The 132,790-nt window shown below is 39.7% G+C and overlaps 1 protein-coding gene across 2 annotated transcripts; it reads left to right on the top strand.

The window, feature by feature from the left end:
* Positions 1-11,210: 11,210 nt before the first annotated feature.
* WWC3 (WWC family member 3) lies at positions 11,211-114,275 on the top strand. Of its 2 annotated transcripts, none has more exons than XM_074168390.1 (23): positions 11,211-11,419; positions 51,726-51,835; positions 56,629-56,832; positions 59,968-60,044; positions 62,467-62,546; positions 68,835-68,964; positions 73,774-73,923; positions 75,963-76,036; positions 85,214-85,456; positions 88,607-88,696; positions 89,830-90,404; positions 96,542-96,662; positions 97,423-97,494; positions 98,539-98,625; positions 101,280-101,472; positions 105,593-105,760; positions 106,402-106,553; positions 107,579-107,738; positions 108,912-109,076; positions 110,397-110,489; positions 111,539-111,769; positions 112,541-112,668; positions 114,099-114,275. In XM_074168390.1, the coding sequence occupies exons 1-23, from the start codon at positions 11,211-11,213 to the stop codon at positions 114,163-114,165; spliced, it is 3,579 nt and encodes a 1,192-aa protein (XP_074024491.1). In that variant the 3' UTR covers positions 114,166-114,275. The 2 variants fall into 2 exon arrangements, with proteins under 2 accessions (XP_074024491.1, XP_074024581.1); XM_074168480.1 differs by having other exon boundaries at positions 11,307-11,419; positions 111,542-111,769.
* Positions 114,276-132,790: the final 18,515 nt, after the last annotated feature.

Below are 132,790 nucleotides of genomic sequence, written 5' to 3'. Positions count from 1 at the left end.
AGGCAGATCACCTTTTTAGGATAGCCAGGAAGCTGGGCATGGCTGCCCCCTTTCCATCCTTTGACTGGATGTCTGCAGGATACTGGCAACTGCTAAAAGGAAAACGCTGCACTCCCTCAACTTTCCCCCATGGAAATTTCCCCCCTGGCAATCCCAGTGCCAGCACTTGTGAAGGAAACACTCGTGGCCCTTGGACTCAGAGAGTCTAGCATCAGTGGTGCTGTTTGGTGTCATGCTGGTCATCCAGGAAGGTCTCTTCAGCTGCTTACTCGGTGTCATTTTAAACCTTTCAACTTTGGTTTTGACAGAATTTTGCATTTTTCACTTTTGCATCCCAAGAGCTGGAAGTGTTTAGTGAATGAAGCAAGACACTGCACAAAGAGAAAGTCTGGTGATTAAATCAGCTGCCTTCCGCCTCTGAGAACGGGATTGCAGCCCTGCCTTTGCCACAAAATTCTTCATTCTTTGTGATGATGGGCAGCCGTTTATAACAGATGTTACTAAAGGGTAGTATTTTCATTATCTGCTTCAGGCAATTCAAAGTGTGTAACTTGGACATAAAAATCCAGAGGTTTCAAACTAGATGCTCACATTGCTGATAGAGTCAATAGAGAGGAAAATACATTCACTATTCTAGATGGGTGCTGAAGAGAAGCTCTCTCTGCTTGGAGCCAGACCGGATCTTCAGCGTTACATTGCCATGTCACAAGGAGTAATTCGGCTTGGATCTCCCCAGCATCAAACCATTCTGAGGGTACTTGACATAAGGATTTTTCTGTGCAGATGAGGCATTGGATCAAGTAATGAATAAAAGCTAGATTTTTAACTTTGTGCCAGATCACTCTGTTTAGCAACAAAAGCTCACTGCTGGATACTGATCTTAATTCAATATAGTGAGCTCAGCAGATGCTTTTCCTTAGGCTGTATTATTGCTATACCAAGTATAGCAAAATGGTTTTTACAATGCTAGGCATTACAGAAACTTGAAGATTTTCCTATAGTAGAGGCAAATTATAGGAAAGGAGCCTTGATTTTACAAGTTTGATTTTAAAGGGCTCACAGATCTGAGAAGTAAATTTTAAAAGCCAATTACAGGTTTTTAAACACTGGAAAATTTCTAAGCAGCCAAAATGATAATTTTAACTTTCCTTAACATTATATGTGATCCACTGAGAATATAATCTAGTCATATTTAAAAAATAATCTCTGGGGGTCAGTTTAAACGTAAATGTTAATGTAAACTTAACAAGAACTTGAGGATATCTGAACCTTAAAAGCTCTCAGAGGACATAGTACTCTTCTGCCTAGGTAATTTGTCTAGGTAGTTTTGGTAAGACAATGTTCACTAAGGAATGTCAGAGGACAAAAATTACAAAGGACCATCATCAAACTAATTTTGCTTATTTTGGGGTTCTAATTGACAAGCGGCTGAATATGAGCCGGCAGTGTGCCCAGGTGGCCAAGAAAGCCAACGGCATCCTGGCTTGTATTAGAAATAGCGTGACCAGCAGAAGTAGGGAGGTGATTGTGCCCCTGTACTCAGCACTGGTGAGGCCACACCTCGAGTATTGTGTCCAGTTTTGGGCACCTCAATACAAGAGAGAGATCGAGGTGCTGGAGCGAGTGCAGAGGAGGGCAACGAAGCTGGTGAAGGGCCTGGAAAACAAATCATATGAAGAGCGGTTGAAGGAGCTGGGACTGTTTAGTATGAGGAAGAGGAGGCTGAGGGGAGACCTCATCACTCTCTACCACTACTTGAAAGGACACTGTAGAGAGGTTGGTGCTGGTCTCTTCGCACAGGTAATTAATGACAGAACAAGGGGGAATGGCTTCAAGCTCCAGCAGGGTAGGTTTAGACTGAACATTAGGAAAGAATTTTTCACAGAAAGAGTGGTCGGGCATTGGAACAGGCTGCCCAGGGAGGTGGTTGAGTCACCATCCCTGGATGTGTTTAAGAGACGTTTAGATGTGGTATTGGGGGATATGATATAGGGAAGAACTTTGTAGTGTAGGGTAGATGGTTGGACTCGATGATCCCAAGGGTCTCTTCCAACCTGGATGATTCTATGATTCTATGATTCTAAGAAATTAGACATTCTTTGCATATGTCCTGTATCTAGCAATAATCTGTTACACCACTATAAAATATTGACTTGATTTCTGAGGGTGTTGTTGGCTTAGAAGCACAGTATCAACCCAGCTGGGTTGGCACTGCTGCCCAGAATAAATTAAAAAAACAAACAAACAAAAAAACCCCAAAGCCACATGCCAACAAAAAAGAAAAAAAGAAAAATTCCCTGAACAAATGTCAATGACTGCTATGTAAGAGGAACTATTCTGGTTATGAGTGTAATACTCCTATAACATTAATATAAAATTACTATGACTGTGGTTTTCTGATCTGGGTATACTGGGAAATTCTGTAAGGAATTCTATTTTTTTGAGATTCAGCACTTTCATGCACATCCACCGTACATGGAACATGCACCGAAGGCCAAAATAAACCATTGAGTTGTATTTTTGCCTTCATTTCAGAAAGGACAGACTAATGCGGGCTATTATCCTACCCTGTTTTCTAATTTGTTGGCCAGTCATCATGGTGAATGAGGGGCAACGATCACTTCAGTCCAAGTTGAGTGAAATAAAGAAGAGATTTCTTCCTCAATACGGCTGGGAAGATCTCAAAAACCACATCATGACAAGGATGGAGGGGGCATATGATGCATCTTCAAGAAGAAGACAAAGAATAATCATTTCCTCTAGCACAACAGATAGGAGGCATCAACTGGTAATAGCACGAAGGTTCAAACCAAAAGGTAATAATTCTCAGAGTGTATAGATAAACATCTTTGCCATATATATTGTTGATGCTAAGCTAATTGGATTAATTCAATATAGAAAATCCCTTGGGAACTGTTGAATACAAGGATAGCAGCTCTGGGCCAGAACATCCTGAGCTGGAATTCACTGGATTTTGGAAGATGGTTCTTGAAAAATGTCACTGTATTTGTCCTTATACTCCTCTGGGCAGCTGGCAGTGGCCACCGTTAGAAACACAGAACTGGGCTGGATGGACTTTGGTATGACTTGATCGAATCATTCTCATGTTACAGAGGTTTTATAGCATGTTTCCAGTATCCAAATCACAACATGCATTGCCAGTGTTATTCTCATATTACTGAACTGGAATGTACACTTACTGGAACACATATGAACTGGCATGTTTCTTTAGATGGAAAAAAATGGGGGCTGCAGGGTGTTGTTTTGTGTTGTTTCTTTCCCTAAAAATATGCAATACCACAGACAATACATCTTTGGATGAAAATGAAAAATTAACTATAATAATGTGCTTTTGTAAAACAAAATCAGGCATATTCTGCACAGCAAACATCTTGTGTTGGAATAAATATCTCTCCGGTGATGTCAATATGAGAACAAGCACTGCAGTGTTGTTGAAGTAATTGGGAGTCACTGCACGAGTGTGCTGGGGAATCCTGGAGAAAGCCTATATATGGTAATTCATTTAGAAAGTTCTTTATTTCTGTTTTTCAAAAGCTTTATGCAGGAGAGGGAATACATTTACCCTTGAGCCTTCCACCGTGCCCCCTGTCCGAGCGGTAGGCAGCACCAGTAACAGGGAGGGGACCTCTCGTTGTGGGATGGCACAGCACGCGTGCTGGCTCTCCCAACCCATGTCCTGTTGGGGCTGAAATGCGGTGGGATGTGGTCACCGGCTGTATAACAGCATGCTGGCATGAGAGGTTTCTTTGTAAAATCTAACCGGACAAATAACTCCCCCTTACTTTAAAGAGAAGCGAAACTCCGGAAGATAACGTTTTTCCTCCAAGTTAGCTAACATTTGGAAAAAAATCAAGCTAACTTCAACAACTTTCTTTTTTAGAGAAGTTGCCTTACAGCAACTTGTTACTGTGACACAAGTAACACAAAATTGTCATTGCAGTCACTGAAGTTAGTATAATATGGGGTAAATACAATGCAGTGAGCCTTAAATTATCATCCCAGTCAGCTGAAATATTTTTTTGTACACTGAAGTTCACGCTTTTCTCTCCTCACGTCTCCACTGGTTCTCCCTAGCACCCACCATCTCATCCTCCAGCCCTTGAGTCCTCTAGGTCAGTTCCACCCTCTCTTCCACCATCCCGCTTTATTTTGGGCACATGACAAGTCTGAGCTCAGACTGGGTCTGTTTCTCAACATTATTTTTTTAATAAAAATTAATAGCAGCAGGAATAATGAGGCAGAGGAATAATAATGTGCCAGTATACAATCATACTGCAAATGGTTTGAACCACTAAAGCGTTCCAGGTCCTCTGTGGCCAATTGCAAAGACCTGGATGGAGGAGGAAAAAACAATTGTATTCTGCCAGGAGAAGCTGTTAAATTCCTGTGAGTGAATGTGGTCCTGACTTAATTACCACTTCCAAGAGCCTATTTATAGTTGTCTGGGAAAGCACTTAAGTGAAATAGGCTTAAGTTTGCAAATAGAATAAGTGGGTGAGTATTTGCAGTGAAGACAGAGATGAGAGAGTGGCGACTGTGGAGTAACTACCCCCTACCCTCTCAAGGCCTGCTGTGGGATGTTAGAGAAGGAGTGTTATAGTGACTGAACTAGCTTGATGACTCATCAGATCCCTACAGAGAATTTAAAAAATCTAAAATTTTAAATGTTGTGCAATTTATGCACAGTACTTCGTGATGAGCTTCAGACTTGAAACTTGACTGGGACAGAATGTACCACAGGAAGGCACATGCAAAATTTCTTGTGTCTCCATGAGAAAAACATTTAAAAACTTTTCATAATTATAAACATTTTAAATATTTTAATAGATAAAATGCCTAATCTGGGCATTTAAAGGGTTGGCAAGCTGGGGTGTAGCATGAAGAATAGGATTTGTCCAGGGGAGCATGGTCAGTGGGATTTCCTGCATACAAGCACTTACAATGTTCAAAGCAAATACTACTGACAGCTGATAAATAAGTCAAGTGAAATGTTATATTAGGAATGATAAAGAGAAATTCACATTGCCTTTATCCCAGGCCTTTTAGAGACAAATGAGTAGGTGCCATGCAATGGAGGATTAGAAAGGGATATGCAAGCTGGACGTAAGCAGACCTGCACGCTCAGAGGTATTGATCTGTATTTAAATCCATTGCTACAGTTATTTAACATCTAACTTCTGTATATTTCATAATTTTTCTGTTTGCGGCTAATATAGTCTTATTAAGCTGTGAAGCCTAGAGGAGTAGATCTCACTCCTTCTTCATAATTTGATTTCTTTAAAATTTTCTGTTCAGTAATTCCACCTATATACTGAGTATTAAATCAATGTCATAAATGAATAATTTTGGCATGCCACGGAATTCCAAATGCGCATTATATACATATTTCAGTGTTTCATGGGCATAATGATATGAGAAAAAATAGTTGTGTATACATTTCATTGCAGTGAGTTTGCACTTGATTCACATTCATCCAACGGTTAACCACACCCTTAACACTTGAACTAAAAATACTGTAAGGCAGTATTCTCTTCATGTGCCCAGATGTACTGTCCTCTTTGTCATCTACCTCACATGTCATCTATGCATACTATGCAGTATGGCAATGCAACTCTTTATGCTACTTCCCTACCAGGAAGTGAAGCACTAAACAATAGCTGGTTATTATTTCCTTGCCTAGATGTGGACTACTGACCCAAAGATTGTGACTACAGATCTTCCATGGTCCATTTAATTGGAAGTACTATGAAGAAAAGAAGCTGGGGCGGGGGGGGGGGGGGGGAAGGTGGGATCAATGACTACGAATGACTTGTTGGATTACTTCGCCTTTTCTCAGATAGACTTGTTGCTGCAGAATGAATAAATCTTCTCCTGATAAAACAGTTTGTCAAATCTTCCAGTTACACTTCATGTTAAGTTCAGACTTATCGTCTGGTTTTTTTTCTCATTGATTTGGGATTTTCAGTCTAATTCCTATGTGGAAATCCCCTCACGAAAAGTATCTTATCAGACCTGCTCAGTGTGTAGAGGGAAAGACTTGCTTCCTTCACATGTACACAGACACAGATTCCTCCTCTGTCTTCCATCCTGAAATCTCAGTGATTTTACATTTCTGCTTTACGTCTCGGCACCCTTCACACCTGTAGCTGAGCCAGGGAACGATCATTGACAGACCTTCTATTCCCAGAGCCCTGCTCTTGGCTGCTGACAGCAAGCGAGGGTTAAGGGTTTGCTACTCTTCGGTTCCTGTGAAGTAGGTGACCATTGATCACACTTTCTACTACGTACCATATCTCTCCGTGTCATCTGTTATGCCATCCCTGAAGCCCTATGTAATCCACAAGGATTGGCACTTGTCCAGTTCCCCTTCCATGCCATCTTCATTACTACTTTTATGGAAGGGCCAGTGTCCCACCTTGTTTCACGTATTTAAATCCAAGATCCCAAAGACCTCTCCTTTGCCCAGCAACCCTCTGAAAGAGCTTCAGACACCGCACCAGCCTATGGCTGCAAAAGCGGGGCAGCCAGCATGGTTTCCACCATGCTGGAGGAGGCTTCAATCTCTGTACGGCAGCCCAAGGAGAGCCTTCCCCTGAGACAGATTTCTCAGCAGTGAAGCAATTCAACCAGCTAATAGGCTGTCATACGCAGTGTGTAGTTTTATTTGGTTTGGAGAAATGTGTACATGCATATGCGTGCACATCTCTCTATATACCTAATTTATCTTTGCATTTATATTTTTGTTTTTACATATGTGTGTCTGTGTGTGGTGAACAGAAGAGACCTGGAGGGACAGAGCTAATTACATCCCAGTCTGTTATGAACCTTTTATTCTGTTCAATATGGGAAAAGTAGCAAGCCCCGGCTTGAAGGATGAGTGTGATAGCTGGCCATCAGAAGGACAATGATGATGAAGGAGCCTTTGCTCTGCCATTCCAGAAGACATCTATGATCACAGAGAAGTGACAATTTTCAGTTAGGTGTGAAGACAGTATAAAGGTCCCACACAGGCTGGAAGATCTGGGAAACGGGAAATAAATTGCAAATAAGTGCTCACAACTGGAAGATGAGGATGGAGTTGTTGTTATTATACACAATGAGATAACAGTTCTGACTGGCTGCCATTTTTCAGCAATTGTGAGAAAGATGTGGAGTGCCAAAATTAGGTTTGGATTTTTAGGCAGAATTAATGGCTTTTCCTGCAAACAGGAGGAAAGTTGGGACTTGTTATCTGCAACCCACAATGGGAAATGTTATCTCTGTTTTCTATGGAAAATGTTGTGATATCAATTATGGCCGTGGGTATAAGAGCATGTATAACAGGGAAGATGTGCAGGTAGAATCTGTGATTATAAACACTGAAGATGGCAAGGGAGGGTACACAAAGAAAAGCTGCTTGTGTAATTTTGAGTTAATGGGAATAGGTGTGCATGGGAATAGGTGTGCCTGAGGAATGAGTGAACGTGTGAGCAATGCTTGTGGGTGGAATAAGATGGAAGGAAAGGAAAACAGGTGTGGAATGAAGGTGTGTGAAATACATGAGAATCAAGATGTGTATTATGTATATATGGAGAAGATGGGGACTGATGTAAATTTACAAAGTTATACCTTTATATGAAATATGACATATTGGCATTTGTGCAGATTGATTAAAATATGTACTGTGAGCATTTAATTTCCTGTGGCAGACTTTGGTCTCTTCTAAGTTGAAATCTTCCATATTATTACCTGTTCCATACTATGCAGGTTGTCTTTTTTTGGCAGAGGGGTTTCTTTCTGCAATCCAAAACAGAGAGATGCTGTGTTGCATCAGGTTCTCCATCCCTTTCTCTCCCATTACCCTAATGAAGCATGACAGACATTGAAGAGGAAGGAAGAGAAAAGGGAGTGAGCAGAAATGCAGGCTCGGGAGGGTTTCATTGTACGGTCGGGATGGCGCAGAACACATTGCAAATTAGTGCTTTGGCAGGAGAACTGCAGTCACTTTTTCAGGTTCTTCTCTTCTTGCCTTTTCATGTTACTCAAAAATAATCCTTGGCGCCTGAACGCTTTGTTCATTTCCTTCCAAGGAACAGGCAGAAGGGTGAGGTAACATCCGAGGAAGGGTACCATTCTGGCCTGAAAAATAATTGAGAGTTCCTGCCTGGCATCTTGGCATCTGGCATGCTGCAGACAGAGGGAGTTTCTATTCTCGTGAGGCAACTGCCAGCCCTATCATTTCCTACTGGTTACTGTAGGCAGCTCTGTGCACAGTTGGCTGTATTCTTGGAATCAGGTTTTTCAACACCTTTATTCATGAGCAGTTAAGAAGCTTCAGCTCCTAACTGAAGCTAATGACTTTTCTAAACACAGAGAGCCTAAAAGTTAAATCTGGAGCCTAGGACACTTTTAAATCTGAGGTTTTTAAGACATGTTCTCATGTTTAGCTCGCAAACTTTGTCCCAGGCAGAATCTAAGGATTTTTTTCACATTTGGTGAAGATTTAGTGAGGTGTAACCTATCAGTTGCAGAAACAGCTACAGTGCACCTGAAAATCTTGGACCTATCCTTTACATGCCAGCATATGCATCCTCAACTGCATTTGTAATGAATCCATGAGATCCAGGCCCCACTGGACATACAGCTCATGTTTTACATGGAACATGTGCATCATAATTCTGCCTGAGGAACCACAGCCCAGCCAAGTCCTTTGCTGGCTCTAACCAGGAGCAATTTGCCAAAGTTAAGACAAGAATTTAGTCGAAGGGCTATGAGCTGAATGAAATGTTCCACACTCAATCCCGTCATTTCCCCTCTTGCCCACTGCTGTGTTGAGCTCCCCACCCCCATTTGAAATCTTTTTTGCTGTCTCCACAGTCAGCCCCACACTGTTTCTGCAACCTCTATCTACAGGCTCTTCACTGAAGCTTGACCCTCTCTTGGGACTCTGGGGACTGACAAGGAAGAGCCAGACCATGTTGGAGGGCGATGCTGCACGTATCCTCAGCAGGGCTAATTAGTTGTGGTGGATTATTATAGCAACCTGGCTTTACTGCTTCCAGGTATTATGAACTAGTCCAGTGTCTTGGCATGGTGCTGCGCTGTGCAGACATTGTGCTAAGGTAATTGCTGCAAGGACATTAAAAGCAGTGAAGGGAGAGTTAAGCTGTGCTGCACAGAGGACATTTTTTTCTTAAACAAGAAAATTCAATGTCCCAAAACTTTGTTAACATAGACCTTGGCCATTTGAGAATGCCTACCTCTGCTAAATAAAACCTCTGAAAACCTGTGAGACAATACTTTAAATAATAGCAACTGCAACCACTGAAAAATATTGAGTTTGTACGATGCCTTAACTCTGCCCTCTTTGAAATATGTCTCAAAAACATTGTAACGCACAAGCAGCACCTTGCTCCTGGAGATACTGCTGAACTATCAGGACCCAGTCTTTGCTGAAGCAAAACCTCGGTTGAGATGAGCTGATCCAAACATAAAATGTTGTGCTTTTGAAGGTCAAATCTACAACCTCGCATTTGCTAAATTTTACACTTTCAGCACATTTTTAATCTACTTCACCATTGCCCTCAGAGCTCCATATACTGCTTTGCTTTCATCACTAAACCCACATATTACTCTCCTGTCATACCTCACTGCTGACAACAGCCCTGGTAAGAAGACTCCAGTCTACTCCTGTTGAAATAACCTATGAAACACAGTTAAACACCTGACCTGTTCCGTTATCTATGTTGCTTCTCTCACGCACTGCTCTGTTCTTTGATAACTAATGGTTTGGTGAAGGTTGTGGGAATAAGAGAGAGAAGGGCCTAAGAAGTCAGAAGCAAAAGCCCTCTAATTTCCTGCATTTATAACCATGCTGCAGCAATTAACGTTCATAGAACTGTAAGTTAAAAGAGGGAATGCAATTGGAACATACTTGGAATTGCAATATAATCCCTGGCAGGGTATTGCAATTTCAGGGGGCTGAGTTAAGGCTGTTTGAGAATATATTTTTAACTCCTTTCCTAGTTTTTAGAGCTTAGCCTGCATTACCTTAACTCTTTATTTCCAGATTTTCGAAGGTTTAGCTGAAGTCAGCATCCTGGAAAGGCACAGGGTACCACAGGCCAACTTTACCTCTAACTACGTTTTGGGGAATTTAATTCTAGGTGGTAGCTGGAACTCTACTTTGCGGTCTCCAGCCGGCTCAGGTCAAATCAGGCACAGCTGCTTTCTGCTCTGTGGGATGAGACGAAGGGACCAGGCTGACATGTCAAGTCGAGTGTATAATTCCCCACCATCCTTCAACACCTCTCCTCCATCGTCTTTCCTCGCTCGGCAGCAGACCTCCGTCCCTTCCCCACATTCCTGCCCACCTCCCGATGGCTCAGCACCCCCGAGGCTTTTTGGGTGGGCACGGCGGGATGCGTGACGCAGCCAGGGCCGGCCATGGCTCCCCTTTCCCTTCGCCCTCCCCGACAGGCCGTGGCAGAGCATAGGCCCCGGGGCGGGACAGGTCAGGCCCCGGCAGGGCGGCAGCCACCTTCCCCCGGCCCGGGCCCAGGCCGAAGGGCTGCCGCTCTCTCTCCGTAGCCGACGTGTCTGGGTTTGGGCCCGGTTTCCGCGGCGAGGGGTGCGGCCGCCTGGCCGGGCCCTGCCGCTTCCCTCCTCCTCCTCCCCCGCAGGCCGGGCCGGGGGAAGGGGCCGGGGCGGGAGGGGAGAGGGTCCCCGCCCCGGCCCGGCCCGGCCCTCCGCGGCGTGGGAACAGGCGGGCGGGGCAGAGGCGGGGGCCGGGCCCTGGCGGAGGGAGGGAAGATGGCCGGGGCAGGCGCCGGGCGGGAGCAGGGGGAGGCGACGGCGGGGCGCTGCTGAGCGGCGGGGCGGGGGTGCTCGGGCCGGCGGGCCGAGCTCGGGGGCTGGGAGCCGCGGCGGCGCGGGGCAGGTCCCGGGCGGGGTTAGGAAGCGCGGCGGGGCTGGTCCCGGCGCGGAGCGGGGCTGGAGCGGGGGAGGATGAGCCCGGCGCGGCGCAGCCGGAGCCGCCCGAGTCCCGCTGCCTGCGGGGCCGCCTGTTAGTGCTGGAGGAGGAGGAAGAGGAGGAGGAGGCGGCGGCGAGCGGCCGTGGCCCGGGCGGGACGGGAGCTGCCCCGGCGGCGGGCGGGGAGCGGGTTTCGGCCGGAGCTGGGCGGCGGCGGCGGCCCGGCGGCGGAGCGGCCATGCCGTGGTTGAGCGGCGGGCGGCGGCGGCGGCAGCAGCAAGTGGCGGCGGGACAGGGCGGCGGGCCGGCGGCGGGCGGGCAGCGGGGCCGGGAGAGCTCGGAACTACCGCTGCCCGCCGGCTGGGAGGAAGCGAGGGACTTCGACGGGCGAGTCTTTTACATCGACCATAACACCCGGCAGACCTCGTGGATCGACCCCCGGGACAGGTAAGGGGCGGCAGCCGCCGGCGGATCGGGGAGATCCCGGGGGAAGGAGGGCGCAAGCAGGGGTCGCCCCACCGCCGAGGGGGAGAGGGCGCGGGGAGAGGGGGACGGGGAGGCCTCCTCCGAGGCCTCCCCGTCCCCCTCTCCCCGCGCCCTCTCCCCCTCGGCGGCCGAGCCGGGCCCGTCGGCGACATTTTCCTTCCCCCGGCCGTGGCCGCGGGGAGCGTGTGGGCGGCGGGGCTCTCCGCGTCGCCTGGCTTCGCCCCGAGGCGGGAAGACGGGCCGGGGTATGGGGAGGAGTTGGGGGGCGGCCCTGTCACCCCGACCCTCCTCGGCCGATGCGTGTGGAGGGGAGACCTGACGTGCCGAGCCGCTGCCCCGGCGGCTGATGAGTTTGTAAAGGTTAAATTAGATCGAACCCCCCCTTCCCGGGAATTAAGGCTCTTTTTTGCCCGTGGTGGGTGCTCAGACCAAGTGTTGCCTCTCTGTTAGGGGAGAGATGGGGCGTACGGGACCATGGCGCCTCTGTTTACACCCCTCGAATCCTGGACGAAGCCCCACTGTAAAATGGCTTGGCCGTCCTGATTTATTAGCCGGGCTGAACTAATTGGCAGCAGCAGGCTGGAGGCATGCTGAAGTAATTTGGTAGATTACCTCCTCATAAAAGATAACGCTGCGTGGAGGTAAGCAAACCGGTAAATTCCTGCAGTTAATTTGACAAATACGCGGTCTGCTACAAATTACCCGGCTGCTGCCTTGTTTCGGGATAGCGTTTTCTGGTCTCTCTGGCCTGGCAGTGCGTGGTAAGGTTGGGTTAGGCCTTTTCATTTTAATTAGGGGGAATAAATACGGACAGGGTTTACATATTTCGGCAGAACTGCTTTATGAGCAGTATTTAAGCGTCGTAGCTTAAAACTGGTGGAAGCGTGGACTGTCTGCCCGGTGAACACAACCTCGCTGGAAAGCATTCGCCTAAAAATTTCCACGCGGAGTTAGTGAACACAAGTGTCAGTATTCTAGGTGTCGGCGAAATAAGAAACATATGTCTCCGTGTATACTTTTCTATATTAAACAATGTTTTTATAGTAAGTGAAAGTTGGACAAGGACAGTTTGAACCTCAGCCAGAGCTACCTTGCCAGAAGTATGCCTGGAATGTTAAGCAGGCCACAGAAACATTTAAGCACAGTCTGGGTTAAAGACTGTAGTAATTTAAGCGATTCCTGCCCGTCTTGCACAATGATACATAACTGTTTAAATAGCCTAAATATTTACCTACCAGATCAAGATCCTTTGTCTTGTTATTTAGACATACTTATGTATGCACATACTTTTTTTTTTTTTTTTGCTGAGGCACTGAATATTTGCTAGTATGCTTTAGATAGCACACTTTTCTACAACACAGATATGCATTTTAACGTTAGCTTACTTGTAATACGCTGTTTTAAAGGTACAACAACATATCTGTGTCTTCTCTGCATGTTATCCTTTCTATTAAATTTCAGAGGGTATGCAGTTTCATCCTCTGGAATATCTTGCATCAGAAAATAAGGAAAAAGAATTAGCCATTTACTACAGTGTTTAAATTCATTTACCGTTCAACTTAAATAGTATTGCTAAAATTATGACTTTGTGTTTTGAAGAAAGAATTGAAATGCCACATGATGCTTGAAAATTTGTCTAAATATTTCACACCAGTGTTTAAACTTAGATTTTTTTCATGTTGGGTAAGAACAGGCTGTAGAGCAGAGATTGAGACGCATAGGGGCAGATAGAAAAGATGTGATGTTTTCATGAGCATGTATCAGTAATTTCTACAGAATTCAATTAGCAGGAGCTAGTTTTATGATTGCAGAGATAATCTGAGACTACTGTTGTTATGTTGGTGAGATTTCTGTGTGTTGCATAGCAGAAAGTGACCAGTCTTTTTGGTTTTCATTGCAGCTATTCACATTCCTGTAGGCAGCGGCAAAGTAAGAAAGGATCAGGTTAGTTGTGTTCTGCGAAAGTTTGGGAAAGAAAGATCAGAGCAACAGGGAAGTGGTACCGAAGCTGTATTTTTGCAAAAAGAAGTTGAAAAATGGAGGGCAGAATAATGTACTTGTATCGTATGTACCTTAGCGTTTTGAGTTTGGCATAGAGTGACAGAGATCAGCCCCCCATTTCTGTATTCATGGAGTGGTTTTGTTTGTACGCAGGAGGAATTGGACAAAGCTATGGGACCTCAGGCCATACTGCCACTTGATCAGGGCTCTGAGATCAGCACCTCCAAGCTTTCCTATGGGCAGTAGTCCCATAAGCATCCCCACGGGCTCCTCTTTCCCTCTGGCTGGCAGTTAGTAGTTTGTTTTTCTTTTCAGCATTCCTCCTGAGATTTCTCAGCCTTTTGTATAGCTTGTTTAGTGAATTTAATTTGAAGCAGTTATTCTATTAGAAAAAAACAGAAAATCTCCCCCTGTTTCACCCCCCCACCCCCCCTATTTTTCCCATTGAAGCCAGAAAGAGAAGGAAAGTTTAACTGGAAAAGCTGAGGAAGGAAAAATGTGCTTTATAAAGGATTTTGGAGTTTGGGAAAGGTGACAAGAGCAAGGGAGGTAAGTCAGAATGATACGGAGGGAGAGGGGATACAGGACTCAGAAGTGGATACCATATAGTTTTCTATGGTACAAAAAAAAAAGTGGAGTAAATGAAGAAAAAAGAGGGATGCTAACAGAAGAGTGATAAAATGAACAGGTTTGAGAAGCATCTTATCTTTGGTATCAAATCAGTGGTTAGGTTGGGGAATATACTGTGGTGATATGCGTGGATTGTGTGTAATGAATAGATTGCAGATGGTTGTGTAGCAGATCCTGTAGGTCTCAGAATGGAGCTGTTCCATGCATGTTTTCATCTCACGGTTGTAGTCGTCTTTTATCTTAATAGATTGTAAGTTCTTCAAGGCAGTAAACTGCCTTTTTATCTTGTGTTTGCACAGTACTTGCTATATTGAGATTCTGGTCAATAACTGGGGATTGTAAATGGTCTTGTAAAAGACTGACTATGTTTGTGGTTGATATTGGTGATCCTCATGGCACCAGGGATCTGTTGCTGTTTGTTACAAGACTGTTTTCAAGTGACTAGAGCTTAGCCAAAACTAATGAAGTTTGGCAAAAGCTTTCCAAGCTGGTGAGTTTTGTTGGATTTGTTGTATGTGGAAACTTCCACTAAAACACAGCGTTGGTTTTTTGGAACAACACTAGGGGAGAGGGAGTGTTTCCTCCAGCTTTGTAATGTGAGTTGTCTTGTTTGTATGAAGATTGAAATCATCTTGCTTTGGAGTGAGGATTTTAAACTTGTAAGATATAGCAGTGTTTTTGCATGGAGAAATTGTCTATTTTGGCCAGTTTGGGAGGCATTGAAAAATCAGTATGGGCTGGGTAAAGACTTAGATTTTAGCAGTTGCGTGTGCAGAAACTTCCTGCAAGCTGGACTGCTGGTATGTTAATTGAAATCAGGGACTTTTTCTGTCCTGTGTCCTAATCACCATCTAAATTAGGAGACCTAAAAGCTGCTTAATTTGAGCACAGAAGAAAAATCCTGGCCTTGTAGAGGAGGTGGGTTGGAACAAGGGTACGAGAACAAGTGGGATTGGCCTTGGAGTTTGACAGAGGTGGGGAAAATTTCAGTAGGTTGTGGAAAGCAATGCAGTCAGGAGTTGGGGGTAGGGAGAAGGAGGATGGCACCTGAAGCCTGGGAAGAAAAAAGTAGGGGAACTGGACTGAAAACCAGTAGGGCAGGGAAAAACAGGTAAGAAGAAACCGGTCTGGTGAGGGTTCGGGTTGTGAGAGTGTCAGCTCTTTTCTTGGCTGTACAGGGAACCCAGAGGGGAAAGAAGGAGCGGTGAGTTTGGGTGAGGAATCTTCAGTCAGAAAATATGCATGCATGGCAGCGTGCAAAGTCTAGGTGGAGAAGAGAAGATAGTTAGAAGGTGAAATGTAAGAACTATGCATGAAACGAGAGGACAGGGTTTCAGGAAGTACCAGATGTGCTGGACAAGGAGACTGGTGAAAATTCAGAATTGTAAAGCTTGGAAATAAGCAGGAAAGGCTTATGGGCTTGAAGCAAGGAGTCAGCTTGGGAAAGTCACTAGGCAGGTATCTATGTTATTCACACCCCCCCCACCCCCTGTGCAGAGTAGAAATGTTCAAGTGAATACTATTCAGAAAAGTCCAGAAGTGCTGGCTTTTTTTTCTTCCCCCCCCCCCCCCCCCCCCGAACTATTTCACGACTCATTCTCATAATTTATATTTGCTTTTAGCAAATATCAGTATTACTCAGTTTGCCTCTTCTCTTTGTGGGGTAGGACGAAGTCCATTGCTACTATTGTTTCCTCAGTTATGGCAAATGGCAAAGCGAGGTGTTCAAACCCACGTGCTGGTGTGATGCTGCACGATGTGATTTCTCTTTCCCCAGTTTGGTTTTATAAAGGAATAGGAGATTGTGAGTACGAAGCTTAAATCAAGACAATATTCATGTCAAAGCTAGAAAATTCCAGACTTAAGTTGCTTAATTACTTCTTGTTTTGTATTAAGAGCATTTTTAGTGACAAACTACTGTTTCACATGTTTTCTTGCCTTGTTTGATACATGGAGAGGAGCAACTCTGAGGCCAGATCAGAGAGCTGTGAAATGGATGAGAATCACTTCTAAAGTTTTTTTGCTGAAATGGGAAGATGTGCCCCTCTCTAGTGAGGCAAAGGAGGATCTGTTGGTGTAGCAGTGCGTGATACGGTTGGAAAAGCAGTGGCCTCTTTGTCAAGGCAAGAGAATATCTCCTGAGTATTGGAATGTATCTGTCCATTTGATGTTCCTCAGCAAGGCAAAGACAGAGGCTTTTCACTAACAGCATTTTTCTGGGCCTGGCTTAAGCCCCTGCACTGAGAATCCCAGTTAGTGTCATTCAGTATTAGAACTCTTCTAAATGCTTCTATTCCAAAGCATCAGAAAGATGAAGGCAACAGAATAGATAGTACCACTGCCATTTTTGAAAATTTGCTTCAAGTTAGTATGTGTTTTCAGACTTTTTATGTCTACTTCCTTTTTGTTGTGATTATCAACTTTGTTAACTCACAGTTTTGTTATGAACTAGTGCTATTTTGGAATGGGAAGAAAACAAAGTTGATCGTTATTTTAATATTGCCTCTGAACACATTACGATGACTGGACAGAATTAAATGATGTACTTTATTTGACTGTGGTGCAGACTGTTAATGTAAAACGTAAAATGTGACCTGTAGGGTACAGAAATGTATTGTTGGAAGTGATGCTTTGAAAATGTTTTAAGGGGAGCAGAACTGCTGAAATACTAATTTGGTTGTGATTTTATAAATTGGTTCTCAAGGCTGTCAGTGCCAAGTTCACAAGTGATGGAGATGATTGTAAAGAAAAACAAAAAGAGTATGAATCTAGAAAATATGCTCTCCCATGAGAACAAATGAGCTGAATTTATTCAGTTGAAGAGGTGTTTAAGAAGTGGTTTGAGTACTGGTCATAAAAAAAGATGATACCGGAGACTTCAGAGCTCTTTTGTTTAGTAAACTTGTAATAATATCTGATAGTCAGAAGTTGAAACCAGAAATATGATATGGCTGTAATAGTAAGAGATATTAAATGTTGGAGTCATTTTTCCACTCTTTTAGCTCTCTAGATGAAATTACTTAATTTTTTTTTTGGCCTGATTTAAGTCAGCTATTGCTTGAAGTCCTATTGTCTACAACCATCTATTTTTACTGCCTCTATCACGTGATATATCATTTGACCTATACATAATATATATAGCTATATATATCTCATAAGGATTGGCAGAGCAGCCGTCCTTTCATTAGAAAGTGGAGAGTTTCTCTATCTGATTATTTCTCTTTACACGGCAAGGAAGAAATCCAATTTATCCCTGTCACTTGAGGCATGTGGGTCACTGCAGTTGCATCATTTGCTTGCCTCAAGTTAGCAGTAAATACAGTGGACTTGATAGAATTTATATTAAAAACATTGCATATAGTGTAGGACTTGAGATCCAGATGTTTTGAATTTTCTGTGCAAATGTCAAGCCTGGATGCAGCCACAGTGTGGATGGGAATGCTGCGCAGCTGTGTGACTGCTCTCCTGGCACATGACTGGGAATACATGCTGCAGCACATGGTGCTGAGAAAGGGCTGTGGTGCCCTGGTCAATCTGCACATATTTGTGCTTTAGTTCTTGTTCAGAATAACTCAGTAATATTTTTAAAGGCATGCTGTAGCTCACATTGGTTTTTGAAAGTTTCACATATGCCATGATAAATCTACTTCTCTGCCTTTCAGGAGGGAGATACATTCATATTTTTTTTCATGCTGGCTGGTAGGTCTTCAAACAGGCAGGTATTTAATTTTATATTGTGAGCAACTTCCATGAAAACATTTATGATTAAAAATGAATGTAGGCACAAGTGTCCTGGAATTATTATTAGTTGGTATTAAGTATGATTTTCAAGTTGAGTCTTTTGATTGATTGATAGATTCTGGTAACAAGTAAATGTTAATCAGCTGATTCATGGTAAATAATTTTAAATTACTGCCTTTTTCCCCCTTGATCTCAGCTCTCTGATATGAATATTTTAATAAGGTAGCTTTTAATTTCTTGTCAAATTTATGTTGATTGGAAAAAAGCAGTGCCTGTATGAAGTGAGCATTCATGTTTTCTTGTAGTTCAACTTAGTTAAAAATGAGTAGTACCTCTCCGGTCATTGAGGGTTATACATTTTATTTAGTAGTTTTTCAGAAGTTTTTCTCAGAAAGTAGAGGTGGGAGGCACCCACTGTTTCTTCCTAAAGGTGAAAGATTTTCCTTATAGTACAATAGTAGTGAATTATGGTTTTTTAATTGTTTTTTACTGGTTAAAATACATAAAGTTTGAAAATCTGGCTTAGGTAGCATAAAACTAATGCATGTGTGCTAAAGCATCAAACCTGCTATTGAGCCACGGTAACCTCATTAATAAAAAATGCTGTTAAGCTTCTTAATGTTTTGTTAAAGGTGAAGGTTTTTTTATATGCGTTTGTAGTTTTTACATCTAAATGGAAGTATTTTCAGCAATTAGATAAGGAATGCAGACACCTGCCTTATTGTATTTGTGTGCATGCTAGAAAGGACTAAATTAGCGCTTGTGACTTCAGTGTGTTGGCAGATGTTATGAGGGCTTTTTCTTGAAGGGTTCTGTGAAATGGTATTGACTGCCTCATGTATGAGTTGGATCTTACAACGAGAAACTGTGATCTGTCAGATGTTGTCAGTGCTTGAAACTGTTGGAAAAAGTACCTTCCTGTTTCTTGTATGTATAAATCCATGTATGTCTTAGTCAGTATAGGCATAATGATTGTGTTTATTGTCATTAAACAGCACCAAGCATTGTTAAAAGAAAATCAGGTATTTGCATTAACATATCTTCTAAAGGGTGTTGGGAGGAAATATCTGCTTTTCAGGATCTATAATCTGCATGTGTGAGAATGCAAGATTTGAAAGGCTAGGGCTGGGTTTTAAGTTCTATTAACTGGAGAAAAAATTCCTATTTAGGCTTGGATTCTAGTGATAAGTTCAGTTTGAGTGATAACAACTTAGTGTTTTAGTGAACGTAAATATAGTGACAGCACTGTGCAAACATAAGAATAAATGACTTAATATTAGAAGCTTACCTATAGCAAAGTCCTGTTAACAAGCTTCATAGAGGTGCCTGTTAAATGTAATGTTGGTTTATAATTTTGTGTTGTTTACCGGAAGGTAGAGCTTTGTACAGTTGTGTGTGAGGCCAAACAGAAGTATTTAGTTGATATTTTGGTGAAACAAAGTAAAACTAATACTCTTTCTGCCTACAGTTAAAAATAGAACTTCCTGAGTATCTTATCTGCTGCAGATGTGACAGTTCACATTCACCAGCAAAGCCAGCCAGTATCGCAGCTTTTAAGTAATCTTCGTCTTGTTTCTGCTTGGAAGAAGCTAGCTAAAGAAAACATGCTCTAGGTACTTTTCCTACTTCTCTGCCTGCCATGGCAGAGCAGGGTGCAGGCTCAGCAGGGTTTCACAATGCAGCACCCTTCAGCTACTGCTTAGCTGCTGCCAAAAGCACCAGTGTCCTCCCTGCCAGCCACATGGTCTCACCCCTCTCTTGCACTGGTACTGGTGCTTATCCGACCTTAATGTATGACAAATCAGCAAAAAAAACCCCAACCCAAACCCTATGCAGTATTTCATTTGCCTCTTTTTGGGGAGGGTAGTTGTCAGTTGGTTTAGTTCCCTAAGATGATTTAACCTTCAGGGCAGATGGGTATTTAAGTAGCCTATGTCAATTAAGTTTAATTCAATAAGGAACTGGCTTAGGCAAAAGTGATGAGTCAGTTTAAAACCTTCTTTGAGTAAATCCTCTTTGTGAATGGCGGTCCTGACTACTGATTTTTAAAACACCTCCATGATATAAACATAACATAAACACAGAAACAACATACCTCTAAACAAGCTTCAAGTTACATTTAAAAGGAAGGGTTCACTTCTCAGACATAAGACAGATGTATAAAAGCCAACAGAAGTTAATTAAATAGGTGTCAGAGTTTTTTAGTTGAGCAGCAGCACTGAAGTGGCTATTGAGAAGTGAGAGGGCCACAAGCAGCAGAACCCATTTGGAGACTGAGTTTGGGGTATCAGCAGCAGCTTGGAAACGCTCATGAAAGGTTTGGTGAAGTTGGTGCATGAGCGAACTGATCTAGGACCAGACTGATGTCTGGGGAGGATATCAGCAGTGTGGTACCTTGGAGGCATGTGTGAGAGAGAACTGGGTATAAGATCAGCCAGATGTGGGGAGGATCTTGACAGCGGAGCACCTCTGAGGAGGATCTCAGTTGTGCATAGAAGTGTAGGGTGTAACTGGGGAAGGGTGGAGTGTGGAAAGGCATGTCAAGGTAATAAGAAAAACCCCAGAGCAGCTATTGAGGGGACTTGGAGTGTGGCTTTGTCACCAGTGTTTGGAGCTATAGCCCATCAAAGATCGTGATATTTTGACTGGGGAACTTTTTAAGGTACCTGAATGGGTGCTAGGTTGTAGAGGAGGAGGAGGTTGTAATATTTGTGTTAGATGAACAAGATTTTTGTCTGTTCATGGAGAGAAGCAGGGACTTCGATGTCGTATTTTTGCCTTGCTACCAATCCCAAGCCTGTTTCATGGTGATAAAGCTCTCACTTCTTAACTAGTCATTAACGGCAAGGGGATGTAGGTTTTGTTTTGCCATGCTATAAGGGTCTTGATAGTTTCTTGATTCTGTTTCAGATAGGAAAATTGATTTGGACTCAGTATAATTAGGGTGAGCTAAAAGCACGGTAAGATATGACCTGTCACTTTTAATGGCCCGTTGAATCATTTGAGTCAGTCATTTAATACAGCTAGCCTCCTTGGGAGGCTTGCTCTAGACGGATGTTAGATGATGCAGTAAGCTGGCATGCTTCTCGGTTTGTTTCTCTGCCTTTTTGTGGGTGTTTGCTAGAGTAGGAGAGGCTTTTGCATCCAGTGATGAGCTTGGTGGTCTCCCTGTGGTTTGCAGAATGGAGGCAATTCTGTGCGGTACTGTTAGATCTTTTGGCTGAAGGAGCTGATTGCCATCAAGGGCTGAATTAGTAAATATCAAAAACTGAAGCAACTAGTTTTTTTATTTTTGTCTTCAAAGAACTTTTATATTTCAGTATATTTAATTGGCAATGGGACAAAAATAAAGTACAGTGTTATCAACACCCTTGAACTAGCAACGGAGAATCAAAGGCTATCTTTCATAGCTTTCTGAAAGAGTTATTTTCAAGATGAAATATCTATGGAGAATGTTGTTGAAACTCTTTTGATTTATATTGTACTTAGGCTGAAGCTCTTTCATGCGCACAGTGATTAGGATTCTTGATGGCAAAATGCAAAGTTTGTTATCAAAGCTGAAAATGCATAATATTTCAAAATTGATTTATTTAATCTTGGATTACAGTTTAAACAGCTAAAAATAAGACTTTTAAAAAAACCTTAATACACAAGCTGTTGTTAGAAAGAGTGGCTTATCCATGTTTGGGAAGGCAGCTGAAGTGCTGCATAATTATCTAATTCTATAGCATAAACAAATTGTGACACACTTCTCAAAGTAGGATACAGTCCAAAGTTACTTGACTTGAACAGCAATTCCATGCATGCTTAAAAGGGAATTTCAGAATAAAAAGTAAATTACCATTGCGGGTTTTTTTTGATAACTAGTAGATGGAGAAGGTATCGCATGTCTTCAGAACTTACTGTTTAAACGCTTGTGTGTCTTCTGCTTGCCCCAGATTACATGTTTTAGATAAGACTAAGATTCACAGTAGAAAGAAATAATAAGGCACATGGTTAAAAATCCCTGAACCCAAAACTTCAGAATAAGTTAACCACAGAACCCAAGAAAAATTGATTTAGTTACCATCATGACTGTTGGATCATAGATCAATTTTGCTAGTAATTAAATAGTCTCTAATTCTATAATTGATGACTAACAGAAATTAATGATAATCATCAGGTTATGAGCTAGAGAAAGTGTAAGTGGCCTCTCCTTTATATAATTAAAAAAAAATTGGAAATGCATGTAAAGACTGGAAATGCAATAGATAATTTATCAAAATTCAATTAAAGAACGTGTATTCATAGTGCACATTCATATGCATGTTTCCAACTGTATGCAGTGTACTGAGTGATGATACTTAAACAGAACTGTACGCTACTTTGTGTTGGTTTGAGTTGTCTTATCTTTGCTTTTCTGCCAGATCATAGTTTATTCAAAGAAAAACCTAGCGGTGTTCTTGTGGTTATGGGTGTACTGAGATTTGTGATAAATAGGCACCATGTGCTCAAGACTGCATGGGCATTTGAATTCCACTTCTGTGTTTAATGTAGCTGCTCAGTTGGGCCAATTAAATTACAGAATTATTTGTTTAGAAAAACGTTTACTAGTACCAGCTTGCAGAACAGATGATTAAAAAAGCTGTCCTTTGAAATGATGGTCTAATTTCTCATGTGTTTCGAGATTTCTCTGAGTAATCAAATACAGTCCTTCTCTAAATACACTGACGCGTGTGAGCTTTCAGCTTCTTCATTTGATGAAGCTTCAGACAATGAATTCTTCTTTTAGAAGTACTTTGGTCATCCATTGTAGCCAGCTTCTTAATCACAATTTGATTTTTTTGATGCTTCTGTCTCGTCTGTATGGCAAAAGATGTACTTTTGATTTAAAATCCAAATTTCAGAGGTTTAAAAAAATTATTTTTCTCAAAAGGAAAGCAAAAGCGTTTTAATTAAAAATGGTCAGGTATTTTTGGATCAGCTTTATTTTGCATCTGGACTGGTTAGCCATAAATTTGTGTTGGCTCTAGGGGAACTTTTAAGAGCAAATCTCATGTCATCAAGAGAAAGAACTGTTGTGAAAACTTCTTTTTGATTTCACTCAGTTCTCAACCCTTGGAAACTGCAGCTTAATGCACACATAGTCCAGTATTTTAATGTATTTGTTTACAGCCAGGACTTCGGAAAGAAGCAACTCTCCAGTTACCTATATTAATCAGAAGTAGCTACAACATACTTATATAGAGTCCAAGAAATAACAGATTTAAACTTTTTGCTTTAGTCAAGGGGAGCATGCACAGTGATGGAACAAGAGGTCCTAGGGCTTGGCCTAATCCTTCCTTCACATTATTTATATTTAATAGTTCTCTGCACTTTCAGAGTCTTGTGTACTGGTTCAGCTAAACAACTTCTTGGTTTCTCATAACACCATGTAATACACTGAATTTAAGAGGCATTTTCTTGGATCTTAATGAATGGCTGGTTTCAGCTAAGTCTCTTTGAATTGATCTGCAGTGTGGAGCATGATTACTGTTCGTGAAGTGTGTTAGCTAAGCACTATCTATTTGAGAAGGTGATGATGTTGAGGGAAAAAATTAACTGCTGAACCCTGCATACTTGGTTTAACCAATGTTAAAGTGGTAGGTTGGGATTTTTTTTTTTGTTTTGAATGGTTTTGGGTTTTTTTTTGAAAAGGGTATAGCTACAATTTTTTTTTTCAAAGAAATTGTGAAATGAACCCTTAATTTCTGCTTTAGAAAAATCTTCTTTAGCCTATTTTAGGAGTAAAATGTCAAGATATTATGATCAGGCTGACTCTTGGATTCTGATTGATTGATGGTGCTATGAAGATACTCTATTTCCGGTTCCAGGAATTATTTTATTATTGTAAAATAAGCTGCTTTGTGAATTCCTGGTTCTCTTTTTCAATAGTGTTCTGTATGTGCCTATGTGAAGTTTTGGAGAAATGTTACAAATTTCTTCAGTTAAACATGACAGACAGCTTTCAGAGCAAAAAGTGCTCTTAGTCCATGGGCAGGTATCCAGACGCAAATATGTAGGAAGGAGCATGCGAATGTTTTGTGCAATGTCATTTAATCATCTGAAATTTCAGGCAGCTTACCATCTACGAGATTTCTTACAGCTATAGCCTCAATGCTTCTGTTGGTAAACATTATTCAGACTTTACACTCTGGAAAGTTGGAGTGGAGAAATGTTTGTGGGAAATGATCTGTGGAAGAATTGCTGAGCGATGATCAATCTTGTTGCTGGTTTGGTTTTGGTTATTTATTTAAAAAAAAAAAAAAGAAAAAGCGCAGTAGTGTTTCCTATCATTGGCTGTGAATAGCACTCAGAACCTCCTAAGTCTTTGTACTGAATCTGTTCTTAAGGTTTCAAAGGTGTCTTAGGGAATTATCAGTTACCTTCATTTTTAATGCATTTTCAGAAACAGCTTGTGGGAATTTTTGCACAAATCTTGATATCCCAACTTTTTCTCTTCTAGGAGTATGTCATATTCTTAGGAAAAAAAGTCTTTTAAGTTTTCCCAGAAGGGAAAAAAAAACTTGGAACATTTTATTGAGCTTAGATGTAAACCTGCTAAGGCATCTATGACTGGATAAAAGGCAAAACACCAGAAGGTTCGTATGGGTGAAGAGAGAGATATATGTATATTATATTTTTTAAGTGTTCATAAAATTTGTCACAATATTCTGCAAATTTCACAGACTAGGTAAAGCTCCAGTGATTTCAGAAAATAGTCCATTTTTGTGAACTTCTTCCTTCCACTGAAATATCAAGTGCCTTAGTACAGGTAGAGAGGGAACTCTTGTACCAGATTATGCTGTAATATCTGTTAAGTAAATTACTTCTGGGAGTAATCTTGTAGATCTGTCTGTGCCTGTTCAGGGCTTCTGTTCGGTAACACGATGATGTAGCTGATCTTGTTCTCTGGACATCTGCCTGCTGGGAGTGCGCCGTGTCCTTCGTTCTGTTTCACAGTGTCTGCCAAACAACTGGAAGACGATTGTACGCTTTCATTACTATTGACCAGGACTCAGTTTGGATCTTCGAGTTATGGACTTTCTCTCTTTTGCTGGTTTCTGACTTGTTTCTGATGAAGCTTTTTGGCCATTACCCGATTGTTTTGGAAATAGTATCTGAAAGAGGATATTGATAATGTTTTTTCTCCTAATGCCTTGCATGTAAGGGGTTCAGAATTTTAAAAAAGTTTTGTTCTTGTTTTACAATACAGCTGCATCATTTTGTCATTAAAACTTACTGTAATAAATTTCTTGAATATCTCCTTTGTGTAATTATCTAGGGTATGTGAACATCTGGGGTTTTTGAAGCTTTGCACATATGACTTTTTACCCACACTGTTCTTCAGATATTTGTTTTATTTCTGAAGCCAGTTAATAAAGAAAATCATGTTTATTTTTTACCGTAATCACAACCTTAAGTTTCTTTTCTTTACATTTAGAATCTATAGAATGCTTATAAAAGACTTTTGTGTCCTCTTTAAAAAATAAATTACCCTGTGTCCAAAACTCTGATTCCATTAGGAGCACCCCAAAACTGTGGATAGTGTCCTGGTTGTGGAAATTTTCTCCCTGCCCTCCAGTCCGTGAATGGAGTTCTTTAAAATGCAAGTCTTTTGAGATCCATATGCTCATTTTTCTGTCTTTAGCCTTTTGTATATGTGCTCTGAAGTTTATTTTTCAAAGTAGATGAAGATTTTAATACTAATAACTGTATCCAGATATTTTTTGGATATGTCTCCTGTGAAGAAAAAAGTTTTCTTGAAATGTTACACAGATTAATAGGCTCTTAGTGTAATGTTAGTACATTATGTTAAAAATTAAATTATTCCCTTTTACTGTGATTTCTGTCTCTAATTAGGAGTACATCTTTTTTTTTTTTTTTCTCCCTATTAGTGAAGATGATCAGATGTCCAGACTTGTACGAGAATAAATTTCAAATAGTTGTCAGAGCACTTTGCTTAAAGAATTTCTGAACATTTAAAGATACTAGACCTGGTAGAATTTTAAGTATGTGAGTTTTGGTGGAGTTTTTGCGATTTAAGGGTGGGTTTTTTGTGGGTGGTTTTTTTTTTTTCTTCAGGAGAGGGAAATCTGTGCTATGAATAGAATGCTAATACAGGAGATTTTCCCCGAGTCCACATTTTACCCATTTTATATACTCTCTGTATGCTAGCAGGCACGCTTTTAAAATGTTGGCTGTTTTTTTTTTTTTTAATGGTAAAAATAGCTTGCAGCTTATTGGAAAAACAAGGCAGACCTGTGCCTCAAAATCCAAATGAAACTGCTGCTTAGATGAGGCTCTAAAGAGGGCATTTATATGTTGTGGAATGAATGGCATGCCTGCGCTAACTCCCGCAGGCCGGATATTTCCAAGGTATCAGACAGAGCTGTATATACTGCTCTCTTCCCCCTTCAGATTTGAAGGTTTCTTCCTGGGCAAGGTCCAAAGAACCCCTGGCCCCAGTGGGGAGGACAGGGTGGGGAGTGGGGGGCAGTAGGGGGAAAGAAAAAAGGAGCAAGGTAACTAGATGTGTGTGCTCGATTTTTACTTTTATTGTCCACCCAAACCGTCCTGTGATAGTTCACAGGCTCCTTGTACTTCGTGAGCTTGCGTTGTTTTTCTAATCATTGTTCTTTGAACAGTGTAGTTAGGAATTTCCTGTTCACGTTTTACTACAATGGTTTGTTTAAAATGATAGACCGCAGTCGTTTTCCTGACCTAAAACTAGATTAGCCTTGAATGTCGAAGAGAAGTTGGACAAATAAAGAGGATAGACTGTATTTGCTTATGTCATGGAGAGAGGCCTTTTAACCACGGGCTCAGTTATATCAAATACCACAAGTCATGTTTCTTAAATATTTATTAAGACAAATAAACACAGTTATTGTATGAACTGGCACGTCTCCAAATTCCTATCTCTTTGATTCTCATGGGCGGGTCATTTTTAATCGGGAGAAATATTTTTAATCAAGACTCTGATATCTACTGGATTACTGAGTTCAGCGTTACCTCAGTTCTCCAGTCCCCCACCTCCCCCTCTGGTTGCAACATTTATAAAATGCAACAAAATAAACCTCTAAACCTCAGCGAAGTTCAAGGTGTATAACACAGCAACAAACTGTCAGGAAAGACTCAAATTGGGAATAAACCTGTCTTTTCTCAATACATCTGGTGCCTGTTTTCAGGAAAAAGTAGCATAGTCTTCTTGGGTATTGCCATATGTTTGCTTTCAAATTTTGGAGAAAAAAGTTTCCCAAGCCCAGCAGTGTTAGATGCACAAGGGATTGCAGCATCCTTATTATACAATTTATGTTTATTTAGGACAAGTTCCTTGTATAACACTGCTAATCTATGTAAATAGTGCACACCTGAATTGATAGAACAGTATGGGTAATAAAGGTATGGATTTTTATCTGGAAAGAGCTAAAATTTTAGCGTTTGAAAACAATATATGATTTCCACTTTGGGTTTTTATTTTACAGAAAAATCACTTTAACATAAATTTTATCATGGCGTGACACATCCAGTTTTGGAGGGATAGTGCATTGACCTGTTGGCTACTGAATTTGTTACTGACAAGCATCAAACTTGTGAATATAAACTTTATATAATGCTCTTGGGTATTTTTAATGCAAGAATGTCTGTGAAAATGTACATGTAAAATTCTGATAAACCTGCTAAATTAATTTTTCAAGCTGGGAGATGTCAGATTTGTAAGGTTGTGGAGTCTATAGCTGATATGACACACAGGCATGTCATTACAAGGGTGTTGCCAGTTAAAATACTCAGCTGTTATGGTATTTCCAGCTTAGCATCTAACTTTGTTCCGCCCAGCAAATAGTCACATAAATAGGACTAGCTGCGGATTTTTAAAGGAAATATTTAATGTATTTTTAAAGAAAATAACATTTGGAAGGGAAAATATTTGGGTAGCTTGCACGTGAATGTCTAGGGTAGGGCAGGGAGATGCCTTGCAGGGTACCGAGCTTGATGTGCTAAAGAAGCTTGCAGTAGATGTTATGTGGAAAATGTTACCATTTATAGAAATCAGGTATTTCCGTGAGTACCGGAACTAATGAAGTCTGGTTTCCTGTGGGTTTGAGTCTTATGGCTGATTGACTTCGGTGTCTGGGAAGGTGAAAGTTCTGCCGGACACTTTTTGCCTTGCATTTGGGATATTTGCATCCACTGGCTCCCAAGCAGACTTTCTGATACCCGATTACGTGTAAACATGGGCTTCTCGCTTTCTACAAGGCCTCCTGCTTTCATAAATGTCAATAGGTATTTGAATTATCTAGGGGATTTCCCTAAAATTTGAAACTTACCAGTGGAATAAAAACTAAATAGACTTAAGTCTATGAATTAATATTGTTATTAATAAAAAGCACATATCCATATTTTTATAGCAGATGGGACTATAAGGCCTTGATTTTTTTTTTTTTTTTAAATGTAGCCAGTTTATTGAAACAGGACCCAGTTTCTAAAAACCAGATAATGTTTGTACCTAGTAAGTAATAGAAAAACATTTTGAGATTAATGTACTGGATCTTATGTTACAGGCTTGGACTATAGTTGTTCTGTGGTGTGTGTGCAATGGATGCACTATTCCTGCCACAAATGAAACAAAGCATTAGGCAGATTTAAATGTCCAGTGTAGCTGTGAGGTTTCATTGCCTGTGATACGCTGACTGGCTTTTAGGTTTGGTTTTCTGCTTGAGTAGAGATCCAGAGTCCTGCAGGTTTTTCAGTGAGATACCCTACTATTAATGTACCTCCTGGAGCTGTTAGCAGTCATTTTTTGTTCATAAGGATCAGAGGTGTATCGTGTGAAATGCTGTCAAGGGTAGTGGGTGCCATTTGGTTTCGTTGTCAGCAAAGATTGCTTACTTTGGTTTTGACCTTCATTAAGCACATACTTTTCTACCTGGAAAAGCTGGAGTTCAGTAAGCTTGGGTGTGAATAAACAGGGCCCTAGATCTTCCATGTGAGTGCTTCTCGTGTAGCAATATGGGTGAGTAGTTTATTCCACTAGATGAAGTAAGTGAGGTGAATAAGGTGAGTAAGCAATTTCATTATGAGACACTCTCAGTTGTGTCTAAATGCTGTGTTGCAAATTCGGCTCGTGCTTTGAGCTGGTCAGGAGCCAGGTGGCTGTGGTTAATTCATCACCGAACCTGAGCTAACAAGCCCTGCGTAGGCAAGGTTATATTAGATGGAACTCTGTGCCACACCAAAGTAGCTGGTAGCTGTACGCGTGGGAGCCAGGGCAGAGCTGCTTTGGGTCTGCTGGAAACATCCTGTGTAGACAAACTTTAGAAGTGTTTTGTGTGGAGTAATTAGTTGACTGTATGAATTTACAGTACCTTTACTGTCATGTTACTTTCTTTACAGAGATCAGTTAATGTTCTTTTTGTGAAAGTTGTAGTCACTAATTGTTTCTCATAGAGCTGTATTTAGAAAGCACACATAAAATATGTGTTATTGTAGGATGTGTCACCAGTGCTAGTTTTTTAACTTTCTTACCTGTTGATTTGCAGTAGTATAGCATTTTGTATATAATAAAGTTATCTTAAGCAGAGATCTTTGAAATAAAGCCATGACTTCAGGAAGATTTCTGCTATAATCCAATTACAATAGCTACTTGGAAGGATAAGCTGAATCTTCAAAGTAGACAATTAAATTACTCTTCTCAAATACTTGATAGAAACAGAAAAACACCTTTTAAGTTTTTCTTCCCAGTCCTCCAAAATCCTGCTTTAGATTCATTGCCCTATCTCCCAACTGTATTACTGCAATGCCTTTTCTGACCTCCTCTTCTAGTTGTTGTGAAATAGCAGTCCTAAAATGTTGTTTGCCTATTTTAATTGCGACTCTCCAAAGCAAGAAAGAGTATGGTTCAGTGGTACTGGTTTGGGTTTTGGGAGATGGGCATTCAGTTCTCTGCTCTGCCATATTTTTTCTTTGTGTATTGTCACTTCTAAACTCCTTGTATGTGGTGTTCAGGTTGGTAGTATTTCTTAACTTTATAGAATCATAGAATTCTATAAAGGGAGTTGGAAGGGACCTTAAAGATCATTGAGTTCCAGCCCCCCTGCTGTGGGCAGGGATACCTCCCGCTAGACCAGATTGCTCAAAGTCCCATCCAGCTTGGCCGTGAACACTTCCAGGGATGGGGCATGATTGTGGTGTTCTGATTATAAATGAATAATGGGATTGTATGAATACAAATAAAATGAATGATGTAAAGATTCAGTTCTCTTCTTTTTGGCTTTGTTTGCTAATGTTCGTGCTTCTTCTTTGTAAAGTGCTTCCTAAAATCAGAGATACTTTGACACTTTCAGTTACAGCCTTCCAAAGGCAGAAGACCTCAGTTCCCAAATCTTCTATTACTTTGCCTAGATACTTGATACAAAGTTTTGCTGATGAGACTAGGAAGAAATGTAGCAGTGAGCAAGCTTGATTTGAGGATGGAATGGTGTGGTCTCTTTACCTCTTTCCCTCTCCCCCTGCCTTGTTACCAAAGGCAGTAGGTACGATGTTTTTTAAGGAGCATTAAAAATTCTTGGGGTAATTTATTGATCTTCATATTCCAATTGTGCTTGCCAAGCACCATATGATAAATGTAGATGTTTCTCATTTTCTGCAAGTGTACTTTCTCTCATGTGTTAAGCTGTACCTTTTAGCTATGTAGCTTTAGTTAAAAGTTTTCTTTGTATTAGGTTGATGGGGGTGAGTAATAGGTGTCCACCACAGTACAGAATGCTGACAGCTTAGCTTGTAGCGGTTTTGTTTGGGGAAAGCGGTAGCCATAAGGTCGTCAGAATAAATACTTTGGAAATTAATAAGATGCGAGTGACTATTGACAGTGTAGGAAAAACTATTTGTAAATGAGTGTCAAGTAACCCTCCAGTTTCTCCTCTGTGACATCGCATCATGAAGCTGTCAGCATGTGCTGCTCCTGTGCCAGCTCCTGAGACAGGAGCTGCGTCCGTTCCTACGCGCTGGAAGGAGCTGGAGGGGTGTGTGCCATGAGGCAGCCCGGTGATGCTGGCGTGGGGCTGGCCACCCTGGCACAGGAACCGGTTGCCCTCAGGTCTGGAGGGGTGGGGTGGTTCCCAGCACTGTGAGAAGGCATTCGTGTGCTTCCAGGAAAGAAAGATGGGAACAGTACTAAGAAAGGAGTGTTTTTGTTGTTGTTTGGATAGCTATGTGTTTTGTACAGTTGAAATTTATACTTAAAAAAGCTTGTGATTAACAGCAATTTAAAGGGAATGGAGTAATTTCTGTTAATGTGTGTGTGTGTATGAGGAAGCACGTGTCTGATCTGGAAGGTGTGTTTGAGAATGCTTTTGTAGTTCTCTTCTTTTGGAAATTGGAGATCAAAGCAGCATAGGTTCAAAACAATGGAAGAATGTGCTGGGCTTAATTGTACAAAATACATGAGGATGAACTGTTTATTGAGGACAAGGTGAGTTCATTTTCATGGCAACTTCTGAAGGAAGCAAAAAATAAAAATAAAATTAATCTTGGATCTCTGAATACAGTGATTTTTTTTTTTTCTTTCTTCTCAACATTAAGGTTTGGATTTCCAGAAGTTTCCAGAAGATCTTGTCCATGCTTACAATATCTTACAATATCTTTAATACCTGTTAAATTAAACCACGTGTTAGACAAGCTGCTATTGAAAATAGCATTTGTATAATTTGTTTTCCTTTTAAAAGCAATTAGAGTCCATATACAAGAGCTCTTTAAACATTTTTGTTTACTTTTATACTCTTCTTGGATCACATAAAATGTTACATTGTGAGATTTGGCTCAGTGGTCAATAAATTGTGTGTTATCCCTTTAAGTATTCTGGATTTATATTATGGCAACAACGGTGCCATCCTGTCCTTCACTTCTGTCAGCATTCATTTTCTGGGAAGAAGTAAATGCCGAATAGTGCCCCTTTTATGTGTTTGCTAGAATTTTGAGAAGTACGGATTTTTCAATCAGTAGAAATGTGCTTGCGTCCATGGATGTCTGCCCTTAGCATCGCTGTACTGCCACCTCAGAAAGCAGTGTGTTTTAGAGATGTCTTGGGTAGTTGATATGCTGCCTTGCGTGTTGCTCTGTTTTAGAGAGTTTAGCATTTGGGTTTTGGTTGTTTTTTTGCGGAGGGGGACAGGACATGGGGGACCAGTGTTCTTCCCCAAATCAGCATGCCACTTGACTGATGTCTTAAATCAGCATATTCATTACTGCTTCTTTGTTGAGAGGAGATAAGGAAATTAATTGTCTCCATAAAACTAACTTTTACAGAGATTAGAAGCATTAACTCGTGTGTAAGATGCATTGCTTAATATATGGTCAGAGGGAAGGAGGGGGTCTAGACTAGTCATATCTGTAAAATTTAGGCTTACATTAAAATGTAGCACAGCAACAGGGTTTAACTGGGCGTGCAGTGAGGCTCCTCGCATCGGAAGGCTGGTCTGAAAATAGACTGAAGGTGGTCAGATAGGCTGAAAAGCAGTTTTGCTGAATGGTGATTAAAAATACCTTCTTAATTTGGGGGTAGGGGAAATAGGTTTAATGCAATATGATAACAGTTTATTTACCCGGTGGTGTCTTCATTGTGCTCTAATTAGAATTTGAAGGCAAAATTGTGAAGAAAGTTAACTTCTTAAGGATGTTAAAAAATTTAGGATCAGACTTTCAACTATGATGATGAGTAGGGAAGGGATGAAATCAGAAAATCCGAATCCTGTGAATAAGAATTCTGTGGATTTAATGCTGAGAGTGGCGATGTATGTAAACATCTGAGTTCACTTATGGGGAAGTACGACCTGCAAAAGGAAGCTAGATGAAGGGTGATGGCAGAGGACAGGCTTTCCTGGCAGCAGCGGCAGTCTAGGAAACAGTGAGAAAAATCTCTTCTTCAAATTAGTTATTCGGTTGTGGCACAAGTACAAGGTGGGGGAGGAAGGAGGGAGTACTGTTTCTTTCTTATAAAAATACTACTACTTAAACGCCTGTTTCTTTTTCCACAGCTGTCTTATGAGAGGCTGTCTTCTTGCTAAATGCATGATAGTAAAAGTTTTTTAGAAAATGATGCAGCATGAAAATGTGCGGAGCAGAGTAAGTGCATAAAAGAGTCATGACCACAATTTTCTGGGAATTTCCTGTCATGCCTGTGCATTCTCCTGCCTTCCCGTGCGCCATCATTTCCCTTTCAGTTCACTCCTGCTTCCTAATAGTGTTTGAGGAGCTGGTGGTACGATTTTGAAGTTCTGGTCTCTTAAACAGACTTTAGTCACAAAGTTAGGCACACGTTAGGCATCTGCTGCCTGGAATAATAATCGTGGTTCAGTCTGCTTCATGCCCTCCTTTTACTGGATCTCCTGAAGAATTGCTCATCAGCCCAACTAAGCAAGCAGGCTTACAACACTTCTGAAAACTGTGGATTTTTTTTTTCCTCTTTCAAGCCATTCAGAGATTGAATCAGTAGATCTTTCAGTAATTGGAAATAGCTGGTATTGTTGGGAAAAGTTTGCCACCTGTCTCAAATTTTGCTGATAACTCCTAAGTCCATGAGACAGTTCTACCTACCATCCTCACTTCAAAGACTGAGAGGGTCCCATTGATGCTTAGGTATCACCCATAAACAACTTTGAAGAAAGTAGGTAAATTGGAGTTAAAGAAATTAAAAGTTTAGGTGCTTCCTCTGCTAGTAGCCCAAAGGGCTGTGAAATGCAGGGAACAGTCTGATAAGGCTTCATGTAATTTCTGTGGGCAGGTAACTTTCTGTATTTTAAGTAAAAAAAACATTATGTCCCTTCTGCTAGCACTGAGAAGAACTTAGATTTCTAATACATCATTCCTAAGCCCCCACTTCTCTTCTGAAGGCATCTGTCCAACACGTTTGTTACTCAGTACCAGACAGGCCTCTTGGAAATGCAAATGGTTTTCTTCTTCCTTCACTTCTCCTGCAGTTCATTTAATCTGCATTTCTGATGTCTTTGTGGCTTTTCTGTTGTTGCGTTTAAGTGCTCTCTGTATTAAAGATAGACTTGATCTTACTTGAGAAAAGAAGAGAAGTTGCAGTTACTATGAAAAAATAGTTTTTAGTGAGCATACTGTTGAGGATATGTCTCAAAACACAGTAGCTGTCTCTCTTTGCACACCTTTCTTTTAGTAGTTGTTTGGTCAATCAATTATTACATGTGTTTTAGTAGTTCATTTCCTTCATGAATACCTAATTATTTCCTGAGCAGCTCCCAGTGTGTGGTGTTTTTCTTTTTTTAGCCAATCTTAACAGATAAATGGATTAATTAGGTGGTTTCCAAACATGTATCCGTGTCAAGTTCCCATGTTGCTAGGTCTTAGTCTTTCATGAGCAATGAAGGAAGCGTTCATATTGGGGATTACTGTTCCTGGGAACAACATCCATTGTGTAGCAGTAGACATTCAAAGGTGCTTTTGAGGTTTAGGTTTTTCATTTGGTGTATACTTGGCTTTGTCGGAAAAGAATCAGACTTTTAAAATAGGCTTTGTTCTTTCCTCAAACTTAAGAATGCTTTTCAAGATATGGGTCCTGGTGCCTAAAGGTACTCTTCCTAACTGAGACACTTTTTGTGACACGTGTAAGGTTTTTTCATGTTTATTAAAGTTGCGTAGTCAAACACAGACACATTCTAAAATGCTGGAATTAAGGTCTGCATTATCATAATTGTGAAATTGTCTTTATTTTTGTGGCTGCATTCTGGTTTTGTTTGGGTGGGTTTTTTTTCTGTCCTCCCACCCTCAAGAATGAGGCTTAGTGTACCTGTAGGACACTGCAAGTCCTTCTCCCTGTGCTTCTCCTGTCTGTGCCTCCCTGCACCATTTACTGCTTTCTGATTGCCATTTCCTCTTCTTCCAGCACCTGGTTCCCATGCTCCTCATCCTTCCATATCATGGCATGCCTGCTTCCTTCTTTTCCTCCATGGTGTTCAGGTGCTAACAGGGATTGCATTGAGACTGGAAGGAGAAACTGGCTTCCTAGTCTCTGTTCCTGGAATACAAGGAGCAGGGTCATACTGGAAAGGTTTTTCTGTAGCTGCTCTGTGCAATGTCCTGGCACACTGGGGTTGGGTGGGTGTGCAGCCAGGAATGGTCCTGAGAAGCTGGCGCATGGTCAGTGGGGATTAAATCCGCAAAGAACAGGGCTTCCATACTTCACGGAATTATGTTGAGCATGTGCAACAATATTCCCCCTGTGCCTTGACCAAACTTGAATGTTTTTCCATGGGGATAGTAGAAGACCTACAAAATTCAGGACCTGGTGTTAGTAGCATTGAGATTATTTGGGAGACTGCTGTAGAAATTCTAGTATGGGGGTGGGGAGGGACAGCATTTTTTTCTTCTGCTTTATTCTTTCAAATGGCTGAGCTGTTTTAATTGAAACTTCTCATGAGGCACACCCTCAGGAGGGAGAACTTCAGCCAGAACGATTTCAGTCTAGCAAAATTAGAAGCAATCAAAAAATTGCCTAATGAGGCAATGCCTAACGAAGCATGCCAGACTTCCTAATGAATGGGTGGCACTGCATTATAGTAATGTGTAGATGATACAACTTTATACTGGAGCAGTATTTGGATACTGCTACTTTTTGTTTGTTGATATGCAATACTTCCAGATAAACAGTTCAGATACTCTGCGATGTACATCTTTTTCAATATAAACAAATGCTGCTCTTACCACTATGGAAAATATGCTCTAGGTCAACCACGAGATGTTGGGCTAGATGCAAGAATTACCAGCTGAAGTTTTGTGGCCTGTATTATGCAGGAGATCAATTAGATGATGACAGTGGTTCCTTCTGACCTTAAAATATGGACCTGGTCAGCTGGGGCCACTCTCTGCTGCCATGGTGGAAGTTAGAGGCTTCCTGCAGCTCCAACTTCTCGAGGGCTGGGAGAGAGGGAGCTGAAGCTGGCTTTCTTCAGCTCTCCTTCTCAGTACTGGAGCCACTCTTGGATACGGGAAATTGAACACTGTGCACTGAAAATATCTGTGTTTACTAACTGCAAAGGAATGTACAAATACAGAAAAATATGCAAATACAGAAGATTACGTCCAACATATGTGACTGTGTGGTGCAAGGGGTGCTTGGGTGAGGGAAATCTGAAGGGAAACTTTGAAAGAGGCACCTTCAACTTCTAGAGGGACTTGTCATTTAAGAATGATAATAATAATACAAACCACAGAAGTTGGTTTCCTGAGTTGCTGTAAATGGAAGTGCGTTTTTAACACTCCTTCTTTTCTAACACAAATGTAGGAAGCTGGCAAAGTAGCTAATTTCAGTGCTCTACAGAAGTTTAAAGCAAAATAATCTAAGGAAACGGAAACCTCTATTTTTAACCTTCTCAGTCATGGGAGGTGGGGAAGAAGAAGAGGAGGCCATCTACTGTTGAATGTAGTATGTTACTGTATAAATTTAATCTACTTTCCACTGCTGTTTTAGTGAAGAGGTATTTGTTACTTGTGGATGTTCAATTATGTTCAATTTAAGATCAGTGTAAGTTTGTTGACATGGTGTGTTTTCTATACTTGTGCTGTATCTCCTGTTGATTGATATTTCTTTTACTTTCCCATTTTTGGGTAGATCTGAAATCTTATACTGTAAAAAAAAAAAAAAACAAAAAAAAAACAAAAAAAACCAACCCAACAACATTAATTACACTATCTTACTCTTTGATTTAGCTTCTTATACCAAAAATGAATTTTTCTAGTAGTTATAAGTATTTTTTACATTGGTTTTGAGCAGGTTGTCTTAAGATTTATTTTTTTTTTTCTTATTGCCCTATTACTGTTCATAAAAACTACATTATCTGGCTTGTTTTCTCTGGATTTTTCACAAAAAACATTTTTTTTTATTCCTGTATTTTACCAAAAGCGTGACAATGAAATTATGAATAAATCCTCATATTACTTACTTGGAAGGTACTTTATTGGTCTAGCTTGAAGCTTTAATATAATATATTGCACAACTACTGGCAGCCATGGAAGTAATAGCATCAAACTTGATAAATTCAACCTCTTAAAAAATTTCAGATGAACATAAATCTGTGAAACTGTCTTTTTCTTTAGGATATATTACTAAATTACTAATACTGATTGGGGAATATACTGTTAGTTTGCAAAGTCAGCATTAAGCACGACTGTAGGACATAAGTGTATTTGGGGAACAGTAATAATACTGGGATAATTAAATGTTGGGAAAACAGGGGCTAAGTTTTCCTAAAAGCTTGGAAATGACTGGCTGACAAGGGGGTCGACCTGGAGTATGGAAGCAATTGTAAGATTTTAAGTATATATTTTAGAGAATCTTCTCCCCAGCAGCTGCATTAATGTTATATATTTGTAGCTTACATTAGTTTGTATTCATGACTGATAGTTTGTATCATTTCTAAGATTTTGATTCTCAACATTCTCAACCTATCATGTAATAAAGTGTAAATAATTGGCATCTATGTCTGTAAACTTAAAGTAAAGGCAAAGAGTGAGCTGTAGAGAAGACAATGTAGCAAGGCTGCAAATCATTGCAGAACCATTACTTTTTCTTAGCTTTTCGACTTTAGAGAAATTATTTTATTTAGTTGAGGGGGTTATTACTCCAGTGGTATAAAAGAAGCAAAGCTTTTAGGGAGATAGTTTCTTTTGTTACATCTCCTGATACGTCTGGGAAAAAAAAAAGACACATTTTAAGCACAGTTTTCTTTAATGGGTTTATTTTCAGACCACATTTAATACTTTGAAGGTAACTGTTAACTTTTTTTGTAATAGCAGTTAAAATATGGTTTACTGAAGCTTTTAAATAAGTAGGTAGATTGAGGATGTCTGTATGTGTATGCTAATATATACAGTATTCACTAATGACTTGTCCATCGCCACTTCTAGCCAGCTGAAACATACGCCCAGATGTGCTTGACTAAGGGTCTCTAACTCCTGGAAGAGCGGAAAAACCTTAAATAATGAGGTGACTGCCATAGATCACCGCTTGCAAGAAATGGAGTTTGAAACCAAAAGCATCAAAGATCCTGTCAACATATTTCCACTTCAGTTGCTTAGAGCTAAGTCGAGCTTAGTAAATTTTCAGGCAAGTGATTGAAACAGTGCCCTTGGATCGTGTGTGTGTCATATTAGTTGTGCTCTTCGCTCCCGCAAAAAGTATTGCTTTATTAATGTAGTTCAGAAACTTAAGAAGAGAAGCAGTCTGGAAAGCCTGCCTTACAGATCTGTGGCATGGTTTGGGCAGGGGTCTGCTGGAGTGCAGTGCAATGCCCTCTCTGGTCGCAGGTGTCCCTCTATGCCCATGGGCACCCACTCTACTCCACTGAGTGGGGCTTGGGGCTGGGGCTGTGGCCTTTTACAAGGCACGATTTCTCCGCTGTAGAGGCAACGTCGGTGCGTGACGGCACAGTAGCACGTTAGAAGACATTACACAGAAATGGTATAAGAGTCCATAAAACTTCCAGGAATGTGATAATTGAGCATGTTTAAGAAATGCCATATGTGGTACTTTTAGGAAAAATACAGGACAAATATAACACTGTTTTCAAGCACGCTGGAAGAGAAGGAGGAGCAAAGCTGTTCTGAAAGGTTAAATGAGAAACTCTTGTCTTGAATTTCTAATATTAGCTGGCAGAGTAGACTTCTCTGGGTGTGAGGCATTTGTTTACTGTTTTACCTCACAATTTGTTTTTAATAGGATGTATGTGAAGTCATGGTATGCATATTCTTTTGGCACTTATCTACACATCACTTTGTTCCGAGACTTGAAAAGAATGGTCTCTTGAATATATACTTTTCCAACCATTGTTTTATACTCAGTCCAGTTGCATTTACTTTTTCCTTCCATTGTTTGTCACTTTCTGCTTCATTTCTTTAGAAATGGTTTCTGGTAACTTCTAACATGTGTTTTCTCTTTTATTAGTATCATTGGGTAATACTTATTGGTGGAAATAGTTTCATGAAATTAATTTCAGTAAAATTTAATTGAATATACTCCAAGAATAGTAAGTTTTTGGAGGATTGGCACTTAAAATATTGTAAAACATCAAATTACTTAAATTTTCACTGATAGTAGTGCTGAGCTTGTTTGTGCAAGTAGACATGACAGATGTCTGTTTCTAATCTCATGAAACTTCAGTTTACCTCTAGGGCAGTACTAGTAATTAGGTAGTTTGGCTATAGCCTATTCTAAAACATTGTTTCTCCCAGACTACAGAAGTATAAAATGCCTTTAGCATCGTGTTTGTTGGCACATTTTCTAGCATGACGGGCTTTCTCAGGGTATGAGAAGGGTTTTCTTTGGTTAATGAGTGCTTGTAGATCACATCAAGATGTAATTGCATATATATCTTGAGATTCTGGCGATAACCTCTGTGCGTCTTCAAATACTTGCCTTCTAGTTGGCCCAAAGATTACTAGTTGACATAAGATTCTGGGTTTTGCCGAATGAGGCTTGTCTAAAGTGATTTAAAGTGTTCACAAGTATTTTATAATGCTTGCTTTATTGAAGAATGTTTAGGTTAAGCCTCTGTCATTTTGACACTTGTATTGATTTGTCCAAATCGGAATTTAAACTGGAAGAGAGGACATTTAGATTAGATACTATGAATAAATTCTTTACTGTGAGGGTGGTGAGACACTGGAACAGGTTGCCCAGGGAAGTTGTCCTTCCCTGGAAGGACAACTTCCTTCCCTGGAAGTGTTCAAGGCCAGGCTGGATGGGGCTTTGAGCAACCTGCTCTAGTGGGAGGTGTCCCTGCTCATGGCAGGGAGGTTGGAACTCGATGATCTTTTAAGGTCCCTTCCAGCTCTAACCATTTTATAATTTTATGAAATACCATTAAGTGTGTGTGTGTGTGTGTATATGTACATACACACATATATATTTAGTTATTTCCAATCTGGCTAGTTGGTAAAGAAGAATGATAAATTTAAGGCGGGGCAGGCCTTCAGCAGTGCAGAGATAACCATTACAGATGTTCAGGAACTTGAATTACTAATGGCTGTTAGAATGTTTTAGAGAAATCTCTGCCAAAATGTTTGGGATAATCACATAGACTTCAAAATTTTGAAGAAACGTTTAGTCTAGCAAGGTCAGACTTAAGGGTAGCAAGCTAGTCAACAAATGCTGACATAATCTTTCTGGATATAGGGCTGTCCCGGTTTGGGGTGGAGCAGAGCCAACTTTCTGTTCAGTGAGAGAGGCTCTTGCTTACACTTGTTGCCATGGCAACCAGGGTTACCTGACTTGGTTGTTTACCCCGTGGAGGGGTTGCACCTCTGGGGACGGGTGGGCAGGTCAGGTGCCTCAAACTTACCAATAGGGTATCCCGTCCCATCTGCTATGATCAGTATAAAAGCTGAGGGACCAAAGGGGTCGGGTTGGCTCTGCTTGAATGGACCCTTCTTGAATGACTGCTGCTTCAATGACTGATACCTGAAGAGGACCCTGTCAGTTTGCCTACCTCTGATCTTGATCAGAGTGTTCCGGAATCCAATTCTGGAGTCCAGTCTGGAACTTTTCCAGTGCCTGACAGTGATACCTCCCTGGGCGCTTGATACGGTTTTGTACATGTTGTATCTATTTAGTTCTTTCCTTTTTTATTTTATTATTAATATTTCATTAAAGTAGTTTAGTTTTTTCCTAAACTCATAACTCTCTTTATCTCTCTCCTTCCTTTCCTTGGAGCAAGAGGTGGGGGAGAGCATCTGTCATCTTGTCATTGGCCAACCCGGTCCAAACCGCGACAAGTGCATATGGGATTAGTGAGAGAACACAGTAGATGGGGAGACAGTTTTGAAGGACTTGGTGCTTTTGCTTATGTACTACTCCAGAGACAGTCAAGATACCGTAATAAACTAGAAATTAAAGAGGCAAGGTAATAGTGAGGATGTGCTAATCTTTTTTTGATGTAAAATTGAAGCAGTCCTGCAAGAGTCTGCAGGAAGTATTCCCCTGCATGATACTGTCTTTCCGCCTTTACAACCATTTTAGTTACTTGTTATTGAGATGTTAAAGTGTCTTTTGATGCCTCCTTTTCTTCTAACATGTGGAACTTCATGGACTTGAGTTTGGAATTTTGTCCCATTTTTTGTTCCTCCTTGCCTGCTGGGGACCTCCCTTTTCCTGTCTGCTTCATTTTCTTCCTGCTTTAAACTCCTCCTGTTATTCTTGTTCGTGTCCAAAGGGCTTATTACAAAGAATTTGGTGGTAGGATCTTGCAGATGCACTTCTTCACCCTTGCTCAGATGACTTCCATTTGGAAAGTACAGGTGTTTCCTCCTCATGTAGTAGTTGCATACAGAAGTTGTGACCAGCAGTCAGAAGAGAACAATTTTGTGTGTGTATGCATACGCTTACACACAGGCACATACAGAGTCCTCTGTGTAAGGGTGTAGCAACTCACCGCCTCTCCCAGTGACTCTACTACAACGGTTTAGTTAACTGGTGGGCAGGATTGTGGCCAAGTAAGCTAGTCAGAAAATTTTCTCAAACCAGAACAGTAATTACAAAACTAAGGATACAATTGCCAAGAAGTTTGCTGGACAGAATTGAACATAGAAATAGGCTTTAATATATACTGAGGATGTAGAAATCTGACAGCTGGATGACTTGCTCTTCTCCAGCAGAAGGTTGCAGAGTTGTGGTTTGCAGGATGGAAGAAATAAACAAATAACTGGAGGGCTGGCCTTTACTAACTGGGATCTTAATTACCAATAACATGTAGTTGGAGAACACTGTTATTCACAGAAATTGGTGCCAAAGTTATAAATGATTCAGAATTGGTGAGACTAGAACACTGCTTTGCTTGCTTGCTGTAAAGCTGTGCTGTGTCTGGACAGGTGTAGTGGTCTTCCACCACACACAGGTGGAAGAATTCAGCTTGCTTCTTAGATTCTGAAGCTCCCCATTAAATTTCCCTTATCTTCTAGCTTAGGCTTTTGGTGGTATTTTTTTTTTTTTTTGGAAGTCTCTCCCAATATGCAAGTCCTTGAGAAGATCTTGTAAATATTTAGAGATTTTGAGTAACAAAGGCAGCTTTATTAGGATTGGCAAAAGAAAAGTCGTAAATATCTTGCGTGTTACTGTTTCTAGCTAAGAACATATGCAGTAGCAAGGTCCAATTTGACATCAGTATAGTAAGACTGTAGTCTAATCTCACCCTCTTAACTGTTTTAGCTGCTGCATATTGCTGCTGTCCTCTTATGGCTTATTCCCAGTTGCCATATGAAATTTTGTCTGTTTTCTGGTCTCGATGTCAAGTCACCTGCTGCCCAGCCTGCCTTCCTTCAGCCAGCCCCTCCAGCAATTGCCTCTGCCCTGCCACTGATCTTAGGTTCTGCTGGTGGCTTTGTACAGTTGCCTGTAACTTCAGGCTATCTGTGCATACACAAACAAAATATTTTAAAGCACTTGCGGACAGTCTTACTTAACCCCTTTGCCCCCATTTTTTTATTGCTTACCCTCTGTGAAAAAATAATAAATAGAAACAAAAGCAGTTTTCTTAAAAGCACTGACTTTTAACTTGACTATGATTTTTGAAGGAGGAATTTTGGTCATCTTGATGAAATGTGGGTATATTTTCAGCAAGAATTTCCCATAATATTTGCGTTCTGAATTTGGATATGAATCATAGCTGCTGTTAAGAAATGGATGGCTGCTTGGAAGACTTGGCTGCCTGTGTGGAACTGTTTCAGCAGTTCCTGAGCAGCCAGACAAGTTACGCGAGAGCTGCAGTTTGACATAGCATTTTATTTTATGTTTCAACATACTAAGCGAATATTTCCTGGCTGTTTCGATTTTTAGGGACTATGATAAAGGATAAAAACAAAATATTATTTCTCTGTTGTTGCTTGTTAGTAAATGCTTATTGTTTCTGGAATAGTGAAAGAAGGTTAAAGGGTGGCCTTGGTACATTTCTCACAGGTGTTTGTAGGCAATATAAACTTCTGTTACTACTTATAAGTCAACAAATCATATAAGTTATCTTTTACTTATACATGTAGTTTCACATGTATACATTTTGCATCACAAAATATACTTGTTCAGGGGTTTGATGGCCATCTGCTCTATTAGCATTACATGTAGCAGCGAATATGTTGCGTATGATGAACAGTTTTCGTCTAACACATGTATAATACCCTGCCCATCAGAAAAGTTCTAGTGAGATTTAAAAAAAAAAAACCATAGAGACTGCCTAGCATGAAAAAGTGAATTCTTTTTGGTTTGGAGTCAATTGATTCCATGTAGCGCACAACACAGGATGTGATGATCTGAAATGCTCTAGGAAGCAAAATCATTGCATTAGGTTTTGGGTGCCAAAATAGAGTGCTCATGCATTCGGGTCAACCCGCTGAGTGTTTATAATGTTATTTCCATTTTTCCTGAATGTTTTTCTTCAGCACGAGGTGACAAGAGAAGTAGATAGCTGATGCTGCTTACTTTGCTTGACCCATGTAAGCTCAGGTAGCAGTAAAACACAGGGCGGTTATGGACAGAGACTAGGATGGCTGCTGATGTTACTGTCTATGCTGCCCTGTTGCACAGTGTTAGAGCTGCTTTTTAACCAGCTCCTGAAGCACTGTAGTATACAGAGTGGACTTAAAAGGAACTGCCACCAGCTTGTTTGCCGTGCTGTAAGCAGTGGCAAACCATGGCTTAGGAGGTGGTGATCAACAAATAACTCAAATATTTGTGGAAGTGACATGCTTGTCAGCTGTCTCGGCATAGGTTGTCTGGGTTTGTGATACCATCTGTTAAGGGCAGTTAACACTTGTTTTCATTAAAAAAACCCACAAAACAAACAACTAAAAAATTCTTCAGTAAAGAACACAGGAAAAAAGATGACTTAAAGGTGTTGATGCATTACTGTAGCTGGCTAATGCCGTCTTGTGCCTTCCATTTTGCACACTGATGTATGCTATGTTGGCCTATGTTACTGTAAAATTAATTGAAGCAAGTACACTGATTTGACACTATTAGTAGTCTTTCCTATGCTTATTTGCAGTTGTTTTAAAAAAAGAATGAAAATTACTGCAAAATACAGTGTGGGCTTCAAAAGACTGGATTTCAATTGACCTTTAGAAGAGCTGGTGCTGTTATTTCCTTGCTGTAGGGTAGCATTTTATTTCTAAGGGAAATGTATCCCAGCAATTACTCTGAATACAAGTTACCTTCTTTAAGTCTTTGTCCTGAGCACAGAATCTCATTTGTGCGAGTTTCTGTCTGGCCATCTGTATTGTGGATTTATTTTAGTGAAGGATTGCGTAGATGTTCAGTAACGTTTTATTCAGAAGTTGAGGATAAATTATGCCATAAAATGAAGGTATATCATTTGGACTATGAAAAAAGCTATGAGGGATTTTTATCTTGAAAATATACATATAGTTTGTTGAACTTTGTTGTACTTTTGACTAAGCAGTCAGTGTGTAATTTGCCAAACCTCATTTCAAAATCCAGCTCGTTTTTATGACTTGGCTACTTGAGAAGAGCTGAGTCCGTAATAAGAGGACAGCCAGTGAGGAAAACCATGGTGCACTCCAGAGTGCTCTTTTCTAGTTATACTGTTAGTCATTGTTAAATTGCCTGGTATTTTTCAGATCCATAATGTGAATTAATACAGTTTCCTAGCCTGTAATTCGTATTTGTCAGGCAAAACCATCTATCCCGTTAGATGACTATTTAGACTGAGATCAGATTTAAGAGAATGTTTCTCCTAGTTGTCTGTTGAGGAGTACCAAAGTTTATTACACATTTTCTGCCTCTGCTGTTGGACCTACACAAAATCACGAACAAAAATAAAAGCAGTGGGCAGTTGCTGTTCTTCCATCCTTCCCTCTGTCTCCTTTATAAATGGTGGCTTTTCTTCAGAACTTGGTGGTTCTTTCTCATATTTAGCCCTTGTGGTTAGTGCTTTCCTGTTAATCCAGGACCACTTTGAAAGATAAGGTGACTCTGGATGTAATATAGGCATCTAGATGTTGTCTGAGAGATCGCAGCTAGCTTGCAGCAGCGTTTCTACTTTGGAAACACCTTTTTGATTTCCTGTTCAAGATTTTGCAAAAACATGGCTCTGTTTGTCTTAAACTTCCCCTGGGAGGAACTAAATTTGCTCAGTTAGACCTAGGGATTTCAATCAGCCAGGGCCCTCTGATTCAGGGCTAGTGGAAGACTGAGGATCTTATCTAATATATTCTGATGCCTTGTGTTTTTAGTGATCTGGTTCTGGTTTTGAAAATCCATGACAATTAAATTGCTGCCCCAAGCTCTTGGTCAAACTGTGTTTTGGAGAGTCAAAGTGTGTGTTTTCTTTGAACCCTGGAGTGTTTCTTTATTATTTAAAGGTCAAGGTTTTCTATGTTTTTTGGGGGGGTTGAAATTAGATTCTGTTAACAAAGTATACTAAACCTGAGAGCATTTTTGCAGTAATTTATCTAAAATGGTATTTTGCCATTGCCTTTTTTTTTTTTTTTAATTGCGTTGTCGTCTTTCCTTCCCACCCACTCCCCGCCATGAAGTGATGCATTCAAGAAATATTTGATGCTGCTGCATGTTCAGGAAGTTACAGTAATGTATTCTGGAATCTGTGTATAGGTAATGGCTAAAGATATTAAATAAGTACACAAGAAGGAGGGAAAACACCTCTTAGAAACAGTTTTATTCAACTGTTGGGTTTTATTTTGTAGTTTGATTTCTGTATTCTGTTTAGTTCATAACTGATGCGGAGAAAATACTAATAAAACTTGGCTTTTCAGATATGTCTATTTTACTGCATGCAAATACTAGACTTCCATTTCTTCTTAAAAACATTTAATTTGGGCAGAGTTAGAGGTGACAGGTGCATGACAATGCTCAAAGATTCTCTCAGCTTGGTGTACAGGATTTGCAGTGTGGAAACTTTCTTTTGATAGATTCATAGATTGGTCCAGGCCGGAAGGGACCTCCAAAGGTCATCTAGTCTGACCTCCCTGCAGTCAGCAGGGACACCCCCAACTAGACCAGGTTGCCCAGGGCCTCGTCGAGCTTCACCTTGAATATCTCAAGGGAAGGGGCCTCAACCACCTCCCTGGGCAACCTGTTCCAGTGTTCCACCACCCTCATGGTAAAGAACTTTTTCCTAATATCCAATCTAAATCTCCCCTTCTCCAACTTAAAACCATTGCCCCTCGTCCTGTCGCTGCAGGCCTTTGTAAACAGACCCTCCCCAGCCTTCCTGTAGGCCCCCCTCAGGTACTGGAAGGCCGCTATGAGGTCTCCCTGGAGCCTCCTTTTCTCCAAGCTAAACAACCCCAGCTCCCTCAGTCTGTCCTCATAGCAGAGGTGCTCCAGCCCCCTGATCATTTTGGTGGCCCTCCTCTGGACCCGCTCCATCAGGTCCATGTCCTTTCTATATTGAGGGCTCCAGACCTGCACACAGTACTCCAGGTGAGGTCTCACCAGAGCAGAGTAAAGTGGCAGAATCACCTCTCTGGATCTGCTGGCAACACTTCTTTTGATGCAGCCCAGGATGTGATTGGCCTTCTGGGCTGCGAGAGCACATTGCCTGCTCATGTCCAGCTTCTCGTCCATCAGCACCCCCAAGTCCCTTTCCTCAGGGCTGCTTTCTAACACCTCATCCCCCAGTCTGTATTTATACTGAGGATTGTTTCTTCCCAGGTGCAGAATCCTGCACTCGCTTTTGTTGAACCTCATGAGGTTCATCTGGGCCCACCTCTCCAGCCTGTCCAGGTCCCTCTGAATGACATCCCGTCCCTCCGGTGTATCGACAACACCACACAGCTTGGTGTCATCTGCAAACTTGCTGATGGTGCTCTCAATCCCTCTGTCTATGTCTTTGATAAAAATATTAAACAGTACTGGTCCCAGCACGGACCCTTGAGGGACACCACTTGTCACTGCTCTCCATCTGGACTTAAAGCCATTGAGTACCACCCTCTGGGTGCGACCATTCAGCCAATTCCTTATCCACTGAACCGTCCACCCATCAAATCCGTATCCCTCCAATTTGGCAAGCAGGATGTTGTGAGGAACTGTGTCAAAGGCCTTACAGAAGTCCAGATAGATTACATCCATAGGTCGCCCCTTGTCTACTGACCTAGTCACTTCATCATAGAAGGCCACTAGGTTAGTCAGGCAGGACTTGCCCCTAGTAAAGCCATGTTGGCTGTCCTGAATCATCCCCCTGTCTTCCATGTGCCCAAGCATGGCATTCAGAAGGATCTGCTCCATGATCTTCCCAGGCACAGAGGTGAGGCTGACAGGTCGGTAGTTCCCAGGGTCCTCCTTTCTTCCCTTTTTAAAAATGGGTGTGATGTTTCCTTTCTTCCAGTCTGCAGGGACTTCACATGACTGCCATGACTTTTCAAATATCATGGAAAGTGGCTTTGCAACTTCATCAGCCAGTTCCTTCAGGACTCTGGGATGGATTTCATCAGGTCCCATGGACTTGTATATCTTTAGATTCCTTAGGTGATCACGTACTATGCCTTCAGTTATAGTGGGATGGACTTTGTCACCTGGATCCTCAACTTGTGGGCCATCAATACAAGAGCTAGGAGGAGAGGGGTTGCCAGTGAAGACTGAGGCAAAAAAATTATTGAGAACTTCCGTCTTCTCTTCCTCCGTTGATACAAGTTCCCCACTGGTGCTCATTAGGGGGGGTACATTTTCTTTAACCTTCCTTTTCTGATTAATGTACCTGTAGAAGCCTTTCTTGTTTTTCTTTATGTCCCTTGCCAAGTCCAATTCTAGCTGTGCCTTGGCCTCCCTGACCTCATCCCTACACAGCCGGGCAACATCCCTATACTCTTCCCAGGTTGCCTGTCCCTTCTTCCATTTCCTGTGTAGCCCCATCTTACCCCTTAGTTTGACCAGCAGGTCCCAGCTCAACCATGGTGGTTTCTTGCCTTCCTTACCCAATTTCCTACATGTTGGGATTGAGATCTTTTGTGCTCTATGGAGAGCATCCTTAAAGATCTGCCAGCTTTGTTCTTCTCCCTTGTCCCTAAGGGCAGTTTCCCATGGGGTCCTATTTACTAACTCCTTGAAGAGTTGGAAGTTCGCTTTCTTAAAATTTAGCGTCCTGATGGTGTTCCTCTTGGGCTTCAAACTTCTTAAGAGAGTGAACTGCACTAGAGCATGATCACTGCAGCCCAGACTGCCTTCAGCTTTGATATCCCTGATGGCCTCACTTGCATTTGTGACCAACAGGTCCAACAATGCATCTCCTCGAGTAGGGCTGGTGATTTCTTGTCTCAAGAAGTTGTCGGCTAGGCACTCTAGAAGCTTCCTGGAGTGCCTGCAGCCAGCCGTGTTGCTTTTCCAACAGATGTAAGGGTGGTTAAAGTCACCCAGCAGGATGAGAGCCTGTGATCGTGATGCCTCTTCCAGCTGGAGTAAGAAGGCATCGTCGACAGGCTCTGCCTGGTCAGGGGGCCTGTAGTAGACTCCTACCACAAGGTTCCCTTTGTTGTCCCGATCTCTAATTCCTACCCCTTTTGTGTTCCTGTGTTTGCTTTTGAAGGGTTTCAAAGTCACAAAAGATTGGGTGCCTAATGACTGAGGAGCATCACTGTTTTTGGAAAGGATAAACATTTTGAGATAATTGATTTGCTGATTCTTCATTATTCTGAAGTTATAGTTGGCTCTTTGATACATACAAAACTGGCTCCTGTGGATGGCTATCACTTGTACTTGGGCTGTAGATCCAGTGGTCACAATGAGTTAATGTTGTAAACTTGGTCCCAGAGGAGTTCTGTCTTCAGCTGAAAGCTCAGAACCTTCTTACTAGTATCTACCAGTTGTCTTGGCGGGGATGGAAGTTGATCACCGGTGACAGATAAAATGCCTTTGTTATTCTTTACTACTGTGAATAGCATAGTTCAGGGCAGCCTTGTTTTTTATTTAATTAGAGGCAGCAGCATTTTTATTCTGTCTTTTGTAATGTTTCAGAAAGGTGTTTGTGGTTTTTTTTATCTTTATTTTAATACTTTGATTTAACAGGTGTACTTGTACAATGCTTTATATAGAAGCAGGAAAGACCTGTCCTATTTTACAGTGCTTAACCTAATTAAAAAAACAAAACAGAGGGTAAAGCAGTATTTCCAGAAGATACTTAATTTCAGCAGTCTACTGCTGTAACTGGTGGCTGACCTCCAATATCCATATCTGCATCTGTTCCATTTTGTCTTTGTTGTTCTGGAAACCCTTAGTTTCCCTAACTGGAAAAAAAATAATCTTGTCCTCAGAGTTGTGCTGGTTAAACCAGAAATGTTTTTTTTTTTTAGTTGACTTAGTTAAATCAGTGCAAAACACAGGGACAGACTTCCAGTTCTTAGTTTAAGCTCTGCATGTTTTGACCTAGGTGAGTTGAATGAAGAAGGTTCAAGCTACATTAGGTACAAATGTGACCGAATTGAGAATCAGTGTGATGTTACGTGTTGTCTGAAGGGAATCCATTTTGGAGCAACTTTGAATGTAGTTTAAAGTGAGCAACATGGAGTTAATAATGACCTGAATATCTGGAAGACAGCTTTTTATGTGTTCTGTTTCTTACAAGGTTTCCTTCAAAACCATTAATTAAGCTGTTCATGCATGCTTTATAACGTTTGAATGAAAACCGGTTAGACCAGATGCATTGGCTTTCTTCAGTCTCTCTCTTCCAGAAAGTGAGCGTTGTCCTTGTCCTGGAAGTCTGAGCCCTGATGGGATCACAGAGAGCATTGAATTAAAGTTCTTGTAGTGTGAAAGGTTAGGGTATCATGTGTAGGTTTTATTTATGAGTAAAGGGTGAGGGTGTGTTTGTATAAAAGGCAAGCATGTCTCATAACTCATTCCAAAGAAAATCATGTCTATAGTGTGGTAATTTAGGAGCCGATGTCTAGACTACTTTGAGAAATCGTAAACATGATGTCTTCAGAACAAAACCATGAGAGTTCACGAAAAAATGCTGCACGTTATATTTTTAATATTTGACTGAATTCCAGGGAGATCAGAAGTATTTTGGCAATATTTGGTCTGCCTGACTGCTAGATGAATTACTGAAAGAAAGCATATACCAGTCTGTAGTAACATTTTCTTTCTTGAATAGAGCAGCTTTGGATTTGCATGATTACATGATGTAAGCTATGTATTTCTCAGTAATGGAAAATTTTTACTTTAAGTAGTGGCGCACAAGTTTATGTACATCTTCATCTTATTAAACTGTTTATACATGTTTGTGAATCCATAACATATGATCAAGCTCTTTATTTTACCTGACTTGATCTTTGTACTGTTGTACAGAGTTATTTAAACATTACATTTAACCTAGTGAGGATTTTTTTTTATTCTACTACAGTTAATTTCAAACATTTTAATCTCAAAAATACTAAAGTAGTTTTAGGAGGCAGTTAAATATAGTTTTTCCTGTTTGGTGTGTGCGAAGTTATGTGCTCTGTGTTAGTGGTTGAATGGTGCACTTACTGGACTGTTGGAATAGCTAGAATGTAGCCATAGTAGTATTTCTGTCATTTGAAGTCTTTACCATTGGATTCTTCTGGTCATCTTTGTTTTGGAGTGGATAAAGACTTCTAGTTCAAGGACAGATGTGTTTCAGTTCAGACAAAGTTTTTGGCTTATACAGGTATTATCAGATGAAGTGCAATTACCAGTCCCAATGATCTCTCAATTCTGCAGTGTATTTGTAAGTATAGGCCAAATCTGGTATAAGGAAACCTTAATTAGGTATTATAACATACAAACAGAATTTCCATTTTATGCTGAACAGTATTATGCCATAGGTTATGCTGAATGTAAATCAGTCCCTAAATTAATGTATTTTATCTTTGCAAAGCTGTCATCATTCTATGTATGAGAAATGCCTCAACAAATAAACATTGAAGGTGTTGGATCGGTATCTCATGTATAATTGAAATTACTATATTAATAGCTTTTCTGTAAAGGAATTTTATGGCAGTTTTTAGAGGAAAAAGGGGTTAAGTAATGATTAAAATGATGATTTGGGAAATAGATTTTATTCCACTGAATGTTAAGGATTTTTTTATTTGCAGCATTTGTTCTTCCATATATATGATGTTCTAGAACAGTATTAGTTTAAGGGTCTTTCTGTAGAATTTTTAACCCAGTGTTTTCAACATTCCTTACAATACTGAAATTGCTGTTTTGGTTTTCTATTACCCACTGGTCTATGAAGCGTTTGCTTAGCAAGGGATGTGATCTTTTAAGCTGCTAGATAGTAATGCTGTTACTTATTAGTTACTATTTCTGCTCTAATGGCTTCAGAATTTTTTAGAGACGTTTGTTTGCCTCTGTTCTTTTTGAGGGACAGGAATTAATTTGGGTGGGTCTGCACCAAGAGAATATCATTAATAGTTGGACATGTAAAATTGAAAAGAGGAGACATCTATTATATAGTGCTTTCTTAAAGTTTAGTTTTTCTTTTTAAGGGGAAAACAAATATGCTGCTTTGACACTTTGAAGAAGTTAAAACCTATAAAGCTTCTAGTAGCTTTTAGCAGTGGTGAACTCCAGCTTTACATTTGTGTTCTTTGCAATATGGGAGAAAAACTGGTAGGACTGCATGCCATTGTAATTAAACTGTTAAACATAGAAACTTGAAGGGAGAAGCTTGTCATACCTGCTTGGGGAGTATCTGTCAGCATATTTAAATGAAATTTTATTTTGAAACTGTATGTTTGTAGTTATTAGCACATTCCTAAGTAGCATAACTAGTTTGTTATCAAATGATGGGAGGTATCTTCAAAACATGTAATAACATTCATTGCACTGTAAACTCTGCACCTCTTGTATTTATTTGCGCTATTTTTATTTTTACAGGATTACAAAGCCATTGACATTTGCTGACTGTGTTGGTGATGAGCTTCCTTTAGGATGGGAAACTGTTTATGATCAACAGATTGGAGTTTATTATATGGACCACATAAATCGTGAGTAGATGTATGACTATTTTGAGGAATAGTAGCAAGATGATGTAAACTGATGGCACTAACTTTGTTTCCGATACCATTTATTCACCTCATGCTACAGTGCGAAAATGCATGCAAGTAGTTTCTATTTTCTCATCTAGTTAGTACCTATTTTCTCATCATTCAAATAGGAGCAAAATCCTTCTTCCATTTGTAAAGAATTTTGCAACTTATGATTTAGTTACAGCGTATAAAACTATTTTGTTTTGCTTTGTCATACTATGAAGTATCGGTAATCTTGTTGTTGCTTTTTGTCATGTGTAAATTAAGATTTTTATACTATACTTTTTTGTATTTCCTATTTTTCCAGTTATCCATAGTTCATTCTTCAGTATTGCATTCTGAGAGAAAAGTGCTAACTTTTAATTAGGAGCACTATGAGATATAGTAATCTCGTCCTCTCTTAAGTAACGTATGTTTTATGCTTTAATATAGTACAAAGTGCTATCAAAAAGACAACAGATGTCCCTTTTGGAAACTAGGAGGGAGAGATTTCCAGTGTTTTCCCTTTTGGACTCTTGCTGAGCTTTGTATCGCCACTGTCTGGCACATTTGCCAGTTCTGCTTTTAAAAAAATGTCTTATCTTTACAGCTTTGTATTACTGCTGCTGTTACTGTTGTGCTGCTATCATTAAGCTTCTTATCATCGAGTGAATGCTTTCAATATTGTGGGAATTGGCAGTTGGCAGGGAGGGAGAAAAGAAGAAAGTGGTTATATGGGCTATCACAGCAATGGTAAATAGCATAATCTGCAAAAACAACCTCAATGCTATCTACTTGAAATCTAGTCAATTAAAAAATATAAGTGTAGAAATAGTTTTTGGCTTCGTGCCATCATTGGAATTACTTGTGTACTGTGGTTTCACAATTACTTATTTTTAAACAACTCCAACAGAATAAGAAATGTTCCCGTGATGTTGTTTGACCCACATAGGCACTTATTTGTTGTGAAATTAACAAAGATCACAAATTAAATAATCAACTTTAAAGAGCTGTTAGTGCACTGATCACCAGGATAGATAGCCGAGACAATTGAAAGGCAATAAATACAGACTGTTAGGTAATTCTTATAATAATGCTGTTTAAAAGATACAGTAGCTTAATGATTGCTGTTTAAACTGTCACAATAACTTTAGTTAATGTTGAAGTTGAAGAAAAAGTGAGGTTTACATCAGAGTACAGCAATGGAGTGCATGTGCACCAACATACGTACGTGTGTGTGAATGCACATAAGAAAAATACAAACGAGGATCTTGGCAACTTTTTTTATCTTGAACTTTGTAAAAGGCTTTAGGAGTCCCTGTAGATAATGAGTAGAACAAGAACTCCCATTGCAATGTTGTGACTGAAAAAAGCTACTAAAGCATTCTACTGATAGGCATCTTTGATAGGAATAACAATCATCATCACATACAAAAAAAAATCACTCCCTTTTGCTTTTCAGACTTTGTTATTAGCTGCTTTACCACAGACAGCAAGTTTGCACTTACAGAAGGGATATTAATCATTGTAGGCATGTCAGATCTGGCTTGCATTTTTTTCTGTGCAGTTGGGAGCAAAAACTGTAGAAGAGTCTTTGCGGAGAGAAATTGAAATCCCAAATGCTCCATAGGAAGGCACAGAAAGAAGATTAATATAAGTGGGTCTGGGAAAGTAAAGCTAATCATATTAGGAATTAAATAAAGGTAATATATGAACAGAGGGATATAAACTTCATAGGGCCTGTGCTGAACTGAGTGAAAGGAATCATTCTGCAATTAACAAGGTTGCAAAATTTGTCTCTTTCATGATAACTAATTACTTGCAGCCCACAGATATTATCCTAAATGGTAATTCAACCGTCACAGTAAAATGGGTTTGTCACCCTGAGGCTAATACAGTGCTTGCATATACAAGCAAGATTTATATTCAGAGGGAAGACAGAGTTGATATTATAGCTGGATAATGATTATTCAAAAATTAGTAGGATACTCTGTCCAATTTTAAACTGTGGACAACAAAGGTACCAATCAAGACTATTAACCTCTTTTGTAGAAGCAAGAACTAATGAATTGACAATCATGTGCATCATGAGATGGTGTCAGGCAAGTGGCAGAGGTGGTATAGGAACTGAAGAAATATTTTTCTGAAATGAGTCCCTTACATTATATTCTGAACTATGTCTAAAATACTTGGAACAGCAACTTCTACGTGAAAACATTCAGACTGCCTTTTGTGGCTGGCCAGGTTAAATGCTTTATACAGCATTGGAGTTCTGTGTTAATTGACAAAACAGAAGTGCTTCGGTTTCAAGAAACACTGTGAGAAAAATGCAAGGGGTAATTCAAAGGGAGTATTTCTGAAGTTATGCTTACCAGGGACCTCTCATGCTTTGTGCACCATCTCAAGCTCTTTGCCCTTGCACCTTTTAAAAGAAAACAGTAATACATCTGATTTTTTCCAAGCCTCTTGCTATGTTTGTTTACCCAGAAAGTAATAAAAAGATTTCTAGGCAATAACTTTCCATTTATATTGAAAAACGCCAGGAACAGAGGAATCTTCTGTAAATCTCAATGGTGCTTCCAACCCTGATCTCCATCTTGTTCTGTAAATTCAGTACTTTGTTGACACCCTTACTAAGCTGCTCTTGGCTTTTGTCCAACCATTGCTTAAAAACCTTGGTGGCTGCCAGCCGCAGAATTCCTTTCCCTCCTCCTCAGAGTCTCGGGAGCCTTTGAAGTTTCCTTTAACCAGTTGGGCATTCCCCAGTGAGGGAATAATATATTCTCTGCGTTTGTCTGGGGCTGTTCTTATATTACTGTAGATTTGTTTGGTGTTTTTTTTTTAATTGGTTATAAAGAAATGAAGGAAGTGAATTTTATCTTACAATGTAGCTTTAGTTTTGCTCTTACATGGCAAACTTGTGTAGAAATCCAGGGCAAAGCGAAGCCTCTGTACTGTGTAAAAACAGAAAAGGACGTCACTACCGTACTGAAGAAGTTTTCTGCCTCAGAAGAATGCTGCTAGCTTTTGAGAAGGCTTCTGAAATAATTTAAGAAGGGATGCAGTGTCCTGTAGTATAGGACCTCAGAAGCTTAAAGTGTGATACAAGATAATGTTCTAGCCTTGGCTGTTTATTGAGATTAGAACTATTAATTTCCTATTCAAAAAGAGATACTTACTGGGACCCAGCTTTTCTGTATCACAAATATTTATTAATTTCTGCATAGTTTCTATAGAGGATTAGCAGTTTTAGGAATATTGTATTTGCACAGATTTCAGGAGTACTTCAGGACAGATGAAGTAGTGTTGCAAATTTATCATGCCCTCGGTAAAGGATGGGCTGCAATGTGAAGTCTGTTTTTCTTCCGCTTGTCCTGCATGCAGAGCAGGATTTATGGAGCCTGGAACAAGCCACAGCACATGCTGGCCTGGGCTGCAGAGGCATTTGGAGGCATTGGAGCTAGAAGGTGCTGCTGGGAATCCAGGGTGTCCCTGGGATGTGGGGAGAAATTGCAGAATTATAGACATGATCTTTATACTGTTGCAATGTGAGGAGTTGTGGGGAGAGAAAAGTTACAGCTGTTGAGAGAAAAGGTTATTAGGAACCTAATATACAAATCTGTTGGAAGTACTGTTCATAGATGAGCTTTGTGTTTTTGCTTATATACTTTGCAAATGACTCTCAAATGGTAGAGCTGCTACTGTGACCTTGACGCCATTAGAGTTCTTAATATGTTGGGCTCAATCTTTTAGAGTTTCTTATTTCATCACTGACATCAATATACTGAATTATGTACACAAGATTAATACAAAACATAACCAGCTTTCATCTCATGAGAAACAAAGTTTGGAAAAAATGACTAGGTGCTTACCTCCTGACTGTGCTGCAGGTTCTGCCACGACTTTGAACACTGACATTGCATCTACAGCAACTCCTTACCACTAGAGCCTCAATCATCAGAAATTAACATTCACATGAGACTTTACGTGGACATCCTCATGTAAAACATATTTATTAGCTTGAGCATCACCACAAAAAGAAAACAAATAAATGAATCAATAATTTTTTAGGATTTTAAAGCATGTGTCCTTCTTAAATGTCTTTGCAACTGCAAAGAGATTGCTGTAGGGTCATAACTTTGAAAATCACTATGTACGGGAAAGATTTTGTGCTGGAAACCTATTTTTGGTTTGTGTTTGAATATGAACTGTTCTAAACCCTGGAAAGGGAAAGTCTGAGAGTGCTGTTTCTTAAGTCAAAAAAAGAAGCAATTTAAATTCTTTTATGGATTTGAGATTAAAACACTAACTTTTCTGTTGGGTGACCTTATTCTTCTTAATTACACAGGTATATTCATTGACCTTTTACTGATTTTATATTTGTGAAGTTATATGTAGTATCTTAAGGTTGTTCCAATAATTTATAAAGTTATGGATTAAGCATTGCAATATCTGTTACTCTCTTACATGGTTCTGGGCTTTTAGATAGTTCTCAGAATTTTCAAGTTGCCTCCAAGGGAAGGTTAGAGCCAAAACGCTGTTTTGATTGGGTTTGCTCTAGTTGGTAAAGAAAAGAATCAAATTTAAATGCCTTTTATATTTGAAAGGGCTTTTCCTGTTCTTCCACTGTGTCCTTCCTTCTCGTCCAGGCTTGAGCACTGAAGTGTTAGGTGTGCTAGTTGAGAACAGTTCTTAACAAAATAGTTTGTACTTTGTGTAATAAAGTGTCTTGCAAATTACTACTTTTTTTTTTTGAATGCTTTTCTCCTTAGAGCTCACGCAAATTGAGGACCCAAGGGAGCAATGGAGAAGGGAGCAGGAACGCATGCTAAAGGAATATTTAGTAGTTGCCCAGGAGGCACTCAATGCCAAGAAGGAGATTTACCAAATAAAGCAGCAGCGTTTTGAACTAGCCCAAGAAGAATATCAACAATTGCACAAAATGTGTGAGGATGACAGCCGTTCTTACGCCAGCTGTGAGTTTACTAGCCTTCTTGTGATTTACCCACCTACCTCTTACAATATGTGGTGTAAGAAATAGTGTGAAGCTGGTTTCCATCATCCAGTTCTCTTCTGAATGAAGAACCTGACTACAGAAGTGATGCGCCATCCTTTGACTCTGCTATTCAGGGACTTCGGTTTCCTGTTAGGTCTATTAGAATATGCCTTTTTGACATTAAACAGGGATATATCCCAGCTAGCATTTCTAGCCATCTTGAAGCTAACCATAGTGATGCTTCATGAAAGGCATCAAATTGAAGACTGAACGTTGCTGGACCAGCCACCTACTTGCACTCCTAAATTCATAGATTATTTGATCCTCAGCAATGGGGGGGCAGGAACCATGAAGTTAGTGGAAGCCTTCTGCAGATCTGTGTTTGGTTTATCGACTTTTTATAGAGTTAGGGACATGGTGTTGTGGTCAAGAGTACCTCTTGATGTAGGAAGCGGTGTTTCATTAGTGCACCTCATTCTTGAATGCCTGCCTCTGATGCTAGTGCTGGTGGTGTAGGTGGTGTAGAGCCTTGATTTCCTGCCCTTTTCGTTCTTCAGGTGTCTCTAGTAACTTGGAGTAGATGGTAGACTTTTTCTGGAATATGAAGTTGTTGCACTGCTGTTATGGCTGTTGGCTGGTGCAGCAGGAAAAGGTGTCTTTACTGAAGAGTCAAAACAGTCTAGTTCAAAGAAGTGTGTCAAGTGCCCCTTCCCTGAAAGTTTTCAAGGCCAGGCTGGATGGGGCTTTGAGCAACCTGGTCTAGTGGAAGGTGTCCCTGCTCATGGCAGGGGGGGTTGGAAGAAAATGATCTTTAAGGTCCCTTCCAACCCAAACCATTCTATGATTCTATGAAGTGCGTATACCCATGAGCCACGTAGAAATGTAGTGGAGTTTCACTGTGCTGGTGGCTTCTCAGTGGCTGCCATGTGTACAGCTATTGTTTGACTGCAGGATTGGCTGGTAAATGCCAAGTACTTGATAAATATGGGAAGCTCTGCTTAGCGCTTACTGAAGACGTTCAAGAAACTTGACCGTGGAGAGGGGGTTAAAGCAGGCATCTGGATAGAAGTGTTTAGCTAGTGATCCAGTGGTATTTATTAATCCAGGGTAATTCCTATGTATGCCAAAATCCTGAATAAAAGATATTTTCTAGGACTGAAGTGTCCCAGATGGTCTTGACCAAGTGTCCTTTTACTGTTGAACTGGGATTCTCTCATCTTTTCTTTAGTTTTTAATATAGGTATTCTGTGAATTGATCTACCACATGATTGTGACAAGTCTCATTTCTCCCTGTTATGTTCAAGTTTCTTAAAAACCATTAAGACTGATAATTTTTTTTCTTACTAAGAAAAATTTTAAAAAGAATTATTGTTTGTCAAGTGTTTAACTACTCTTTAAAGACTTGAAATAGAGTAAATGACAGTGTCTCCAGTATTTTATCAGAAAAATTGCAATATTTCTGTGGGCTATTCTGTTGAATTACTTCAGGTGAATATATGGAAAGAAACTTCTGTTGAAGATAATATACTCAAAAAATATAAACTGTTTTTCAGCTCTTGGAAAGACAAGTTGCTTGAAACAGCAACAAAATATGACTGAAAATGACAAAATTAGAGGTTATCTGTAGTGTGAGTGCAAATGCTACGTCAATTGACTTTTATGTTTCTCAGTCTTCTGATAGTTTTATTTTTTAGATATATCTATGGAATTGATAATGTAAAATCATTTAAATAAAACGTCTTGTTTTGAGGTGAAAAAATATTTTAATTTTCTACAGATGTGTTAATATATTTCATATTGGTTTAAAGTCATATGCATCTGTTTTGAGAAAATGGGATGGGCTGATTAGTCAGATGATATATTTTAAAAAAAATAATGAAATCCCTTTGGGGATTAATCATGCTGTCAACTCGAGGTTCCCCAGGGCTTCTCCACTTATTTTTGTTAATTTGACTCCTTCGCTCCACTCTGGGATGCTTGCTTCTCCATTTATTGTACAGAAATACTAGGCTCCTAGTTCAAGTGCAATTAGATGGCCAAAGTTGGGTGCTTACACCTGACTCCGCCACCACTTGTTTAAATCTGTTGCGTTAAAAGAACTAAAACTTCACAAACTGTTTTCCTCCTCTCTGCTTCTGGGTGCTGCCATTGACTCAGTGTCGTGTGCTCATGAGTGGGAGGTGGTGTGAGCTCAGCTGTGGGTTGGCAGGGAGGTGCCCATGCAGCAGTTTTGTGACTCAGTTGTGATCAGTGCTGTTTAAAAAAAAAAAATCCATAGAAAATCCTGGATTTAGAGAATTAGTCCAGGCATGACTACTCATTTTGGCAAGTTTCTGCATGCTTGACATGACCTTGGCATTGCAGTATTCTTTTGAGAGTTGAAAGGCTCAGTGCAATGCAGACATGGATATGGGTTTCAAAGCAGCAGCCTTCAGCTCTACAAAAGGATGGTAGGTCTAATAGCACAACCCCATCCATTTGCATACCGGGAATTTTTCAGTGGGTCATTGCTGCTGTCAATGGCTCACTCAATAAATCATGGTTGGTCTTGCCCAGGCTGTCCTCTAGAACCTTTACTTCATCTGCCTGGGCTTTAGCTTGTGATGCCACAGCTTGAAATCATCTCCTGACTTGAGATACACTGTGTTAAGAGCTCGCTTGCCAGAGGTTGATATGTATGTCGGTTCCCTGCACTGTTGCTTTAAGTGGCAACTTCTCTCTGTAACTGATTGAATTTTGTTCTGACAGTAGTTTTTTTGCTTTGGTCCCTATCGTACTGTCAATTCAACATACCTAGGAAGCGATTAGCAATTGTTAATGTTACACAAATTGCTTGCATCAGTAAATACCACCATCCTGTCATGGAAGCTGGTGGCTTTTAGGCAATATGCAGTGCTGCTATATACAATTTTTATTGTTGTTCAGGACAAAAGAAAAAATTCAGGCAGGCCAAGGTAATTCTTTAGTTGTACTTCAGCACAGAGGATTATTTTAAAACCTAGTGACTTCTAACACATAATAGACCACTACATTCATTCTAAGTAGTGCCACATCTTAACAAGTGTATTAAAGAAGAAAAAATATTAATGTAAAATGCTGTTCTCCATCTGTTTAGCATTCTCTGGATTTTCAACTAACACCAAGTATGATCCATATCAGATTAAAGCAGAAATAGCCAGCCGTCGTGACAGAGTGAGTAATCTTTTTTCATTTTGTAAAAATATGAATTAGACACGGGGAAGGGAAGGTGGGGGGGGAAACTATGTGTGTTTCTTCTACCTTAGTATTTACACTGGACGTTACATGCATTTTTGGAAGTAATAAAATTTGCTTTTCTACTCTTACATGTTGTTCTATTAAAATGAATCTATATTTACTGCATTTCAGTGATTTGCAAAGTAATGCTTTTTCCATGTTACAAGCATAAAGATTTTTGTCATGGATATCAGAGGTAAACTCAACCAGGCTTTCAGAAATTGCTTTCTCTGTGCGAACTGCTACAAGCAGTAAATATGCTACGGCCAAATTCTTTCATGATTAAGTGCAGTTCAAAACCACTGTCTTCATATTTTCCCATTTGCCCATTTTCAGTGGGGTTCCGTGGATGTCATTGAACTCTAGATTTAGCCATTTATATGGAAATCTGTTCACAATTCAGTAGACATGTTGGCCAAATAGAACTTTTTGGCTCCTATGAGGGGAGGAGAGTTCAAGCATTCTGACAGTGATAGACAGTTCTGTACTAACAATGTTCCATTGTTATTTTTAAACTAGAATCATTCTTTTTGCACGGTTTTTGATGAAGAATAGCGGACTTCTTGAATTTCTCCCATGCTGCTTTAGCAAAGCGTTGAAGTCAGCATGTTCGTTTCAAGCAAATTGATATAGCAGTCATAAACAATTATAAAAAGCAGTATGTAATATTAAGCTCTAGAACCTATTTCTAAATTGTATGTTTCTTTTTATTAATGGATAAAACGGGATTTAGCATGCCAGGCACTCAGCTCACAAAATAAACAAAAAATACTGATCTTTGCAGGATAGTGTTCCATTTTTGTTGTAGTGACCACTTTTCACGAGTGCCTCTGAAAATAAATCCCGTTCACCACCCTTCAAAGGCATTTATTCTATCTGTATAAGTTTACTACATGCTGACTAGTGTTTGCTTCTTTTACATGCTCTAAATGTCAGCATATTCTAAACAAGAAAACAAGCCTTATTTATTTAAAAAATACTTAAAGAAAATAAACAAAGTTTTCACTTATGAGACTATTTATCTCTGTTTCTGCATCTTAAAACATAATGGTCTCCTAAGTGCACAGGATAACTTTCAACTGAATGTGTGCAAAGGCATTGAGTTGGTTCAGGTAATAGAATAAAATATGCACTATGAAGTGTGTGTACATGGTATTAGTGATGCTTTTTTTTTTTTTTTTTTAGTTTTGCTTTTGAGTGTTGAAAGTGTTGATGAGGGTGTAGGAGCTTTTTGGGAGCTGGTGTGATGTGTTCTTGTCCTTTCCTCAAAACACATAGAGAAGCGGAGGGCCATGCAGGATGGTGGGACTCTGACAGTCCTGGTTTGCATCCCTGGAACTGCTGTGAAGCCCCTCACTCTTGGACTAGAGCTGACAAAATTAACTTATCCTGGATATGTATGAAATGTGTGTGGTTGTTTTTTTTTGTTGTTTGTTTGTTTTTTTACTAATAGTTTTGTCATGTATTGACCTACATGTGAAAATCAAGAGCACTGCAGGTAAATTTTAGAAAAGGTACCAAGTTTGATGGCTTTAGATGAGAGAGCTTTTTTCTTCCATCCCTGTCCTTTTTTGGTCTCTCAGTTCAGTCATGTCTCACTACTCCATGCCAAAACACCTCCATTCCCCCCATTTGTCCATAGTCCCTTGCATCTTCCTCCCCCTGTTGCTCTCGGTTATCTGTCAGCTTTGGAGGGCAAGAAGCTATTTCTTTGCAGATCATTCTTGGTGCTGATAGCGCTCTTCTGAGGTCTGCCCAACCTACTCAGGTAACTTTTCATAAAACCACAAAAATATGTTTTTGCAGACATTGCTGCTTTGTCACTTTTGATTTGTGTTCACTAGTTGGATCAAGGTAACTGTTGGGGGTATTGAGAGGGCAGGACAATATGAAAATTACTGTGGGAAACCAGGCTGCCATTTCTGGGTGAAAGGCCAATTCTGTTGCCAGTCAATTTGTCTTGGATTGAAAAATAAATAGGATTGAATGTTCAGTTGTTTCTTAAGTTGACTAAAGAGTTGAAGACAGCTGAGAGCTGCTTGTCTGGTACAAGGGGAAAAGAAAGATCATATGGATTGAAACTTGTGAGCTGTTAGCGTAAGCTATTGGGAGGTAGGAAACCAATAGAATAGATGAGGAAACTGATACTTTGAAAGTTGAATGTTGTGACTGCTGTTTGATTGGTCATGTATTTCAGAAAGTCTTCTGTTATTTTAATGCAAATTTTAAAGCAAAAAAAAAAGATAACTTCGATTATAATTTCCACTTTTTGAAGTAACTTAAGGTTTTGTATTTGAAAAACAATTATTTTTATTATGAAAGTTTGTTACATATTATTACTTTATTTTGTTATATTCAGCTTTCTAGGCTAAAACGAGAATTGGCACAGATGAAGCAGGAGCTGCAGTATAAGGAAAAAGGAGTGGAAACTCTGCAAGAGTAAGTTAAGACTTTGTGGGAGGATATTTTTTTTTTATTTATTCTCCTTGGAATGAATTTCTTAGAAAACGATTGCAAAAAAAAGAAAAGTTTGAAACCTTTTAATTGCTTTGCTTCAGAGTTTCTGCTATGACAGTGATGTGGGGTGAGAACAGTATGAAATGATGGAAGAAGGGTTGGACAGAATTGGTTGGAATGATGATTTCATAGATCCACATGCAAAACCAGTTTATAGGCCCTGCTTTTTAACTCTTCCTGAAAATGTGGTTGAGGTGGAATTAGATTTAAAAAAAAATATTTTTCAAACATTTTCTGGTGTTACCTACCACCTGGAGTACAGCCAGAAGCACCATGCAGTGGAGCAGTTATCCCGTGAAGAGTATGAATGCTTTGTGGCTGGGCACAATACTTCTCCTGGGGGAGAGGCTGTACGCTACAACACTGCTTCTACTCCTACCTGATGGTCGGGCCGTCTCATTCTGCACATTATACCTTATAAATAAGTCTGTACAGTAGATCTGATCATCTGTGAGACCTTGGATTTTGTTGCGTGTCTGCAGAATCAGTGGATATAAATGTGACTCCTTGTCTCCTCCCTGGGAGGAAAGGTAGCTCGGGGTAATTTGCCACTGCTCCCAGGGCTATTAGGTAGCCTATGCTCTTGTTTCCATCACTCTCAGTGGTGGCAAAAGTTGTGAAGTGTTGTGGTAGCCCCTCTCCCTGCTACTCTTCCTGCAGGCCATCAGATGGGAACTGAGTGCTTTCCATCTGTGCGCTGCTTAATCACCTACACAGGCAGCACAAATGCGGGAAGCCCAGTGGGATAGGGAGAGGGGTTGCTAGGCTGTGGGAAAGATGGCAGGTAAACAGAAGTTGTTGAGATTTCCAGGTCTGTTCAACAAGGCTAGAGGCTAGACCATATGTTGAACAGTTCTTGGATTTTCCTTGGACGTGTGGCCATGCATTTACAAATCTTGGCCTTTTTACCAGCATGCATGTGGACCAACTGCCTAATGCAGGTTCTTCCTGAAAACATTGAAATGCTTCTGATGTGTTTTGCAGCGTCAGTACAGTATCCATGGAAATATTTTGAAGCTTTGGATTTATTGCACTGGTGCTACAAAGCATGGGTGCACACTTTCACTCCGGGAATCCTGGCAATGTTCTGGGGATCCCAGAGCAATTAGGTTACTTATTCTCCAACTTAGATTTTTTGATTGGTATTACGTTAACAAAAAAATATAAACTCAGATTTTACTTTTAAAGAAGAGGGAGTAGCCCATGCACTTCATATTGGTTTTTGGTTTTGCTTTTTTTTTTAAGCTTACAAGGTTCTTTTGTTTTATAATGCATTTTAAAAGCTTCAGAGAAGAAAAATTATTCAACTAAAATCCTTCATTGGCAGATATATTGCAATTGTTTTCAGGCATTAATATATTTTTATTGACTACATGAAGCATTTACAGGTATTTAGGGGAATTGTTAACGTATTTAACTGAAAGTTAGTGAAGCAAAGCACTGAGTATATTGAAACAGCAAATATTTTAAGTAATATTTTAAGTATAGTCAACATCTTAGGATGGTGGCCTAATACGTAAGCAGTAACATAGCAAAAGCAATTTTGTTTTAAGATTCTTAATTGTATTTTCTTTGAGTAAGTAAGAATTGCTTTGCCTTTTCTACTTTGTTTTCCTTCTCTTGGTTATTGGGTTATTTTAAGGGTACAGGTTCAATTGTTTTATAAAAGGACCGACAACTTGACTAGGATGATGAAAGTATTTGAAAGCCATTTGAAACTCGAGATTGTTTTAATTAAAACAAATTCATTTAAGATAGTCCAGCAAAGTAGTGCAACTTTTTGAAAAGTAAAGTCTGTGAATGATTAAGAATGCAAATGTTAGTCTTGGATTTTAGCCCAAGTGAAGTTGCCTGTACTCCAAGAGGGGAGAGTATACGGATACTTCAAGAAGGGAGAGATGTTCAAGACAAGAATTATTTTAAAGTGTATCTCATTAGTCAGTGGGCACTCTAATCGTCCAGTTTAAAAGTTCAAGCATGACAACTCAACTTAGTACTTTGGTGCTGCTCACTGCTGCTGTTGCTACAGTCACTCTTGTCCTGTTGGTGCACTGGGGGGCATTTGTTGTTGCTTACTGAAGCTGGGGAGAAGGTCTTGCCTGTGCATTACCCAGGATTGCAGTGGATTTGTCAGTGTTTGTGCCTTGCAGAGCTCTGCTCTCTGCAGTGACTTCTTCACTTGTGAACCAGAGGCTTGTGGGTTTTGTTTTGTGTTTAAGTATTTTTTTAATTGCCTTTCTGGTTAAGATACGTGCTTTCTTTTGAGTATTTTGCCTTGTGTGTGAAATGAGCCAATTTGGAGTGTTCTTGCACTGTCTAACGACTCTTCTCTTCAAGAGAAGTTTCTCTAGCCTCCTTGTGTAGTCACCAGACAAATCAGGCTAAAGGCCTAACTGTGCTCTAGGTTGTCGCTGGGCGATCTCTCCCCTACTCCTTTTATTTGTCAGGAGAAAAGGGTTATCCAAGTCGAGTACTAAAGTTGAAGTATTTTATTTTTTGCATATCTACAAAGTAAGTGTACTGTATGAAAAGAAACTCATTGGTCCTTCTTTAAAACAAAAATTCTGGGGTCTCCTTCCCCCTCCCCCTGCCTTCTTTAAAACAAAAAAACCCCAAAACCCCACAACAAAGTTTCTTACATCTCAGACATTTCCCCTTTTTGTTTCCTTTTCTACATTTTTGGTCTGTATAATTTTTTTCCTTCTTGTGCTAGGTCAAATCTTCAAGTGACTGCCAAACTAGAATGGCATGCATCCTGTTCAGCTGTTTTAAAGCCATGTTCTTTGCTTTATTTCAAGTACAAGCCAAGAACAATATTAGGAGCTGTCACACTTTGGGCTTCACATCTGGCTGAATGTTTGCTTTGAAAGTCTGACCAGAATGGCATTATGAGCAGGTATCAGAACCTGCTGCTGTGCAACTCCCTCTCCAGTTTCTGTTGAGTAGAGCTCTCAGAGAAGCGACAAATTTTATGGTGGGGATGGTGAAGTTGTTCAGTATTTCCATCATTTCATGTTGCTGCCTGATTCAGATGCCTTTGTTAAATGCAAATCTCTTGCATTGACATTTTCCACGTACAGTGTCTGCCTTGGACTGTGTTTTGTTTTCTGTTCTTTTCAATTTTAGTAAAATGGCTTAGCCATCTTTGAGGAGAATTAAAAAAAAAAAACCACACAACAAACCCACAAAACAGCTAGAGAAAAGCGGGGTTTTATGGGGGGAGAGAGGATTGAAGGTTTTTTTTTATTAAATAGCTCTACAACTCCAATACAGTCAGAATTTCAAATTTTGTAGTGCTGCGGCTTTTTGTTAGGGCTGTATTTCCTACAGTTTCATCCAAATTTGGCAATGTTGTGATAAGCTTTTAGACATCACAGTCTGTCCTTGCCCACTGGAGGCTTTCTAGAGCTGACTCTTTAAAGCCTGCAAAGATCCCACCCTGCGTGACCATGTTCCTCAGCCTCTACAGGCGCCTCTGCGCTGAGGTGTGGCTGGTCCTGTTGCAGTCCAGATTTGCAGGGTTAAAGATGAGCCTTTCCTGGAATGAATCCCTTCTTCTGACCCAGCAGGCAGCAGGGGTTGAGAGCGAGGAGCAGTTCCTCCTCGCCTGTATTTTCAGTGACCCTTCTGATCACAGGCAGGAATTTTGGAGGAAGAAGGCGTTTAGCAACAAAGGAAATGAGAACTCGGCTAGTTGGCTACGAGAGCGGAGGGAATGCTGATACAAGTTGGGAGAGACAGGGAATTAGGACTGACTAAAATTTGTAGCTACAGACTAGTTTAAGAGGATATAAGACCTGACAAGAGCTTTAAAATTAGATTTTAATTCAACTACAGACCTGTGCTTTGGTGAGGATGGAAGGAGTTTTGCATCTTTAAAAGCATGTGAAGGAAAATAGAGGAACATGGAAACTGCCCTATAGGATTGACACTATTGCGAGTGTATTAATAGTCTGTGTATCCTAGAAACATCTTCCTCAGAAAATGTGTACTTTATTCATAGTTTTGTGTAGTAGGTGAATGTTCTTTCTGTTCATACAAAGGTCTAATCTGTATTTGTATCATGCTGTTTTCATTAATAAAATGGAAGAGTCCTGTTCACTTTGTGGCTTTCAAAACTAGAGCTTTATGAAAGCAGGAAAAAAACCCGAGCAACCAGACAATAAATAACAAGTAATTTTGTAAGATACTTAAGTCAGTTTGGGTTGACAGCAATACTGATTTAAACTCAAATATTTCTGGCAGCAGAAACGTTTTTGATTCTTTCCTTAAACAAGTATCAGTTCACAAGTTGGGCTCCAAAGTGACGTCCAGGAACATGAACATGTGGTTAACTGGACAAAAATCTGGTTGAAATTAAATAATTTCCTTTTCCTGAAATGCCACCTTGGACCTGGCAAACAGTATAATGAGCAGTTGTGTAGGAGGCATTTTCAGGTCTAATGTTTGGGTGGAATCTATGTTCTTAACATTAAGGTAACCTTCAGATAAAACCACATTACCTTTTTCATGTAACTTTTGGTGAATTGGATTAGTTGTTTTACCGTGGTTTATCTAATCTTTTCAGGATTTTAACTAAAAATTAGTGAAGACTCAAATAAACATCTTAAAAGGAAAACAAAACTAACCAAACAAAATGCTTTAATGCACATGACATTTAAGTCCTTTCTTGTTCTTGAACCAAAAATCATAAAGGCTTACACATTTATTTTTTTTTAGTGCAACACGGGGAAAATTGTGCTTAATCAGAATTATTTTACATTGCCTCTAAAAGCAGGAACTGTCAGAAAAACAAACAAACCAAAACTGTAGAAACCCAACCTGCATTTTTTTTTCCTAAATATTGTGAGCTGCATGATAAAACGACAGGATTTTCATTCAAGCCTTCTGATTTTTCATTTTAATATTTTAATTTTAAAGCAAGTAACCTGCTGCAAGTGGAATGTCACTGATTTTGTTTAACTGGAAGAACATGTTGAGTGAGTGTTGTTGACACTCGTAGCTTTATATAATGCCTATCTTGAAACTCTTAGTTATTCTAAATATTTTAAATAGAGTTTGAGTATTCTTGCCATATATGTATAGCATACCGTCTCCTACTACATCTTTTTATAAACTGTTGTCTATGTAATGACTGATGTATGTTTTATTGTTAATTCTGTTAAGCAGTCACCTTTTCCTGGAGATGTTCATTCTTAGCATTGGCTTAGGGACCATACCACTTTTTTTCTGTATACACGCTTTCTACGCTAGATTAGCAGGAAAATTGAGGTTTTCGTATTTTAACAGGAATTTAGCACAGTTTTCACTAATTGGTGTGGGTATCCTGTTTAAAATCCCATAACCATTTGTTATAAATCCAAGACCAAATGGTACTTCTCTAAGTTCTGCAGAGTCTCTGGTCTTGTTCTTTATCTGTAAATCAAAGCAGGTTATCAAAGTGATACACTTGACTAGGCTTCTATGTCCTGATCTGTTGTCCTTTACTATCGTGAACTGCTGGGAAAAAAAAGTTGAGAACCGAGATAGTGGATATCCTACTTAGGATGAGATATTTTTTTATGTCAAGGTGGAAACGGTAGTAGTGCTTCAACCTGATGTAGCGAGTAGCTCTCTTGCTCCTTGCTGAGTTTGCATTTGAAATCTTCTGGGATGGTCCCATGTGATGTTCCTTAGTGCAGGACGATGATGTCTTCTAGAAAAGATACTCAAAGTTGCCTGTAATGGCAGGAAAGTGTTTGCAATAAAATTTGAGGAATTAAAAATTTATTCCCAAGAAAATGAAACACCTTTGTTAGAAACTTCTAAAGCAAGATCAGATAGAAGTCCTGGAGGAGGTGTTGCAATATGTTGTGCTACGTGGAAAATGTGACAGCTAATATCTTTATCTTTTGAGTTACTGTTGAGTAGGTTAGTTTTAGGTTGATTTTACTTTTGTTATGTGAAGTAGTCCACAGACCTTGCCTGTAAGTAAGTTCTGTATTAGGACATTAAAACCAGGAAATTTGTTGGTTCTGCAAAACCTGGGTAGATAATTGCATTGCTTTGTCTTTAGAGTGTACTTGGTTGGCACCGTTTTGTTAATTCCAAGTAGAGTATCATTTTATTCCTGGAAATTAAGAGGTACATGAATAAACAAGAGGTTATAAAACATCTTTGTGCTTCCTATTTATGTGAAAATTCCTGAATGTGTCTTAATCTTTTCAACAGGATTGATCGTAAGATGTCAAGTGCTCATACAAACTACAGACTGGATGAAGCACAAGCTATAATGAGTGAACTTCGAACCATAAAGAAAGCTATATGCACAGGTGAAAAAGAAAGGCAGGACCTTATGCAGGTAAAAATACGCTACTGAACAAATAGCTGCCAAAAAGTAATAACTTACCTCTGTTTTCTTGTTTGTGATTGCATTGTGGCTACCGACTTTAAATAAGGAAGTGGAGTGGCCTAAACTGATTTTTCTGTTTGATAATTGCCAATAGCAGGCATCTCAAAAGACATAAGTGGTCACGGTTTGTACTGTGAACACAAGTTTTCATGTACATTTCATAATTTTTTCTTAGATAATCTACTATCCTTATATTTAGATCATGTTTATTGAATATAGCTTTCCATTACTGCTGACTATATCAAAGATTACTATGGTGTAATTGTGCTGCATTTAAACAAAATATCTTTAAGTGTAATGGTATTTGTTCAATGTCTCTTTGTATCACCTATAATGAAGTAGTACTGAGAATTCATGTGCTAAAATGTTTACCAATTTGTCTGCCATGGTTTCCCTTTTATAAGTATTTCACAAAACTGGATCTCTATGTCACTGTGCTGCAGTTAGTGCTTTTTCACCACAAACTCTCCTGTTAAGTACCCATACCAAGACATATGTTAATTTCAAAGGTTTTCTCAAAAACCTCAAAGCGTATGATTAGATACAACGTATAAAGAAACCATCATGCAAGCTTTAAATTATTTTATGAATCAGAACATGAGGGTTGAGGGGAGATAGGTGCCTGAGTAGTAATCTAACTTTTGAATGGATTCTTCATCCTGCTTTGAGCTCTCAGTTGCTATGTCTGCGTTATTCATGGGATGGGAGCTTGATCAAAGAGCCAGGAGCCTCTACTACTACAGGGACATCGGTATAGACTTGCTCAAATACACTGCAGGTACAGAGGGGGGACAAGGACAGTTCTCTTCACCCAGTCTTCAAACTGCTATATGGAAAAAGGCATCTTTGTAACCTAATTTTTCGGGACAGTACTAAATTAATATTGTCATTCAAACATTTTCTTTCAGTTTTCTGTGCAGTAGTGTTTTGCTGTTTTGTTGTGGTTTTTTTTAATTGTTAAATGATATGAGTAGCTTGTAATATGCATATATATTATATGTGTATGTATATGCATATATATGTGTATGTATATGCATATATATATAATGAATTTCCAGTTATACAATTATTCAGTCTCCAAAGCATTAGCCAAAGGTCAGCTGATGGACCACAAATCCTTGTTCAAGTAGACAGAACATTTAAGTCACTATGAAAAGTTTCTGCCTTGGCAAGTTTTAACATATTTGGTATTTTGTGTTGGCCAAGTTTTAAAGTGATTCTCAGTCTTCCACACGCCTGGCTAGCAAGAAATGATTAGAAAGGCAGTTCTTCATGGATGCAGTGACGCACATTTTAGGAAACTAACTTGTAATTTAAAGACTTGTGTGTGAGATCTTGGAGCAGCTTTAACTACTGGCCTTGTTTTGACTCCCCCACTAGATTCCCCCCCCCCCCCCCCCCCCCCCCTTTTCCTTACATTTTCGGTCTTCAGTGGCACTAAATCCAGCTGTAAACATTGAGGTGCCTCAAAAATCATATCAGATCAAACTTTAAGTGCACTTACAGTTCCTTTAAATATGGTATTGAGAGAGTTAGAAGTCTAGGATCAAGCTTAGCATCAGGGATTGGACAATGCTGGCAGCACCAAAATGTAGAGGTTGCACAAGACAGAAGCGAAAATGAAAAGTGTTGCCATCCTTCTTCATGGGTCTACGTGACATAGAGGAAATACTAGTCTAGGAGCTATCATTTTTATAATTAATGACAATCTGTTGTGATAGCATCCAATAATAGACATATAATCCAGGAGAATCTAGAAAATCATTGTTCCACGCAGGCCTAGCATGCAAAACAGTTCTGCATGTTTTGTCGCAATTGTAATAAGTAAATGTAATGCTGTACTTTACCTCATCTACAGTTGTAAGAATTGTGTATTACTGCCAACTTATTGTGCTCAGCAAAAATATCCAGCTTTCTGACTGATATTTTTTAAAAATTTTGACCAAAAAAAAATTAAGTAATTTTTGTTGTCACCAAACTTTTCTGTGCTTTGTCTTTTTATAATTAGTTGAAGATTATTGTTACGGATTTATTTAGCTTTGTCGAACAAGTGCATGTCTATTTTAAGTATCTTCCTAATGAGTTCAGAATTAGTTTTTTAATTTCCTATCAATTTTGAAATTGTTTTGTCCTCCCAGATGCTACATTGTAAAGCTATTGTTGGTGAGACAAGCTTTCTTATGCAAAACTTTTTGTTTCGAAAGTTGTTTATAGAGGAGCTTGAAGTATTGTGTAAACAGATAGGTTTTTATTTCAGAGAAAGGAAATAGACAGTTTCTTACTATTTCTTAGTTTAAATCTGGCCAGTGTAAGCAACAGAACTAAACACAGAAGTGACTCAGTCTTGTGTAGGTGCTTGGAAAATTGTAGCTGTCATAAAAATTTGATAATTGGATTGAGTTGTGTGAGAGAAGGCTGATGGGGGAAGAAGAGGGTGGTCAGATTTAAACTGGGTGCTGTGGTTACAAATAAAGCCAAATATGCGGTCTCACTGCTCAAAAAAAGTGGGTGAGCTTTTTATGCAAGATTGAGTAATCAAGGTGCTGGTTAGATTCCTGGAAGCAGCATGGGTCTCTCTTCCCAACCCTTTCATACTTTTGGTTCTGTTCAGTATGTGCATATGCTTTTAAAATGTTGTCCTTTATCCTTAGGAAGCATTAGAGTATGGTTTTTGTGTTTGGTTTTTTTGTTTTGTTTTGTTTTTTCTTTAATTTGTTTTTTCTTTTCCTTTCTTTTCCTTACCAGTTAACTAAGCTAACTAGGTTAGATAGGAACTGCACTGAAATTGTATATGGCAGAGAGCTCCCAGATCAGATAGCAAGAGATCAACGTTGAAGTGACAGTGCTCATTTCTCTCCTTTTGAGGAGGTCGGGGCTGCTCTGCCTAGAACTTCACATCCATATGATAGGCTGATCTGGTAGTTTCTGTGGGATTGCTATGAACAATCCATAAACCCCAGATGAAAGATGGATTCCTCCATATACCTGGGGAGGAGGATATTACTCCTAGCAGTTCATGTAAATTGTTTCTATCTAAAAGTATGTTAACTCCGGTTGTAGTTTCCCATGTTGGGATTGCTGGAGGCTGTGCTTTCACTGAGTTCATCCAACTAGAACTCAAACCATATATGTTTATCCTAGAGCATAGTCACCTATGCATGTAGATGTAAGTTAAGGTGATGCTACTTGGTGATTGCCACCTGCCAAATGCTATATAATTTTTAAGTAGTATCCAGGGTTCAGCAGCTGTGCCTGGTTAGGAAGCCTGGCCAGCAGCCAAGCATCCTTTTGTTACCTAATTGGAGATGCTGGAGGGTGTCAGGAGCACAGCAGGAGTGCATGAAATAGCTGAAATATGGGAAGAAGTTTAGGTTGAAGTTCTGGCATCAGGGCCTTTGGTGTTACATATGCCTGTAACACAATACACATTAGCCAAAGGTGCCAGGTGTGACATAGCTTATTTGGGAGAAACCTCAGACTTTCTGTTTGCTCAGTTTTTGTTCAATTCACTGGCTCAGCTTTACTGGGAAGAGGACAAGTTAAATGTTTGATGTTTGTGTATCCGTGATTTGAAATTATTATTTCCATGTTATAAACCATTAGGGTTCCATTTTGATCCTCTATAGAGCAGGAGACTGATGGATGATTTCCAGTGAGTTTTGATAAAGGGTGTTGGATGGGACTCTGCAAGGTTCAGTTTTCATAAAGTGGAAGACACTTTGGTTTTCTTCTTGCCACGTTGTGGAGTAGTTCATTTGGCAACAAGTCTTGGAGGATAGAGACACTAGCTAGGGACTTCTCAGCAATAGAACTTGAATTTTGCTTTATGGGGACTAAGAGGAAACTATTTTGTTTGTCCTTCATACTAAGGACATACTAGGTACCTACATCTCTCCCTGCCTCTTTCCAGTAGGCAGAAGACAAAGTATATATTCAGGGGGGTGGCAGGGAGGAGCAGAAGCTCCCCTCTCTTGTGTCTAGGGAGCCTTCCTGCTCCTGTGTCCTGTACCAGGCTGGGTATTCTCCCTCTTTTTTGTCTCTGGTGGAGGCAGGCGTGAGGGAGGGACCAGTATATAATGCGAATGAAGGGACAGAGTATGTATGTTGGAAATGGAGGCCACCAGAAAAAGCTACTTTTTCTGGCTAGTTTCAGTCCTACTGCAATTCCTACAGATGCTTCCTAGGCTCTGAATCTGGATACCTTCATCTGCAAGGTGGTCTTGCCATTCTGTGAGCAGCAACCAATTGCTGTTATAGAGATTCATCTTCTTGACTCCATTAGTTGAGTTTGGTAGGGGAGCACAAGGGTGAAATCAGCTGTCATAAAAATAACAATCAATACAAGGTATTCATCAAGTTGAATGTGATGGCAGTAGTGGCTAAGGAATGTAACCTGGGCAGAAGATGGCAAAAGGGCAGGTGAATCATACTTGTCTTCCCTATCAGCTAACCTGAAAATTGACAGCTGCTACTTTTAAAGAACTGTAAGCCATACAAAAGTTAAAACATTCATAGATCTAAAACAAATAACTGGAAAAAAACCCTGTTTACTGTTAGATGCATCTTTTAACAGGAGAGGTTTATTTCAAAGCAAAGCTTCTGCATGTTAGTAACAAAATGATGAATTTTACATTCTGTAAATAGCTCTTTATAGGCAAGCTACCTGTCATATTTCTAATTAGATTTTTTTATTAATAAAATAATTATAAAATTAGGGTTTTTTTCTTAATTATTATTTTTTAATCTCTTCTCCTGTAGAGCCTGGCCAAGTTAACAGATGGATTCAGGAATAGCTGTTGTATTACAGATTCCCTGCAGGATCTCCAGCACAATTCTAGTTCACTCAGTGACTCCTGTTTACCTCAACAACACTGCGATGCTTGTTCTCAGACTGACATCACTGGAGAGGTATGTGTTCCTACGTGAGACATTTGCTGTAGAAAATAACCTGGTTTTGTACTATAGTGATACATCGTTATTTCCTGTTGTAATTTAAGAGGTGTTGGCCATTGCAGAACGAAAAAACTAAAGCGATATTGGTGGTGAGGGAGTTGCATTTGCTTATTGTTTCCAGAGCATGTAAACAGTGCTTAAGAGTGGTGGGTTTTATGGTTCTGCTACTTGAGCATGGCACAGGAGTGTGTTTGAAGGTCAGTGACAGGTAAAATCAGCTCCTAGACTCAGCCAGCCCGGCAGAGCACTTCTCGCATCATCACTTTGGTGACTGCAGGTTCATCTCAGCTTTTGCTGAGGTGTCCGCAGACCCCTTCTCATAGTGATGCAGGAAGGAAAGAACCACTTTGGCCATCTTGAAGTTGCAGTAGAGACCTGATTGTGCAACATTGTGCCATGTTAGTCTACTGGTAGTAGTGATTGATTTATTTATTTTAAATCTTGTTTTTATCATGCTTGTCATCATCCTTCATGCATATTAAAGATGTAGGGTAGACGTCTGTTCCTTTCTCCTGACTGAGATAAGGGAAGTGTTAAGAGTCCCAAAGTATGTTTCTTAAAAACTAAAAAAAAAAAAAATTCTGCTCTAGTCTGTCATACCTTTATGCTCAAACGAGCCTTTAAATGTGGTATTTGAGAGGAACATATTATCATTCCTTGGAAGTAGTTCTGTGTGAATGAAATTGTGTATTCCGAATAATAAAAGTTTGGCTTGCGCTGTGACAGCCTAGCTGTTCTTGAGCAATAAAATGTTTGCTTCTGTGGATGAGATTGACAACAAAGCAAGAAGACGACAACCTGTTGTTTGGTAGCACTATGGGTGTTATTACACGTTTGGTTAGAAATTTTTGTTGAGCTATATAACTTTTTAATTGTAGGCTTTTATCATCCCATTCCTCCTCTATTGTCATCTTTCACTGATGAGTAGTTGCTAAGCTGGGTGTCTCCAGAGGACTTCTACAGAAGAGGAAATCTATGGTTTTAAAAAGATAAACTCCTAAAGCATCTAGAAAAGCTTCGCTAACACCAGGCTGTCTTTCAGTGTGTTAGGCAGATGATGCCTTTGGGATGTCATTTTTTGGATTGGTGGTGGATGTGATTATTTGATTCCAAAATGAATTACCAAAAGGAAAACAGCAGCGTTTTCCCATTCACAATATGCATTGAGTGCCACCCAAGACAAGCCAAATATAGTCTGAAAATTGTGTTTATCAGGTATAGATTTTTTTTTTTTGTTAGGAAAATAAAATACATAATGACGTAAATTGTTTTCCTGAATTGTTAGTAGTGGAATGTTAGTAAAAAAAAGGTGGATTTTTATAGACATGTGGTGATGAAGAGAGCAAGAGCAGCAGTTAACTGAGAAATCCAGAGATGCAACAATGCGCTTAAGTGGCAACTTGGGTTTTAACGATTAGACTGTAGGCAGACTTCTGAAGAGGGGAACTGCTGATGCCCTAAGATGGAGAGAAGTTGCTGTAGAAACTGGACTGTATACAGTAGGAGTTGTAGCATAAATGTGCATTCTATGACTGGTTCAAGGATTAGGTGCTGTTTTTGTAATAGTGTATAAAACACACTAATGATCTAAGTGCTGGGTAACACATCACAGTACTGGGAATGTAATCTGAATTACTTCTAATTAAACTATCCATAAATAGCAGTATCAAGTACTAAAATATTTCAATTAAAAATGCTCCTTGTGTTTGGATAAAGTTCTAAAGCTGTCAAATCATTGATCAATGATTCTGTTTGCTAACCCTTGATTTCCAGGATCATAATTTATTGAAAGGGCTCATCTGCCTTCTGTCTTTTTAGCAATGAACCAGTTTCATATTTCTAAAGCATAAAATTGATTTTTATGTTATTATTTACAGCATTGAGGTTTTGTAGTGAGACTGATTTATCCCTTCCTTTATTGTGAGAGTGTTCTTAAAATCTCATCTCTCCCTCTCTTTTTTCCCCCCTCTCCTGGCTCTTCAACTCTGCAAAAGTTTGGGTTTGATGACAAAACAAGACTTGTAGACAAAGTAAGACTGAACTGGCAATATGAAGAGGCCAAGAAAAGGTAATTAAAGATAAATTTGTTGGCTTTTATTTTTACTCTTGTGATTAAAGTTTTTAAAGTAGAACTGGAACCAGCCTCCTAGCTGAAATGTCTTTAGGAAGACTGATTTGCTTACTATTGAGTAGTTCACAGATAATAAAAGCTTAGGTAAACATAAGACTTTATCATAAGATTATTCTATTTGTTTGCAGAGATAAAGCTAAATGTCAGCCCTGTTCTGCACTTGTATAAACACAAAATTGCAGTAGTTTAATTGAATTGTTTTACATTTTTTTTCTCCTTCTTTTCAAACCTCAATATATAACAGTCTTTAGATTTACACTTATCAGCATGTTCTGTCAGTACATTCAGAGCTTTCCGTACCTGTGTTCTAAGTTCAGTGTAGAGAAGTCGTGAACTCAGTCTGAAGAGAGAATGCAGAACTTCCTGTGAGATAAATGAAGATGTTCAGAGCTGAACAAAAGGGTACATAAAACATAAGTGTTGAGATTGGGGGGGAAAAAAGACACCACCATCTAATAAAAAGGGAAAAAATATTTCTTGAAATAGATTAATTCTTCACTATGTCTTCCAATCTAATTATTGCTGTTCATAAGTATTTCTGTTGTGAAGGTCAGTCTTGCAGTGTTTTTTCATGGTTTTGTAACAGTATTCTATTCTTATTTAGTACTATTTAAAAAATACTATCTACTAGTACAGTTTAGTGGGTCCTCATTTAACCTCATTGCTTTCAAACTCTTTGCCACATATTCAGAACAATAGTAGAGTACAGATGATGACTTTAACACAGTAATTTTATGCACTTATGACTATTTTAATTTGTGTTGATAGAACGTTCTCCTATTAAAATTGACTGACACTTAAAAGATTCTGTGTAGTTAACTTTGAAAAACCTTAGTTTTTAAAATTTTTTTAAGTTAGGATTTTTCTTTTTTCTTTTCAACTTTGTCTGTTTTGCCAGTTTTTTTACATCTCTCGGAACACAGGTTAAAAAAAACCCAATACTTTTGCCTCACTTTTTCCATATTGTGGTGACTTTTTCTTTGGGGGAAACTGTAATGCTGTCATATGTCTTGGCAGGGATTGGAAGCTTTATAGGCAATTCGCCATTTTGTTGTTCTTGGAAAATTTACCCACATTTAGACGCAATACAGGCTTTCAAAAAAACTGAATTGCTGCAAGCATGTTAGAGATACAGCTAAATCTTCAGGATTTGTTACTGGAATGAAAGTCTTCATTGTAAAATACTGCATGTGAATACCAGTGACTTTTACCTAATAAAGGTTAAATAATTGGGCAAAAAAAGGGCAAAACAAAAAACCCATCAGTGTCCTGTTTCGCAACAGGCTTAACACTTAGCTTTTAATAGTGCAGGGATAATTTAGGGATTCATGACAGTTGCTGAAAGGAGGAGGATAGAATTTAGTCTCATACTGTTTAGTTTCTGGTGCTGTGAAGATTATATTAAATATTTTTAGTTCGTTTTTTTGACATACCTTTTCTATGTGTTTTTCAAAACAATTCTCTGCTTGTGTGTTACGGCAGGAAAAAGATGGGGGGTTTTTTGGTGTGATTTTTTTTTTTTTTTTCTTTTTTAAGTTAACAGAAGCATTTCTCAGCTGGAAATGCCAAACTCTTGTTTATGCATGGAATGCAGTATTTCTGAACATCACAAGTGAGCTGAGGTTTGATGTTAATTACGTGTAGAAAATCCAGGTAACTAACCTTCCAACTTGAAAACAGTGATTGCAGTAAGGGTAGTTTTGCTGTTGTGGGATAGCAGCTCTGTCAATGGCTCGTTATTTAGCAAAAGCATGTTAGTTGCTTTAAAATAGTAGCCTTATTCTGCCCAGTATGTTGTACGGAAGTAATCAGCTTTCAGCTTTTGAGTGGAACTGCACAAAGCTCATTGCCCCTACCAGTTATCTCTGTGGTTGCATTCTTCATTTATCATGCATTCCTTCCCCTTAGCTTGCTGGCATTTCTGTAGGGCTTTTGTCTCTACTAAATATCTTTGTGTTCGTTCTCCCTTGGCTGGTGAAATATCTACTGTTACTGCACAGTGTGGGTGAGGGAATGTGCTGCGATGGATTAAAATCTACAAAGTAGAAAATTAAAATGCTACAGTATGTCACAACTGTAAAGCAGTATATTATGACTACTTGCTTGTCAAACGGGGTGTGGAAACATATAACAAATAAGTACAACAGAAAATCTGTCTTTATTTGCAACTTTTAATGGGATACTTTTAAAATACAGTATAGGAGAAAAGTATGTCTTTTGCCTTAAAGGAAAGCAGGAAAAAAGCTCCACAAACTGAAGGGTAGCATGTTGTGTTTTAGTCACTCCTGTGAATCTAGCCAGAAGATCATACAGCTGTAGATATGAGCAGAATATTTGCCATATGTAGTGAAGAAGTTTTTAAAAATAAAAATATGTTCTCTGTGTATGGTGTCTTAGCAAGCAAATGCAGTGTTGGGATTTCTGAATGAACTGTCTTGAGGAATTCGGGAGATGAAACCCAGTGTGATAGTAGAAAAGTTGGCTTATACTCCCAAATTACCTCTCCTCCCTCATAAAAGATAATTTGATTTTAATTCCTCTTTGAAAAATCTCTCTAATTACCAAGTGGTTTGGCGTGTGCATAGATTAAGACATTCACATAGATTTTTTTTTTTTTTTTTTTTGGTTCAGTTTCCCACTGGAAGGAAGTTGGATGATTTGCAATTTAATTTTTCCCGTGGGTGGGTTCTGATATCTTCAGCACACTGGGGGAGCCGTCCTCTCTCCTGTGTCTGATCCAGGCTCTGGGAGGAGGCATGTAAATTCTACTTTTTAACTCGCCAGTCATGCTGAAGAGAGGCTCAATCACTTTTCTGCTCTTTACTCTTCACTGTTCTCCTCCCCGCCATTATTTTTAAATAAACTATACCTTATTTCAGTGAAATTTCTTCTCAGATCTGTCCGTGTGGCCCTCTAGAGAAGCAGGAGGGAGGGAGGATGGTCTTTTTGAACAGACAGCCCCAAGCTGCCTGGATAAATACAGTTTTTAGTTTCAGTTGCTATTTCAGTGAGACCACCTCTCATGAAAGCATTTGCACACTGGAAAGTGTATCCCTGGAGCACTTTTCTCAATAGACTGTTTCACAGAAAGAGAAATCAAAAGCAAATTGTTTTTCTTTGATAACTCTTTAAGTTGTGCAGATCAGTATAATGGCTACATGAAGTATATTAGCAAATGATCATGAAATGTCATTGCTGCAGTGTCTCATATCCTGAGAATTGTATTAATCGATAGATGAAAAATGATGCCACCAACGAGAAGCACCAAAATTTTTTACTGTAATTTGTTTACTTTTTTTAATAATCCACTCTGATGGTAGCTGACTTTAATGAACTAATACATCCAAACATCTTCAACCAGTTTATCTAATTTGGGTGCAAAAGCAGTAATTTATTTATGCCTTCTGTAAAACTGAATTCAAAGATGTTATTTTTCAGTTCAATTGTTGAAATTGTACAGTGGCTGTCAACAGATTTATTTTAGCCTTGAAAAAGCTTCCTCCTCAGCTATGCTTAATATTTCCACATTCCCTTTAAGAATGCTACTTCACTCTTTTCAGTATAGTTGCTGAATAGTTACTTTGTTGCAGACTTGTCTCATTATCAAAATTAATTTTCACTTGGGCTTTTAAAAGTACTAGCACAAGAAGAAATAGGTCAGTGCATTTTGTGCTTGTACTGACAAAAATACATGCTGGTTGGATATTGATAGCAACATTCCAGTACTGATACCATAACATATTCAAGTATTTTCCTGTTAAAATTTGACTGGGGCAGGCAGGTTTAAAGATTTAATTGCCCAGTTTCTAGTGAAATTCAGTGGATTTGTAAGCTTTATTCTGCTAAACTAATCTGAAAATCTGATTTAGGGATGAAATAATTTGTCTGATATCACATAAATATCTGGCTTAGGCATGTCAGCTAAACCTAAATCTCCCAGTTCTTAAAAATAAAAATTTTTCTTTGAGTTATAAAGGGAGCTGAGATATGCTCTTGAACTGTCTTTAAAGTTTTCGTTATACCAATTTACCTGTAAATAGGGGAAAATACTGATTCCTCTCCTCCATTGATTTTAGCAGGCTTTGCAATTTTCCTAAAGGTGAATACCTAATTTTATCTGCAAAATGCCATGAACTCTCAAGATTTCATGAGTGTCTTTAGCCAATTTAAGACCTTTTTGTTATTGAGTCTGGCTGCCAGGAAGGCTGGATATTCTACAGAGCGTACTCGTGTAGTCCGCCAAAGCCACAGTGGCACATACTTGCAGGAACAGCCAAAGTAGACACAGTGGAGAAATTTTGTGAGCATTTGGCTGAGTTCCCCAGCTTCTTGTTCTTTCCATTTCTTTCTTCCCCTTTCTCTAGCCTTGCCCTCTTCGGATATAAATCATAATCCACTCTTGAGGGCCCATAAATACCAGAAATTACCAAGTTCTTGCACCCTTTGTTATGTGTCTTCAGTCCCACAGCCACCTCTGGGTGGGTATTGCATGTGGGAGAAGTTCTCTGTTACCTGAAATGGTAGATGACTGGGTCCAATTATAAGCCCATTCGAAGCTTAAGCAAAAGAGTGAGCTGGACTGATTTATGTTGATCATCTCCGGATGCTTGTGTGACCTTAGCCACCGTTCTCCTCCAAATCGTAACTGTGGATTTTTTTCTTTATTTTATCCCCACCAGTCTGCCCATTCCGCAGGTAACAAAGGCCTCAGCTGTAGAGTGGTGTGATACGTAACCCAAAAGTCTAGGCATTTAAACGTAGGGGGATATTGTTTTGTTTTTTTTTTTTTTTTTCCCTTGGAAGAATTAAACAAAGTAAATTCAAAGAACTTGTTTAAGCTAGAAAGTCTAGAGCTTGTAGGTTAAAAAGTGCCAGTTGTAGGATACTCATAATTTGTCCCTTTTATGAGCGTGGGTTAGGACCTTTGTATTCCTTCAGAGTATTTCCCTCTTAAAGACGCCTGCCTTGTTCATAATCTGGGTCATGGTCTAAACATGTGGCTAATTGTAAATCAGACTCTTTCATCTCACAAAAAGTGATTTTTACTTTAGTCTCACTTCTCATGGTAAATTTTAATAAATAACCTCTTCTAAACTGAAATGTTACCGAGCTCAGCAGTATAATTTCATTAGTGCTGGGTTCGGAGAGCAGCCTTTAAGATGAGGTTCTAGATGCTAACAAAATCTTTTAGGTTCCCCAGATATTTCCAATGATGGAAGGATTGCCCTATTTTGCCTAGGAGGGTCTGTGTAGACATATAATGATTCAGACATGCTGTAAATTCTGAAAATATATGCTTTTTTGCCCCAATGATGTAGTTTGTGTAGTAAACCACTGGCAGTATGGAACTCCACCCTCATCCTATGTCTACAGTACCTTGGGCTGGGCATCATTCTAGCTGCATTAATATGGCCGTTTCAGGGAAAATCTGCCATTTTGAATCAGTGTTTACTTAAATCAGCAGGTTAAACCCTTGTCATCCCATCTCTGCCCCTCCTGCTTTTCTGCTTAACAGGACCTGTTATGTTCATCTCCATTTGAAATTTTGAAATACTGAAATAAGCAGCAAGCTGGTCTGCCTACCTAGGAAACCAGTCATTTGATACCACCTACTCGAGCATGGAATGCAGGCTCCTCAGCACTTGTTATGCAAGGATGGGAATGGGCAAAATGCCTGGAATGTTGATGGTTCAAAATTAACTGTTTTTTCCCCAAGAATATGTTAAATTGCTATATCAGTAGGGATCTCAGTATCTGGCATTAGGCCAGATAAAAGTACTCTTTTACACTTAAGAAGTAGTATCTTAAAATACCCAGTAGGAAGGAAAAATGTGTTTGAAAAACAGAGGCTTCGTAAAGGATTCTGAATATCTCTTTTTGGTTTGTTTTTTTTTTTTTTTCCATTTAAATTGCAATCTATGTCAGTCATTAATTTATTTAAGTGGGTGTTTAAGGTAGGTGAATATATGCACTGAGTCGGAAAATGCAAAACAGCCACTTTTTTGTAACATACCAGCAGTGAGAATAGGTATAAAATCTGGCATGGACAAGCACAGTGAAATTGCTTATTTATGCATTTATTGCGTTTGAGAAGAAGAGCTTGTCTTGGGAGAAGACAAATTGCAATTATGGAACATGTTTAAGATGATTTTTATTATGTTTTTAGGAGAACTGAATGTGAATATGACTCCTCAGATATTTTTCTTAGGTTTGAATGAGAGAGACCATAAAAGGTTTTCTAGACATGATGTTTTCTAGATGTTTTCTAGACATGAAGATAAATTTAAAAAAAATTATCACTGGTAGCTTTCTGTAACAACTTGCCATACAAAGGGAGTCCCTCAGTGGAATGCAAGCAAAAAAATTTCCTGAAAACTTTGGATCATTTGGAGGAAATGCAGGTTGCAGAAAACTGGCTTACTGGTCCTCCCAACAAATTCCTTTGTTATGTAGCACTTTGTGAGTGCTTTTTCTTTGCTTAAAGGGAAAACGTAGAGATAAGAAGAGCTAGCTGAAATGCTAAGAGCATCAAGGAATCAAAATAAACACCTAATCAGATTTTGGAACTCTTCAATGATACAAACCTTGTCCACAGCAGTACTTTTCCCTTTAATAACAGTATAATTAAGTTACTGTATAAAACTTCCTCCTTTCAAAGCATCACCATAACAGAAAATGAGAGGGGCAAAAACAAACTTTAAACTGGAATGTCATACACAAAGGGAGTTACGTGCTCTCAGCAACCTCAAGAGTCTAAATTAAAATCTCTTGTTTAAGGGTGGTATTTTACTCTACAAGCCGAGCTGATTCCGTGGTTAACCTTCCCCGCTTGCCTGCTGGTACTTCTCTCTCCCTTGTTGCCTGTGTTAGCGTTTATTTGCTCCTATGATCAGCTTCTTTAACCAGCTCACCCTGTATTAGAAAAATAGCTAATAATTGTGAGTGTTAAAATGAAGGAGAGAGTCGGTCCCTCAGCTATCTTATAAAGCAACCCAGAGATTTCACCAGACATCTCATCTTCTTTCATCCACAAGCTGTGTGAGAGCTTGTGAACATGATCACTCAAATATATTGCCAGGGCTCATCAGATTAACACTTGCTTGCCAAGCTATGATAGCCCAATTGTACCTGAGTTCTGTAATCCTGTTGAAAGGACCTTGAGCTCCAATTTGTTTCATTTGGCACCGAACCCTTGAAAATCAAGCTGTATACACCTCCAGGAGTGTTTACTGAATCTTTAAAACCGTAGCAGTCTGGGTAGGGGAGAGAAGGGATCCTGAATCTACTTCCTCCTCCTGGCCCTGATGCATGGTCGATGGGGCGAGGTGTTCTTCAGGAAGCTGCATCTGGAATTCATGCACAATAGCTGAGGCATGAAATATGTAGACTATACGTATCGATTCACAATGGCGCTTTCAGTAGCTATTGGCAGGAAGTTGGTTGTTAATGCAAGGAGGAGGAAATGGTATTGAGGGGCTTGATAAAGTATTCTGCTTTAGACTAAAATGTAACATAATCTCCAAGGTCTTTACTTGCTGTAAATGAAATCTAAGGGGGGAAAATATTTTTGACAAAACTCACAGTAAAATTCCTATCCATATATGAATACAGTCATTGCAAAATGACTTATATTGATATTTTATTTCCCTTCCCCTGATAATAAGATGGCCAAATACTTTCCAGATGTCAGTATGAAATAAACATTGCATGTGGTTTTGATTTTAGATGGGGAAAACCTTGCCTTTGTCATGTCTATGCCTTCTCTTTTATTTTTAAACACATCACACTGAGGATCATCTGTTTGTTTGTTATGTGCTTTTACCTTGCTTTGTTTGTTATTTTCTTTTTTCTTACCAAATATTTTGGAAAAAAAGATTAACTTATGAAAAGAATCAATGCATATCCCGCTCTTATGGCTGGCTTTAAATGTGCTTTTATTTATTTATTTATTTAAAGGGTGATAATCTTTTATGGTGCACTGAACTTTCAATCCTACCATTTCAAAGTGAAGATGAAACTGAGGTGTACGACTGCATAACTGTTGTACAGTTCTTTAGTTTCAAATGTTCAAAAATCAGAAAGGTAGATTTTCTCTTACTTACTTCTCACTTTAACTGTAGCATTCTAAAGTTGTCTAAATTGCCCATTTTAAGGCAAGCATAAATACCTAGCAGTAAAAGGGTGATTTCCCCGTTATGCTTATCTACCTTTTGATTTTGCCAAAAGAAACATTTATGAAATTTCTAGCTTTAGCGTTCTTTGTAATATTTATAAGAGTTCAAAATCTGTTTTTAGCAGAACAGTTTCTTAAAATGTCAACTGTGGAACAATTCTTAAACTGTTGTTTTGTGTAGTGGGTTAGCATATTGATACAGGAAACTACTTTTGGCTATAAAGCCTACTACAAAAAAAAATCAAATTAGCTATTTAATTGTTTGATTTGATGATCAAATATGGACCCATATAAAGCCACCTGTGGTTTGCAGCCAGTAAGTCTTTTTTCCAGACCTTTTATTTTTTTTATTTTTTTTTTTTTTTACTGACAGCTTATATATTCTTAAAGTTTTGTCATTGGTCAGGACTGCCTAATATTTTCAGCCCTTGAACCATTCATCTACTGAGGTGGGACGCGAATATATGGACCTATTGTCACTAGATGAGCATTCCCCCTTCATCGCCTTCAACTTTGCACTGCACTTTTGAAATCCCAAGTTAAGATCTGATAGTGGAAGAATGAGGAACGAAAGGATGTTCAACTTCATCTGTACAGGCAGCAAACTCAAGAGCTCCAAAATATGAATTGGTTTATTACAAAATGAGAAAGCTGTGAAGGCAGAAATTGTCTGTGTGATAGATAAACGCCTTGCAGTTCTTATACAATTACACGCTTAGGAGCACTTACAGTTCTTTGATGTTTTAAAAATACACAAAAAAAACCTCAAAACCACCCCATAAACAAATCATCCTTCCAAACTCCTCTAAATTTTCTTGTTTCAAAATTTAGTAGAAAAAAGCCACAGAAGTCAAAGGGCTGCACCTTTTGGTATTTTTCCTCTTAATTATCGTCATCTTTATTTCTTCTGAGTTTTGAAACATATTTGTCCTCTTTTAAAGAGTTTCGAATATACAACAGCAGCTGGCCTTGCTAGACAACGAATCTTGGCCAGGAATGGCTGAAGCGGACAGGGACCGTCTTCAGCTCATCAAAGAGAAGGAGGCTCTTCTTCAGGAGCTACAGCTCATCAGTCAGCAGAGACGATCCCCAGAAGACATTGCACGTTTGGAAGAAGAAAAAAGACGCTTGGAGGATGAAATTCAACGGGCTAGAGCAACATCTGCTCATGGGGCCACTGAAAGGTTTGGGAACTTAAATCGTTTTCTTATGTACTGTAAGATCCAAATAGGTAGTTTCAGAAGGAAGAGTAGGGAATTTCACTGTGGCTAAGAAACAAAAAAATAATATGTTAGTAGAGTAATTCGGTTTAAAAAAAGGAAGAGACTGCTCCTGATTGCCATTTCATTCTGTCTGTCTGGAAGTTTTCTTGAAGGGAAGTTAGACTGACGTTGACTAGTTCTCCTTTCATTTGTCTAAAAAGTTTGAATAGGAAGAAGAGATCAGAATAGAGTCACTAAAGATGCTTTGAAAAAGTCTGAGTGATACTGTCTGATAATAGAGACCTGGATGGTGAAAGATTTTTCTGTTGTTTTGCAGTAGTGTAATATTAATCTCTAAAAGCATCAGAACAAAGATCCTTTCCGATATTTGGTTTCTACCTTATAACAGGAAAGTTAAATGATTAGTTTTTTACTGCCTTTTGTATACAGTTTTTCCTCTTATTTTGCAATTTCAGCAGTGGGAGCACATCCCAACATCTGAGATTTAGAAAACATAGTAAATGGAGTAATTCTTGAAAAATTAAATGTCAAGTTATATGTCAAAACAAACAACCCCAAGAACATATTAATGGAAACACTGTGTTTATTTCAAAGTTGCCCAGTTCTTCCTGTAGCCAAAGAAATGGACAAAACCTGTTAACCTCTTCTTGTTACCATAGACTGCTTCTAGTGAAAGTGAGAAAGTACTTGTTTCCCACACTTGCTTCTCTTAAATAGTGGTAAAAAGCTAGGTTTGACACTTGAGGAAAACTATATGAACCAGCTTTAGTGTGATCAGTGTAAAGGTTAATATTTACATAATTAAGACACTTTTAAAATATCTGGAAGTGCCTTCCATGTACAAATCTTGAGAACTTCAGTTCCTTTGAAAAGGCTTACTTCAGACAGTAAGTTCAGGCAATAAATAGAAAATTCACAGCCAACGTACAGTCCAATGTTAGATATTTTGCAATTATTGCAATATTGTTACATTGGCTTTCCAGCTTAAACTGACAGAAAAGGGAGTTCACTTTACACTGCAGTGTAGTAAGTTTTATTTGTTGGTTTTGGGCTCTTATGTTAGGTAGAGCATACTATGTTGGCAAGAAAACCAAGCTATTTTTCCATGTAGTTCATGCTGTGGAAACCAGCGTTCCAATGTGACACTTGATATTTCAAATGCTAGCAAAAAGTTGAGTAGAAGTTAGAATAATATTGAAGGGCGCTCTATTTTTGTATAACAAATTGGAGGAAAGCTTAACTATTAGTAGCCCTAATTTACTTATTTGTTTGTTTTAGGATCAGGAATAACCAAAGCCATTCCTAGATCTGCTTTTCTATTTCCACTTTCTCCTAATCATGAAATACAAAGAAGTTTTCTTTTTAAATAATAACCACTTCTGTTACTGAGTTTAAACTCACTGAGTTATGTGCAGATCAGAACTAACTTAAAATCTGTATGACAGAGGTGGGGGTTTTTTTGGGGGTGTTTTTTGGCTTTTGTTTTTTTAAGATTGGTTGGCAGCCGTAGTTGGAGGCATCTCTTGCTCTTTAGTGTAGGGACCTACCTTACAGCATTGATTACTGTGGAGTTGTAGGTTCCTATGTTTGTTTTTTAAAGTAGATGGTGTGGGTACCTCTTCTTTCCCCTGCAAGCTTTTTGAATCAGTTAAGTTTCTTGCATCCATTTGTCTTTTTTTTTTTTTTAGTTCCTGCGGGTAGTGCCTTTATCATGTGAGTTTACACAGCTGAGCTTCAGCCTTCCTTGCACCACTTGGTTAACTTGGTCTGGGGTCCACAGAAGCAGGAAAAGAGCTTCAGCGCTGCACACGCTTGGGTGTGCAGCTTCTGCCCGGTGGTTGCAATGAAGGGAGCCTCCCTGGAGGGTGGTGGGGTTGCTGGAGTCTAGCGCTACAGCTCCTTGCCAGCATATGAATTGATGAAGTTGGAGGCCAAAGAAGTTGAGAGATTTATGTTTTTACTGCTAACAAAAACATATTTTTTTCGTGTCTTAACTATCCAACGTTTATTGAAACTAATGCTGCCATTTTGTATTATGTAGAAGGGCTCCTCTTTTTTTTTGTTGATTTTTTTTTTTTTTTTATCCTGTCCTTTAACATGTGAATTCTAACAGCTGTCTTTGCAGTTGAGAAAGGTCTGAAGCCCTCAAATACATTTCAACTGCTTTCTCCAAACTGTCTGTCAGAATCCCAATTTCCAGCCAACTTCTGAGTGCAGGGCTGGAACTTCCCTGGACATGCAAATGTACAACACAAAACAGATTACAATCTCAATTTCATTTTGAAGTTCAGTGATTAAGCTTGGAAAAACAAACCACCGGGAATACTTACAATTCTGAATTCCAGAAAAGAATAAATGCGATATCAATAGATAAAAGCTGTTCTTTGAAGTTTTAATAATCTCAAAATACAGAATTTAAGATATCTTATAGGTGTTTGAGACTGACAACATTATAGATACATTGTGGCAGTTCAGCTGTTTGTTGTTAGAATGGATAAAAAGTAAGTTGTGGTGAGAGATTTTTGTCATACCTTAGCATTCAAAATGCTGTGTCACCTGCTTAAATATAATGATACATAAATGTACTTGAAACACCTAGTATTAGAACGTGAAGTTGAGTTTTATGGTTACTGCTTAACAGAAGTTCTCCAAAAATTTTCTTTCTGTCTTTGAAATTTGACAGCTTGGATAATAGAGCTATTTGGAATATTTTTTTCCTGCCAAGGCAACGGAAGTCATAGTAGTTCTCTGTATTTTACTGGCACAATCAGGTTGATGCAAGGGAGAAAACATCTTGTTGTAGAGCCTGGTGGTTTTACCTCGCACTTTTAATGACTTCACTAATTGCTGTAATGTATTTTCAATGTCATGACTCTTACATCGTGCTCAATTACTTTTCTTGTCTGGGAATTTTGCTGGAGTCTTGGTTCTTGTGTTCTTGCTGGAATTTCCATTGCTGCGTAAATTAAAACTTTGCATTAAATGGGGAAACTTATTTTTATATTCCAAACTGCAATGCAGTGATACTTTTCTGTACTTGGAAAGGTCCTAGCACTTCTTGAGCACTGCTGTAATGAAGAAAAATAGTAATATGTATCTATTTAATTATAGGATACTGTTACAGGAAAAGAGAAATTGTTTGCTTATGCAACTAGAAGAAGCTACACGTTTAACCTCGTATTTACACTCCCAGTTAAAAAGGTGAGTTATGTAAAACCAGCAGATTTCGAGGTTTCACTGCAGCAGAGAAGACTATTAATAATCTATTTTACCTTTTAATACTTTAAGTATGTGTGCCAAGTAAATTAATTTTTTTACCAAATTTATACAATTTGGTGTATGGGAAGTGATGATTTGGATGGAGTTTTATAAATAGCATTAGTGATGGCTATTTGGGCTAGATTATTATGTGTATTTGGGGAGTTTTATAAGTTATCTTATTTTCTGAAAAGAAGATGTACTTAAAATGTAATCTTGTTACAATTTTACTTGCATGAAGATAAAATTCGTTTGAGTTCTGTGAGGTTTAATATTCTGATACCTTCTCCAAAGGAGGGGTTTTTGATCCCTGGTGAGATGACAAAATTTTGCCATTTAAATATGAGAATGTGCTAAGACCCACACAGAAGCCCAGAGTGTTTTGCATATTCACACTCGCAGCTGCCTTTTTTGATGCAGCTCTTGGGGATTCCTCAGCTCAACACCACACCAACATCAAAAGCTCAGTTCCCTGCTGTGTCTCACTTCATCTCTCGCCGTCACTTATATTCTTGTCTCCCTAACTGTCTGAGAGTGGTAAGAGGAACTGGAATAGGATTTGTCTGAAAGCGTTTTTTACTTTACACTGAAAAAAACCTGTGACGGTGAGGCTTACATGGCGCTTGTTAGGACTTTCCAAATCCCTTCTCACTTCTTCTCCCTGATATGTTTATGACCCATCATTAATGTAAATTGAGGCTGGATCATGGTAATCTACCCTTCCTGGCTTTATATTGAGTCCACTGATCCGAATCCTGCTCTGGCCTCTTTTCTGCCAAATTATGGCTGCTTACATACTGGAGGAAAGAGTAGGTTTGTCCTGTTGGACCCTTTGTTGGCAGGCACGTGATTCTGATTTGGTTGTCACTTACACTGTTCCAGTCATGGTTGTGCTTGAGACCAGGGCAAGAGACACGAGCTAGATCTTAAAATGCCAAATCATCTCTCTGTGTCACTGTGCTGAATACATGTAAAATTGCTTTTGTAGTGTTGATTGATGTTTTTATGTCTGCACTGGTGTTTCTGATTATAGTTGAAAGGGCCTTTTTTGTTTTCTCTTTCTTTGCCTGCCATAGTCTGTCGGCTAGCACCCTCACGATGTCCTCTGGCAGCAGCAGGGGATCCCTGGCCTCCAGTCGAGGATCCTTGGCCTCCAGCAGAGGCTCCCTCAGCTCGGTCAGCTTTACGGACATCTATGGCCTTCCACAGTATGACAAATCAGACAGCATTACAGACTACGGGCAGCATTTACGCTTTGACATAATTCCCTTCGAGTCTCTCACAAAGGATGTGCCATATGCTGACCCTATTGGACACTCAAATTTCAATAAGCAGCGGAGGTCTCTGGATACCCCGCAGTCCCTGGCGTCCCTGTCATCACGGTCCTCCTTGTCATCATTGTCCCCTCCAAGCTCGCCTCTGGACACCCCGTTTCTCTCTGCATCTCGAGATTCTCCCTTGGCTCAGATGTCAGAAGGTTTTGAGGAGATGGCAAGCATAGGAGCCCTGGAAATGCTCAGGGCTCAGACCACAGCATTGGGTGACGATGAGACACAAGGAACGAGCTCATCTCAGACATCCACTTACCCCGTGGACAGTGAAGGGCTGCGAGAAATGGGACCACAGCTGACTGCTGTCCAAACTGGTGGAGGTGAGTTTCTGGACATGATTATTTTGTCAGATTATCACAGAAGACGTCACACAGACCTAAGCATACTAGCACAGTAGAGATTATTCCTCAGTTTGGCTTCTTTTACTTCCATCAGTTAAAAATTACATGGTAGATGTTAGCTGTCAAAAAAAAAAAAAAAAACAAAAAACAAAACAAAACCAAACCAAAACAAACAGAAAAACCCAAAGCTTCAGATTTAGGGCAAAGAGGTGAAAGAGTAGAGAAATTCTTGTAAATAAATCTTAAAATAGTGGTGAATTGGGTAGAAGAAGGGGAATGGAATATGGGCTTTCTTTGGAGTGTAGTGCATCAAGGAATAAATACTTTGGTCTTGGATCAGGAATTAGTGAAAACATACCTGGTTTAGTTAAGTCAGCTGTGCCCATGTTGCCATTATTCTGATAATTTAAAGCCACACAGACCCAGGAGAGGTAAGGAAAAAAACCAAACCACCCAAACGCAAAAACCAGGTATGAGGTGATGCTGCCAACAGCACTTGAAGGCTGGCTGACTCCATGCTGAATTCGTACATGCCCCAGAACAGGTTCCCATGTTAGAGTTCTGCGATGGAGCAGAATCCCCAGTGGCACACCAATGTTGAGTGTGTGGTGCATTGTGCTCACGAGTGCTTTGTCAGCCTGGGAGCATGTTTTGCTGGAGGTGTATGGGAAGCTAAGCATCCACTTCAGCGGTTGTCTCACAGAATCTGTGCTGTGTGGTCACAGAGGAGCGATGTGTGCAGTTACCACGGCACACATATTGTTGAGTTTTCTTTCCCTACTTGATTGTGAAGTTGATGGACTTGCTTTAGTTTGCATTGGTGCAAGCTTCTGAGGCACTACAGATGAAAAACATAAATCAGAAAGATCAAAAGAGGAAACAAACCTTTTTAAAAAAACAAAACAAACAAATAAATTAATAAACCTGAGCATACAGGCACATGAGAAATTTCTTTTCCTGTTTTAATCAAATGAAGAACTGCCGTTAAAACAAAAAAGAATATTCCTTCATGATGACATTTTTCTGTGTCGGCTTGCTTGTGTTACTAATAGAACTATGTCAATAGAGAAGGTCTTTTAGAGGATAGTTTTAATATTAAAGATTGTAATTCCTGTCCCATTTCTATATCCAAAATTCTCTGTTAGTAGTTGTGTAGAATGTTGCATTCAGGACGTACAACAGCAGGAGTAATTTGAAATACAACCAGAGAATGTGTCATAGTAGCCCACCAAAATCTCATTATCACCAAGTGATAATGAGAAGGAACATGGGCAGCATCTAAGGAAAAGCTTTTGACTTTTTAATTTTTAAATAGAAAGTGTCACTACTGTGCTGAAAAGCCTGTATTGTTCAAACAGCGTTTGAGTCTAGACTTACCTACTTTCCCTAATGCACTAGCATTGCCAGGAGATACTGCTGCAGAATTTACGTTTACTAGATGTAAACATTTCTAGTGCCCATATTGCAGCATTCAGACCAAAATAAACAGAATTCCAGAGACAAGCATGTAAGCTTATGCTTAAATTCGTGCCATGAAGAGGCTTCCTGAGGCTTTCTTTAAACCTCAGATCAGACCACAGCATGTCTTCACTCATTGTGGTAAGTGAAACTATGTTAGTAGTTCATTTATAGCTCGTATGTGTTTCCTAGAAGTGAAGGCATGGTCTGAGGGCCTGGGGAGTGATAGGATGAGTGAGGGTCAAGTTCCCGCTTTGGTTTTAGCTTTTCTCCGTTCTCTGTCACACTTTTACACGTTTCTCTGAAAGCCCCTGGCAGAACATGTCTGTGCTACCTGCTGTCACTGCTGCGGTGTCCAGCTCAAGCTCCTAGTCCGGGGGTTACAACTGTCCTCTGTGTACAACAGAGTGCTTTGTGATGCTTTTTGAGGAAAAATGTAGGGTTAAAAGTTAGCCAGGCTGTATTTTATTTTTTTTAAATATTTGAATTTGAAAACAATCGCTTAAGAGAAATTTGTTTAACCTTTCTGAATTTTGGCTGGAGTCATGACTACTTTGATCTCCACACTCACTAGCTGGTGGGTTTGCAGTTATAATGCAGTTGTTTGCAAGCAGCAGTTGGAAGTTTCAAAATTATTTTGGTTTTGTACTCTTTTCTTGACGAATTTGATGGAGCATCAAGCTTGTATGTCACATTTTGGGACCCCCCAGATGTTGGGGGAGTTTTGGTTTTCCCTAAGGTACGGCAGTGTGCTTTGCTACTGCCACCCAATGGTCTGGTAGCATAACGCGACACTGGAAAACCAGCAAGTATCAACTCAGACAAATCTTTTGACTGTTCCTTCACTAGACAAAACATGGGGTAATCTTTGCAAATTCAGGGGGGCGGGAGGTTTAACACTGAATAAGCTACACATACTTTGCACTGAAGCAGCACCTGAGCAAGTTCAAGGAGTTCTTCAGGAACTGCAGTTTTGATGTTCCGTTGCTGATCTGTTCTTTTATTGTTCTGCATCTGTTTCAGGGACATACTGTGAAATATGCTAGCATGTGTGAATGAAGGAAATATGCCTGAGAGGTTAAATCCATCATATTTATAAAGTTGGGAGTGGGAGGAAACATGTTAGTGAAGATATTAAAGCCCAATATTTTATTATCTCTTTCTCTTTATCCTAAAATAATCTTTCAAGTGCTAAGTTTCCTTTAATGCCGAAGTAATTTGTTGTTTGCAAAATATTGTCATCGATCTAAAAGATGATTTATCATTGTGTGCTCTTCATTTTGTCTTGTTTCTCATGCGGCACAACAGAAAAATTCCCTGTAAGTGAACCTGAAATTACTTATTGTGCTCTTTTTGCCTGTAATTCCCAGTGTGTTTTTCTGTGTGAAGTGTTGGTTGGTTTGGGTTTTTTTTTTTGAGTTGCATGTGAAGAAACAGGAGATTTTGCTACATTTGGTTTTGTTTGATATTGTGCTGTATCTGTTTAATCATTATGGCATACTTAATCTTTGCTATGTCAACTAAACAATATCTTCATGGCTGTAGTTAAATTTCTGGAAAAAGTGTTCTGTGAGCTTCAGCTTTATTATATCATAGTAATGCCTGACAGCATCATGGTAGGTGAGGTCTGTTTGTGTCTCTGATTTAGTCTTTATGAGAGTGTTTGGCTCTTCTTAGTGCATTTTGAGCTGATGTGCAGTATTTGTAGTCTCTTAAGTATGTGAAACATGTTAGATTTATTTATGTATTTTTTTTAGCTAATGAAATCTTGGACAGCAGAATTTCCTTTGAAGTTCACTTTTTCAGCTAATGACACCTGAGAATATTCTTTTAATCAGGGCTGTCTTATTTTATCAAGCTGTGGCACCCAGTAGTTCTGGAAATTCATATATATTGTTCACTGATTCTTTTAGTTAAATAAGAAAATGAAAGGTAATTGCCTGTCTTAAACTTCATTTTTAAACAATTTTTTAGCTGCTGGCATTGGAAGGTCTGTAACCCGTGCTAAACCTTGTTCTGTTTAAACCAAAATCTGATGTCACTTTCTTCTTGACCAATTTTTCCTGCTGACTTTTTTATTTCTCTAGTCAAGGGCATGTTTTGGTGTTTGCATCCCTCCCAAGTTCTCTGGGATTGTCCAGATGTTATCAGATGCTTCCATGGCCCGCAGGCAGCAGGCAAATCATTGTCAAGTTACAACATTGTTGTAACATGTCAGTTATTTTCATGATGATATATTGGTGCTTCAGACCAATTTTTCCTTCCAGACGAATTGGGAACATGAACCTCCAAAGGAGAGAGCCCATGAGGTCTTTCGTCTCCTACATCTATACAGTGTTCACATAGAAGGGTGAGCCAAAGGCTTATTTACAAAAAGTGTAACTTGTTGAAATTAGTACAGAAATTATAGAGGCATTTTTGTATAAAAATTGTACACTTTGAAGTTCATCCTTCTTCCAGTGATGTAAAATTATTGGGAAATTTTGGTACGAAAAAATGTCCCTACAGACTGCTAGTTTTTAGTTCTGTATACTCAGTCACAGCACTCCCAGAGTTGGGCTCACTAAATTAAAAGGTCTTAAAAATGAAATAAAACAAAACAAAGTGAAACAAACCCACCCCTTTGTACAAGTGGTACGGAAGAGAGCGCAGTTCAAACACAGTCTCTTTGCTTTCTGTGAGCTACCTAGGACTTGGTTCTCATTTGCGGTGAGGATGAAATGTGTTATACTGCACCATGATGTGTGATGGACAGTAAAGATGGAATGCCGTATTCCGGGGGGAAAAAGGGCAGTTCTTTATCCAGGCACAGAGACAAATGCAGATTGCTATGTCCCTGGTCAGCAGATAAATTCACTGCACAGCTGAACGTGTCTTAATTTTGCATTGAATTTGGAGGGGAAGTCCATAGGGCTACTTATGGATCCAAAAGGACAGAGCACTGCACTGGCTCTATCCAGTTTATGGACATCTTTTCTGGTTTTTGAGATGTTCTGGGACAAAACCAGAGAATTTTACCTCCAAACAGGACCCTGCGTTTTTTTGGAGTGTCTTTTAGGATTTTGTGCTGTTGGTGCCCTCGTAAAAGGAAGGTACCTCAGGCCAGTGCAGGACTGCTGTGCTCAGTGCATCCTGTCTGCCAGTATCACAGTCGGTTAAAGCTAACCTTAGACAGACACTTTTATTGACAGCAGCAGTGTAGTTGTGTTAATTTGTTTTTTTTTTTTAGTCAAGCTTCAAGTCCTGATGTCCTGTCCTGGTGGTGCTTGGACAGGAGGTGAGATGGGTCCCATGCAGAGGGGTGGCTCAATTGTACCTCGGCTGGGCTCTGCAGGTAGAGCTCAGGCTGTTGGCTGGCGCTCTGCTGAAGGAAACTTACTGTTTCGGTACCAGCCTTTTATGTTTGATGCCTTAAAATATCACGTAACAGAGATACTTAACGACTGTTGCTTACTTTGCGCAAGGTATATTTTATCCTTAGTTAGGGGTACTAAGCAGTACACGTCAGCTGATGCTTGCCTCTTGGGTGATGTGCACTGTGCTACTGTCACTCCAAATGGTGTCTGCTGAAACTGGGAATACTTCCATGCTCTCCGTTTTCAGTTTCTGAGCATGGGTAGAAGCAAGTAAGATTCTTTCCCCACCTCTGAAATGGCACCTCTTTACCATTGCTTTTCTGCTTTGAGGACAGTCATTGAGGCTTAAGCAAAAGGGGGGAAAGTTGGCAAAAGTTCTTCACTGTGCAGTGAAGCAACTGCACTTCCACAAGTCTGTTTAATGGTTCTCTCTAGGATGTGAAAGAAAACAACCTCATGTTACAAGCTGTCACTGAAGTGTCGAAACCTTACCTATGCAATTCTTGAGCGTTACTGCTTGTGCACGTACTTTAAAGGATTGGTAGCTGCTATACCTACTTGCCTGTGCAAAACCTGATGTGTAACATCATTTTTTGTTGATACACTTACAACATGAAAAATATTTGCTGAGTCGCTAGTTATGGTGTTGCTAGGTGATTCAGGAAGGGGTGGAAGAGGTGGTTGAATACTGATGCTTCCTCCCCCAGTCAGTTTTCAAAGTAATTCATCAAGAATTTGGAAAAACAGTGGTCTGAGTGAGTTGGAAAGCTCTGGTTCTTTTTGATAATGCCTCTCAGACTGTAAATAAAAGCTGCTGTTATGTGATGGTATAAACAGTATGCTTTGAGACTTTGTATGAGGAAACAAATGAGAACAAAACCTCACATTGTGTTATCAGATAACTTCTTAAAAGAATTAGTCTCTGTGTTTGTTTTCAGCCTATTGTATATTCAGTAGGTAAATCTTAAAAGTTTAGGATATCATGTGTACGTATATTGAATTAATGTAAGTCTTCCTTCAGGAGGGATTATTCTACCAGAAAAGCATTTAATAACAGTGCAATTGGTTTACACTTAGTCTTGTCAGAGAGAAATTAGCCACAAACTTCCTTCCTTAATTCTCCCGCAGAAAACTTCCAGTCAATTGTATTCTAGTTTTTTAACTTAAAGTTAGATGAAAAAGCAATGAACTGTGTTTGTGCCAACTGTTTTGCCACTAGTTCTGATACAATAAGTGTTTCTTGTTTAATTTTTAAGAGGTTGCCTTGAGCTGATGTTGTCTTCATTTTTTTCTCCGTGACAGCTGTAACTCTACGAGGAGACAGTGGTAGAAGATCGGAGAGGAGAGCCAGGCGAGTTTCAGCATGTCTCTCAGATCATTCACTGGCTAGTGACAGTGGCGTGTTTGAAGCTTTAAGCAAAAGGTCAGGTGTATAAATGCATAATAAGCTGGAAATATTCCTGTTCTACCACATGGTCCAAAAGAATTAGTTGTAAATTTCTGAATAGGCTTTCAAAATTGCTAATTCTTACGTAAGAGTAGTAGATTGCATGTTTTAAAGGAAATAAGCTTTTTACATGCAGTTCCACTGTCATCTTCATGAGTGCCAAGACCCTTTTGCTTTATTCTCTAACATTTTAACACCATATGCTTTTCCCTTGAGATAGTTTTTTCTCAGCTTTTTAGTCATAAATCAGTAATTTTATTTCAGTCATCTGTAACAAAATAAAATTATTCAGTGTGACTTACAATTCTGAGTAGCGTGTGATAAAAGTATAACTGCAAGGAAGAAATACATGAACTGCTGAAAATCTAAAAATGTGTCGCTTGACCAAGTGATTGAAGTGTGGGTGAAGCTATGATTACTTTATACAATTGTTTTAACACAATAAAGAGTAACTGGGAAGAAGATCAGGTTGTGAGGATGCTAAAGAGAAATAGGAGGCAGAATAAATACTAAAATAAACTAAATATTTTGAAAGAGGTATTCTAAAATCTCAATTTTTAAAATTGTGAATTACTACTTTTTTGTGGTTTTAAATCTCAGTTCCTTCTATAGTACCAGTCCCTCCTGTACTGTCAAACAATTGCTTATATCCACAAATCACAAAAGAAATGTTCATTTCATCATGTTTTAACATCTTAAGTCAGCATGTAGTTTACAGTACTTTCTGTTCCTGCAGGAATGAAGATCTGGAAGAGCCTGTTTATGGTGATGCCAGTAATGAAGAACCACAAATACATGTTGGATTTCTGTGAGTAGAGTTACTCTTCTTTCTCTGAGTCAACTCAGCAGGAGTTGCTCACTAGTTTTCTTGGGTTTGTTTTTTAACTTTATTATAAACTTAACTGCAGTGAATAGTTTTAAGAAGTTTCTGAACTGAAAGCTAAAGTTTAGTGAATGTACAGGTTAGTCATGTGCTACTTTGTGCTGGGGATATGCCTTAACCACAGTTCATTCAGTGTCCTTTCAATGCTGGCTGATAAAGGGACCTTGATTACTTCTTTCAGTAGCATTTATTTTCATTGTTTGGGCCATTAGTGTGAGTATGGATATAGGGATATGTCTCTGTGAGTGAGATCCTTTTTATACCATATAAAGAAGGATTACCTTAGGAAAGTCACAACTGAAGAGACACAAATACAAATACAGATCTCAGATATAGCTTTGAAATCCTGTGTTTAGGGCATGCTAGTGTTAGTAGTGGGAGTAGCTTGGGGAAGGGCGGATAATAGCAGTGCAAGGCAGGGTGTTGTATCTCAGACAGCCCTCCAGAATCATCTCTACCCCTTGGAAAGTTAATTCACAAGCCTAGGAGTTCTCAAATCTCAATCAGGTTGTTAGTTCCATTTCAAAATTCATGCTGATGTGAAAGAGTAGAGATTTTTTGTTTATTTTCATTAACATTAACCCATGAAAATAATGCAGGCTGATTTTTCTAATATAACTGCTAGGTTGTTACACATGCACGCGCACACACACAAATGGTGTAACTATTTAAACTAAGGAATGTATTCTATAAAATGTTCACCATCAAGAGTCACAGTAGGGAATACTATTCTTTTCAAATTGGATAATGTTTAATTCTCTTAGTTCTGATAACTTGGTTACTGTAGCTAATATTACTAATCATGCTCTATTACCTGTGTGAGATCTGTAATTGCTTTTGATTTGTATAAGAGATTTGTTTAACAGCAAAATGTGCTTTTACATTCTTTAAGTCTTTTTAGTCTTTCGTCTCTGTCTCTTCAGCAAAGTATTGATGCTTGGTGACTAATAAAAGAAATTTGTTTTCCAGGCATGACAGTGGAAGTGAATGTCTGTTAGTCCATGTACTACAGCTGAAGAACTTTACTACCCTAGTTGTTAAAGAAAACTGCAAAATGTAAGCTTAAATTGCACCTAAAGTCTGATCATTGCTTGTTTTGTGCCACAATCATAAATATCATACATTTATTTGCTTTCATGCAAAATTAAGCCATTTTTGGAGGAGATGGTATGTCTTAGCTTACAAGAGGGAAGGGTTAATTTTATGGACACAAAGTGTCCCTTGTATAGAATCTCTGTCATAACGGTCAGGTATTTAGCATAGTCTGTAATGACCCGTGTTGCTACATGTTTATTATGTACAGGAAAGTTTGTTCAAAAACATCAAAGTAATGCTTCCATCACCCCATGCCTTCTGGCCAAAAAGCTGTGTACATTATTTGCAGTATTCCAGAAATATTATTTCCTGTACAGCTTATCTGTGATGTATCCCAGAATAAGCTTGGTGTAATTTTCTGAAATTCCTATTGTTGCGTCTATATTGATCAGTAAGAAGAGATACCTTGCCCTTTATCTTAAGAAAAAAAAACAAACAAACAAACAAACAAAAAAAAAAAACCACCGACAAAAACCCAAACCAACACACAACCAACAACAACAAAAAAAGTCTAGCCGGGACACTTGCAGATTTTTATGGCCATAACAGCTCTCCTTGAATATAGAATCATAGAATTGTCTAGGTTGGAAGAGACCCTTGGGATCATCGAGTCCAACCATCTACCCTGCTCTACAAAGTTCTCCCCTATACCATATCCCCCAACACCACATCTAAATGGCTCTTAAACACATCCAGGGATGGTGACTCAACCACCTCCCTGGGCAGCCTATTCCAATGCCCGACCACTATCGGTGGAACAACTTTTGAAGAGAATTTTAACACAAGATGGGAATCAGTACAAACAATTTAATTTTTTTAACCTCTGGCAGCCCATGCTACTTTTTCAAATTCCATCTTGCATTATATAGGACACTGCTTAGTTTATTCTAATTAATGTTTCTTAAATAATGGCAATGTTGACATAAAACACAGTTTTATCTAGTGGTATGTGTCTTAACATATTTTAAAGAAATTTGACACGTGAAAATTGTTGATCTTTATCTCTGGGAGAGGTTGTTTGAAAACTGTGGTGGAAAATGGAGATGCGATAACACTGTTGTATTGTAAAACAAGTCATTCTGTGAGAGTTGTTAAATTGACATACATCTCAGAGAATGAGTTGATCTTTGGTGAGAACACTTGATCTTGCTAATCCTGCAAAACCTCTAGTGGAAATTCTTCATATGGGTCAGTGCATCAGTGTTGGGCTTTTGCTTTTTCAATCTGAGTGCAAGGGCACGCAATAAGGAAAAAAACATGATTACTGAGTAGTACTAAACTATGTTGCCTTGTGATTAGAAAAAGAAACTGGTGTCATCTGAAGAAAGTAGCCTCACTAAGGGGGGGAAAAAAAAAAAACCAACAAAAAACTCCAGGGAGTTTCTTGGACATTGTCATTGAGGCAATCGGGCATCTAAGTGACTCTTAAAAAGGCAGTTCTGTTCCCCATCCTACTCAGTTAACTACTTGGACTGGAATCAAGAAATTGCATGGCTGCGGGGTAAACCAATGCATTTGATTGAAAAAGAAGCCTATCTTACCAAAACCAGAATAAACTGGCTAAAAGCTCAATAAACTCCTCCATGCAACTGTACGTTCATTGATTCAGTTGCTGGGGCCAGTGGGGAGGAGACGTCCTGCAGCAGCCAGGGAGCTGAGTCAGTTTGCTCCCTTTCTACAGCTGTTACGCTTCACACATTACAGCACTGCAGTTCCACCGTAGTGAGCTCTCCAGTTGTCCTCTAACCATTTATTTGCCCATCAGTGTCAACCTCTCTGATGGTGGCAGAAGAGTTCCTTGTGCAGGAGCCTTTTTATTTGGCTAGAAAACTTATCTAGGTTAAAATGCTTGCCTAATCTGGTTCACAACACAGTTGCATGAAGCTGTTTGCTGGCACAAGGGAAGGTATGGCAAAAAATAGGATATTGCAGGGGCTGGACAATCAGTCAGGAGAGAGAGAACATAGGAACACTTCTCTAAGTAGACCTGCTGCCTTCTGTCAGATTAAAATGATTGTGGACTTTGATTTTGGCTTGGAGTCTCAAATGAGATGGTACCAGGTATTTTAAATTGTTTTTTAAGATGGCAGGTGGATGCAATGTTCACAGGGGTTTTTGCCATCCTTTTGGGCTGAGTTTCTTGTGGGAGGAGAGGTATGTTTAGTGGGTAGGTGGAAGGAAGAAATGGATCAGTGACACTTACGGGGCAATTCAGTTGCATGTGTTTCCATTTGAAATATCATAGCATAGCACCTGGCCTCCAGCTGTTGCTGCTCAGGAAAGCTGTAGCTCTCCCATAGATCCTATGTCATATTTTCTAGCCACATGTAGATGCCTTGGATACCTCAGGGCATCTCAAGTGCCACTTGGTGCCTCCGCTTCAGCACCAAGTGTAAAAAAACCCATTGTTTTAGTTAGAAAAAGATAGCGTTTCTAAATCAGCTTTGCAGTACTTCTGTGTTAGGAATATAAAGTAAATTCCTGCAATGAGGAGATTCCAGAGCAGATTCTTGGTGTTGAAGTTACACTGATGTTTTTGCTTAGCTTGATTTTGAGAAATGCAAAATAGCTTCCTTTGTCTGAATTGTGCTGTTTGTCTATTTTGCTGTTCCCAGTCATGTGAGAGTTTATTTGCCACCACTTGAGTCAGGCACACCAACCACTTACTGCTCTAGAGCTTTGGAATTCCAAACTCCGTTAATATTTAATGAAGTTTTCCGAATCCCCGTGCATTCAAGTGTTTTGAAATTAAAATCACTGCAGCTGTATATCTGTTCAGTTGACCATCAGCAGCAAGAAGAACTATTGGTAAGTGGTCCTTTTTATTAAAAGCCCTGTGGTATGGGAAACTAAAGTTACTTGAGGAGTAATTTCCAAGATTAAAAAGAGAAAGTGAAGACTTTCTTTTTTGCATAAGAAGGGCTGATAGAGCTATATGTTTGTGTGTCTGTTTGTTCACATATGTAAGTATGATTCTGTTAATAAAAAAAGGTGTGATTTTTTTAAAAAAAGTTGAAATATGTACATTTTAGGTTACATAAAGTCTTGGAAATAATTAGTAAAATTAGCAGAGGTGGAGAATTGGGGCGTTTTAAGCAGTATTGAAAGTAATGTTATCTGTACTGTTACTTATGTTACATTGCAGTTGCATGTTGAAAATTGATACGAGGTTTACATTCATTGCTATGGGATTTGGTAGATAAGGAGTTAATTTTTTATTTAATGCATTTCTAACAAATGTCTGCTTTGGGGAAAGTTGAAAAATCTGCCATTGCTAAATTTTGGTGCAAGAGGGAAAGCATTGTGTAAAAATTAAACTTTTCCCCAAAGGCTACATCTTACAGCTTTTAGACTACAGTGTGCTCAAGACTTCTGTTCCTGCATGGCACTGTGACATGTACATGCTGAACCAGTGTCAGTAAAATAGTCTCTTAATAAAGTGATAACAAATATAAACCCCTTGTTGCTATTAAACAGTGATCAAAGAAGATTACGATTATATCAGTCTTAACTTCGTTGCAGAATAATAGTTAGTGGTCCTGGCAGGTTTCTGTTACATCTTTTACTTTAAACTCATTGAGATATCTGATGTAGGTGCATACAAGTAAATGTAGCAGTTGTTTAAATAGTTTACATGTGTTAACTATGTTAACTTTAGATGTGTTCAATGTTAGCTTTATTTAGCTATTGTCAAATGTAAATATGCTTAAAGTCTGCCTTGGGGCTGATGTCCTGGCTATTTTGAACTCATTGGGCAGGCATTTCAGTGAGGAGTTTGAATGGGTTAGTGAAAATTTTATTATGCCTATCAAAGTAGTTAAGGGGTAGGTCAAGGCATCTCACTGTTGTGCTGGACTGTGGATAAGAGATGTTCATTTGAGCAAACCTGGTCAAGAGTGCATGTTTGCTAGTCCACCTTTAAAACTAGGTAGTGTCTTAAATAAACAGCGGTCTTAAATGTTGATGGAAGCAGACCCAAGATCTTGTCTGCAGTAGGAAGTTTTGTCTTTTTTGCAACCTAGTGAAAGAGAAACCATCTCAAGAATGGGCTGGATATATTAGTGGAAAATGCTTTATCCTGATATAGCCTGTTTGTCTAGGAAGCTAAATAGCTATTTCATTATAAAACGTCTTTATATGGATGAAGTACATCTAAGTTTAGGGCACTTGTATTTTAGCTGCTATTACTGAGTTAGCAAAAAAAGATAGGTCTTCACATTACGTTGGTAGGAATTTTTTCTTTCATAGTCTTAGCGTAGTTTTGTCAGAAATACCTTCTTTTACAGTAGTTGGTAACATACTTTAGGGTAAATTAAGTGTTGCTCAAAAAGAGAGAAACAATGCCACGATTTCTTAAGGTAAGTGCATTGAAGTATATATTTAAACTTTATGATCGTTGTCCTCTTTTGCTGTAAATTGAAAATAAGCATTTTCTCAAACTGAGAAGTCATTCGCTACCTTTCTGAAGCTGCTGTGATGACCTCTCTAATTTTCTTTAAAAATCTCTTCCACAGAGATTGCAGGCTTTTTTCCATCTATTTAATCATCCGTATAGTTTTGAAGTTCTTGATGACTGCTTTCTTTTCAATTTGATTATGCCAGTTTAATGCTTTCCTAAATGCAGAACTCGGGCTGGAGTCTATCTGAAGTTAAACAAATATTTGTACATAACAGGGAGTGGAAAAAAAAAAAGGAAAATATTCTGGCAAATAGTTCTAAACTTCACTTACAGAGAGAAGTGAATCTACTAACTTGTAGATGGTCTTTCCATTCCCTGAACTCTTTACTCATATGCCCTGCCTTGCTGAAAGATCTTCTTCTGTTTTCCTACAGCTTTCTGAAACTGTGCTTCCTTAAGTTGGCTTATTTCTTCCCTGGTGGCCTCATCAGTGTTGAGATAAGGGAGTTGTTATTTTCCATGATTAGCATATATTGCTTATGTTAAAACATCGAAGAAATGGGATTGCCTTTCTTTCAGTCAGATGGCATTGCTGTTTCACTCCCAGTTTCTGATCTCTTACAGCCCTGACCAACCAGTTATTCCCTGTCTTAATTTAGTTGAATTCTTTTTAAGTGTAACATGTATCTTTTTGCATTTCATGTTTTTATCTCAAAACATCTGTCCAATTTTTTTTAACACCATTTTAAATTCTGACCCTTTTCTCATAAATTTTACAATCCTTCCATTTGACGTCACTGAGAAATTCATACATTTCAATTCATTTTACTTTTATTCCACCATGCAAGTTGTTAACAAATGTGTCAGAGCAGACACGTGACAGGCTGCTAGCAGACCCACCTTGGTTTCTTCATCCTTTTGAGCAAGTTCCAAATCTTGAGGTGGAGGTGAAATATTAATTAGTCCTTTCAGTACCAATAATTATTAATTGGGTTTGGTGATTTTACTACCCAGTTAGTTATTCACTTTGTAGGAACAGCTTCTTTGGCATGCCTTCTTAGCGGCTTAATAAATGTTGTGTGTAGGGCAGTGTCAGACATCTTAAGAATAGAATCAACATATGTTTTTTCCAATATTGGTGTCGGGGAAAACAGCTTTCCCTCTACCCCTAAAACCAAACCCAGCATGTCTTAAACATTTTCCAAATCTGATGCAGAAGTGTGAGCATTCGACACACTTTTCTCTCTTACACTGTGTCAGAAAAAGTAGATAATTAGAAGACATCGCTGTTCTATATGTAGAAGAAAGAGGCTTTTCTGTAGCATCCAATATACTGACAAAAAATGACATTCTCAGTAACATGTTGTATCCCGATATGACATTCTTTTGTTAGTCTCAAAAACTTTTCTTCATCGTCCTTTATACACCTGTTTAAACAGAGCCCTGGGGAACATTCATCTTGGAAAAACAATACATGATTTTAAAAAATTATTATTTTTTTAATTAACTGTTTCTTTACCTGCTTAAAGTTGAAAGCAATTTCTGTGTACATTTCCTGCTACCTTTACAATTAGAATCATCGCATTCAGCTATTTGTTTTGTGAGAGATGAAAACAATTTTTACATGATTTTTCCAGTGATAGAAATGAAAATATTCTTAGCAGGTGGTCCATTAGCATGGAAATGAAAGGGTTGTAGAGAGAGCCAGGTAAAGCCAAAAACAGTAATTAAAAGCTAGCTAATATAAAAATCATTGCTAGGTCCAGCTAGTGAACTGATTTAAGAAAAAAACAAAAGGAAACGGCATGAATTTGCTCACAGCTCTTTTTCATTTAGTCAACACGACTCAGAAATTTCTTACACGAGCACTGTCTGATGGAGTAGGGCTTCTTGAAAATAGGGAATACTTTTAGTGGGAAGACTTCATTAAACCCTTTTTCATCTGAATCTGGGAGATTTAAGGATGGATTGGAAAGTGGAAAAATGGCGTTGTGACCCATTTGACTCACTAACTAGGCAGAAAAAAAAAAAATTGTTTTACGTGACACTTCTTTCCCTTTGGAAGGTGCCTGTGAGGATGAGAGAACGGAAGGATATCTCAGAATATAGTTCTCTCAAAAGAAAACAGATTAAAGTAATATTGTTAAAGTAGTGTTAACTTAAGCAAATAGAGAAAACAGATATGTAATTGATAGAGTTTTTAAATAAGATAGTAAGAGCTGTTAGCTCTAACAATCATATCTACATCAGTCATAGAAATTTTATTTTTTTAACTTACAAAAAATTGAATATCTACTCTGATCCTTTGTGGTAGTAAGCAAGAGGCAAGAAATTCAGTATCTTAGACATCATAACACAACAGAACAAAACCATCTCTTTTTAAGAGGCACTATTAGTATTTGATTAAGTGGGTTTTTTTTACATTATAAGTAAAATACTCTTTAAATGAGAATGTGTCTATTCTGCAGTGTGTCTACTCTGCAGTGTATATTTATCTTATTGTGATGAATGCTTTTTTCTTGTTTACAGGGCATTGCTCAGATAAACCTGACTGATGCAGAGAGTTCTGGCGAGATGCAGCTTCACTGGTATTCTGTTCAGATCTTCACTGGTTCTGACCCCCAGAGAGCAAAGAACAAAAACCAGTGTGAAGAAAGTGTTCCACGGTCTTCTGGAAATGTAACTACAGTTAAAACAGTATGGCTCTGAAAAAGTGATTTGTTTACTTTATTTGACCTGCTGGACGGTTGTTTGTGATCATATCTCAGGTGCAGTTTGTTTTCAAGGTGCACAGAAGGTGATACCTTAATTTAGCTCTTGTGGCAAGAGCTCGATTTTAAAAGAATAATTAAAAACTAGATCATGTCTGGACAGGTGCTTGAAATAGTACTATGTATTGTTGTATGCACGCTTCAGTCCAGCTACTTCCAACTCATTAAAAATTTCTGCCACTGCAGTGGAAGAGGCTGTCAAGAAAAGTAGTTCGATTTCCATCCTTGGAGATTTTTCAGCCCTTGACTAAGCCCTGAGCATCCTGATGTGGCTATGAAACCGGCCCTGCTTTGGGCAGGACATTGGACTAGGTGACCTCCAGAGGTCTCTTATATAACTTGCTGGATGATGCTCAACAGTGAGATAAAGTCTGCCTGGTTTCTGTGTGAAGTTGCATTCATGGAACACCATGTACTTTTTGATCATTAAGATTCAGGGTAGATGTTTTGGGGCTTTTTAAGGAAGATACAATGGCTATATTTATATTTTTATTTTCTCTGAATAATATACATTAAATACAATGGCTTGTTCAAATGGTTTTATTTGAAGTCTAGTTTACCTTTCAGGATGCAGTGACAGCTCTGTTAGCTAGGACCACTGCCCAGCTGGAAGCAGTTGAGAGAGAATTGGCAGAAGAGAGAGTGAAACTGGAGTACACAGAGGAGGAAATCCTGGAGATGGAAAGAAAGGAAGACCAAGCAGAAGCCATATCTGAAAGGTAAAAATAGTAGTTTAAATACCTCATCAAACAGCTGAGTGATGTTTATACTATTGCTATAATCTTGATCATCTTGGTGGCCCTTCTCTGGACCCTCTGCAGCCTGTCCACATCTTTTTTTGCATAGCGGGGACCAAAACTGAACACAGCATTCCAGGTGTGGCCTGACAAGTACTGAGTAGAGTGAGATAATGATTCTTTATCTCTGCTGGTGATGTCCTTGTAGATGCAACCAGCATCCTGTTGGCTTGCTTTGCCACACTAGTGCAAGGTTCACTCATGTTGAGCTTGTTGTCCACCAGGACCCCTGGGTCCCTTTCCACAGAGCTGCTCCCCAGCCAGGGTAGATCCCAGCCTGTGCTGTACGACTGGATGATGTTTTCCCAGGGGCAAGACCTTAAACTTGTCCTTGTTGAACTTGATAAGGTTAGCATTGTTAGCCCACTCTTCCAGCCTGTCCAGGTCTTCCTGTGGGGTGGGTCTTACTTCTGAAGTGTCTACTTCCCCACTCAATTTGGTGTCATCTGCAAACTTCATCAGAGTGTACTTGATCCCATCACCCAGATCACTTATGAAGATACTAAACAGCGTTGGGCCCAGTATCGATCCCTGGGGGACCCCGCTTGTGACAGGTTGCCAGTTTGAAAAGGAGCTATTTACCACCACCCTCCTGGTGGGGCCTGTCAGCCAGTTCCCCACTCACTGCACAGACCGCTTGTCTAGACCATAATGCATCAGTTTTTGCTATTGTCTTCTTAGTATTGTTATAGATACCAGATCATATGCTTTAGTAAAATTAGGGAAGGTGACTTTTTTTCTCTTTTGCATAAAATGTATTTGCTTGTCTGTGCATCTGCAGAAATGCAAGCGGGATATGTTCTCCTTTTCAAAATTCTGGGTTTTTTATTGGAGAAATAATAGTCTAAAATGACAAACTGACCTGGATAACGAAATATATAAACATGATGCATAATTGCATGAGTTTATTTAATACCTTCAAAATTCTTGTCATGTTCTGCCTCTAGGAGTTGGCAAGCAGAGTCTGTTGACAGTGGATGCAGTAATTGCACCCAGACTAGTCCTCCTTACCCAGAGCCATTTTGCGGGGATTCGTTAGCTGGACACTTGTTTGCGGCTCAAGCAGGCCAGTACAGTTCTGGAAAAATGCAGCCTCCACCACTAAAGGTAACAAGGGAAGAAACTGCCATCCTGCCTGGTGCGCACACAGTATGCTACTGCTGCTCCTTGAGTTTGAGTCTGCATGGATCAGGAGAGAAAAGAATCAGAAATGCATTGTCAGCTCTTTGTGAGCACTGCCTTTGTGGCTGTGGCATGCCTTTTGAGCTGTTAAAAATACCCTCTTTAGGGCTGGGTATTTTTGTTTGCTTGCTAGTTATTTCTGGACAGAATTAGATTTTTGCATCAAAAGGGAACATATTTTTAATGTGGCCTGTGGCCTCTTATCTAATCTGCAAATACGCGCTCCTATCAATGTCTGTGTTGATCTGAAATTGTAACAGAAAAGATCATGATCAAATTCCAGTGCTTGTAGAAATTAGAATTTTTGAAGGATTTGTAAAGAAAGTGGCCTAATGTTTTAAGACTGGCACTGCTGTTTCAGTGTTACGATAAATACAGCTGAAATTTTCAGAACAATTGTGCTGAAACTGATACTTAAAATCTTTTGTATTCAAGATATGAGACATGGAAAATAATCCTGAACAAGCTGAAATCAGCACACTTCCGTTGAAGTAGAGGAACATAAGCTGTTTGTGTTGCCCTTAGGGAAGATCATACCTCCTATTGAGGAGTGAGTTATCTTAAACTTTGGAAGCTTTGCTAGAGTAGCATCTGTTTTCTGTATTTCCAAATATTTTAGTGTTCATGTATCACTTTTAGCAGTGTTTCAGTTCCCTTTTGTTGAGTTTCTTCTCTTCATTTGACTTCCTCCAGTTTTAAGCTGGTTGCTTGCTTCAGAGTCGCCTTGCTTATTGAAAGGTGACTCGGTGCTCTTCTGTTGAGGCTGGAGATCAGGTGGTAGCTTGGTTAATGCCTAGTTGCCAATGCTGAACGCAGTCTTTTGTGCTCTGCAGCTATGATTCGTGTTCTAACTGCATCTCATAATTGTTACTGTTCCAGCAAAGGCTTCTGAAAGGTAATCTTATAATTTCAAATTACCTAGTTTTAAAACTTCTCAAAAAATGAGGCAATTCATCCTCTGTCCTCAGTGCTCATTAAACCTTGAACCTAGCTAGCAGGGCAAATTGTTTACTTTTGATATTGTTGAAATACCTGATTGTTTTGTAAGAAAGAGAAAATAAGGAAAAAATAAAAAAAATTCCTTCATTGAAATTTTAGGTGGATAAGGAAACTAACACTGAGGATCTGTTTCCTGAAGAAGTTGCTATTCTTCCAAAAGAGAGAACTAGCCGCAGGCCACGGGGTTCTGCTTTTGTTCGCAGTAGCACTATTGTTCGTTCCCAGACCTTCTCGCCTGGAGCACGAAGTCAATATGTTTGCAGAGTGAGTAAGGCTTAAAGAGAAGGGGAGGGGGAGGGGCTTCACACAAGTATTTTGTACTTTTAAAAATAATTTCGTCTTAAGACTTTATTAAATTTCTAAGAAACAAATACTACTTTTTAATACTTATGAATAATCTTTCATTGATTTTTCATTGAAAATAATTTTTCATTGAAGGGGTCCCTTGGTTCTTTTTTAAGACTTTAAACCTGAATTTATTTCATTTAAAATTTAGGAATCTATGACAAATTAGATACTGAGCTCTTTTCCCTAGCAACCTTAGATGTTAGGCTAGGGTGACTGATTTTTAGAGGTACAGTGCTGTCCAATGAGGTGGGTAAACAGTTAGCTTAGAAGCCACGTTTAACTTTTAGGTCCCCAGAAGTTTGGGAAAGGGGACTGAATGCATAATCTTAGGGTTATTGCATAAATATTCTTAATGACTCTCGTTGCTGTCATGAATGTCAGTCATAGGATGCCTGTTACAGTGAGATCTTCCTGGATGCACTGGTGCAAGTAATTGAGGACCGGCACGGCGGTTTTCAGGCTCGTGTTAGGTGGTTGCTGTGTTCAACCACAAAAGTCTTATAAGCAGTTGGCTCATGGTATTGCAGATCAATACATGGGTACTGATTTTGCGATATTGGTGGAATGCACATAACTTTAACTGTACTCTTATAAGCTTTTTAGAGCTTGAATTTGAAAATGCAGTTATTTTTAACTTTTTTATGCTTTTTCCTAAAACGAGGATTTTCTGGTTTTTCCTCTTACATACATTGCATCTACGGACTGCTTCAAATTTTTCAGTTTGATTTCTGGATTCCGTATCTGTATATGACAATGCCAGTAAAACACACTCACGCACCAGAGCAAAGATAGTACAAAAAGGAAAAGATTCTTAAACACCCTCACTTAATCTACATTTACTTAAAATCAGAGGAGGGGGAAAAACGTGGGAGGCTGTATCGTTTGTGCCCATAACAGTAAATGCTTTAGGAAGAAATATTGTTGCCTTTAACTCCCCTCTCCCCCTTTTTTAGGTTATGTGTTCTTGGATATTCAGTAGAATGCATGATGAAACTTAGCAGTAAAAGATGGATGATTTTGAAGTTTTCTTGAATTATTGTAACTATACAGTATGAGCATTGTTATATATAAATCTTTATAAATAACTAAAGCTGAAATAAATCAGTTCCTTAAACCAAGACAGTTTCAGTGTACTTTTAAAAATAAGTCTCAAAAGCAAAAAAAAATAAATATCCAGATTTCTTAATGTAGATGACCTTGTAAGCAATTTGTATTTTCAATATCTTTTCTAACCAGCTGTATCGCAGTGACAGTGACAGTTCAACCCTGCCAAGGAAGTCCCCTTTTGTCCGGAATACATTGGAGAGGCGTACTCTACGGTATAAGCAGGTATACCTAGGAAACTGGTTTTCACTTTTCACTTAGGTGGTAGAATACTGGTACTTTTATACCTAAGCTTAGATGTCTACTGATACAGTATGATGTTTCTACGAAGTGTATGAGGCTTCTGTAAGGTGGAAGCGGGGGGGACGGGATGGGGGATGTGTGTGTTGGATGTGGTTAAGGTTTTTTAAGCTAAAAAACAGATACAGGGAAGTGAAATATAGTTGTGAAAAATTATTGAGGAGAAAAAAAAGTGTGGCAGACAAAAATTAGTTTAAGAGGGGACTGAATTTGTAATGATTTAGATGTAGACTTGGTTAAATCTTTAAAATCTAGTTTATGATGCAGCGTGCAGCTCCAGAGAAGTATGTGTGAATGTGACAGTAAAACACTGAGCTCGCCTCCTATGCAGCCTGGCAAACTGAAGTATTTGAGGCCCGAGTATTCAGGAACGAATAGGTTAAGCTCTCCTTTCTTCTCTGTGCCACCCTGCACCCTGCAGAAGTAGTGGGCAGAGCAGGGCAGGTAAGGCATTACTGCCTTGTGTATAAATGGCATATGGTTTAGCCTGGTCAGCAGAAGTTAATTTAGTGCTGTTGTAGGCAAGTAGACAGCCATGCCTCCCATTTTGATTCAGAATGTATCTTAAAACCAATATTGAATGAAGCCCTTTAAGGGAAATCTTGCTCAGTACAGTATTTCCTGATGTCCTGAATCAGTTATGAGTTTTTCATCTTGCATCACTTTTATTATCATCGTAACATGAAAGTTTAGTCCATAAACTTAAATTAGTTAAATATTTATAAGCCAAAAGGAGACTGTAAAAGGAGGCAGTAGAAAGCATTGACTGAAGAAGTTTGTGTGGTACAGAAAACCCCTACAGCTAGTTAGCCATTCACTGTGGGATATAAATAATCTCTCCAAAACTTTGTATCGGGAAAAACCTTGTGTGTAAAGTAAGTACAGAAGATGTATGCTCTATATAGCTAAAAATACACCAGTATACCATGTTGAGAGTAATATGTTTGCATTTTATTTGAATCCTAATAACTCAGCAGTCCTGCAGATCATCTTTGGCTGAGCTTATGGCAAGGACGTCCTTAGACCTGGAGCTGGATCTCCAGGCATCCAGAACTAGACAGAGACAGCTGAACGAGGAGATATGTGTTTTAAGAGAGTTGAGACAGCGTCTGGAAGATGCCCAACTCAGAGGGCAGACAGATCTACCCCACTGGGTCCTTCGGGATGAGCGATTCCGAAACTTGTTGAAGGAAGCAGAGAGGCAGGTATGGTAACACGAGATGAGCACTCAACACTTCCAGAAACTTCTGGTTTCAAAATGTCTTGATTGTGACAAGATGTTTAAAGAGCCGGTTTTACAGGACTTCAAACAATTAATGTTGCTTCTATAGTCTTGAATTTAGCACAGTAAAAATGATTGCATTAATGATTACCAAACTCTATATGTATTTGAAGAGTTCCTAGACAATGGCACAATTTATCGATAGCAGTTTTTGGTTTGGGTTGTTGGGGTGTTTTTTTGTTTTGGTTTTTGAGGGTTTTTTTAGATATTTATTACTGGAACTTTAATAATTTCCTTCTGATCTTTGAAAGAAATTTTGCCAATTCGATATTTCATTTTTTACAAGTATTTGGAATATTTCCTAAGTATATGACCCTTCCTTTTCTTGGAGAAAGAAATTATAGGCAGGTAAAAGCACAACAAACAAAATTGCTTTTGGATTATCTGAGACATAGAGTGAGTTTAAATTTATATTAAGGTCTTGTTTGATGGATATATGTGCAGTAAATTTCATTAATTTAATACATATCTGTCTGAAGAGCATTAAGAAATGAAACAATAATGCCAGTCTTTTGAATTTGTAGTTCATAGGTGATCAGCTCTTTCAGACAATGTACTTGTGTGCTTTTACTGTGGAAAAAAATGAGTGGGGAAAAAAAAAATGAGTGGAAAAAAATCCATTATTTTAACCTGGGTTATTCCTGTGTTTTATTTATTCACATGACCATTTCAAGCATTATATTCTTGTTTTCAGACCAGACAGACCAAATTTGAACATCACCAAGAGCATGCAGCTGAAAAGATGTTAAAGAAAGCATCAAAGGAAATATACCAGTTGCGTGGGCAAAATCAGAAGGAGCCTATTCAGGTGCAGACTTTTAGGTAAGTGGTAATGTGTGCTGAAACAGCATAGCAAAAGCTCATTAGAGAAATTAAAGCTCTCTGAAGCATTTAGCTTAAATTCTGTGTGGCTTCTATATAGTCAGTACTTTTTAACTGTATATTGATTTGGACACGTGAGTTTCCTTTGAATTATTTGTAGTGCGAAGAGTCAAAGCTAAGGTAAAACTGCAGTTTTACAATTCTAAAACATACGATATTTTTTTTTTAAATAAAGTCTTCAAGTGCAAACATAGCTTAAGTGATTCTTTTAACTTAGCCTAGTCACTATTAAGTTCCAGTGATATCTCAGTTCTTCAGTGCAAGCCTGTGGGCATAAATAGTTTGTTTAATTTAATACATATACATTATTAGTAACACTTTCTCCCTAAAAATTATTCACAAATATTCTACCACTCTCAAGAATCCTTTTCTTTGGACTGTTTTCCTATTTCATCCATGTTCACACATACTCATATGTCCTCTTTTAGCTTTATTTTGTTTCTGATGGTTTATTTTGGGTACAAGTGACATTGATAAACAATGTGCATTTCACAGGAAGACTTCATTATTTCAGCATTAAATTTTTTATAATTTTTATTGGGAGAGTAACAGTAAGAAAATGTTAGTGCAGTGTAGTTGTGGAGGACATTCAGCTACAATGTTACATTTTACTATTTCGTCCAGTGTTTAGATTTTTAGAACTCTTTTGCAGGGAATAAGTAAGTGAAATAGAAAAGCTGTTGGCCCTTTAATGCAATTTTTTTGCTTGAATTATATTGGAAAGGCCTTTCTCACAAAGGTACGGAGGAAGCAAGAGGAATGGAAATGTTAGGGTTGTTTTTACATCTTATATTTCTATTAGTAAGAGAGGGATTTTAATGCTTTGTCTACTACAGTAGAAAAATATACAGGGAATTGAATAAAATGAGATGTAGAAAATGAAGTAAAAGTTGTCTTCCTTGTTTAAATTCTTGCCCTTTTTATGTACACATCCATTTCTTATGATGCTTACGTTTCAGCATATGCTGTTTGCTCAATGAAGAAGCAAAAAGATGTCTCTGAACGTGGTCCTTTTCTCCCCCCCATTTGTTGAAGGCATTATTGCAAAATGTACAAGGGTGGGCTTTGTATTACAGAAGGGGCTTATGCAGGGCTTGTCCTTGTGAAATCTTTTCACAGTCGACTGTGACTGATGTTCAACAAGTTATAAATTTTCAAAAATAGTAATTGTGTTCAACAGAATGTTGCCAAAAAGTGTTCAGCGAGGTTTAATGGTTTTTGTAAGTTTCTTGTACTCAAATAAACCATTAGTTCAGTATGTAAGTAACAAACAGTAACCACTAACCAGAGTAAAGAAACTGTGTTCTTCAGGAAAAAAAATTGTAGGCGTATATTTGATTGTCTTCCTTTTTATCTTGTTTTGATCACAGAGAGAAGATAGCTTTTTTTACAAGACCAAGGATTAACATACCTCCTCTGCCAGCTGATGATGTATGACATGTTGCATTGTAAACATGAAGTATTTATCGCTTTTATTTTAATGAAGTTATTAGGTTAGCCAAGTTTCTTTAAAAAAAAATGGGCAAAAGCTAATATACACGTTTTGTAAAAAATAAAAAAAGTAAAAAAAGTAAAAGTAAACAAAAACATATATATAAATATATATACATATATATATTTTATAATAGCGACTGCAACAAGGCTTGGTTTTTCCTTGTTGTGAAACTGACATCTCTGAAGACAACTTATTTTATAAAAGATCGACTATCCTGTTAAGAGCGTGTACAGTTTTTATGCTGTTTTATTTGACTTAAAGGCTGGAAGACAGAAACAAAGTGAGTTCAGGCAAATTCACTGTAGTGTAATTTATTTATAGTGCCTTTTTTCCTTGAAGGAAAATACCTACTTTAAGATGTATTTTAAGACTGAAATTTTGTTCTTCAGTATTTGTCATACAGTAGAATGGAACCATTGAGCTGGTTTTGTTTCTGATACCTGAAATGAAAATACTATGTTCTAAAATTGTCACTTTTTTCAGCTTTATTATCTGTAGCTTATTATGTACATTGTATCCTTTAGCACTGTCTGTGTTATAGCAAAATATTATCACCTGCAATGTGTTTAACACTGATTAGAAGTGACGTTAAACATTGCAGAATTCATTTGCATGTTCTTACTGTGCACTAATAGATTGTTTTCATTTTGGTTGTGTCTAAAGTATCTTTATATTCTTAACTAGATTCTCAGTTTAAACGGAGGAAGGAAAAGGGTGACAAAGTCTTTGTTTTGCTGTTTAATGAAAAGGGAGTTAAAAGAGCGGTGTGAGCTGGCTGTGTGGAAAGACCGCTAAAGGAATATTATAATTTCTGCGGTTTTAAATCTTCTGATCTGATTCAGGAAATTTACATATGTCCTGATTTCAGAAAGGCGCTGCATTAAGGGTGGTTAAGCAGATGTTCATTCTGAAGGGTGTGCTTTAAGGTTACTGCATACAAGTTCTGTTGAACAGTGGCGCTTTCCAGGAGGAAGGTGTGTAGTTCTGGAAGGTAGAGCTTACTTGATTGCTAGTTGGACCAGCTAAAATCCAGTAAGAAGTAATTTTACTTGTGACCGTGCGTTTTAATGAAAGACCGTCACCCTAAATTCCCGAGAATGCCAGTTTTGTGTCCTTGCATCCTGCAAGTATGTAAAAATACTTCTTTACTAAGCTACTATAATAGAGTTTCTCATATTTTTCTAATTATACATTACCTACAAAGAGAGGTGCCCAACACAATTCCACAAATTGCTGGAATAGCCTAGGAGGAAGATGATGCTGTCTCTTAATTTAAGTAAAGGTCAAATTTGCTTCAGATTTTTATACGTCAGGAAATCAAAACAGCAGCCAAAAACTAAATGGACTTACCAGAACCAACGAGAATATTTTCAAATATTTTGTAAGTAACTAAGTGTTCTTTATGAGTTTCAAGAGCTTATACTCTGTTACCTTGTCAAAGACCAGGAAGAACCTGAAAGTGAAACGGAATTGCTTTTACTCGTCCAAGCTGAGGCAAAAAATAGTGGGGAAAAAAAATTGTAAACATAAATCATTAATGAGGATGATTAACACAGACATTTAATTCTAAGGTAGAATTCCCTGTTACCTGATGTGGCCTACAATCATTGAAGGCATCAAGTGATTTGATCAGATAGCGATATATGTGAAATGAAAGTATATTTAGCATTTATCATGCTAACCATCCCAAAGTCTCTATTTGCCAGTAAGCTTTGGTGGGCGTATATTGGGTTCCTTGGGCACAAGTAGACATATTCAGGAACTATGCAGATAAAACCCAAATCACGTAAGAAATTTTTAGTGTTTGGGTAAAAGCCTAGGGACAGCAAGCTTTTCAGTGCTCATTACTTGAAAAGACCAGTTTGTCAGAATTTCATGTCTCATTTTCAGTGGAGGCCCTTACATAGTGGTGTTTATCAAAAGTTACCATGCAGTGCCACCAGAAGCACTTGCTGTACTCTAAGAACAGCCAACACCGTGTTCCAATGAGGGTGGTCAGACGCTGGAAGAGGTTGCCCAGAATGGTGGAGCTTTCTGTCCATGGAGGGGCTGAGGACTTCGCTGGGCGTAGCCCCAGAGCATCCTGGTTGCGTTAGGCCCGCTTTGAGCAGGAGTTGGGGTAGGGACCTTCCTTCCACCCGAAGTTGTTCTGTGACTGTATAACAAAGGGGCAATGTCTGGTGGCCTCTCTGTCAGGGGGTTCAGTTGATGTTTTTAAGTAGAGTGACCTCTGTGAGATGTCGTTGGTGTATCTTGTGGGTCCGTGATTCTGACTGCTGTAATGAGTTCTGTCTTGATGTGGTAATGAGTTATCATATTCAGTATTCATCTCTCTTGTTTTTGTCACAGTTCTGTATGATTGTGTCATTTTTGTATTATTTGAAAGTATTTCTTCTACAAAATAAAATAATTTGCCATAAACAGAAATAGTTTTGTTATATGTCACAGTATAAGACATTTTTTAGTGGTTTATATTTGCCACATTCACGTTGCTTTCATAAAGAAATACCGTGTTTTGAATAACACTGTCATATAGGTGAATGTAATGAATTTTCAAATAAAAGTAAGAGAGGAAATCCATGAGATCGGAGATGCTAGAGAGGTTACACTGAAGAGCTGCAGAGTGTAAGGAATGGCAGGTATGTTCTCCCATGTGCGTACTGCTCACGATAAGCTGGCAGCTGTATCAGAGGCTCATAGTTGAGTATTCCTGGAATTCACGGGTAGCTCCATTTACAACACATTGAACTGCCTTTTTTTCTAACAGAAGTTTGTACTTTGTAGGTTTGTACTAGAATGAAGTTGATGTTATTAGTTCTGTAATATCTTAGTTATGACTAACTCCAAGGTGGAAGCCGCTCAAAAGAATATGGGTTAACTTTTTTAGGCTGCGCTTCGCTGCTTTTAGAAAGGAAATGTTAAACCTGCGTAGTTGCAGAAAGGCCATTTCTCAGTTTCTCTCTGGAACCCTGGGTTGCAGGAGCACAGGCAAAATCATAGCGCTGACACATGACTCCTGTCTCTGTCCAGTATGTGCAAGGCGTTAAGGGTATGACAGTTTCGGTTATTTTTAAACAGTCTGCTAGAAATAGTCATTTGGAATACCAACCGTCTCTGTCTCACTACCATCAGGATCAACAACAAAAGCTATAATGGGTATGTCGGTATGGGTTTTCCGTTGTAAGAATGAAGTCTTATGTGTATTTCTTGCTGCAGTTCTTGTAAGCACTTTGCAAGACTTAAAGGTAAGTGCTGTATAAAAAGAGCAATTTTTTTTAATTTTTTTTTTTTTTTTTTTTTTAGGAATTAAATGACTTGCGTATTTTGTTTTCAGTGGAGGTTAAACTGAAGCTTGAATTTTCAGGGACGAGGGCACTTTGCAGCTTGTTTTGCATCCAGTTTCCTTTTTAACTATAGAGTTGTATATCTTTGAGAGGAGGAAAAATGTAATTACAGAGAGATTTGAGAAACTGCAAGCCAGCAAAAGCAAGAGCAGCCTTTTCCAAAACATCATGTGAAGAGTATTTTCTTTTTCCTGAGACCACTCAAGTGACTATCACTGGAAAAAAGTACCAAAGAATAAAGCTGATTTATTTTTGGCATCTGTAAATGTCAATTAGGTGATTTGCTTGCACTTCTTAAAATCGCGGTATTCTTGGAGTTAAAAGCTTCTTAGGAGCTGTTTCTGACTTCTTATGATTTCTAATAATGTCTTAAGCTTATACGTACATATCTAGGTTATAGAATCACATTTTCTAATGAGAATTAGGTATTCTGTCCCTTTAGTTTGTTTGCAGTTAGACCATCCAACTAAAAATACACATTCAGCAGAGACTTGATGAGTTCAGCTGTGGTGATAGAAAAGAGGAACACACTATTGTGTGTCTAGGACAGCTGTGTTTGTGTCAGTGTGTCTTGTGGCACAGACGTTCCCAGGTAGAGGTGTTTGTGTCTGACCAACTAAATGCTCTTTGCCGGTTTTCCCTATTTCCCTTTCATAAACTGATTAAGGAAAATTGCAGGTAACATTATCAAGAAAATAAATAAAGTGCTCAGTGTTCGTTTAGCTTCCTCCACAGAATGCAATTGGCCTGTTATTAATACTGATTGTAACGGGCTCAAAGAGCAGACGTGGCAGGAAGTTAGGACTCTCACTTTTCGACACTTCAGTGACATGGTTATAGTAGGCCTGGGGCTGGTACTGATCTACGAGTGGTAGAGGGCTGCCATCTGCAGTGCTGTGTATGAAGGGCATAATCAAATCTCTTCTCTGAAGGCACGCTGCTTGCTCCAGAAAGGTGTGGGAACCTCGGGTGAAGCAAGCTAAGTGTTCAAATTCCATGACAAAACCCAAAAATCTGTGGCTTCTGTACGGGGAGTGCATATCAGAAATAAGGAGTGCATATCAGAAATAAGGAGTGCAGGGACTTTTTCTTCAGCTTACAGACAAGATTTGGAGGAATTGTGTAGCCATTCTGAAAAAAGGTTTTGTACACTCTATATCAACTGGTTTGCTTTGCCGGGCCAGGCTGCTTGCTCAGCGTGTCCATAAACACCTGCTCAAACGCACTGGGACAAAAAGGTCTTCCAGAACGGTGTTCCTTAACCTTTGGAGTGAGTGGAAGTCACGTGTGCGCCTTCAGTCACCCGTGGATATTTTCATGGGTGATTGTGCAAGATCTCCCTCTACCTACCTGTTGCGTCTGGTTGGTGTAATGCAAAGCACATCCCTGGATACCCTTAAGGCTGACACCAGTCTGCACAATATTCAAATGTGGGAAAATGAGCAGTAAGGTGAACGTCCTGAAATAAAACACATTGCACGTGTGCAAACATGTACGTGATCTTCACAAAGAACAGATACAACCTCTGCCTTGCGGAACGTGATCCTGGTGGCTTGTGCAAAATGTCTACAATCTGAACTTTTGAAATTATTTTGTTGTAGGACTCAAATACATTGTAGAGTATAATAAAATTCTAAAAAAACTCCAGCCCGAAACAAAACCCAAAACTAAAATCCTCCAAAAATATGGTTCTGAGATGTAATACTCGGTGAACTGGAATGTGAAAGTCAGGGTAATTGGTTGGCGTTTTGGTTTGTTTGGTTTTTTCTAAATAAAAAGTTTTAGAATGTTCTAGTTCTTAAATATTTGATGGGAAAACTTAATCAGAAATTTTGCAAAGGAAAATAGGCTGGCATGTAGGAGAGGATCTTTCAAGTAGTGACAGTTGCATTGAAGAAAAGGCATAAGGCTGCAGGTGGGGTGATGGATGGATGGACAGATGGTGGGGAGAATGAAGAAGGGAAGGTAAGAGGGGTGAAACCTTTGAGGTGAGCTTGCAAGGCCGGAATGCGACAGAGAAGATGGAGGGAAGTCAGTCTGGATAAGCTTGAAATGGAGCACCAGGGGAAGGAAAAATGCAAGGGATGGTGAAATTGTGGTTTGTCTCATTTCCAAGGTGCTGTGATTATGTATTTCACAGAGATGAAAGAAAATATGATACCTGGGCATTGCTGCAGAGTCGACAGGAACAGCTCTTGGTTTGCAGGCAGCATGCTTGCTATGCTTTTTCCTCAGGAAAAATGTGCTCGTTGCTGCTGTTGGAAAAAAAAATAATAATCCACAAACCCTTTTAAAAATAATTAACTCAGGTTAAGGGGGTGGAAAAAGCAACGCATGTTCTGATGGTGCCCGAATAGATAGGGCAGGGTAAAGAGGCTTGCAGTTTAATCCTGCGGGATTACAGCCTGGTCCGTCTCCCCCGGGCCCCGTCTCCTATCAGATATTCTATAGACGGAGGATGCAGTCACATGATTGTTACTGCTTCCTCCCCATGACATCACTGCTTTTGCGGCCATACCACCCAAGAAAGGATGCTATTAAAATCTTTGGGACTGGGCTAAATGATGTTGCATTGCAGGTAAGCCATGTAATTCTTCGAAAAATTGATATGCTGCTTGCTCTCGTGCCGCCGTCCTGCGGCCCCGGCTCCCTCGGGCAGAGCGTCCGCTGGAAAATAAAGCGGTTTCCCTGCGAGCAGAGGGTTTGCAGGTGCAGAGGCTGCCCGCTGGCTCCGCGCTGATCTGCCGGCTGACATCCCCGGCAGAAACGCTGCCAGATGGAGCTTTAAAGCTGAAGAAGGCCCTTTTGTCGCTGTGTTTTGCTATGGCTCCTTCGGGTGTCTGCTGAATTCTGTATTTACGTGAGCAGCCATCATCATCCAGTCGTGCAGAGGGAGAGCAGCGACACTGTGTTGCTTGCGTTCCCTACTGCTTATTTTTTTTCCCCCTCTGGATACCTAAAGGAGTTGTTGTACAGAGAGATGTGTCTAAGCTTATAAAGGAATGAGGATTAACTTGCTTAGGGGTTAGTAGGTATATTTGGGGAAAGAGGCTTTTCCTTTATTGTTAATTTTTGCTGACGTGGTTTGAAAGTACCTAGTCCAGCAGGTTTCCTGCATAATGCGCTGTAGTGTAAGGTAGGTAGGTTTTGCTTGCTGTCCAATATATGCATGAAAAATTCTTTTCCAGAAGGGACATACGAAGTGACAAGCGAATTTTTATTTCTTACACAAAATGCCAATCACCAAAAGGCTGAAAAATCCACACTAAACTGCTTTTTGGACTGTTCGTATTTATCTAAGCAAAGTCCAGAGTCTGTTTTCTTTTCCTGGTGTGGGTGTTTAATTATGCACTCTATACAAATATATGAAGACATATATTTGTGGAGGGAAAAACGGTGACTCTTCTGGGGTGATTTTTTTTTTTCCTGTATTGCTTTAAAATACATTTTAGGGTTTTAAAAAATATTTTAAAAAATGATTCTAATGTAAATGTTAGAATGCAAGAAGGTAAATTAATTTTTGAGCTTATACTAGTCAGAAAAATAAAAGTATACCTTTTTTTATTTTTTTGCTTTTTTAAGAATTCTGAAAAATAATTTGGTGCCTTTGCCAGAGAATGGAGGATGACTCAGCTGCAGCTTCATCAAGCAGGGAGTCAGGTGACTTTTCACTCCTAGTCTGCAGGAAGTTTTCTTATTCTTGAAAATCCCGTTCTTTGTTCAAATAAACTTTTCCCACTATTGGAAAAATCTGAAAATTTGGCAGGCCTAGGGTCTTTGTGTGCTCACCCATACACTCATGAGGGAGATTTTGGATCTTCTGTGCTGAAGTGGGTTGTGTGTCCTAGTGAAAGATGAATTCTGGTTTCTAGCGGTGGGGTATGCAGTAGTGTCAGGAACAGATGAAAAGGGAGGAGAAGTATATAATGAATAATTGAAATGAAGTAAGAAAGAACAATGGTTGTTTGAAAATAAAAATCATTTTCACTGTTTATTTTTTTTCCCCCTCCAACAGAATGTCTGTTTGTTTTTTTTACCCCAAGACTGAGCCTCAAAAGTGATAGAAATACAAACCTGTCACTGTACGAGGTGGCAGCGAGGGCTGCATCCTGGCAGCGCCCATGCTGGGTTTATTCTCCCGACTCCCTTGGAAGTCAAGGCTGGGTCAGTTTACTCCAGGACTGGGAGTGAGTCGAGCCGGGCTCTTCCTCATCATGTGCCCTGAGGCTTGGCTCTTTGCCCACGCGAAGTGCACAGTGGGGCTGCCACACGTGGGTTGTACAGGCATATAATGGGTGTTCCCCCCCATGACCCAGGATCATATTTGAATGCCCTATGGAAATATGTGCAGGGTGGTGGGTGTCCTGGTCTCCCGATTTGAGTCAGGCATCTTCTGTGCAATGGAAGACAAGGTGTCAGCCTTAAATGCATGCTGGGGCAACTCAGAAATTAAGGACTTACGTCCTTTAACAGTTATTTAGTATAAAAGGGTGACCCTGGAAACATCCCCAGCTGGTGGGTTCTCTGTCCCGTGGCACTGGGGTGCCGTGCCCTGGCCCCAACACGTGGCTGCAGGGTGCTCAGCTCCTGCACACCTCGGGGTCTGTCTTGTAAAGCCGGCACCTTTTCAAAGGTAGTGGCTGCCGGCTTTTAACCAAGGAGAGGAGGAGATGAAAGGGACGGTGTTGGAGGGGAGCGTTTGCCCTGGAGTTAGGTCCTTACCATCTGCCCGGAGCCAACAGGCTCTCCGGAGTGCCACAGCTTCCCCGGCCTGGGAGCTGCTTCATCGTGAAGCTGTTGTTTGTTGGGCTGGAGGGGAACGCGCGTGGGACGATGACTGCAGCCCAGTGCTTGCGCAGGGGGAAAGGGGAGGATCCCACCCCCCGCAGGGCCGTCTCGCCGGTGGTGCTGTCGTGTGGGCCTCCCTCAGGTCTGACCTGCTCTTCGCTCAGTGTGGTGCGTGGCCCTCAAACAGCGGCGTAGTGCCCAGAGGTACCAGTCCTTCTCCAGGTCGCTCTCGCCATGAGGCTGCAGCTTGCAGGGTGCCCGAGGTGGGGATGTGTGTGCTGAGTTTTCCATTTAGTGAAAGGGAATCGGTTTGTAGAGTAAGAGTCTAATTCTTGTGTGTGTGTATGTGCATACATACACGCCAGGTGTCGGGTTTTCTCTGATTTCTTCATCTCTAGCCCGGCAGAATCAAAAAAAAAAAAAAAATCACATGTGATCATTAATGCCAAAAGAGGAACTCTGGCAGGCTTATGGTAGGCTGCTATTCCTAAGCCACTTTTAACATGTGGCTCTCAAACATCACCCCACGGAAAAGATTTCCTCGTCTTGCAGGTGGGGGAGCTTCCTCGCGGTGGTATGAAGTAATCCCTCTGTAAGCGCGTAGCCCATCGGCATCAAACGCAGCGGTAAAAACCAGTGCCCTGCGAACAGAAAGACATCACCCTCCATCTGTGTGAAAATGACTCACTGCCTCCACTCAGATCATGAGGAGTGACATGGCAGAACAGATTAATGGCTTCTCTACTGCAGGTTTATCAGCTTTATTTCAAGCTGAAGGCTTAAAAATGTTTTTTCGTGAGAGGTGCGTTTAATGCCATTAAACACCCCATTTAAGGGGAGAGCTTTTTAGGAGTAACTATATACCTGGGCATTTCCCTTCTGACAGTGCAGCTCTGTCCTCTCTGAATGTATTTTCTGGTTTTGCAGTCCAAGAACCATTTCCCCCCGTCCCCACCACCTTAAACCTATCATTTTCTGAGTAAGGGGACAAAGAGCAGCGCTGGAAACCCAGACCTGGTGCTACAAAGCTCGGCTGTGTGTGGCGTGGAGAGGAAAACTATACAGTACCTCTGACTCTTCAGCCCTGGCTTTGAGCTCTGGGACAGTAAAACAGCTGCTCCAGGAGGAAAATTCCCTCTCTTTTTTGTGAGGGACTAGAGGGAAATCAAGAATAGAAATTATACATGCTGCTACGCTGGTAGCCTGATTTCCAGTCTGTCCTGTCTTTCTGAAGGTTAGTTTCTTACCCCAGATGCGGAAGGGTTTCTGAATGTTATCTGATCAAATATTGTTTCCTTCAAGCAGCAAGGACATGTAGGTTTGATCTGCCCGAGCTGATGGGCTGGTGGTAGAGGGGCATCCTTTAAAAGAGATGTTTCAGCTCAGTTTGAAAAAATGCAGGTGAATGTTCTAGAGCCGGCAATGCTTCCCTCCTGCTTCTTCCACATCCCCAACATCTACACTAACTAAATTTATTGGAGGGACCTTTAAGGCTCACTGGAAACAGAGAAGTGAGTTTAGCATTTTTTTATACCAAGCTGATTTTGAGTTATGTGAGTGCAAAAATTCCACTTGGAGCTCGCGGGGAAAGAGCTGGGATTTTTTTTTTCCCCCTTCCCTTTCTGACATAACTCAGCAGCTGAACTAATTTTACTCAGACTTTCCAAGAAAACTCGAATAGAGACCAGACACATGATATTTCATACCTAAAGGAAGTGGTTTCTAAAGGGAGAGTCATGCTGGGAAGGAGTGAAGAGTGGGATGCTGGGGCAAGGTGCTCTCTCTTGGTGGGTTCACCCCTCAGGGGAAGAGAACCGGTGGTGATTCAGGGACTGCCCAGGAGCAGAAAAGGTGAAGAGAGAGTCAGGCTGTTGCCAAAAGGTTGGGAAGCCCTGACAGTTGCTTATTAGCTCCTGGGGTGCACTTGTGCGCCCCATGTCTCCCAGTGCCTCCCAATGCCTGTGCTCCTGGCCAGCCCTGTTTTCTCCTCTGGTGTTATCTCACCCCATGAGCACGTGTGGTGGCTAAGGAGGGGTGGTCCAAGACTGTGGTTTGGTCCGGAGGAGACTTTTGTGCCTCAATTTTCTGCCATTTATCCCAAATGTTCCCTCCTCTCCCAGGCTCTCTCCCCTGTGATCTGGTGCCCTGTGTTTTTTGAGCTCTGCTGTGGCTTCATCATTTTTTCCACAGAGGTTACTCAGGGTAAAGCTGCACATCAAAGATGTGACTGTATTTAGCTTGCCCACACTATCATAGCAGGAAACTCCTTAGTATGTGATGGTGGGGCCATGCAGTAAAACACTGCGATATTTTACAGTAAGGTTTTTACAGTAAGTGCAGCCTGCACTTGTGTGGTAGGAGACTGCGGTGCTAGTTGCTCACATGTGGGGGCTGAGCAATTAGTCCTTCAATTGGAAGAAAGGCATTTGCCAATTTTAATATCCCACCTTCCCGCTGTATTTTCCCAATTTCACAATTCTATGCATATTATGTTTCCAAAAAAGGCCTGTAACTGTGTTCAGCATTTTCTTATTTTTCCAGGAGTCTGAACCTTGCTCTGATCCAAGGCCATTTTAACTTTTTTTTTTTTTGAACACCATTGTTAAGACAGAAGGTCAATAAATCAATTGGCTTGTTCAGTCTTGAGGCTTCTAAGGTGAATAGTCTTAAATTGCCCATGGATATTTTCCAACCTGCAGAAAACTGCCCATTTAACTTGCCAGTGATTCAGCCTGCTTGCTTTTGCTGAAGACATCTTCCTTGCGATAATCGTCACCCAACAGCACCTTGCTTCTTGTTAAGGAGAAAGTTTCATAATCATTTACCTGCAGCCTGTATCCTGTAGGGTGTGATGTCACATTGCCGTTTCTAGATCGTCTTCTCCCATGCGGTGAGTGGTAGAAGGAGAATTACATTCCACTTGGCCTTCTTGGCTTCAGGATAAATAGACCTCGTTCTCCGACCCTTCCCCAAAAGGTGTATGCACCTCATCATCTCTCTGTACTTTTCATTCATCTCTCTCAAGTGACCTCGTTAATAATCTTGCTGACTTTCTGAGCTATCAGGCCCATTTTCTCCCACCAGGTGGTACTGAGGACCTGTGGTGTAACCATGCACAGCTCTGGGAACTTTCCCCCTTAGCCTTATCCTGTTACTGCTCTTTCTGAACACCAACTTCTTCAGCTCACTCAGCGGCCAGCACTGACTTCCTCCTTACCTGGATTTGAGGCCTGGGTGAAGAGTGCTCTGCGTCCACCTCTGTGACTAGTTCTCAATCCCTTGGGAGGGAAGGAGGGAGGATGGATGGATGGATGCTGGCAGAGGACCCAGCTCTCGAGGCAAGATGCCTTTGCTCGACAAATCCTGTTGAGCAGTTCATGGCCATGAGGCTGGGGGACAACACTAGGCACCACACTAGGCTCTTTTCAGAACGTGGTACTGGGAACAGTCAATACAAGTATTAAGGGTGTTAGAGAGTGGCAAATCATTTGTCAGCACAAAGGGGTCTTGTGATGACTGCCAGTTAGTAAACCAGTAAAACTGAATTGTTCGTTACTGGGTACTATGGAAACTAAGTCCTAGGGGTTTTCACAGCCCCCATGCTCCTTAGTTTGCTCTGTGCATGCTGTCATGTTGTGTAATATCAGCACAGCTAATCTGACCAACCATTCAAGTCAGTAGCGTGCTCAACCTCTGATGGAGTCATGATTAAAATGACCATGAATCATTTCAAAAACATTGTGTCTGAAGTAGGATCTCCCATTTTTGGTATGGTACCAGAGCATAGAAAAGCCCTGAGAAGCATTGTATTCTGCTTTTGGGTGTTAGTTAACTCATGCCACATTGGGAAGAGATGGAACAGATGATGCTTTGGATGCCCTGGAAAAGTCACTCCAAACAAATGTGAATTGAGGAACTTGCAACAGGTCTTTAGGCTTTCTTGCTGCAAGACTCTTGCCAGGTTCATTTCTACCTTATGCTATAGCAGAGGAGTCGTTGAAGAGAGGTATGTTTTGCCGCCTGCACACTGTTACGTTTCATATAGCAGCACCCCACTACTCTCTTCAAGGAAAACAGCATAAAGATGAAAGTGTGTAGGTGAGTGTTCATCTGCTAGAAACATTTGAAATGTTGAAGTAATTCAGTAACTATGATCTGTTGAAAGTAACTTGAAACTTGTTGGAATTGCATTAAAAAAGGTACTGCCTGCCCCAGCGCAATGTGTCCAATTAAAACAGAAAACAGGATGAGAAGAACGTAGCATGGAACTAGTATGTCTAGTAGCAACAGGCCAGGGCCAAGACTTTTCCTTTGATGACTGCTCAGCTCGTTGTTTCCCATCAGTATACTTTTCAGCTTCTTTGAACCGTGGGATGTTTTGGTCTGTGCTTGCCATGTCAAATGCGTTTCAGATCCGATCAGTCAGTCAACATAATACCTAGAATGTCAGTTCACCGACAGAGCTCTTCTAGCTGTGGCTTTTACATTTGCACATCCTGTAACAGTGCTAGGAAGCTGAGAGGTTGTCAGCATTTCCATTGTAAATGTAATTTATCACTCTTCTATAAAACTTAGCTCCAAGCTGCAGTGTATCATACAGCTGGTCTGAATCACATGATGAGTTTACTTACTGTGAGACACTGCGTAAAAACTTGACCTTAAATATGATGATTATACCTCCTTTTGGTTCTTTTAAAAAATAACAAAAAATAAGTAAATGTAACAGAAGGGACCTGCAATCCACAGGATACCTGCTGGGCTTGTTGGCATGTCCCAGCCCATCAGGCAGCTCACTGTGTTCATACCCTGGCTTCTGTAGGTTGTTTGCACTGATCTCTTCTTTGCTTTCTCTACATATGAGACTTCAGTGATTACTTACTTAAAAATTATCTGCCTTCCTGCAGGCCTCACAGGCCAGTCTTTGGATTTGTGCTTTTGATTCTTACCTTTTGCTGTTCTCATGCAACGCCTCCAATGTTTGTAGGGCAACACCTCTTTCTTTCTGGCTTCAGAATACTGTGCACCAAGCATGGTTAGCTGGGAGATCAGGGACTGAACATCAGGTTGACATGGCCCAAAGTTTCTGGAAGATGTCTAGGGTTACGTGGCAGCCAGGAGAGCCTCTATCAAGAGGCCCGATTGCTAGTCTGGCACTGTGACCTCTCTCGACTTGTGAATTGATCCCTGCCAGGATCTTGCTCAATCTACAGGACTACAGTAGTCTGACATGGGTCTAAATCCAGGGAAATTTGCTAACCAGAACCCTCTCAGTTCAAGAGAGACATAGTTCAGTCAGATTTATTTGTTTCCTCACTCAATTTTTAGCAAGAACCTGTTTAGAATTATTAAAGTGTCAACAAAGATATCCAGTTGTAAATATACTAAGCTAGTCAGTAAAAATGAGAGCTTACTGTGAAGAGCTGAAGAAGGCTCTCAACTGAATTGCAGAAAATAAAATGGCAGATGTAATTCAAAGTCGATAAAGGCAAAGCAATAGGGAAAATGACCCTAGGAGACCACAGAATGATGGACTCTAAACCACTGCTGCCTCTCATGGCAGATGATAGCCTGGAGTCATTGCAGCTCAGTGAAAATGTTGGATGCCTGCCTTAAGAAAATCTGGTGGAACGCCAGGAATTATTGGGAAAAGAATAGGGCACTAAGCAGGAAACATTTGCCCTAACACAGATTATGTTTCATCAGCATCTGGAAAAGTAGTGGAAGGGACAGCAAGGGCATCTAAGACAAAGCTACAAAATACATATGTCAAACAGTTACTCAGCAAGATTCAACACCTTTAAATGTATGTAAGTTCTCTGAGAGTATCCAAATCTTTTAGATGCTCAGGTGTTAGAAGTGGCTATGAATTGCATTTGATATTTACTCTGCATGTAATGGTATTGCAATGTTTTGAGTTGGTAGTGTCAGACTCATTTGGTGAGATATGGATGTCTACCTCTGACACCTCTTTGTAGACAGAAATTAACACTTCTGGGAAAAAATCTGTCTCATTCTAATGTAAATATGCATGAGATAAACTACATCTGAATAGAGTTTACTTCCCCTCATCAGCTATGAAAGGAGTCCAGATTTTAGTGTCCAGAGTCTAGTGCAGATTCCTCATGCTAGATGAGACAGCTCACACCACGAATACTCATACTTTTGCCATCATCAGAGTGGATTGCTGCAGTGCACCTGGCCATAATTCATGTTTGGAGAAGATTCATGTGCTCTTAACCTATATGTATTAAATTAAAATATCTATAACTGAGTTATTTGTGTAAGGCTACAGTTCTGCTGGCAGAACTAGAAGCATCTCTGCAAGCATCTCTAAGAGGACAATTTAACTCATCCTGAAATAAATTTTGGAGATTATTTCAGATGACAAAATAAGGTGAGAGAAATAAATTCCAAATAAAGAGAAAGAAGGTAACACTTATGTCACTTAATTCTAGGACATAAGATGGGAACTCTGTAGTACTCAGTTAAAAAATACTGTAGCCGGGTTTTATTTAATAAAATTGGGTTTTGCGTAATCTGGTATCACATCTCTGCTTTCAAAAGCATAGTGCCTGAAGTGAACTTTACAGCTGATAATCATCCAGCTAGCTGCAATTTTCAAGTATTGGTACGCTACCTAGAGTTCAAAGTTTGTTTGTTTTCTTAGTCTTACATGGCCCTGTGGTCTCTAGCACATTTTTCTCTCCCTGGACGTGTTGTGTAGCACATATTTTTGGGGTAGATTCAGGCTGAGATTGTAATTATCCTACATACTTGTGGTCTGGCTTGGTATTATCCATCACAATACTGTCATGTGCTGGGCATTGACAACATATTTTAAAAGCTATTTTTTAGATGATATAGCTAGCGTATTGGGTAGTTTTATCGTAGTATTAAGGAAAACTTGCCAATGTTTTCAGCATAAGAGTTCCCAGAAGTTTCTTTATATCACAGAATCATAGAATGGTTTAGGTTGGAAAGGATCTTAAAGACCATCTAGTTCCAATCCCCCTGCCATAGGCAGAGACACCTCCCACTAGACCAGGTTGCCCCAAAGTCCCATTCAGGCTGGTCTTAAACACTTTCAGGGATGTGGCATCCACAGCTTCCCTGGACAACCTGTTCCGGTGCCTCATCACCCTCACGGTAACGAATTTCTTCCTAACATCTAATCCAAATCTCCCCTCTTTCAGTTTAAAACCATTACCCCTCATCCATTATACTGCCTGACAGAGTCCCTCTCCTGCTCTCCTATAGGCCCCCTTTAAGTACTGAAAGGCTGCTACAAGGTCTCCCCGGAGCCTTCTCTTCTCCAGGCTGAACAACCCCAACTCTCTCAGCCTGTCTTCATAGGAGAGGTGCTCCGGCCCTCTGATCATCTTTGTGACCCTCCTCTGTACTCGTTCCAACAGGTCCATGTCCTTCTTGTGCTAAGGTCGCCAAAGCTGGACACAGTACTCCAGGTGGGGTCTGACGAAAGCAGAGTAGAGGGGCAAGATCACCTCCTGTGACCTGCTGGCCATGCTTCTTTTGATGTAGCCCAGGACGCGGTTGGCTTTCTGGACTGTCAGCATACATTGCCGGCTCATGTTGAGCTTCTCATTCACCAACACCCCCAAGTCCTTCTCCTTGGGGCTGCTCTCCAGCCATTTTCTGCCCAGCCTGTATTTGTGCTTGGGATTGCCCCGGCCCAGATGCAGGACCTTGCACTTAGCCTGGTTGAACTTCATGAAGCTTACATGGGCCCATGGGCCCACCTCAAACCTGTTCAGGGGATGCTCTGGATGGCATCCCCTCCCTCCAGTGTGGGGGCCACCGAGCTTGGTGTCATTGGCAAACTTGCTGAGGGTGCACTCAATCCCACTGTCCATGTTGCCAACAAAGATGTTAAAAACACTGGTTCCAGTAGTACCAGCACATGAGGAACACAACTCATCACTGCTTGCCACTTGGACATGAAGTCACTGACTGCAACTCTTTGCAGCAGGGGGGACTGCCTTGTGCAGAGAAGCAGTCTGCACTGCATGTTCTTTACAGCTCCTCTTTGCTGTATGGGAAACATAGGTTGAAGTAAATGATCTGCAGAATATCAGAGTTACAAAAAAATAGCGTGGTCCAATCCTTTCACCTCATTTCAGCTTCCCATTCCAGTCCTTGGTTGTGGTTTACAAGACGCTGAACTCAAGGTCCACTTGCAACTTCAGCTCCCTGGTGTCAGCCACAGCACCCCATCTTCAGACTCTCATTCCCCTTAGCAAATGTAGGATCGTGCTCTCATCTGTTTGGCTAAGCGTTGCCATTCTCAATTGTCACTCCTCTTAACTGCTGCTTCTTAAATAGCCTCAATCCTGTGGCAGCTAATTTGTGCTCAGCAGTGCTGTGTGGGACACCTGCTCTGCATTTGGTTTCCTTCCCCGGGCTGTGACTCCCTTGCTTGATTCTCTTTCAGACAAACATGCCACGGTCCTTGGAGATTACTTGATTTCCACACTTAAAAGTGCTTCCATAGAATTATATTGGTGACCTGCCGGTTGCCTCTAAGATGATGTTTTTCTCATCTGCTTGTGCTGAGCACATTGTTTGTGTCATCCAAAAAGTCCTACTGGTGGAGTGCAAAGAACGGACCCTGACAAAGTTGAATATTCACGCTTGTTGCATCCCTAAAGACACCACCAGGGCAAAAAAAATACATGGAGAGGATACAAGTAAAACAGTTGAAAATGGAGAGAGGGGAAAAAAAGGCAGTAAATAAAGGGGGTCAAGCAGAGCAGCAGGATGTATGGACAGTTGATTAGAAGTTTATCTGCCATATTTTTGCCTGTTCCAATTATGGAATTGGGACATTTCCTCAGAGATTCAAAGATCCAAAGATCCAAATTCTGTACTCATGAAATTCCTGAAATTTCCATACCTGATGGAGGAAAGTGAGTAGCAGTCATTAGTACCATGCTAGCCTTGTCAGTGACCTGCAAAAGTTATCTTGTGTCTGTCAAGCAGCTACATGCTCTGCAGGGTCAATTCTATAAAACCTGTAAAGTCTCTTTCTGTGCCCATTTTTTCTTATTTGATTTTTGGGGTGGTTTTTTTTGTTTGTTTGTTTGTTTGTTTGTTTGTTTTTCTTGTAATCCCCTGTTAGGTGTTCTTTTTTTAAGGTTTCCCATTTCAGATTACGAACCCTAGGTACTCTCTGGAACACCCCATTTCCCAGGCACCTATTTTAGGATGGATAGGATTAATCGCTCTTTGGAGCAACACTTTGTTAAGTGATTTATAAGCACACGGCTGCCTCCTCCAGCCTCCCTGGCCCAGGACTCTCCTGCCCAGCAGTTGGAGCCCAGCCTGTGGACCCAGGTTCTCTGCCCAGGCTGGGGAACACGGCTGCCACTTTCCCATGTGCAGGTTCAACCAGCAGCAAAGCTGAGCATGTGTCCCAGAGGCACACACACAATTAATAGGTTTTCAATTAGTGTGAGTGGTGAGGTTTGTTTCTTGTCACGATCTCCATGTTTGCTTTGTCAGGTCTGTGTCTCATGTATTTTGTTTCCGGTTCCCCCCCTTTTTCCCATAGTTTCCCAATTGACAAGGTCCCTGATCTGACAACTGCCCTGGAATAGACATTCTCACACTTCCATGTGAGTGTGACTGACCAGGTTTGGTTCCCATTACAGCCTCCCTTATCATTGCATCAGGTTTGTGTCCCTATATGTTCTTGCTCAGGCTTCCTCCTTTGCTTGTTATCCCTTGTTGCATTGAAAAAGGTCCTTGACCAGATACCTGTAAAGGAGCAGGCACTCTCCTGCCACACATGCTTTTCTCTGTCAGGCAGCCTAGGTGGTTCTTACAGTCTAGACAAAACTTTCGGATGATTGAAGTTGTTAGATGAATCCAACACTGTGTGCCTAAACGACTTAATTTAATAGATTCTCCTGCTACTAAAGGCTCCTCTCATCAGGAATGATGTCAGCCATTTCTGGAGCTTGTCATATTAGTGACTACTTTGGGACCTGACCTTTAAAGGAGGTAATAGTCATTTTTGCACCTAGTCAGATGTTGCTGAGCTCTCTGTGGGAGAGAGAGGTATGGTGGTTATGAGTTCACGCTTTGCTTGTGTGGATGACATGAACCAAGATATAGTTTCCAGGGCTTCAGAGCAATGGGCATGGAAGTTTCTCTGCTTTCATATCTGTAGTCTGCAAACCCAGAGAGCATGTCCCCAAAAAAATTCTGGACTGAAAATGTCCACTCAGCCTGTGTGCCATACTCTAGAGTACATATTACTTCACAGCCTACTTTGATTTCCTTTTTAACTATCAAATGCCCCTGGTAACTACTTGTTATAGTTTGGGGATAGGTATCTTTATATTTCCTCTTGTCCTCTAGCAGGACATGTGGTGAAAGTTTCTCCCCCTGCTTTCTTAAAAGCAAATTTGGAAAG

The sequence above is a fragment of the Numenius arquata genome, chromosome 1, assembly GCF_964106895.1.
Source record: "Numenius arquata chromosome 1, bNumArq3.hap1.1, whole genome shotgun sequence".
Lineage (NCBI taxonomy): Eukaryota > Metazoa > Chordata > Aves > Charadriiformes > Scolopacidae > Numenius > Numenius arquata.
Note: the sequence above shows the minus strand (reverse complement) of the source record. Positions and strands in the feature narration are given on the sequence as shown.

Bases quoted from the DNA above. Each gene is read 5' to 3' on its own strand.
- WWC3 (XM_074168390.1), top strand. From the start codon at position 11,211: ATGCCGTGGTTGAGCGGCGGGCGGCGGCGGCGGCAGCAGCAAGTGGCG. The intron at 56,833-59,967 runs GTGAGTTTACTA...CCATCTGTTTAG, and splicing joins CAGCCGTTCTTACGCCAGCT to CATTCTCTGGATTTTCAACT. The intron at 90,405-96,541 runs GTGAGTTTCTGG...TCTCCGTGACAG, and splicing joins TGCTGTCCAAACTGGTGGAG to CTGTAACTCTACGAGGAGAC.